Raw genomic sequence first — 128,981 nt, 5'->3', positions numbered from 1 at the left:
TGGCCTCCCCCACTGTAACCAGCACCCACTAGGACCCCCCAGCTCCTGCCATAAGGCACTGACAGCTGGAGCAATGCTGGCCCTCTGCACTATGGTGACCCCAGCACCTCAGACAAGTCACCACTTCCTGGGTTAACATTCCCTGCTCTGCTTCACGGTGTTATTGCACAGAATTGAATCACACCCTCCGTGAGGAAGCCATCCAAAAGTATTCTAGGGATTCGGGGAGTGGACGGTCAGATGGTCATCAGGACCAGGGGCTCTGGAGTTTGACAGGTCTGTCTTTGGACTCCAGGATGGTGACCCTCAGGCAGTTATGTGACCTCACTGGGCCTCAGTGCCCTCACTTGTCAAATACGGATGACTCCCTGATACTCCCTTGCAGGCTCTCGTGAGGAGCGAGGTGAAATGAGTCATGTATGCAAAGCTCTCATGCCCACCGTGCTTGGCTCAGAGAGAACCTCTAGAATGGGGCTGTGGCTGTTATGGCAGCACTCCAGCACCTCCTAGGCCACACACACTGGTAAAATACAGTGACATTTCCATCTCAATGGTCTCATTTTTCCAAAGAGACAAGTTCACCCAGGAAGGAGAATGGACCGGTACAGAAGGACCTCAGGAAAGTGGAGCCAAGGGTGGGAGGGGCATCTCCCTCAGCACCCCCCCACATACCCTGGGCTGGACAATTGATTGAAGCTCCTCTTGGGTAAAGTGCCCTGGGACTCAGCTCCAAGTTCCTTTTTCCACTCAGGTGAGTCCCCCTGAAACTCTATATTAAAGTCTGTAACTTCGAAAAAAAGTGGAAGTGAATGCAAAAGACCGCTTAAAATTTGTTTCTTTTCCTTTCTTTCTTTCTTTCTTTTTTTTTTTGAGACAGTTTCGCTAGAGTGAAATAGCATCATCGTAGCTCATTGCATCCTCAAATCCTCAAACTCCTGAGCTCAAGTGATTTTCCTACCTCAGCCTCCCAGAGTGCTAAGATTACAGGCATGAGCCACTGCGCCCAACCATATTTTTTTTGTAGAGATGAGTTCTTGGTATGTTGTTCAGTTTGGTCTCAAGCTCCTGTCCTCAAGCGATTCTCCCACTTCTGCCTTTCAAAGTGCTGGGATTACAGGCATGAGCCATTGGGCGCCTGGCCCCTCTTTTCTTTTCTTTTTATTTTTTGATATAGAGTCTCTCTCTGTCACCCTGGGTAGAATGCAGTGGCGTCATCATAGCTCACTGTAATCTGGGCTCAAGTGATCCTCCTGACTCAGCCTCCCAAGTAGCTGGGACAACAGGCGTGAGCCACAATGCCTGGCTAATTTTTTGTTTCTATTTATAGTTGACTGGCTAATTTTTTCTATTTTTAGTAGAGACAGGGGTCTCGCTCTTGCTCAGGCTGGTCTCAAACTCCTGACCTCAAGTGATCCTCCCGCCTTGGCCTCCCAGAGTGCTAGGATTATAGGCGCGAGCCACCTCGCCCAGCCAACCTCTCATTTTTTAATAGAAGAGGTTGCCCTGTATGACACAGTGCCTGACCTTATGGTACCTCCTGGCTGGGGAGGAGGCTCCTCTGACACCCCATCTAGACTAGCACCCCACTCCCCATCACAACACCTGTTTCCTTCATAACACCTGCTCTGGTGTGTTCCTGCTGTGCATTTCCTCTTTCTCATCCATCTGACACACCAGAGCCTCAAGGGAGCGGGCCCATGCCGCATGCCGGGCCCAGACACACTTGGTACACGTGTAGTGAATGGAGGAAGTAGATCTAAGATTCAGAAACTGCAAGGATGTCAAAACAAGGAAGTGGTGCCAGGTGCCAAGTGGGTGAAAGGCTGTGAGGAGGGAGGGAGCCCTGCATACAGGGCAATGGGGAATGCATCAGGGAGGGTCTGGAACCTGCCTGCAACAGATTAAAAAGGAGGGATGGTGTCAGTGCCTTGAGGGCAGAGCTCAAGCAGATCATCCCTCCTCAAAGCTCTCCTGGGTGTCTCCACAGGGCCTGGCAGATGGGACACACCCAATAAGTGTTTGCCACGCACGGAAGGGGGTCAAGTGTGCACAGAAGCTGACCTGGGGAGTGTGGAGAGGTGGAAAAGCCCCTGGGATATTTGGAGAACAACAGCCCCAGGGCCAGACAGCAGAGGAGTGAGGACAGAGAAGGCTGCAAGGGAAGGTGGGGGACTGAATGGAGTGTAAGGGGTCTGGGCTTTATTTTCGCAGCACTAATGGGGAAGCAGGGCGTGATGTGCTCACCTAGACTTCCACTGAGTGGTGTAGCCAAGACCTGCAGGAAACCGCATCGTGCCCTAGCACACTGACAACTTGGAGGGGAAGGAGGACTCCATGCTAACCACACCAGGAGGCAAGTAGGACTCTGGGAGAAGAAAAGTCTAAAACTAAGGATGATAAGGAAAACTATTACTTAACACAGCAGCCACCTGAGACCCCCACCCCTCACGGAAGACCTGCATCAACATAATACTAACCTAACACCTGGCCCATCAACTAATCTATTACCTGGCACATCAGCGTAACACTAAACCTATTACCTGGTACATCAACATAATACTAACCTATTACCTGGCAGCCATTAGTCACCTGAGACCCCACCCCTTGGATCACCCCAACTTAATAAATGTGAAAAAAATTGGGTAGATGGGGCTCAGAATTTGGTGGCGGGACCCCTCTGAGCCCGCTGGCAAATAAACCTTAATTCTCCAACTCTCCGTGTGCGCTCGATTTGTCCTCGGGACCACTCACTGTAACACTTGCTGTAACAAGGACTGCAGAAAGAAGAGAGAAAGGAAAACATTAGGAAGGGAGAGAAGGCCCTCTAGCCCTAGGGATCTTCCATGTGGATGGCAACAGGAGACCCTGTGTTTTGGAAGAAAGGATTCCGAAACAACTTCAAAGCCCTTGAAACACCAGCTGTACGAAGAATGCCTCCACCTTCCCCTCCCCAACTCTGAAAACTACAGTATTTTAAATCAGAGCAACATCAAGGGATCTGTAGTGGATTTAAAAATTAATGCATTGAGTCTTTGCTATGGTTCCTGGCACAGAACTCCTAAAACCCTTGAAATTTCCTGAGAGATACCAGTGTCTTTTGTTATTCAAATGAGTCCCTTAGCACCACACCTGAGTTTAGGCTAATAAGATGGCTCTTGCAGAGTGCTTGGATAGCTTTAGGATGGGGGCTGGTTGCCACTGGAACTAAGCAGGTGATTAGAGGGATGGAATTTTCAGCCCCATGCCCCACCCCCAACTTCCAGGCCTATGGCTTATTTTATTTATATATTTTTTTAAGACAGAGTCTCACTCTGTTGCCTGTGCTAGAGTGCCGTGGCATCAGCCTAGCTCACAGCAACCTCAAACTCCTGGGCTCGAGGGATCCTCCTGCCTCAGCCTCCCAAGTAGCTGGAACTAGGGTGAGTACCACCATGCCCAGCTAATTTTTTCTATTTTTAGTAGAGATGGGGGTCTCGCTGTTGCTCAGGCTGATCTCAAACTCTTGAGCCCAAGCAATCCTTCTGCCTTGGCCTCCCAGAGTGCTAGGATTACAGGCGTGAGCCACCTCGCCCAGCCCAGGCGTATGGTTTAGTCAACCATTTCTGTGTAAGGAAACCTCAATAAAATCCCCAAAACAATGGGGTTTGGGAGCTTCCTGTTGGTACTGGGAGGTTGGTGCACACGGAGAAGGCATGGAAGCTTTGAGCTAACCTCCACCCCTCTTCCTAGCTTTATGCGTCTGTTCCATTTAGGTTCATGAGTTGTACCCTTTATAATAAACTGGTGATAATAAAATGCTTTCCTGAGTTCTGTGAGTCATTATAGCAAATTATTGAATTTAAGGGGGGCAGTCATGGGAACCCCCAAATTTGCAGTCTGCCAGACATGGTGTGGGTAGCCTGGAGACCTCACTTGAAGCTGATGTCTGAAGTGGGGGCAGTCTATGGAATTGAGCCCTGTGGGGTTCGTGATAACCTTGAGTATTCAGTGTCAGAACTAGATTGAGTTCTTGAACACTCAATTGGTGTTGGAGAATTGGTGCCAGGAAAAACCATGAAGGATCCTAAAACTTTGACTTTACGTAAATATGTCTTATTTGGTTTGAACTACATATGTATGTTACATTAAGCAAGACCAGTCCTAGGCCTAGTCTCTGGTCAGGCTCCTGCCTCCCTTCCATGTGACCCTCTTCACCTTTTAGGTGGCAGCCAAAGCTGTTGGTACCCCAGACACCAAACAGGAGTTAGTTTCGTGCTCTGCCTCGCCCAGTGGTATTGAAATATAAGGGAGTGCCTCTGAGGAGGAATCCACGGGAATTAATCTTTCCTGGTGACATTTCAGGTACCAAATTCTGGGTGGGGAAAATATTACTGGGTTGGGATCACCCCAACATTCCTCACGTGCACATATTCTTAAGGAGTCACCTCTCTGTGTGTATTAGGAGAACCCGACAAATGATGCATGCAGTTCGGTTTTATTCAAAAGATATTGATCGGAAACCTGCCCACTGAACAAACACAAGCCCCGCTGTTGGGCCCTTGGCAAGTAACCCTCATGGCCGGGCGAGGTGGCTCACGTCTAGCACTCTGGGAGGCCGAGGTGGGAGGATCACTTGAGCTCAGGAGTTTGAGACCAGCCTGAGCAAGAGCGAGACCCTGTCTCTACTAAAAATAGAAAAAATTAGCTGGGCATAGTGGTGCACACCTGTAGTCCCAGCTACTCAGGAGGCTGAGGCAGGAGGATCCCTTGAGCCCAGGAGTTTGCAGTTGCTGTGAGCTAGGCTGATGCCACAGCACTCTAGCTCAGGAAACACAGTGAGACTTTGTCTCAAAAAAAAAAAAAAAAAAGAAATGAAGCTTTTTCTAAGGGCTTGGAATGTTTTAAGTTAAGATAAGGAAATCTGTTAATCAGAGATAAGTCACCACCGGACATAGACTCAGGAGATCTGTTGGGTAAAGTGAGGACCTGCAAGTGTGGTTTAAGCTTTGCCTTGCTAGCCTTAGGCCTGTTCATGAATTACCAAGGATATCTCCTAGAAGGGAGTGGCGCAAGACTATGCCCTGTCTGACCTCCTTTCTCATGGCCAACAACTCAGCTTTAGGGTATTTCTGGGGTCCTTGGCCAAGAGGGGGTCCATTCAGTCAGCGGGGGGGTCTTAAGATTTTATTTCAGTTCACAAGCTTAACTTGAACCTTTTCATAACTAGGATTCCATTAGCTCCTCTAAACAGCCTTGAAAGGTAGTTAGGGTGGGTATTGCTACCATTGTGCAGAGATTATATGACTGACACAGATTTATTCCTGAATGAATCAATGCTTATTGAATGAATGAATGAATCGAAAGGGGCGGCTTTGCAAAAATAACAGGAAAATATTAATCCCACCATTTCCCCAGGAACAGTTAAAGATCAATTCTATGAGTTCTCTCACTAACAGGTACCCAGCAGGAGTTCTGTCTTGCACAACTTCTGAAAAGAGCTGAATGGACTGAAAAGAAATGTAAATCTCTCTCTTTCAAAATTGTTTTTTTTTAAGAATCTGCTTTTTATAGCCTAAAGAGTTCCTGAGTGAACAGCGTGAAGCCTCAACCATATCTCCAGGACAGAGTTGCATCTCCCGTGATAGTCCCATCTCCAAGGAAAGGCAGGAGAGCCAACTCTTGGACTTTCACATCCTGGCAGTGTTTGTTAGCTACCTGCCACCAAGAAAAAAGGAAGGAGTAGATGCAGCAGTTTCTTGACTATGTACCCTGCCATTTTTACAACCCCCTTTAAAAAGCACCAATAGCTGGTTTTCGGGCCAGCATTCCTTTTTTTTTTTTTTTTTTTCTGAGACAGAGTCTTGCTCTGTCACCCAGGCTGGAGTGTAATGGTGTGATCATAGCTCACTGCAACCTCAAACTCCTGGGCTCAAGCAATCCTCCTGCCTCAGCCTCCCGAGTAGCTGGGACTACAGGCGCATGCCACCGCATCATGCATAAGACCCTGTCTCTACTAAAAATAGGAAAAAATTAGCTGGGCAACTAAAAATAGAAAAAAATAGCCAGTTGTTTGGGCTATAGTGCACTATGCTGACGGGGTGTCTGCACCAAGTTGGGCATTAATATGGTGGCCTCCGGGGATCTGGGGACCATCAGGTTGCCTAAGGAGGCGTGAACCGGCCCAGGTCAGAAACGGAACAGGTCAAAACTCCCGTGCTGATCAGTAGTGGGATTGTGCCTGTAAATAGCCACTGCACTCTAACCTGGGCAACATAGCAAGACCCTGCCTCTAAAAAAAAAAGAAAGAAAGAAAAGAAAACAAAAGTAGAGATGGGGTCTCGCTCTTACTCAAACTGGTCTCAAACTCCTGAGCTCTATCCTCCTGCCTGGGCCTCCCAGAGTGCTAGGATTATAGGCATGAGCCACCGCACCCAGCCAGCACATTCTTGCTTTTTCCACCTTGATGCTGGTCCTTCCCAGGGAAAAGTAAACAAACCTCTTCTTTCTATCCTAATCTCTGCGTGAGAAATCTTTCTCCACCCTCTCCGTGAGCACCTACTAGGCCTTCCACCCTAACAGAATGATTTGGCCAAGGTCACCAGCACTAAATGGGAGAATTGAGACCAAACCTTGTTTTGCTGCTTCCAAATCCCAAACTCTTTTTACAACCATACATATTTGGGGGACTTAGCAATGCCATTGTGTGTGTGTATTGGGGGATGGGGAATTAGGCTCATTATTGTGTTTTATAATGTGCTGATCATTGGAAAAAGCTCTGGGCATGAGAACAATATAAGCATTCATTAAAGTACTTCAATAGACTGACAGCAGCAACAATAACCTAAAATTAAATGAAGCGGTGTCTCTCATGTGACTGTTCTCCTGAGGAGCCAGTGCAAAAGCACCAGGCCTTGGGGAAACAGGATGGGGCTCCCTGGGAGAAAGACAAAACAGAGACTTACAGAAGCTGGCGGTGGGTGGAGGGTGCCATGCTGGGAGGGCCCCCAGCCAGGGAGGCAAGCCCCCAGGACCACAGGACACTGGCAGCTTCCAAAGGCCTCCTCGATTCATAGTAGCTGTCATTCACTGGTAACCGTGAGTAAGCACCAGGCCTGGAGCTCACCGTCTTATTTTGCAGAAGTGGGCACCAAGGCTCTGAGTAATGGTTTCTTTTCACTAACTTCACTTTTTGGAGAAATGCGTTCCTAAAGTGCTTAGTGCAGCTGCTCTAGCCTTTTAATTCTGCTTGTGGTTTCTTTTGTTGGTCCTTTCATTAGTCCCACCCCATGATGGGGTAAGACTGAGTCTAAACTGTAAATAGAATATAAATATGGAAAGTTCAAGTCACCAGAAGGGCAGAAGTCCAGCTCCTCAGGGAGGCGTCCCCAGATCCCTCCCTGGGAGAACAGGGAGGCCTTCTGAGTGGAGCCAGGCCCCTCGCAAGTCCAGGATGCCTGCAAAGTCCTGGAGGGAGAGCTGGGAAGCTGGCCCCATCCCTGCAACCCAAGAGAGCACACACCTATGCACTTTGGGTCAGACTAAGGGGTGTATAAAATGTGTAAGAGCCAGTCTCTGTCCTCAGACAACTAAGACGCTGTTAATAAAATGAGCAGCACACTGTCACCTGAATGAGTTACCGTCACTACAGGAAGCCTTACCTAAGGCAAAACTGTGAAATCAAAGTTTGTCTGGTGTGTCTTTCCCCACTATGCTGAGGACCCTCCTTAACCCAGCCAGTGCCTTCTGTCACCACTCAAGGCCCTAAGACTTCAGCCCTCCTTGTCCCTCCCCACTTCCAACAACCAAACCTTCCTGACCTAGGACTCGATTTCTAAAGCTTCCAGACTCCATGTCTTAACAACTAATTTTGGAAACTAATTCTTACTAGAGTGATAGCAGACTAATGTATTACCCCTCCTCGGTGACAGAATATTTCTGTCCAACTGAAGTAAACACTTCCCTAGAAGCCATCAGGGAGTGACACACAAGGTAGGAATTTCAGGCAGCAAGGCAGGTCTGCTGAGGAGAGGGAGACATTTTTGTTGAGCCAGGTTTTACAGAATCCTCAAATCATATTTTTGTCCTAGAAGACAAGAATAACAAAGGAAAAGAACAACAAGTAGAGAGTTGAGAGCTAAATCTGTGCTATTGATTATTAGAGCTATAATAATTCACAGAAGGAAAAGATCATTGTTATGTGGAAAGAGTCCCACTCCATGATGGGGTGAGACCGAGTCTAAACTGTAGATAGAATATAAATATGGAACATTCCAGACCTTTTCAAAAGGTATTGAAAAGGTTCCCTTGCCCCTTCTCTTACTTTCCCAAGATTTCCACTTAAATTTCAGAAGCCTCTAGAGCCCGTCTCCTCAAATCCACCCAACATTGGGGGTTGTGATAGTGATAGGAGCAACCGGAATCCAAACCGGAGGGACCGTGGCCATACGGACTGCGGGAAGTTTGCTTCCACCCTGGCAATTCATGGCCCTTTTACATAATCCTTCAACCTGCCCGTGGGACAGGTGTGTTCTTAGCCAGAAACCCTACATTGATGTTGTTGAACCGGAAGAGCCAGGAACACCAAGGAGACAGCTCATCATCCTGGGAGGCCCAAAAGAGATAGCCCCTGGCTAGCAGGGGGTAGGGATGTAGGGCACTGGCAAGGCCACCCATCCCTGCCAGCAGTCCCGCCAGTCTCATGGCAGGAAGGACTCTGTGCCACTGGCTCATCCCAGCCAGTTCCAGGAGCTGGGCAGCGGTTCCCAGCTGCTGAAGGGCTGCTCTGCCCTGCTCCAGTCTCTCCAGAAACAGGAACTGTTCGTGTTTGATTTGTCCTCCTCAGTTGTCCTCCCCTCCCCAGTACCCTCCCCTTCCTTCTCATCTCCATTGCGCACTGCATCTTCTTCTCCCCCTCCTCTCTGTATGGTGCCCCCCACTCACACCTTGACCCACTCCAGCCATCCTCGCAGCATCCAGCTGCACGTGGATGTCACCTGCCCTGGGGATCCCTCCTGGGGCACTCAGGACAACTGCACAGGGACAAACCTGGAAGAGAGAAGGGATTAACACCCCATAGGGCGACCTTGACCGGCTGGGGCAGGAGCTGGTGGGTAAATGTCCCCTTTTCTTTCCTCGAGTGGACGGTTCTGAAACTTATTCTAGGGGTCTCTTTAGGGGCAACCAGGCAGGCCGAGCCCCAGTCGGCCTCCTTGGAGATCAGCTTGATGAGACAACACACCTTGGCATGGCCCTTCCTCCTTCCCTGGGCTGTTCTTCCCAGTCCCTCACTCCTGTTCCTGGGGTAATTCCCAAAACAAACGACCCATGTGCAAGCTCTTGGCTCAGACTCTGCGTCTGGGGGACCCCGACCAATAGCTTCTCTCCTTCTGTCCTTCTGTCCTTCTCCCCATTCCCCACTCTGCTTTTCCCTCTTCTCCGTGCTGCTCTCCTCCTCTTAAAATCTCTTCTCCTCCTCAGTCTGCCCAGAGACAGACCGCGTGCGAAGTTGGAGATTCCCTCCTCATGGTTCCCTGGGAGCTCTGGGCTCAGCACCCAGGGAGAGGAGGGCAGCAGGACAAGAGAAAGGCTAAACACAGGACAGAGATGCTTGCAGCTCTAAGATGTCTTCACTGGAATAGCAGGGACTAGACCAGCCTGAGAGAGAGAGAAAGACGTTCTTCTTGGGGCCCCCGGGTTCCCTGGGGGAGGCCTGGTGCCGGCTGGCAGTGAGATCTTCAGGTCTCGAGGTGTCCGTCCCACCCTGCACAGCTTGCTTGGGCCCTCCCCGCGTGGGGCTTCCTCCCTCGCCTCCCAGGCGTACAGCTTCGCCTTGAGCAGTCCCTCCTCTCTCCATCCTCGAGAGGGAACTGTATTTATGGGGCCTTTCGTCTTGGGCAGGGAGCACCCCCTGCTGGAAGGATTCCCCCTCTGTGTCGGGTTTGCAGTCTCAGGAATGATAGAGCACTACCCTCAGAATGGAATGGAAAGATAAAAAAAAAAAAAAAGGAAAGAAAAACACTCTCTAAACTGACCCATTGCAGGCAACAGGTGAGGGAAGGACAGAGTAAATTCTGGGTCAGTTCAGGCCTTGACAAGATTTCTAAGGCACAATACAGGGAGGGAAAGCAACATTTTGGGAAATAAACAAGGGATGTGGAATTCACGTGTAGTGAATGATGAGCTATAGTCCTCCACTCCAGAATGCAAGAAACATCACTTTCGTTTTGGCTTTTTGGGGTTTTTTTTTGTTTGTTTGTTTCTTTTTTGCCAATAAGGAAATGGAAGTAGAAACATCACTTTCTTGATTTCCTATAAATCAATTTAATTTCCACTCTAAGGCCCCCACCTGGTAGGAGAGTCCATCTCTGTCATTGCCAAGCCTCATTTCCCTTCTCTACCCTGTCATTCCAGAGTCCAAGTGCCCAGAAGTTTAGAAGGGCTCTTCCCTCTACACAGACCCCTCCTCTCCTGAAGCCCAGAGGAAGTCCCTCCTGGTCCAGCCTCAACCTGGTCTGCTGTAGTGGGGAAGACCAACATGAGGTCTGTATGCATGTTGTCATGCATTAGGACTGTATGACAACATAATAGAAATATGCACCCAGATCCTAGGAACCGAGACAAGGAAGCTGCACACTCATCCTGGGCCTCCTTGGGGAGGGCTCACCTAGTAGGACCCTGAGCCACCACTCCAAGAATGAAAAGAATTTTGTAGCATAGAGAAGAAGAGGAAAAGCATTCTCGAAAGATGTCACAGTAGAATCAAAGAACCAGGCCATTCTGGAAATGAATGTGCCTGGAGGCAGATGTTCATTTGGGAGTGGTAAAAGCAATGGTGAGAGAGGAGCTTAGAAAGAAAGAATGACACCCCTAAGGAAGACTTATTCATAAGACGGACTATGAAGAATTGTATTTTTTTCTCTTGCTGAGGTGGGGTGTATGTGTGTGTGATACATAACTCTCTTACTCTCTTCAAGTTTGGAACGCATTGAGAAAGAAGACACAGGAAACAGGCGAACATTTAAATGTCAGCCTAATGGCAGATTAAAGCTTGATTGGAGGACGTGTTGCAAATGCAACTTCCTAATATGTCACAACTAAGGCAGATGACATTCACCCAGTCATACGAGGTGCCAAAAAACCTCAGCTCTTCCCACAAAAGGCAGGTTTGTTGCACGACGAGCGGCAGGTGTGCCCTAAAGAGAAGCCCCAGCAAGGCTGAGCTGAGCATGCTCAGTTTCTCTCCTGAAACCTTCCAATCAGATCAGTCATTCTCCTTCCCAAGAGAGACAGGCCAGAGAGTCTCCAGGAATATGGCTGAAATGGAGGCCACCCCATGGAAACGCAAAGAGTAGGGGATGGAGTTTCCATGTCACAATCCACATCCGCTCTGTGGGTAATCACATGTTGTTGCTTTCTGAAACAAAGAACTGCCTTACGTTTGTGTAGAAGTCAAACTTTTCAGAGCACTTTCACGTCCATAAAATAAGAGCACAGAAAGAAAGTAGGAGAGCTTTCAGAAATCACCTAAGCCTACTCCCTCCTCTCACAGGTGATAAAACCCAGGCATAGAGCATTAAGAGACCAGCCAAGGGCCACGCAATTGGTTGATCACCTGCCTCCTCGCACAACCGAAAGTCACAAGTTCCTTTGTCTTTAGGTCCCCAAAGCATAATCCTCCATCTTCGTATTCTCTTCTCTCCAGCAGCTGACCTGAAAATCAGCACTATGGTTTGAAAGGAGGAGACTGAAGTAAAAGAGATCCTGAGAGCAGCTAACTGCTTTGGGTGGACTCAAGTAGCTTGGCCTAAGAAACATATTTGTTTATGTTTGCACTGCCAGTGTTCAGCACAGGGGCTCGGTGGGAGAGGACCACAGCAGGTGTCAGTTACTGCGAAGCCAATGCATGCTGGCATGAATGAATGGTTGAAGAGCCAGAAGACTGGAGACAGGAAAAGTTTTTTCAGAAATGGGCAAAGAGGGATTCTTCAAACAACAGAGCTGTGAACTTGGCATTGCCCTGAAGCCTCTGCTGGGCTGGTGCTCTGGCACCTCTCCCCATTCTTCAGGGATCTTTAAAGGTCATCTCTGGCTCCTTCCTCTCCTTCATCCCTATATCAAATTCGTTTCCAAGTTCTCTCATATCTCCTTCTTTTCCATTCTCTGTTGCAATGTCCTGGCCTAGGGCCCATGTCGTGTTGGTCTGGACTCATGTGTCTGGGCAGGGCTGAGCACAGAGGCCTGGGAGGCAGTGGGGAGGCTATCTCAGTAGATCAGGCTGCACTTGACACTTGACTTTGTCTCCCTTTCCCCTCCACGGTCTGTGTCTTCCTCCTTATCGCTCCCCTCCTATGTGCCCCCAGCCTCCTTCCAACCATTGCCAGCTCCTCCCTGGGCCAGACAGTCCCACAGTCAGACCTCCTCTGCCACCTCACCTGCGCCTACCCCTCCCCCCGGCCCCTTCCTCAGGTTTCAATTAACTAGCTGTCCATAGATTGCAGCAAATTTATTCTCCCTGAAATAGAAGTGACCCATAACAAGGCTTAATCAGATCATCCCCTAAGGAATTTAATAAGGGACAATCCCTTTAGCCAGTCAGATGAAAGTGTCAGCTGTGTGTGAGGAAGTATTTGGAAGAGGGAAGGCAGAGGGATGATACCCCCCTCTGGGGTGTGTTGGTGGTCCAGGACCCCTGGGACAGGCAGCAGGGGATGTGGGAAGAAAGGAGGCTTGGCAGGTCGCCCGAGTGGGAGAACACAGAAGCTACAAGCTCACCTACTTTAGAAGTTTGCCAAGAGCTAGCAGGAAACCTGATGCCTTCCCTGACTCAGCTTCCCTTGAGTTCCCCAGGTCAGTTCTTGAGGTCACAAGCCCCTGAGCTTTAGGTGTCTCCAGAGGAAGATTGCTGAGAGCAGACCCTTTGCCCCCTCCTAAACTAAGAGAGATAGGGAGACAGATGCCCAGCATGGTGGAGCTTCTTTTACAGAGCAGGGAGAAGAGGATGTTTGTTTTTCCTGCTCTTGAAAGCTGATCACCTCTGCAGCCAGGAGCGGTGCCAGCTGTGGTCAGCGTCCAGCCTGGCAGATGGGTCATCAGGGACTCAGGGTGAGTCCTCAGCTGTCTGCATTTTTCTCTGCCTGTGCACCAGCCTCCTCAACAGCACACCCCCTTGGCACCCACAGCTCCCACTAGGGGACCATTCTTCCTTCTCCCAACACTGCAGCACTCAGCACCTGCCTCATACATGGAGTCTCCAAAAGCTAGAGCCCGAGAGACTCCTAAGCATGAGCTAGCACAACCATCTCCCTAATTTACAGATGAGCAAGCGGGGCCCAGGGAGGTTAAGGGATGTCCCTAGTGTACTAGTTTTCCATGCTGCACAACAAATTACCACTATCTAGTAGATTAAAACAACACACACTTATTAGCTTGGGTCCATGGGTCAGGGTCTGAGCTTGGCTTAGCTGGCTCCTCCGCTCCAGGGTGTTACCAGGCCAAAATCAAGGTGTCAGCTGGGGCTGTGGTCTCATCAGAGGCTCACATGGGGGAAGGTCTGCTTCCAGGCTAACTCAGGTAGCTGGCAGAATTCACCTTCATGTAGTTGTAGGACCGAGGTCCCCATTTAGTTTTTCTTTTTTTTTTTTTTTTTCATTTTTTTCAAGTTTCAACACATAGCGTTGAGACCCCATTTTCATACTGGTGGTCAGCCAGATGCTGTCACAACGAAAGGCTGTTCATGGTTCCTTGCCAATCGGTCCTCTCCATCCATAGGTCTTTGCACAGCAACTTCTTTTTTTTTTTTTTTGGTTTTATTTTATTTATTTTTTTTTTTGAGACAGAGTCTTGCTCTGTCTCCCAGGCTAGAGTGCCATGGCGTCAGCCTAGCTCACTGCAACCTCAAACTCCTGGGCTCAAGTGATCCTCCTGCCTCAGTCCCCCTAGTAGCTGGGACTCCAGGCATGTGCCACCATGCCCGGCTAATATTTTCTATATGTTTTTAGTTGTCCAGATAATTTTTTTCTATTTTTAGTAGAGACGGGGTCTTGCTCTTGCTCAGGCTGGTCTCGAACTCCTGAGCTCAAATGGTCCTCCCACCTCGGCCTCCCAGAGTGCTAGGATTACAGGTGTGAGCCACTTCTCCCGGCCAAAATCAACTGATTTGAGACCTCAATTACATCTTCTAATTCTCTTCACCTTTGCCATATTCTGTTGGTTAGAAGCAAGTCACAGGTCCCACCCACAAGTCACAGGTTCCCCCTCCAAAGGGAAGGGGCTCTACAGGGCATGAACAGCAGGAGATGGGAATCTCAGGGCCACTGTAATGTCTGTCCACCACATCTAACGTCACACAGTGAGAGAATAGCAGAGATAAAGTTTCATATAGAAACCAGTCCCCAGGGCCAGTTATGTTTCAGAATGTTCCAGATTTTAGAAAGGTAATCAGGTGCTTACACTATAAACTCATAATAGCCCCAGTGGGGTCTGGAACAGCACGCAGGAATCACATGCTTTAGATTTCTGTCGTAGACCAAAACGGTGGTTCAGGTGAGGTGCTGCTGCCAAATGAATTCAGGTCAGATCAAGTTCTGCCAAATGAATTATGGAAAACCTTTTGGGTTTTTAGAGCTTTGGGGGCTTTGGAAATTCCAGTAAGGGATTGTGAAGCTATAATAGCCGACACTCCTTGAGTTCTGACCGTCTGCCAGGCTTAGGCTAAGGACATGCATTCTCAGTTTCCCAAGACGGGAAGAAAAAAACAATACAATTAAAAAAAAAAAAAAGACACACATTCTCACAGCCCTGTGGAAGGATAGGATTTTTGAAATATTAACCATTTTCCTCCTTATATCTCCTCCCCTTCCCCTCTTCTCGTTCGCATGGGCTCTGCACTCATGCACGTGGGGTGCGAGGAGGCTGGGCGGAGCCTGAACTCTCTCTCACTTATGCTTTTGCCCAGAGCTGCTCAAGCCGCAGGCTGGGGAGAGGATGTGGAGCTTTGATAAAAATACTTCAAGCAAGTAAAAACAAAACACAAAACAAACAAATAAAAAATCAAAGACTGGAAATAGATTCTCCACGCCAGGCTAGGGAGAGGAAGAAGGGCTGGGGCTTCTGGAAGCACTCCTGAGCCGGCAGAACCGCAAGGGGAAGGGCTGTAGGCCGCGTCCAGATAAGCCGGAGTCTTGGTGCCTCCCAGAGTGCGTCCCCTCCATGGGAGGCAGGGGCGTGTCCTGTCTCCACACTGCTTGGCTGAGGGCTGTCCTTATTGCTTTCTCATTTTTTTTTTCTTTTTAATTTAATTAATTAATTTTTTTGAGACAGAGTCTTGCTCTGTCACCTGGGCTAGACTGCCAATGGCGTCAGCCTAGCTCACTGCAACCTCAAACTCCTGGGCTAAAGCAATCCTCCTGCCTCAGCCTCCCCAGTAGCTGGGACTACAGGCATGCGCCACCATGCCCGGCTAATTTTTGCTATATATATTTTAGTTGGCCAGATAGTTTCTTTCTATTTTTAGTAGAGACGGAGTCTCACTCTTGCTCAGGCTGGTCTTGAACTCCTGACCTCAAGTGATCCTCACGCCTCGGCCTCCCAGAGTGCTAGGATTACAGGCGTGAGCCCCCGTGCCAGGCCCTATTGTGTTCTCATAAAGTTGTGCAAGCTAGTCTTTTCTTTGTGCAAGTCCATTTCTCTCCAGCCCAAGTACAGAGCTGGTTGTTGAATAGATATTGCTCAGTAAGCGCTCATTGACGACTCTCTTCAGTGAGTACTTGAAAGGTGGCAGGTCTGTGGGTCCCTGGGCCCCTCCCCCTAGGGGTTCCCGGCCAGTTAACTTCCTCTGAAGTGTTTCCTTTCGTTAGGAGACCCTCTGATCTATTTCATCATGGCTTGTGTCAGATGTCACGACATCATCCTCCACTCAAGGGACCAGAGCCTCATGATGAATTGGTGCAATCCCCAGGCCTGAAGGAGGAGAGTGGCTGGGGTGCTGGGCTTGTGTCCCTTTGGGAGTGAGTCTTACCCTGTGATCTGACTCTGGCCCCAGGACCCCAGGAATTGCCTCGTCACTGCCTGGGTATGTCCTTTTTGCTTTCCATTTGAAAGTATCTTAAAGATATGACTGCCCTCTGGTGGCTGAAAGTGCATATATCAATGCCCCATGCTCTTCACACACGATCCTGACAAATGATTCAGTCAGTGTCACAGGAATCAGAGTTGCTGGGTTAGGTTATGAGTTTGTCTGGGATCAGGGGTGGGAGAATGGGTGGTAGCACTTCTCTCTGTGTTTGCTGGCATAGAAACCAGACTTCAGGTAGTTCATTGGATCTGGATCATTTCGGTTATAACCTTCACAAGGGTAGGGCTCTGTTTAGATTGCCAGTACAATAAGTGCTCAAAAATATTTATTGAATGAATGAATGAACTGCTCCCTCAAAGGCTGCCACCACAATCTCATCCATTTTTACCTCATTTTGCTGCCTCTTCATAGATGCTAAAAAAGCATATGAAAAAATTCCCCATCCTTTTTGTTTACTTATTTAATATATATATATCTTTTTGAGAGAGAGTCTGGCTGTGTTGTCTGGGCTAGAGTGGCGTCATCGTAGCCCGCAGCAACCTCAAGCTCTGACCTCAGGAGATCCTCCCACCTCGCCCTTCCAGAGTGCTAGGCTAACAGGCGTGAGCCACCATGCCCAGCCCATTATTTATTTTTTGAAAACTCAAGCCAGGTGTGGTGGCATGTGCTTGTAATCCCAGGAGGCTGAGGTGGGAGGATTGCTTGAACAAGGAGGTTGAGGCCAACCTGGGCAATATAGTGAGACCACATCTCAAATAAATAAATGAATAAATACCCAATAAAATTGGATTAGATGGATTCCTTAACCTGATAAATAAATAAATATGAACCCAAGCTTAAAGGCAAAGCCCCTTAGTAGAAGGATTTCTACTCAACTCAGGAGCACAGCAAAGTTGTTCCTTTTGGCAGATTGTGTTTTCCAAAGGTGGTCACATGCTTTTCTTATGATGTAATCCTGATAATCCACCCACTGGGTGGAACGTACTTGTCCCCTTCCCTTGACTCTGGGTGAACTTTTGTGACTGCCTTGATTGATATCATGTGGTGGATGCTTTGTGACTCCCTGGTTAGGTCATAAAAATGTTACAGGCTTCTGCCTTGCTCTGTTGAGACCTTTACTCTTAAAAGCCAACCACCATATGCAAGTAACATTCATAGGGCCTAGGGCGGGTGGGAGCGGGGAGGAGGAGGTGGATAAATTCACACCTAACGGGTACGGTGTGCAATGTTTAGGGATTGGACATGCTTATAGCTCCGACTTGGGCAGTGCAAAGGCAGTATATGTAACCAAAGCATTTTACCCCCATAATATTCTGAAATAAAAAATATATATATATTTTGCAATTAAAAAAAAAAGCCAACCATGATGTTGGGAAGAAACCCAAACTAGCCATCATGGAGAAGCCACTCAGTGGGGTCCTGTATAAGTGGTTCAGCCAGAGGCTGACAGCCCAGGTGAGATCCCAGCGAACAACCAGCAAAAACTGCCAGACATGTGAGTGAAGACCTCTTTAGAAGACTCTACCCCTCAGCTACTGGAGCACCCCCAGTCTTTAAATATTCCTAACTTGAGACCCCAGACAGTAAGGAGCAAAGATAAGCCATGTCCACTGTACCCTCTCCAAATTTCTCATGGCAGAATCCATGATGGTTTGATGCCAGTTTGGGAATAGTCTGTTACACAGCAATAATGACTAGAACATTTGCTATTGCCGCCATCACCACGCTGGTCTTACCTGTCAAAGGTAAACGCAGCTGCACTATAGTTAGAGTGGTGAAAACATTTTATTCAGTAACTACTGGCAGTTGGGAAAAAGTGGAGCTTCATTTGGATTTGTGCAGAGGAGACTGGGTGCTTGAATGAGGGACGGGGACAAGCAGGGCTCCATAAAGTTGGGAAAGTGAGAAGCCACAAAGGGCTGCTCAGTGTCAAGGCCGTTAGGCCAGCTGTGTCTGCAGGCTGGCAATTAGGAAGTGTGGTTCTACCCTCCCACAGAGACTCGAGACAGAGCCCTGTCCTACCTGGTGATTACATGTCACAGGAATGGCTCTCAGGTCCTTGAGAAAGACACTTCTGAATTGTAGGAGCTACATGCATTCCTCAAAGGGACAAATGAAGTATTCATAATTGTAAGCCCTTCTTAGCAAACGCTCTAAGAATGGGGCGGGGGCTGTCATCAGGTTTTGGCTGGAACAAGCAGTTGATTCTCCTGTCAGCGCTGAGCATTTTTAGGCAGACATTTCAGTGGGAGGCCAGGATCCTCCTAGGGACACCGCCTTATGCTGCTAGAAGTCATGTCAGTTTGGTAGTGTGTTAGTGCAGAGGTTTAAACAGAGTCATTATGTGCCAAGAATTCTGTGGTTCTCAATCATGATAGTATCTCCTGAGGAAAAAAAGCAGAATAACAAAACTTGGTAAGGAAGAAGTAAAAGTTATCATTATTTGCATGTGAACTAATTATATAATATATCTAGAAATGCCCAGCGAATCAACTGAAAAAGTATTAGAACAACAAGAGAATTCAGTAAAGGGCTGACTTCAAAACCTAATTTCTTTTCATTCTTTACTTCTTTTAATGACCGATTTAGTGGCAAATTTGTGACTCCAGCCGGGCACAGTGGTTCATGCCTGTTATCCCAGCAACTCAGGAGCCAAGACAGGAGGATCAATTGAGGTTAGGAGTTTGAGCCCAGCCTGGGCAACATAGTGAGACCCCATCTCTGCTTAAAAATAAAAGTAAAATAAAAATAAAAAAGCTGTGACTCCCATTGTCAAGATTTCTGCAACATTGATTGCTCACAACTGGAATTCTAACTTAGAAACATCCGTGGAGGGTGCACATTGTTTCTTTTAGGGTTGCCAGGTTAGCAAATAAAAATACAGGATACCCAGTTAATGCTGAATTTCAAGCAAAGAAAATAAAACTTGTTGGTATTCCTATGTCCCATGGTTTCTACTTGTTAGAAGCATGTCAATAAACTCAGCCCCCCTCGAGGTGAGGAGATCAGACAAAGAAGGTGACTCCAGAAGGCAGGGATCATTGTGGGCTTCTTAGAGGGACCCGCCACCCCTTTCGTAAATTTTCCCAAGAAATCCATTTTATTCCAAATAGAAACTGTTGCTCAGAGAGCAAGCCTGGATACCTTCCCGCAGGAATGTCTTGCTCTAGCAATGATTTTACTATATTAATAATAGATGAGCCAGGGGCTTAGAAGTTTTCCCACTAGGTTTTCCTAGCCAGTGTTGAATTGAATGGGTATGTTGTTTCTTGCATCCCATGTGAATAATAATAGAGGAGATGAAAGATGAATTTCAAGTGTTTGTACCTTATATATCCACAATATTGCTGAGGTCTATAAGTTAGTTACAAATATATGCCCCATTCATATCAGGATTGTGATATAATATTAGCTTCCTATAAAAAGAATGTGAACTGTGGTGGTTAACTTCAGACCAGCTAGGGTGGTATGGAGAAAGCTATGTGAAGTATAAATGTAGGCCTATGTGGGTGGACTTTTCCTGAGAACAACTAGAAAAGCTGGAAGAATGAAAAGAGAAGAATCTGTCTGAAGGTGTGAGAGCTGCCCAGGCGGCCAGCGTCTGAGGAGCTGTTTCCAGAGAGAAGGGAAACAAGGAGCGGAGCCTCTAGTGCTGAATCATAAATAGTGTGGGATAGACATGCTGAAATGCTGAGTAAACACTGGTTGCCAAGAGGCAGGGAATCTGTTTTTAAATGTCTTAAAGGGCTGGGAAGAAAAAACCTGGAGTTCTGGACAATCAGAACAGTCAGAACTCGAGATGCCAAGATTCTAGAATTAAAGGAAGCTCAGGGAAGTGGACCCCCATGTCTGATTGCTTTTTCTCCTTAAGGCATTCTCCCAGGTGTAAGCGGCACAGGGGAAGAAGTGGAGGAACTGTGTGCAGGACACAGCGGTCTCCTAGGGCTGGGGACACAACCCTTGGAGCTCAGGGGCCACCACGGTGAAGGGGTGGCGTGAAGGAAGCCCTGAAGGGCTAGACCCTAAATATAAGTGTGAACTGGAAATAAAACAGTTCTCACAAGTACTGAAACCCAGCTCAGCCTCAGCTCCACCCTTGTTCCCAGTCTAACTGCCTGCCAGAAGTTAGACATTCCTGTGTGGTGGAAGATAATATTGTAACATTGCAGTGGGCTTCAAGCTTCAGCATCTACCACAATTACCTGCAGGGCTTGTTAAAACACAGACATCAGGGTCCTGTCCTGGTGTTTCTGATTCAGTGGGCTTAGGGTAGGACCAAGCTTTTTTTTTTTTTTTTCTTTCTTTTTTTTTTTTTTTTGAGATAAAGTCTTGCTCAAACTCCTGGGCTCAAGCGATCCTCCTGCCTCAGCCTCCCAAGTAGCTGAGACTACAGGTGTGAGCCACTGTGCCCAGCCAGGATTTTCATTTTTGACAAGTTCTCAGGGAATGTTGACACCACACTTCTATTAATAGAATCACAGCTTCTATTAATAGAATCGCAGATCTAGAGGCTCTCCTATTTCTCATCCTCAATGTCTGGTGTTCAGTCAAGAATTTACCAGACGTGCCAAGAGACAGGACTAAGAAAAAAAGAAAATAACCACAGACTCTCAGGAGCTAAAGATACTGGCGTGTCAGACGTGGGCTGTAAAACAAATGTGATTGATGCATTCATGAAAAGAGAAGATGGAGAATTTCACTAAATAACTAGAAATTATTTTTTAAAAAAGAATAAAATTGAAATGATAAACTCATAAAGATAATAATTGAACCTAAGTATGCAATTGATGTGTCTAAAAGTAGACTAATCAGAACAAGATTAGTGATCTGGAATATGCAGAGGTCAGTAAAATATCCAGACTGAAGGAGGGAAAAAAGATGGGAAAAAATGGAGAGAAAAAGAGGATGGAAAATACAGAGAAGAGGGTAAGGGATATATAGGAGACAGTGAGAAAGTTTAACATCTAGATCCTTGGAAGTAGCAGAAAGGAGGAGGAGAAGGAGAACAGAGCAGAAGCAACACTTAGGGGAGATAATGGCTGAATTTTTCCGAACAGTGGAAATAAATCAAGCTACTAATACAAGGAGTTCTGTGAACCCCAATTAAGAGAAATCAAAAAAATCTAGCGCATCATAGGCTTGCTGAAAACCGAAGATAGACAATCTTAAAAGCAAAAAGACAAAGAAAAAATACACATTACTTTCAAATGAATGATGCTAGGATGGACAGGTGACTTCTCTGCAGAAATGGTGTTTGGGGGAAAGAATCCTAGGGTGGCCCCAGGACCCTGCTCATGCCCTTGTGTGATTCCCTCCCTTTGAGTGTAGGCAGGACCTGCGACCTGCTTCTAACCAATAGAATAAGGCAAAGGTGATGAGATATACATAGTTACATGTATGTGACTACATGGGTTACAAGACTGCATGATTCTATTAAATAGGATTGCAGCACCTGTCTTACTGGGGTCTCACCTCCCTTGCTGACTTTGAGAAACAGGTGGTCATGCTGGGACCCCTCACTTGGTGAGGACCTGTGGGTGGTGCCTAGGAGCTGAGGACTGCCTCAGCTGATAGCTAGCAAGAAACTGAAGCCCTCAGTCCTACCACCTCAAGGAATTGAATTCTGCCAACAAACGGAATGAGCTTGGAGGTATATTCATTTCTACCCAAGCTCCAGATGAGAACCAAGTCCTGGCCAACACTTTAATTGCAGCCTTGTAGTGGACCCAGCTAAGCCATGTCCAGACGCTGACCTACAGAACTCATGAGATAATAAATGTATTTTGTTTTAGGATGGTAATATCATCACTGGGCAACAGAAAACTAATACACGATGGAAGAATGAAAACACTTGAATTATGTGTTTAAAGTATTAAAAGAAAATCACTGTCATCCTATAATTATAAACTCAGCGAAAATAGCTTTAAAATTGCAGGTGAAAGAATAATACTAACTCTAAAAAAAGACTGATAAATCAGATATTAACATTAAATCTGTTCATCAAAAGATGCTATTAAAAGGGTAAAAAGGCAAGCCACAAAATGAGAGAAGATATTTGCAATATTTGTAGCTGATAAAGACTTCATATTCAGAATATACAAAGAACTCCTACAAATCAATAAGAAAAAGACAGTCTAACAGAAAAACAGACAAAATACTAAACAGGCAATTCACAAAATAGGGTACCCAAATAGCTAACAAGTATGTGAAAATGTTCTTAACCTCATTAATTATCCAGAAACTTCAAATTAAAACTATAATGGAATATTACTAACACTCACAAAATGGCTTAAAAATATTTTTTAATGACAATACCAAGGATTTATGAGGATGTGGAGCGACTAGAGCTCTCACACACACAACTGGTGAGAGTGTAACTCGATATAATCATATTGGAAAACTTTTTGGTAGAACTTTCTAAAGTTGAATATACCAGCAATTTTAATCCTAGATATACACTTTACATAAACACATACATATGCATACCAAATGATGTGTACAAGAATGTACATAGCAACTTTATTCATAAGAACCTTAAATGAAAGGATCAGAAATGTCCATCAACAATAGAATGGGCTGGTCCAAAGGTAGTGAGTTAGCTCACTTGATTGTTCACAGTCAGTTACAGCTTGAACTCCTTGTTCTACTACTTCCCTCCTCCTCACTACTGCACTTGACTAGTAAAAAAAAAAAAATAGAATGGATAAATAAAACAATGAAGTATTCTAAAGTCAGGCACCATTGCCATTTTGGGCTAGATAATTCTTTGTTGTGAGGGGCTGTCCTGTGCACTGTAGGATATTCAGCAGCTCCCTAGTCTCCACCCACCAGAAGCCAGTAGAGCTCTAGTTGTGACAACCAAAAATGTCTCCATTGTCAAATGTTTCCTGGGGAGATTAAATTACCTCCCACTCCCACTTCCAAAAATCACTGCTCTAGGGCAATAAAAGTAAAAAAACTTCTGCTACATGTAACATTATAGACAAATGTCAAATATATAATGTGTGTGAAAGCAGCTAGACACAAGAGTACTTGCTGTGTGATTTCATTTGAGTACAGTTCTAAAACTGGCTAAATTGATCTATGTGATAGCAGTTAGGATTTTCATTGCTTTAGGGAGAGTAATGAGTGAGAAGGGGCATAAGAAAGGTGGTCTCCTGCCCAGTGGCTCTCGCCTGTACTCTGGGCGGCTGAGGCAGGACCATTGCTTGAGCTCAGGAGTTTGAGACCAGCCTGAGCAAGAGTGAGACCCTGTCTCTACTAAAAATAGAAAAATTAGCTGGGCGTCGTGGTGTGGCCTATAGTTCCAGCTACTCGGGAGGCTGAGGCAGGAGGATTGCCTGAGCCCAGGAGTTTGAGGTTGCTGTGAGCTAGGCTGACACCACAGCACAGAGCAACGAAGTGAGACTCTGTCTCAAAAAAAAAAATAAATAAAGAAAGAAAGGTGGTCTCTTTATGATACTCTGTATATACCCTAATCTGGGTAATGTTTACATGGCTGGGTTCCTTTGTGGAAATTTATTAAGCTAAAGTTTACTTAAGCATATATATATGTATTCATCTTTTTTTTTTTTGAGACAGTCTCACTCTGTTCCCCGGGCTAGAGTGTTGTGGCGTCAGCCTAGCTCACAGCAACCGCAAACTCCTAGGCTCAAGCTATTCTCTTGCCTCAGCTTGAGCTCAGGAGTTTGAGGTTAAAATACTACAGCATGTTAAAAAGAATATAAAAATGTATGTACATTTTGGATTTGCATTGACAAAAGTCTAGAGGTATACTCCAATGATAGTAGTTAGTTATTCTTGGGGAGTAGAATTTGGGATAGGGATAGGAAAGAGTTTAAACTTTTAAATTTTATATACTTTTGATTGTTAGAATTGTTTATAATAAGCAAGTATTTTTGTAGTTAAAAGTACTTTGGAGTTGGGTTTTTTTTTTTTCTTTTGAAACAGGCTCTGGCTCTGTCGTCTAGGCTGGAGTGCTGTGGCACCATCATAGCTCATTGCAGCCTCAAACTCCTGGGCTCAAGTCATCCTCCCATCTCAGCCTCCCAAGTAGCTAGGACTACAGGTGTGTGCCACCATGCCCAGCTAATTTTTCTTATTTTTTTTTTTTAGAGATGGGGTCTTGCTATGTTGCCCAGGCTGGTCTCCAACTCCTGATCTCAAGCGGTGATCCTCCCACACTTGGCTTTCTAAAATGCTGGGATTACAGGCAACAGTCCCTGTATCACACTAGAAGTTTTGTTTTTTTTTTCTTCACATTTGAGGAGCTTGGGCATACCCAGTCTAGATTTCTGTAGTAGCTACAAGCTAACTAGGGAGATTGAGACTTATTACAGTTTAGCCAAAAGCAAGTGATGGGAAGGAAAGCTCTTTGGATTGGGAAATGAGCAATCTGGGTTTCAATCCTGAGTGTGACCTCTGGGCAGTCATTTTGCTTCTTTGGGCCTTAGTTTCCTTGGCTATAAGACTAACACTTGGACTAGACAGTCGCTTTCAATCTGATATTTTGTGAATTTATAAACTGCTGCTCTGAGATTAAGGGGAAATTCTTACTTATCTTTGTAACTCTACTACCTAACACATAGTGTTTAATATTTGCTAATAAATAAGTGAGTGAGAGAGGTATGAGGAAGGCAGGGCAGCTATGATATCCCTTTGACACCCCAGAGTTTACATGATGTTTGTAAGGTCACGTTGCTAGGTAGGTTTCCTGCTCAGTGTCTGAACACGCTGCAGAAAATCTGGATCCTAAAGAGAGAGAGAGCAATTCTCCCTCCCCAAGCTGTGGAGGCAGGCTGTCAGCCCACAACTGCTGCTGTGGAATTTAAAAACTGTAAATGTGAGCGCAGGGCACTGCAAGATAAGCCTAAAAATATATACCTGCACAACGTGAGAGGAAGCTGTGCTGAGATCTGAAGGACGTCCATGCAGCATGGTCCTAAATAAAGCTGACAGACTGGCCTCTTTGGGTGGTGTCTCATCTAACCCACAACATCAGCAATCCAGGCACAGGGTCGCAGCCAGCCTGGGGTGAGCCATCTGTCACGTGCTCCTGTGACAATCCACAAGAAAAAGTTCTCCTGGCAACCAAATGGATTCCAAGGACATTCACACACAATCCTCAGTCCATCCTTAAAATAGCTTCAGACACATTTTCACAAGGAACATCTTTTCATTCATGCTGCACTTCTTACCCAAGAGCCAGCTTTGTGTGCTTCCCAAGGAGCAGAAGCTGTCACTGTTAATTCTATTCTGCTGGTAACTCCAGCCTCTCTGCCTAGGTCATGGGTTCTTAATTTAGTATAGGCAAAGGCAAATCTATTGGCAGTACTGCCCCTCCCACAGGGCAGAACTTTGGGACAAATTATAGTGACCTTTCATGGCTTACACCTCAATATGCAATGGTCTGTGGGTTTATACCGCTCTGTCTGACTAGCTCAGACAACTGAATTTGGGAAAGAAATTTTCATAGACCTAGAAATAGGGGTCATGAAGACTTTGTAAGAGTTTCATAGTTTTAGCTGTTATATTTAGGTCTTTAATCCATTTTGAATTAGTTTTTGTATATGGTTTAAGGTATAAGGAAAAAAAAACTACAACATAAACTTATCAAAATATAAATATACTTTTCATCTACTTCCAGAATTTTTGTGAACTTTTTTTTATCCACTAATCATTTTGTTACTGTTTTCTTGGTTAATGTTTATTACATTTTTGCCACGGTTTTGCATTGGATTCTTCACTGTGCTCTAAGCCTTCCATCTGGAATCATTTTCCTTCTGAAAATTGTTTAGTATTTCTATTAAGGTAGGTCTGCTGTCAATGAACTGTCTCCACATTTGTCTGAGGTCTTTGTTTCACTTGCATTCTTGAATGATACTTTTCTTTGATAAAGATTTCTAGGGTGATTGATAGTACTTTTTTCTTTTAGCCCATTGAAGGTATTATTCCTCTGAACTTTTGCTCCCATTGTCACTACTGAGAATTCACTGTCAGTTAAAACTATGCACTCTTGAAAATATTTTTTTTCCTATGCTTTCAAAAGTTTTTCCTTGTCTGTGTTTATGTGTGATTTCTTTGTATATATCCTGCTTGGAAGTTGCTAACTCCTTGAATCTGTGTGGGATGGCTTTGTGATATGTCAGCTTGGGTAGAGGGCAAGCTCTATTGATTTCCCTTCCTAGTATGTCTTCAGTTAGGGCGGGTTACATGGGAGATTCTCTTGTGAGAGCCGGAGAATAAAAGGAGGGGCAGCAGACGATTTGTAGCATACACACACCTTCTCCCAGTTATTCAGTGATGCACTAGTCAGGTGTTGCTGTATAAGGGATTTTGCAAATGCAATTAATGTTTCAGATCAGTTGAGCTTTTGGCTTGGGCTAGCTTGGTTGATCTCTGCAGTCTGCTGGTGACTCAATTGTGGCTAAACAGTCTAAGGCCTCATTCATACATCTAGCAGTTGCTAGCCAGTTTGGCCTTGAGGGCTGGGGGCAGGACTCAGTTGGACTTTCTTGTCTCTGCTCCATGTAGCTTGTCATCCTCCAGTAGACTTGTCCAGGCTTCTTTACAAGGTGGTCTCGAAATTCCAAAGAGCAGTAAGAGAGGGCAAGCTTCAATGCACAAGCAGTGTTATTTATTTATTTATTTATTTTTGAGACAGTGTCTTGCTCTGTTGCCCCTGGTAGAGTGCAGTGGCATGATCATAGCTCACTGCAACCTCAAACTCCTGGGCTCAAGCCATCCTCCTGCCTCAGCCTACTGAGTAGCTGGGACTACAGGTTCTCGCCACCATATCTGGCTAATTTTTTCTATTTTTGGTAGACACTGGGTTTTGCTTTTCCTCAGGCTGGCCTCAAACTCCTGATTTCAAGTGATCCTCCCACCTTGGCCTCCCAGAGTGCTAGGATTTACAGGCATGAGCCACTGCTCCCAGCCCACAAGCAGTTTTTATTCCTTAGTTTTTGTCCCATTTGACGCTGTCTCCTTGGGTCAAAACAAGTCATAGGGCCAAGCCCTCTTATAAGAGGTGAAGATACAGACTCTGCCTCTTGATGGGAGAAGTAGCAAAGTTGTGTTGCAAATGGGTGAGTGCACAGAGATGGGAGGAATTACTGTGGTCATTCCACAATCAATCTAGCAATTGCCTTACAGAAAGCATGGTTAAATGCTTTCCAAATGACAAACTTGGAAAAACATTTGCAACTCAAATCACAAAAGGTTAATTTAGCTAATACACAAGGAGCTTGAATAAGTTAAGAAACAGACCAGAAGCTAATACATAATGGCTAAAGGACATGGAGAGTTTCCAAAAGGAAACACAATGTCTTTCCTAGTTGGGAGCAAGGGAGGGAAGGAGGGGAATTTTTAATGGCATTTAGATAATATTTAAAAAATGAATTGATTTTTAATTACATGGTATAAAATTTTAAAAAGTACAAAAAGGTACATAGTGGAAAAATCTCCTTCCTCCTCCCTGTCCATTGATTTTACTTATGAAAGACTTTGCCATGCAGGTATTTTTAATATTTCAAAATATTTAAATCATTTCATTTATGGCTCCTGGCCTGGTTGTATATTTCCAACTGTATGATTATTTAAAAATGAAAACATTAAAACTCCCCTATGATTTGTTCTAGCACCTTTATTTTTAAATTTTTTATATTTAAATCTTTGATCCTTTGAATTATCCCAACATAAGGTGTAAAGCATGGATCTAGTGCCAAGTGTTGAATTATCCATCTTTCTATGGCTGATTTAAAAGGTCGTTTTTTTCATAAACTAAATTCCTGCATACATTAACATTTAGAGGTAGGCAGGTGAGCTGATCAGAAAGAATGACAGCAAACCCCTGGAGAAGGAAGAGAGTGGGAGAAACATAACTGGAGTGGCAGAACCTTTCCTTTTCACTTTAGCTGAACTAATGAGCACATACATGACAACTGTCATACTGTTCACCTAACAGAGCTCCCGAAGGATTCTTAACCACCAGCCACATAGAAAACCAACAAGAGAAAAGGTTTTTTAATGTGAAAATTTCCTATTTGCGCACAAAAATGCAATATACAACAAGAAACCATTATTCTATCAATAATGACATTATCATCTCATCTAAGAACACAGGAACTACATTATTAAGAAATGATAAAGGGAAAAAATTCTAAAAAGTCCTGTTAAATTTACTTTGTTAGGGAAGAGGTTGTTTATCTTGGCTCTGGTCACAGTTCCATCATATCTACTTTCTTTGTAAGTTCAGCTTCAATGGAATCCTAGAGGAAGAAAGAAATACCATAAAACAGATGCTTTAACTTCTAATGTTATTTAAAATAAGGGAAGCAAAACCAAAAGACATTAAAATATAAATTTTTAAAAATACTATTATGAATATCAAATATGCTTTTAGACATTCTCTTGCTTTTCCACTTCCCCTCTATTTCCCCCAAACCCTCCCCAGAAAGTTTTCAGACTCCTAATTAATTCTAATAAATATCAGAAGGAAAGGGAAAAAGTCTTTAGATCTGTAATGATACATGAATAGATTTTTCTGACCTTTACTCCTAAAGCAAGTACTTCCACAATGGCTTTCATATCTTTTCCATTTTCATCACCACTGTCCTTATTACTTCTTATCTGGCCTAAAGAGGTCAACCGGTTTCTGCAATTTTCTTTTTCCCTCTCCCCATCCACCCTATACACTGGTTATAGAATAATCTTCCTAAAGCACTAGCCTGATCAAAAAGCATAGCTTTTTTTTTTTAAAACCCACTCCTACCCCCAAAAAGCATAGCTTTGATCACATTTCTCTTGAGCTTAAAAAACAAGGAAACATACAGCAACTTTCAGTGGTCCCTATAGCCTCTAAGTTCAACCCTCTTTATATCGGAGGCCCCTAACATCATAAACCAAGTGACCTTTTTCAATCCTGTCTTACATGGCTTGTTCCTAAGCAGCTGGGACCTCATCACTTGCCACAGCTTGGATATGTCCTCCATTTTCAGTCTTATGACTTTACTAATTCTTTTTGCCTAGAATATTCTATATCTCTCAGTGCCCCTTTCCACTATGCCAATGTATGCAAAATTTTAAAAGACATAAAACACCACTATGTTTTTTGGGGTTGGAGAGGTCTTCTGGTGAGGACCAGAAAAGCTGCTAGAGAAATTCTAAAAGAGTGTAACACTGCTGCTATGTACTTTTTAATGGAAAAAAAAATACATACATACACAGACACACAGTGCCAAAAAAGTATTAAAAGATACATGGGAATGATACACAGCAACTCTGGGACTGCAATTTAGGTACCTCTAAGGAGAAAGGAAAAAGAATGAAGGGGGCTTTAGCTATATCAGCATTTATTTTATTTCGTTTAAAAAAAATGTGAAGAAAAAACCAGGAATTACTTACTAATTCTCGCTTTGCTTCTTCAATTTTCACTTGAGCAAGAGATGGATTCTTTGAAAGAAAAATAAAACAAGGAAAGGTTATATTGCCTCAATTCAGACTCAAGGAGAAAAAATATCACATATCACAATCCTTTTCAAAAGGCCATACTGAGGGAATATCCAATGTACATATAATACTGAAATTCAGTACTGATTTTTTTTTTTTTTTTGGTGAGACAGGGTCTCACTCCATTGCCCAGACTGGAGTACAGTGGAGTGATCATAGCTCATTGCAATCTCCATCTCCCAGGCTCAAGTGATCCTCCTGGCTTAGCCTTCCGAGTAGCTAGGACTACAGGCATGCACCACCACATCTGGCTAATTTTTCTATTTTTTGCAGAGGCAGGGTCTTGCTATATTTCCCAGGCTGGTACTGAACTCCTGGCTTCAAGCTAATCCTCCGCCCTCAGCCTCCCAAAGTTCTGGGATTATATTCATGAGCCATTGCATAGCTGAGCACTGATTTTAAATCTTAAAACACACACTATTTTCATGATCATGTAGTGCCCTTGGGGAATGTTGAAGGAATGAGGTTTTTTTTTTTTAATTCATAAGAATAATTACCGGCATTAAATCTAAATAGGACTCCAGTTTTTTCTTCAGAGGTATAGTCTGTCGTTTTAACTCTGCCAATTTCTAAGGAAATACACAGAATCACAGAGTAATAGAGATATTCACAATGCAATTAAATACTGCTCATTTCTGAAATAAAGCACCATAAAGCATTAACATTAGAATATTTTAAATAATGTATCAAAGAGCTTCAAAGATAAATGGATAGACAGATCCACTTCCAATGGAAACAATTCTTATAAGATGTTTAAAATAGGAAAGTTACACTCTCATTTATTAAGCATAGGATTGAAGTATGCTGTCTAGAAATACAAAAGAATGTGATTAAGAGGAATCAAAATGTAAAGGAACACCTAGAGTTTCAAATCCATATTTATGGATTGTCAACTTAAGATTCAAAGAATCAAAGTACAAAAAACTTATGAATAATAAAATAAAACAAAATCCCTTCTTTTTCTCTCTTCCCACCAAAATAGATAAAGAACCCATATACAATCTAAAAACTCAGAATTGCATTAGTTAACTACAGGAGTTTGGGGACCTCCATTTTTACTGTACACTGAAAGAGAAGAAAGAGGAGCACCTAGATGGTTAGCACATTGTCCCTCAATAAATTTGTTTAATAAATAAATCAAAATATATAACTGTCTCCAGCAAAGAGTTTCTAGCCTGTAATAATAAATAAAGAAAACCAAACAAATGTGAGGATACATATAGCTAATCGAATAATAAAAATATAAATACTGGTGAACATAAAGTACAAAGGTAAAGAAAGGAGATTAATACTAAATAAAATCCCTATAAAAAGAAACAAATAAAAAAGCGACTGTGGACTAGTATTTTTCAAAAAGTGAAAATAAACTCACCTCTGACAGTGCTACTAGGGACTGATGAGACAGAGAAGCATCCATGCCTCTGGCTGAAAGCTGCTCCTAGAATTACAAAAAAGGGGATTCAGTTAAAAAATTATTTTGGAGGTGACCATGAAATATTTTCAACACGTAACACGGCAGAGGAGCTACAAATCATAGATGAAAAACTGTACATGCACCTAAGCACTTGTATGTTACATGTGAATCCTTTCCACACTCACACATTTGTGAGAAGATGAGTACAGTGCTTAAGGCCTGAGTTTCAGAGCCTGAATGCCTGAGTGTGAATCCGGATCTGCAGGTAAGTAGTTATGTAACCATGGGCAAGTTAACTATCTTCTCTGTAGCCCTGTCATCTGTAAAAAGGGAATAATAATACTGACTAGTTGTGATGATGATGGTCAAAAAGTCATCTGAAGAGAGCTAACTATATTCAATCTTTCATACAAACCTCTGCAGCTTTGATTTGTAATCTGAACTCCTCTGATTTTGCTTTCAGAAAGTCCATGTTCTGAAGACGATGGTCAACTTTGGCCCTTAATGTAGACAGATGCAACTCTGCCTTCTTGAGATCCCTTTGAAAAGTAAAATTAAAAACATGTTTTCTTCTTCTTCTCCTTGGTAAAATTATTACCTACTACTTTTTGGATTCAACACTGGCTTAGTCAAGAGTAGATAACCCACTTGCTGGATTCTTTATCATAAATTTTATATCCAAACTATCATGCATTCTTCTACATCATCTTCCTCTCCATCTGGGATTTTTCTCAAGGAATACAAAACAATTTTAACATAAGCCAATTATTCTTAGAGAAAGGAAACCTGCCATTGAAAAAAAGAGATTTAATATATCCTAAACTAAATTTGAAATAGGAGGTCCCAAAGGCCTCTTACTCAACGTGACATGACATAGTACCTTGCATATATGTAGTCAATATTTGTTGAATAATCTTACACACCACAAAATTACTTGTGCATATACATATGCCTGATTCACAGGCTCTCATCTCTGGTGCAACAAGGATCTAAAGAAGTCCCATAGCATGAAAAGAGAGATACCAGCGCTAGAGTTAGAAAGCATAACAAAATATCATGTGACTTTAAGGTGTATGGTAGTTTATAAGTAAAAAAAAAACACATACCTTTTGAAAATTGTAAAACTCATATTTGTAAAAAAGCAACAAAAAAAGATATCATATGAAGTAAAAGGTGAAAAGTCTGTACCCAACCAATGCCCACTCCACTCAACATGTACTTAAAACATATTACAGATCCCATTTCCTAATGTGTTTTTTAAATTATACCTACTGCCAGAACTAAATTTGACACTGTCCTGTTTCTCCTTTGTAATAGAAACTGTCACCATTTTCAACTCAATTACTTACTCTCGTAGACATTTTTCTAATACTAAAGTTGCAGTTAGATTTTTTTCAAGTTTTCCCAGTTCAAGCTTGATTTCTTCATTTTTAGATTTGGTACGAAAAAGATCAGAGGTCAAATCATTCACTGCAGGGATAAAACTAAAAGAAGACTCTGGTCACATAAATGGACATTAAGGACAACAATTATAATTTTTCCTCATTCCTAAGAATGATTTTATCTCTATGCGGATTCTCATATAACTATGCTATTCATACTTCTGTGCATTTTTTTACATACTGTTCCCATTGCCTGGGATGCCTTTCATCAGCTGGCAAAGTTCCATTTGTCAAGGAATACAAAACAATTTTAACATCAGCCAATTATTCTTAAAGAAAGGAAATCTGCCATTCAAAAGTGATTTAATATATCCTAAAATCAGTTTGAAATAGGAGGTCCTGGACTCGCCCCCATCCTGGAATTCACTGCCCCTTTCTCTGTGCTACCCAGCTACAGCTTGTACATTCTTGTACTGTTGCAGCTGTCAGACTAGGTTATACTTTTACATCTCTATCTCCCTATTTGACCATGAGCAGAGACTGTCCTTGCAGGCTGTTACTATCCTATTCATCTCTGCTTCCTCAGTGCTTATCTGCCTAGCATACAACTCGTATCTGCTGAACTGACTTCATTTTATATTTCTGCTGCCGTACAGCCTACCTGTTCTTACACCTAAAACATTACTCTTTCAACATATATAAAAATTGCCCTTAAACTGAGCAGAAGAGCTGTGCAGTCCTCTGATTATGACAAGTTGCAGTGTTAGTCCTAGCTAAGATATGGCCAATAGTGACAGTCATATGAACTCTGCAGTCAGTCTGGGTTTGAATCCCAGCTCTGGCATTTATTAGCTTGGAGAAGTTATTTAACCCATTGCTGCTGACCCTCAGTTTCCTCTTAGGGTTGGTGGAAGAATCATGTCATTATAATGGTGAAATGCCTGCTACAAAGAACGAAAGTCCCTAACCTACTCTACAAATAGAGAGGGACACGACCAAAATTTACTATGCTCAATCAGATCACGTAGCCTACTGCTTTTCTTATTGTGTGCAGGGAACAATGTGATACCTAATCCCTTTCCAAATATACATGAGAACTGCTCTTTACAAACCTAATCCTGGAAAAAGAAAACACTAAAAACTAACCTATACCAAATTTATCTGAATTATAATAATTATACTCACAGAGATAAGAAGTAACTAAATTCAGTGGCTTTTGCATTTATTGTTAATTTCCTATAGAGAATTACCCTGAGAACCAAAAAGTCCTTAGGTCAAGACCTTATATGATTGCAGAAATTAAAACTGTCACAAGAATTACCTAGCTAGTGAGGTATCCTTTGTATCAAGGGCCACTGCACTGTCAACCAAAGTATTCAGATATCTGGAACCAGTGCTAGAGAGATTGGCAGGGGAAAAATTCACACTCTCCAGAAGAAGGTCTTGAAGATGCTTGGCTAAAAAGATAAAAGAGTTCCATGGTGACTAAGATGTTTTCTTTGTGTTTTGTTTTTTAATTTTTTTAACAGCTTTGTTGAAATATACCTCACATACCATATTATCCATTCCCCTAAGGTATAAAACTCAATGGCTTCAGTATATTCAGAGTTGTATTAATATATCCATCAGCACAATCCATTTTAGAACATTTTCATCACCCCAAAAAGAAACCTATATCCCTTAGTCATCACTTTCCAATCTCTCACCCCTTGAAGCACTAGCAACTACTTTCCTTTGCCTATTCATGACATTTCATATAAATGGTATTGTATGATATGTAGCCCTTTGTAACTGGCTTCTCTCACTTGGCATAATGTTCAAGGTTCATCCATGCCATAGCATGTACCAGTGCTTTATTCCTTTTTATGGCTGGGTAATATTCCATTATATGGCCAGGTGCAATGGCTCACACCTGTAATCCCAGCACTTTGGGAGGTCGAGGCAGGAGGATCACTTAAGGTTAGGAGTTTGAGACTAGCCTGATCAAGACGCCATCTCTATGAAAAATAGAAGAATTAGCCGGGTGTGTTGGTGTGCACCTGCAGTCCCAGCCACCCGGGAGACTGAGGCAGGAGGATCACTTGAGCCCAGGAGTTTTGAGGTTGCAGTGAGCTATATGACACCTCTGTACTCTAGCCCCAGGCGACAGAGTGAGACCCTGTCTCAAAAAAGAAAAAATCCATTGTATGAATATACCACATTTTATTTATCCACTCACCCACTGATAGACATTTGTGTGTTTCTACATTTTGGCTATTGAGAATAATGCTGCTATGAACATTTATGTTAGGTTTTAATATGGATACATGTTTTCATCTCTCAGTTATATACCTAGAAGTGGAATTGTTGGTCACATGGTAGTTCTATCTTTAACCACTTTAGGAACTACCAGAGTGTTTTCCAAAGTGACTGTATAATTTTACATTCCTATCAGACGTAATGAGGGCTCCAATTTCTCCAAATCTTTTCCAACAGTTGTTATTACTTGTCTTTTTTATTACAGTCACCCTAGTGAGTATGAAGTGGCACTGTGGTTTTGATTTGCATTTCTCTGATGGCTAACGATGCTGCACTTTTTTGGCCATTTGTATATCTTCTTGGGATAAATGTCTATTCATATCCATTACCCATTTTTTAATTGTGTTGTCTTTTTATTATTGAGCCATAAAAGTACTTTACATATTATAGATGCGAGTCCTATATCAGATATATAATTTACAAATATTTGCTCCCATTCTGGGCGTTGCTGTCTTTTCATTTTATTGATGATCTCCTTTGAGAACAAAAGTTTTAAATTTTGATTATATGTAATTTACCTGTTTTTTCTTTTGTTCCTTGTGCTTTCGGTATCATATCTAAGAAACCAATGCCAAATCCAAGGTCACAAAGATAGATGCCAATGTTATCCTATGAGTTTTATGTTTAGCTCTTACATTTTTTAGGCTTCTTGCTCATTTTGAGATAATTCTTATACATGGTGTGATTTAGGGTTCAACTGCATTCTTGTGCATGTGGATATCCAGTTGTCCTAGAACCATTTGTTAAAAAGGCTATTTTTTTTCTCCATTGAATTGTCTTGTCACCCCTGTCAAAAATCAATTGACCAGGAGATCAATTTCTAGCATAACTGTGGGAATTCTGCTGAACTTTTCAGTGAAACTGGTAAAAACTACAAAAAAGAACAAAAACCAAACAACCATTTAAAGTCTCTGGAAATGGTCCTAAGGGCAAAAATGAAGAAACAACCATTCAAGGAAATCTATAAAAACTCAGTAAGGAAATTTAGAATTTGTGATATTTGAAGCAAGACTATTTCCTCCCCCCTCCCTTCCAGCTCACTGAGGTGGAGACTCCACTCCAGATTGCCTCAGTGAAGAACACAGGGCTCCCTCTGCCCCCAGCTCCTACCTGGAGGGCTTTCTTCCTGGGAGGGGCAAGACTTTAGTTTTTCTCATCCTGTCACCAGCTATCTGTTGCTTAGTTTCAGTCCCAGGAGAATGTGGTTGAGAGGTGTGTCCACCCAGCACTGCTCTTGGAATGGGAGCTCTACCTTGAGTGAGGCATGCTGAGAATACTGGGGCCCTAACTGTTCTTGCACTGGCGAGTGAGGTAGTGGCTCCACACCAGGAGAGGCAAGCCAAGAGGACCTAAGTCTGCTGCATTCCCTCTCACTGGGTATCACTCAGAGAGAAACTTGACATTTTCCCTACCCACAAGTCATAAACACATGGCTTCTCATTTCTTCCCAAAGAAACTGATTTCACTTGCAACAGAGCCTGGAGAGGTTCAAGCCTACTGGCACTCTCAAAAACAGTGGAGCGATTCTGGAGTCAAAACAAATATCTAATTGACCTCAGAAAGTATTCTTTTAAGAACGAATAGAGATAGGGTATTTCTGTGTTGCCCAGGCTGGTCTTGAACTTCTGGCCTCAAGAAATCCTCCCATCTGGGCCTCCCAAAGTGCTGGGATTATAAATGTGAGCCATCGTGCCTGGCTTATAATGCATTTTAATAACTACAAAAATAAAATTATTTAAAAATAAAACAATTTTAAAAGCTCATATATGAGAGAATGTGGCTACAAAGGAATAGCACAGGGGATATTTTTGGAGTGATGGAACTGCAATGCATCCTGATTGTGGTTCCCGATTGTAGGGGATGGTTCTAGACTCTGCATATTGAAACAGTACACAAAACCAAAAAGTCAGTTTTACTGTATGTTAATTTTAAAAAGGAAATTAGAAAGAAGCACATATGCAAAAGAATTAAATATAAATTGCACTATATTCAAAACATCGTATGTATCACAATATATGCCATACACCTGGTTAAATATAGGGCAAATGTAGATTTTTGTCAATCTTTACTTTTCTGGTTTGTATTATAAGAACAGTAGTCGTCTTAAATGCACTTTTTCAAACTACATATGCCCAGCAGAAAATTCTAATGCAAGCCCCTGATACATAGAATGATTTGTCTGAATCTCACACTTCATGGGTGCCACTTCAGGTGTCCTGACAGCTCAGTATGACTAAATCATGGGGACTGGAAACAGACTGAACAGACATGTAAAGTAAAAAACCATAGGGCATCCTGTATGTCAGGCTAACAAGTTTTAACCCTTATCGTTTGGGACTTGCTGTTTTGCTATCAGAGTACCAACAAAGCATTTACCATAATGAAATTTATAATTTAGAAGGTTACTACTATAACAGAGTGGGAGACAAATCCCGGTAAAATAAAGAAACAAAACAAGTAGTCTACACTAAAATAATCTTGAATACTTTAGTGTTATAAAATTTGGTTACCTTTATTTATTCTCATTCAAAACTCTGTACTTAATCTCACCTTCTGATTCATATTCACTTGCTTTCTGTTTCAAGTCCTCTATTACCAGGTGGACGTCCCTGTCCCGGACCCTGTTGCGTTCTGAAAGGTGATATAAAATCTCTGTGGTCCGTGGGTTCACCTCATACTGTGGAATGGGATGATCTCCATATACTTTTTTTAACCACGCGGCAACCTAACCATTAAAAGAAAGACAAATACTATAAGCCTTGTTTAACGTAATAGCATGACAGGAATATAACGAAGTGATCAAAAGCAAACTTTCTACGCTTTTCTAATGCTTTCTATGATTATTCTGGCATCCTACCTCACATTCTCACTTGTCTTTAGGGAGATATTAAATCAGAAATAAACTTACAAAGTGAGCAACCACATGGAACAGTACAAGAGTCAAAATCACCAGGACAATCCATTCTTTCCCAAAGCTACAAAAGAAGTATAGACTAGTAATTTGTCTCACTTGAAAAACCTTAAAGCGCAATATGCGGGTACCAACGCACTAATATACGTGCATGGCCTGAAAAGAGTTGTCCCTAACACACCAGAAGCCCCGCGGTCCGGGAACCTCCCACAGTTGGGATGCGGGATGCGGGACGCGGAAGCAGCTCTGGTTTGCAAATAGTAGGAATCAGCAGTGACCGGTGAGGGTTGCCTGGAAGGTGGGTCTGGGTTCAGAAGTCCCACTCCAGTCCGCTCCGAGAGGTTTCGTTCTTGGGGCTGCTCAACGCCTGTCTAAGCCCGGGTCCAAGCGAGGGAAGGAAGAAGGGAAAGGCCCTTTCAGGAAGGTCTAAGCAGAAGGGACTTGCAGACCGTGAAGGCGGCACTAAAAATGGACGTGTGGAGTAGGGGAGAGGAAAAGTAGACGTGGCGCACGCAGAGGATCCGCCACGACATAGGTGTGTCAAAGATGCAGTTTCCAAGAGGGAAATTCCCGCTCCCGTCGGGTCACCTGCACTTCTTTCTCCTCCGGCGACTCCATAGCTGCCGCTCCCGCCACTTCCCGCGGAACTCCTCGCGGGACAAGCGTCCCGCTCGCTCCTAAGGCCCCGCCCACACGCCGTTGACCCCGCCCCTCGCCGGGGCCGGGATTTCTGGGAGTTGTGGTTTTTACTCCGACTCGAGGCAGCAGAGCCCTCAGACCATGCTGGACCACGCTTGGCTCCAGCATTGCGAGCCTCACCTCCCTTGCCACCTCCCCGCTCTCTCCGCCCTCCATCGTATAATCTCTAGGATGAGAAGTAGAGCCGCCTGGACTGGGCTCTTTTTTCTTTCTTTTATTTTTCTCACTTGCATCACTTGTCTTCAAAAAAGTACCTGAAACGTTTGGTTCTTGGTTAGCAGATGTTTATGTTTCTTCAACATTGATTATATAAACTCAGAATTTTTATTCTACCCTGGCAACATGAGCTGCGGCAATCTTAACCTTATCCGTTAGTTCCCATTATCAAGGGAGCTAAATTATGCAGGAGAATGTTTTAAAATAGTTAACAGCATGGGTCAGCTGAGACTGTCCCTGCTGCTCAGCCATTCTTCCATTCATTTCTTCCCTTCCCTAAAGTTCTCTCCTCCCTCCATCACTCTGCATTTAACACTATGAGAGGTTCTTTATATTTATACAGGAATGTAAAGTTTTCTATATGTTTTTATATTTTTGTTTTATTCTCACGGGGACAATGTAAAATAGGTAGACACGCATTATTTTACTCATTTTCACATTAACGTACACACACACACACACACACACACACACACATACACGGATTAAATGACTTGACCAAGATTAGGTAGTAGAGCTGGAACCTGACCAGTGTGTTCTGCCTCCGATTGGGTGTTTCAGTCTCCACACTGCCACCAACAACCTCCTATAGTGTACTGTTACTAGGAAAAGTAGATGGCTTAAAGAAGGACCATGTACTCAACTTTCTATGATGTGTGAGTTGATATTAAATTGTGGATCAGGGCTGGGCTTGGTGGCTCACCCCTTTAATCCTACCACATTGGGAGGCCAAGATGGGAGGATGGCTTGAGGTCAGGAGTTTGAGACCAGCCTGAGTGAGAGTAAGACCCCTCGTCTCTACAAAAAATAGAAAAATTAGTGGGACATGGTGGTGCAGGCCTGTAGTCCCAGCTGCTCAAGAGGCTGAGGCAGGAGGATCGCTCCAGCCCAAGAGTTTGGAGTTGCAGTGAGCTATGATGACATCACTGCACTCTAGCCAGAGTGGAAAAAATGAGACTCTGTCTCCAAAACAACAACAACAACAAAAATTGTGGATCAGGCTTAGAACCAAATACCTTTCTTGTAAGTCATTTGCATATTTAAAATGATTTTCCTTTCAAAGGAATCTTTTTTTTTTTTTTTTAAATTAGAGACAGGGTCTCTCTCTGTCAGCCAGGCTGGAGTACAATGCGGCAATCATACCTTACTGCAACCTGCAACTCCTGGGCTCAACTGATCTTCCTTCCTTGGCCTCCCAAAGAGCTGGGATGAGAGGCATGAGCCACCGTACTGACCCCTTGTCCACTTTTATCAGTATAAATTTTACAAAATATTCCTGCAATTTTGTTGCTTTTACAAACCATATTTTTTCCTGTTAGCCTATTCCTGCTCCTGATTCCCAGAAGGGTTGTCATATTTCCCATGGGTCACCTTGAAAAGGAAGTAGAATATTAGAGAAAAGGATTGCTGACTAAGTATTTGCAAGCCATGTTACAGGAGATGACCCTTTTAACCTAAATACTCATATGTCTCACCCAAATTTAGGGTGTAAGCCAAGACTTTGTAGATGGAGCTAAAAGATGCTTCTCAAAACAGTTACAAGGGAAGAGAACATTAATAGTCTCCAGTATCACATATACCTAGTATTTCACACACAAAAAAATTCTGCACATATCACAAAAACCTCAATATAAAAATTCTGTAGGGGAAAAAGCCCCTCCCCAATCCTATCGGATAGGTATAAAAAGGGTTTTTTTCATCATCTCCATTTTACTCCAAAAGTCAAGTCACCAATGACATAAAACAAGTTGCTGTTAGAGGAAAACTTGAGCTCCAGCCGGGTCTGGTGTGATTCTGGACCATTCTTCTCAGTAGGATTGGCAACCACGCTGCTAGCATTCCTTGTGATCGTTCGAATTTTTAAGCAGGCTGCTCTAATTCAGACAGGGTTGAATCTAAAAGAATTGCGATTCTCTGAGTGCTATCCATCACCTGGAATTGTGTGGGTGTTCGTTAAAAATTCAGATAGCCCTAAATTTTAGACTCGGAAGGTTGGGTTGGGAGCACAACCTGAGGATTAACTGGCTCCATGGAAGACGCGGTGAGAATGGCCCACTCGGGGAGACAACTGTTCAGTGTTGCTACACGCGCTAAACCACGGTTCAACACCACGGACACTATTAATGCCCTCACCCTGAAGCCAGCCGCGCCCCCAGGCAGGGTGACGCCCGCATCATCTGGCAGCCGACTAGGCTTGGAACTGCTGTTTAGCAGGTTCCGCTACCCACGTGGTCTCCCGGGGCAACCACAAGGTCAATTGGAAAGACCAAAATAAATGGGTAACGAATAGCAGGCCCAAAGCGGGCAAATATCTAATCATTCATTTAGAGGTTTAAACTTAAAAATAATATTTAAAAATTAAGTAGCCTGCCAAAAAAGGCAGATTCGCGTCCGGAGGTGAAAGCGAGGGGCGGTACTTCCGGGTCAGGTGGGCCGGTTGCCGTGACCTTCCTCTCCGCTCGGCCATTTTGTCCCAGTCAGTCCCGAGGCTGCGGCTGCGGAGGAGCTGTTTGCGGATCAACTGCAAAGATGCTGTCCGTGCGCGTCGCTGCGGCCGTGGCCCGCGCCCTCCCTCGGCGGGCGGGGCTGGTGAGTACCGAGGGCCGGCGTCGGGAGGCGGCTCAGCGGGACTGCAGCGGGCGGTGGTGCGCTGGCTCGGGAGCTCTTTCTGCAGGACGTTAGGGGTTGTGGCGGGCGTCGCCATCTTGCACCGAGGCTGCTCCGGCTGGGTAGAGTGGGCGGCGGAGGGGCCTTTTTGCTCGCCACCTGTGCAGGATGAGACGGAGTGGTACAGCGGAGACAGTGATCTCGATGTTGTCCAGAGACAGGGCCTCAGGATTCTTGTCTTCGGCCAAGGGCGGCCCGAGAAGGGGTCTTGAGTGAAGGTCAGGGCTTGGGCTCTAGTTTTTCCGAGCCCTGCTCCGAAACGGGGAGTGTTCTCCTCGCTGATTCTTCGGGTCCTGCCCTACTGAAGGTATGAGGGCTGCTGTCAGTTCTTGTTGAAGCGAGTCAGGGGAACTGACATTGTATGAAGGTCAGCAGGCCCCGGCATTTCACCTGTGCCCGGAGGTCAGTTCGGAGCAAAGGAATAAGTGAAAGCGGTTTTTCGAATACCTCAGTAGGCGATCTCTTAGTGCTGAATATTAAAACGATCGTGAAAGCACCGTGCAGATGCAAAAAAGCATTTCATGTGGCCAATACCGTGACAACAATGAAGCTGATTTCTAAATTGTCTCAGTCTGGCAAAAAGAAGACTTTGCTATGTGATACTTTGACATGTTTAAAGAATTTGTGCTTGAATTGTCCACCTGGTGTCTTCTGGAATTGTTAGTGATAGAGAATTCAAGTAAAATATAACATAAGGTTGGAAAATGCCAAAATGGTCAATACCCTTAGTTACTTATCTCACTTCAAGTTAAGAACATAACCCTTGAGTTCTGTGTAAAGGTATTGACACTTGCTTATTTCTTTAATCTTAAAAATAATCTCAATTTGAAAGGTGACAAACATTACTGGCTATTTTGCTGCACTGACAGAAACGGTGGTAGCATCTTGGTTTTCTGTTGGCAGAAAAGCATTTTTAACAATTTTCATCTAGCTCCTGTAGAAGATAGTAGCTTCAGAATTGACAGTGACCAGTCACAGCATTACAACTTGAAGGAAGGAGAAAGAAGGATCCAGGTTCCAGATTGCTGCAGGATTCGTTGAAGACCATTGAAAAAGTCCACATGCCATAACTCTTAGTTTCTAACCTAACTCTAGCATTTATTTATCAACAGTTATTGTTTATTTGCTTTTGCTTATTCTGTTGTCCATGCTGGAGTGCAGTGGCACAATCATAGCCCACTCAGCCTTGAACTCCTTGCCTCAGTTTCTCTAGTTGCTGGGATTACAGGCAGGAGCTACCATGCCCTGCCTACCATGTTTGTTCTTTTTTTTATTTTTTTAAGCAAAATTGGAAATATATTGAGGTATGCCCCTTATAGGAAGCAGTTTATCTTTTTGAGAATTTTTACAACTCCACTGAAATAAATCTAAAGTCAAAATAATAGTATCTGGATGCCTTTAAAGGGAAAGACACGTAAGACTTTGTTAACAGTTGCTTTTTAAGATAGAGACTGTATTTTAAAAATAAGCTTTTTATAGCATGTTTACTGTGTACTAGGAACTGCATAATAGATATTCACATATATCAAAAGATACTTTCCTATGTGATTAATAGTCTTGACATTTTAAGTAAAATGCTTTAGATATAATTAGTATTTTCATCAGTAATTTGATGGAACTAAGCCTGCATTTGTTTCAACTTGTTAGTTTTATAAAGCCTTTTTTAAAAATCAAATTTTAATGAATGTGTTTGCACTAGGTCTCCAGAAATGCTTTGGGTTCATCTTTCATTGCTGCAAGGAACCTCCATGCCTCTCACACTCATCTTCAGAAGACTGGTAAGTTATCATTTCTCAGTCTACATCACACTTAATACCTTATTAAATGAAGACATGAATTATATGACTTATATAATTGTTGTGGGTTGTTTTCCACTTGTTAATTTTTTCTTTCATTTTTAGTTTCTACAGAATCTCAGGTTCTTAAACCATAATGTGCCATTTAGCCATGTCTTGGTAGGTTCTCTTGTTCTAGTAAAATGAACTACAATTACTTATTTCTCTTTTTGATATTAACACAGCTTCTGATAATGCCCCTTGGGTGGAAGCAAAGTGTACATACTAGGTAGTGGAATCTTTTTGACCTCTGAAAGATTTCTTTTTTCCTCCTACAAAGCATTAGAAAAAGTGAGTAATTCATACTGATAGATGTTTTTTTAAAAGGCAATATCTGCTAGTCTATGCCTGGTAATCTGAATTTTAGATGTGATAGTGAAGTGGGAAGGTGAGCATAGGAAGATGCTATAGGTTGGGGAATTTCTTTTGAGATGTGTACTGGGGCTTTTTAACGAAAGGTTAAATATATGTTTGTGTTTATGTATACACACACGTGCGCACACAGAGAGCACAGTATATATTGCCCACATGCTAAGATGAAAAATAGTACCTGGATACCTTTTTTTTCCTTTAAGAGAGGGATGGTTTTTTTTTTTATTTTATTTTATTTATTTATTTTTGAGACAGAGTCTTGCTCTATTGCCCGGGCTAGAATGCAGTGGTTTCACAGCAGCTCACAGCAGCTTCAAACTCCTGGGCTCAAGCTATTCTCTTGCCTCAGCCTCCCAAATAGTTGGGACTACAGGCATGTGCCACCATGCTTGGCTAATTTTTTCTATTTTTAGTAGAGATGGGATCTCGAACTCCTGAGCTCAGGCAATCCTCTGGCCTCCCAGAGTGCTAGGATTACAGGCGTGAGCCACCTCGCCTGGCCAGTACCGGGGTGCCTTTAAGGGGAAAGATACTTTGTTAACAGTTGATTTTTTAAATTGAATTGTCCTCAATAGGCACTGCTGAGATGTCCTCAATTCTTGAAGAGCGTATTCTGGGAGCTGATACCTCTGTTGACCTTGAAGAGACTGGGCGTGTCTTAAGTATTGGTGATGGTATTGCCCGTGTACATGGGCTACGGAATGTTCAAGCAGAAGAAATGGTAGAATTTTCTTCAGGCTTAAAGGTAAATTATAAAATGAGGTTCTGGTGTTTTCATATCTGCATCTTCTCAGTCGATTTAGCAATTCAGAGATTATGTCAGATTTTTTAAAAACTTTTAAGCCTCAATTTTGCCTACTTTTTTTTCTTGTCATTATCATAGATTGTAAAGAGAATAAACTTAAGGATTTTGGTTAGCTAGGTTTTTCACTCTGAGAACTGATTTACACTTAAATTGTAGCCACTGGTTCCAAAATACAAAATTGAGTAAACTTTCACTCAAATTACAAGAAGTTGAAGTCTATTCATTGTAGCTGTTAAGATAACTTCAAGTAAATTCATTTCTGGTGGAAAGTTGAAAGTCAGTGACTTTGTGTTTCTAGTAAGAGCTGACTACTTATTGGTTGAGAGGTGAGTTAATGGTATAGCTATCAGAGGCTGTCTAATGACACGAGTCCACTTCTTCCTATTGGGTTGAACCTAGTTAGCCAGTGGGATGAGAAATAAAAGTTGTTGGAGTCTTGGGCTCTCTGAGGAAAGCAGAGAATGATATTAGACCAGGGGCAACAGGACTACCTACTAAGCACACAGATATGGGAAAAGATAATCTTAATCCTCTTGCTAGTATGTAGTATGGAAAAAGAGACAGAGACACTTGATGTGGAGGACTAATTACAGAGCCCAAAGTTATCATTAGCTGTAAGACCTTGGCCAAAAGTTTAACCTTTCTTATCTTCAGTGTACAGTATATATCTTTGAAAGATGAGGTTGAAATAGAAGAACTCTGAGTTTCGTTTTAGGTTTTAAAATCCAAATGTCTAGAACGATACTGTCCGATAGAACTTTCTACAGTGATGGAAATATTCTATGTCTGTGCTGTTTTAATATGGTACCAGCTATACATATGTCACTATCAAGTATGTAAAATGTGGCTAGTGTGACTGAGGAACTGAATTTTAATTTTGTAAACTTGACTGATTAAATAGCCACATTTGGTTAGTGGATACTATATTAAACATTAGAGATATAGATTAACGTTTTTGAACCTGCAATGATATTTCCATGATATTCTCTATTTACAGTAAGTGCTTCCCCGGAGCTTTCATTACTGTAGACTCTGTTGTGCCATAACAGCCTTTTTGCATCAGACATGATTTAGGGAGCTAAAATACAGTTGTAATGATTAGAGATGACTTATTGCCTTTAGGTTAGGAAAATTTGTTCTTGATGGCTACAATAGGGTAGCTTTCAGTTTCACTTTTTACTAACCTGAGGAATGTAGGTTCTTTTTTTTTTAAACTTTTTTCTTTTTTTAATTTTTTTTCTCCGCTTTCCTCCCTTGTGTAGGTTCTGATTAGATAATTCCTGACTGCTTATTTCATACTGATCACTCAGCTCCAGAGCCAATTTCTTTGCTGCTTTTAATTCTTTGGGGATGTGATAGCATGTTAGGCTTATCATAGTGGTAAGATTATTGAAGGGAACATGTTGCTATTTTAAGTAAGTCCTGACCGAAGAAGGTTGTTTGTTAGGTAGAAAAATACTGTGAAATAAATGAGATGAAAAGGACAATTTCCCCCTTCTCCAGGCTATTTTCATATTTTGAAGTATTGGTGTATTGAGAGGAGTGCCCCTCCAGCTTCATTGGTGTTCAATTGTGTCTCTTGTGCAGGGTATGTCTCTGAACTTGGAACCTGACAATGTTGGTGTTGTCGTGTTTGGAAATGATAAACTAATTAAGGAAGGAGATATTGTGAAGAGGACAGGAGCCATTGTAGACGTTCCAGTTGGCGAGGAGCTGTTGGGTCGTGTAGTAGATGCCCTTGGTAATGCCATTGATGGAAAGGTAGGTTTAATGTTTATTAGAGGTGGTTGTAGCTTCTAACAAACATCAAAACTGATTATTCTGAGAGTTCCTTTTTATTTTATCCTTTTACAGGGTCCAATTGGTTCTAAGACCCGTAGACGAGTTGGCCTGAAAGCCCCTGGAATCATTCCTCGAATCTCTGTGCGGGAACCAATGCAGACTGGCATTAAGGCTGTGGATAGCTTGGTGCCAATTGGTCGTGGTCAGCGTGAGCTGATTATTGGTGACAGACAGACTGGGTAAAGACCTAAGCATGTTAAAAGTTCTAACTAAAATTTGGTCTATAGAAAGATTATTCTTTAGTCTTGTAATGGTAAATGCTTTGTTTATAATGGGGACAGTAGAATGTGATAGTAGTAGTAGTAGTGAAATTTTATCTGGGAAATCCTTTGAAGTATTGAGGAAGATTTATGTTTACTTTCTCTTTTTAAAGTAAAACTTCGATTGCTATTGACACAATCATTAACCAAAAACGGTTCAATGATGGAACTGATGAAAAGAAGAAGCTGTACTGTATCTATGTCGCTATTGGTCAGAAGAGATCCACTGTTGCTCAGTTGGTGAAGAGACTTACAGATGCAGGTATTAAAGAACTTAAGTCTCAGTGCTGTTATCTCAAGTCCTGTTGCTGCCCACCCTAGAACAGCTTCTGCTAAATGAAGACTGATTTTAGTTACTCCCTAATGAGCTGAACTTTCTGATATAAATCAATAAGAAAAACAAAAGTAAAAAAATAACGTAAAACACCAATACATATAAAGGTTTTGTCAGTTTTCTTTAAAAGTGGAGGCTATTTGACTCTGGTTAATAATTCTTAGTAGTAGATCTTTTTAGCCCTTAGGTAATTTTTATTATAGTAGCCTCTAATTTAAAATCACAATATTGATAACCTTATAAAACTTAAAATGTGTTTTCTCCTCAGATGCCATGAAGTACACCATTGTGGTGTCAGCTACAGCTTCTGATGCTGCCCCACTTCAGTACCTGGCTCCTTACTCTGGCTGTTCCATGGGAGAGTATTTTAGAGATAATGGCAAACATGCTTTGATCATCTATGACGACTTATCCAAACAGGTCAAAGGAAATATATTTTTAGAATCTATTTGTTTGCACTATGATGAAAGTTCACAAATGCAACTCCTGCTTTACAGATGAAACTCCCAACCCTCTTCTGTACCGTAGGCTGTTGCTTACCGTCAGATGTCTCTGTTGCTCCGCCGACCCCCTGGTCGTGAGGCCTATCCTGGTGATGTGTTCTACCTACACTCCCGGTTGCTGGAGAGAGCAGCCAAGATGAACGATGCTTTTGGTGGTGGCTCCTTGACTGCTTTGCCAGTCATAGAAACACAGGCTGGTGATGTGTCTGCTTACATTCCAACGAATGTCATTTCTATCACTGATGGACAGGTACTGTTTTAATGTTTAAAATAAATGTAAAAAAGGTTTGGATAATTCTGAGGCATTGGTTGACACTAGTGGTTGTTAACTGATTTGTTAAATGCCTTTCGTTTTTATTATGAAGAATTCCAAATGCATACAGAAGTAATGAGAACAGTGTATAACGAAACCCCACATATCTGTCACCAAATTAACATTTCATGGAATAGTGTGCTTCATTTGTGTTTCATTTATACTCATTACTATTCTTTCTTGCTCGATAATTTTGAAGCAAATTCCAGAGATCAAATCACTTTACCTGCATATATTTCAATATAAATTAAGTTACATGTTTTTTTTTTATCTCATACGTACCTCTTCATCTTGGCAATAGGATTATAGGTCAGTTTGGGTTGTGAAAGATTTGGGGGATTGACACTTCACATTCTTCCTTAGGTTTGGGGTTTCAGTTTTTTGGCATAGTGACTTAAATTTGAAAATAATTGATATCTTGTTGTAAACTTGCTAATGTATGTATTCTCATTACATTATAGATCTTCTTGGAAACAGAATTGTTCTACAAGGGTATCCGCCCTGCCATTAATGTTGGTTTGTCTGTGTCTCGTGTTGGATCTGCTGCCCAAACCAGGGCTATGAAACAGGTAATTTGGCGTCACTTTGGTAGGAAGGGGGATATCGTTTGATATACATCTTAAAGTACATTGATTATATTTGAGTAGTGCTCTGTGTCACTGAGTTACAGTCCTAGTAATGTTTGTATTTCAGGTGGCAGGTACCATGAAGCTGGAATTGGCTCAGTATCGTGAGGTTGCTGCTTTTGCCCAGTTCGGTTCTGACCTCGATGCTGCCACTCAACAACTCTTGAGTCGTGGTGTGCGTTTGACTGAGTTGCTGAAGCAAGGACAATATTGTGAGTTGTTCTTTTCTTCATTTGCTCAAATTCCTACTGTGTTAGGGTCTTCTCAGGTCTGCAGAGCTATGTCACATCAGGCTTTAATACTTGCTGTTATCTTTCATTAGAGGTCATGCATGCCTTTTAGATGCAATTAATGCCTATTTTACTTAAGCAAAGCATAGTTCTTACCACCATTTGAATATAAACACAATGGACTTAACTGGGAAAACTTCCTAAGTATATTTAATACCTTCTTTTCAGACCTATTAGTGTCCCCTGCCCGCTTAGCTAAAGGAGTGTGAAATTTGTCAGATTTAAAAGAATGTTAGTATGTTTTTATCTTGCCAGATAATTTCAGCAAATTGTTTATAACCCAAACAGTATAAACACTGCCAGATGATAGATAGAGCTTATGGACTGTACCCAAAGATTACACTTCAAGGCTTGCAAATAGAAGAAAGAACTGTTTCCTGGGGAGAGAGGTGGGAAGGACTATTAAGTGAAGTTCTAAGCTGCTGAGAATGTGAAGTGTAGGTGATATTAATACATAGGGACATGTTAATAATTGGGGGGAAAAGTAATTTCTCTGACTTTGGTAGCGTGGCATTTATTTGTTTAAGCAGCTCATTTGGCATTTTTTTGTTTCTTTGCAGCTCCCATGGCTATTGAAGAACAAGTGGCTGTTATCTATGCGGGTGTAAGAGGGTATCTTGATAAACTGGAGCCTAGCAAGATTACAAAGTTTGAGAATGCTTTCTTGACTCATGTTGTCAGCCAGCACCAAGCCCTGTTGGGCACTATCAGGTATGAACATAATTAATGTCCTCTTTTTGTAATGTTTTAAGGTAAATGTCTTGTTAAAATTCTTTTTTTTTTTTTTTTTTTGGGACACAGTCTCACTCTGTTGCCTGGGCTAGAGTGCCGTGGCGTCAGCCTAGCTCACAGCAACCTCAAACTCCTGGGCTCAAGCAATCCTCCTGCCTCAGCCTCCCGAGTAGCTGGGACTACAGGCATGTGCCACCATGTCCGGCTAATTTTTTCTATATATATTTTTAGCTGTCCATATAATCTTCCTATTTTTAGTAGAGATGGGGTCTCGTTCTTGCTCAGGCTGGTCTCGAACTCCTGAGCTCAAACAATCTGCCCGCCTCGGCCTCCCAGAGTGCTAGGATTACAGGCATGAGCCACAAAATTCTTTATTTACTTTGTTTTTTTTTTTTTTTTTGAGACACAGTCTCACCTTGTCACCTGGGCTAGTGTGCTGTGGCATCAGCCTAGCTCATAGCAACCTCAAACTCCTAGGTTTAAGCGATCCTCCTGCCTCAGCCTCCCGAATAGCTGGGACTACAGGCGTGCCACCACACCTGGCTAATTTTTTCTATTTTTAGTAGAGATGGGGTCTCCTCTCGCTCAGGCTAAAATTCTTTTCAATTCTGTAGTTAGGCTAGTCATTGAGATTCTGTCCAGATCAGAACTGATGATTTGCTTTTGTTTCCAAATAGGGCTGATGGAAAGATCTCAGAAGAGTCAGATGCAAAGCTGAAAGAGATTGTAACAAACTTCTTGGCTGGATTTGAAGCGTAAACTCCTATGGATTTACATCTGTTGCTAGTTTGGTTTTGTCATTATTTCTTCTAGTAAATCAGTTCCATTTGTAAAAGTATTACTCTCATACTCCAGATGTACAGAAATCTCGTTAAAAATAAAAATTCCATATTGCGTGGTAGATTTCTCTAGTGTGTTATTTAAAACAGATCATGTTAAGGAATTGTTGAACATGCTTCTTAACGTATTTCACTTGAATATTGGTACAGTCAGCAGGGCTAGATAATTCAAGCTGAGCTCTTCACAAGATTCTAGAATACTTTGTGGTTGATGAAAGAGAAATTCACAAATGTATAACTGAATATATGTGGTAAATGGATGTTATTAAAGAGCACAGCTGGCTTCTCTGCCCAGACTTACCTGCATAAAAGAGGTACTGTAGGCAGGAAAAGGATAAGACAACTAAAATTCTCAAGGAAAGGAAAAAATTGCTAAGTAAAGTATGAAAAATGAGGACAAAAAACTGAGGAGAGATGGCAGAATGAATAAAATTTTGAAAACTTGTCGATATCTCGTGTAGTTTGTTCATTTTAACGTAACCTTTCACAAGGAGCAGTGGGTCTTTCTGGGTTCTAGTCTCCATTTTAAAGTTGTAACAGGCATATAATTTGAAGAATCAAGAAAGACAAGACCAAGGGTATTCATGAAAAATAGCTATCCTTTGCCTATCCCCAACCTTCCTACTCTCCAAAAGCAATCAATTTCTATTCGTTTATTTCTTTGGTCAGTTATTTCCACATTGCAGTTCTTATGTCAGTTCTTGACTTTTACATTGTATGTGTAATCTATTGATTTCAGCCAATGGATGATGAGAATTTTGCATGTGCACACTCATATACTACACACTCCACCATAATAATTTCTCTTATCATCCCAATATAAACAAATTATGATTTGGGATAAAACAGATTTAAGACTTTACAACCTGTTTTTGACTAAGCCATGTGGTATCACTAATTTGACCCCAATCTTTCTCCAGTTGTCTGAATTAGTATGTTTGAACATGTCAGGCAAGATGTTTCTCAGAACCATCTGGACCAGTTGTTCTGGTGGGCTGCTGTTTGAGCACTAGTGTACAGGTGAAGGCCGAAGCCATTTGGATTACTTACCCTTTCTCTTTTTAAGCTTGAAGAGTTTTATTTTGAAGTTTTATTTTGACATATCTTGGTGCAGGTCTGCTTTCATTCATTGTGCTAGAGCACTTGAATAATTTTTTGTTACAATTTTTGATATTGCAGTCAACTTTTTATATACATCTACATGCATATGCAAACGTTTCTATAAGAAATCCCTGGAAGTGGAATGATTGAAGTTTTAATAAATATTGCCAAAATGATGGAATAGCTTATACTGTGGACAGTTTAACAGCTGATTGAATTGTGACTTTTTTATACTTTTCAGCAACACTGGCCAATACATTAGTATAATTTGTATTTTGACTTGTGAAATTAATGCTTTTTGTATTTAAATAGCTACTTTATTTCTCCTATATTATAATAGCTTTTCATAGCCTTTGCCCGTTCTTACTGAGTTAATGCTTTTTTACTGATCTATAAAGGCTTTTGTCTGTAAGGGTCATGTTTTGTCATTTTCTAAAATATTTTTCCTAGGGCTTCCCCTCTTCCCCGGGAATGATGGCACATGCCTGTAGTCTGAGCTACTTGGGAGGCTGAGGGCTGAGGTGGGAAGATTGCTTGAGCCCAGGAATTTGAGGTTACAGTGAACTATGATAAAGCCAAACTGCATTTCAGCCTGGGCAGTAAAGTGATACTGTCAAAAAAAAACAAGGTGCACACCACCACGTCCAATTTTTCCCATCTTTTTTTAGTTTCCCAGCTAATTTTTTTTTTCTATTTTTAGTAGAGACAGGGTCTTGCTCTTGCTTAGGCTGGTCTCAAACTCCTGACCTCAAAAGATCCTCCTGCCTGGGCCTCCCAGAGTGCTTGGATTATAGGCATGAGCCACCATACCTGGTGGAAGGACTTTTGAGCAAAATAAGCAGTGGTAAAGAATTATAGAGGACATTAATATATAGGGTTGCATAAACATGGAAACTGGGCCAAAAAACCTAATTAAACAAAAACTAATTTAGTTCAATTAATATTTATTGAGCACCTATAATGTGTTAGGTAGTGTGCTTGACCATGAAATGCAGAGTAAGACAGGTTTGCAACAGAGATGGCAAATTGTTTAGAAAAATATCAAGACTTCTTTAGATACACGGGCAAAAGACATGGACAACTCCGAAAAGAAGGCATAAGGTGAAAAAAATAAACTTATAAAAAAACTTATCAAGTAGTGATTAAAACCATGCAAATTAAAACCATAATGAGATAGTTTTAATGAGCAAATTAACAGGGACTGTGAATGATGTCATCTATGAGCATATAGACTAACACAACTTTTGTGGAAAACTATTTGGCAATATATTTCAAGAACCTTAAAAATGTTTATGCTCTTTCACCTGCAATTCTACTCTGAGTAATTTTAACAAGGATTTATATAAAAGATATTTATCACAGTAATAGTTCCAAAAGCATTAGGGAAATGCTAAGTATTAGTAAATCCACTTGATGGGGCAAGTATGCAAAAATTGAAAGTGATATTGAAGAGTTATCTTTTTAATTTCTTTGGGTTTATAACAAATGCACAGGGTATAAATTCAAAGGTCCAAAAGGGCATAAATATCAGAGCAGGCTTTCCTATAAGAAAAAAAAAAAAGCATAAAGTAAAAAGCAGAGGGCTCCTTCCTTCAGAGGGAACCATTCAAAACATATGTCTATTCATCTATTTTTTTTTCTCCTCATTCTAGTGGCAACTTGTTTTGCATTTTGCTTTTTTTCATTTAGTAGTATTATCTGTTGATTGTTATACATTAACACCCAAAGAGCTTTCTCGTCCTTTTTTATGCTTGAATATGATTTCACTGTATAGATACATCACAACATACTGAGCTAGTTCTCCATCAATGGACATTTAATTGTTTCAAGTCTTTTATCAGAATAACCATGGTGCTATGAATAACTGTATACATATTTCACTTTGCACATGGGAGAATATATTTGGAGAGTACATTATTTGACATGGACTTGTTGGGTCAAAAGATAGTTGCATTTTGCACTTTGATGATGTGGCTAAATTTCTCTTCACAGAGCTGCTCAATTTTTATATGCAGGAGTGTCTGCTTACACAGGGGTTGGCACTGTGTGCTAACAAAATTTTGTTAGCAAAAATGTATTTAATGACTTTAGAAAATATGAATGAATTAGCCTGGCGTTGTGGCGGGCACCTGTAGTTCCACTCGGGAGGCTGAGGCAGAACGATCACTTGAGCCCAGGAGTTTGATGTTGCAGTGAGCTTTGTGACATCACTGCACTTTACCTGGGGCGACAGAGCAAGGCTCTGTCTAAAAAAAAAAAAAAAAAAAAAAATTAGAAAATACGAATTGAAATATTGTTAAGTTAAAAAAGCAACACTCAAAATTTTATGTAAGAACTTAGCCATGCAAGTATATTATTGGAGAGATTATGCTGGAATATTGATAGTGGTTATTTTAAACCTGTTGACATTTAGTTTTATTATTTCCTAAGTTTCAACATGAGTTTTGGAGGGGACATTCAAGCCATAGAAGTTAATAAAATATCATAAATTGGTTACAATCCCTTAGATATGGTACACACTTTACTTGTCTTTTTACTCACAGTACGTGCCCCAGTGATGAGTTTAATAAAGGAGAAATGAATAATATTTTCTGGCAGCGTGGACAACCATTTGCAATTTTCAATTTTGCCACCAGGTGGAGGAAGAGGGTTAAAATTTAAGGCTCTTAGGCTCCGAGTCACGAAAATAAAGTACAAGGTACCGAGTGAGAACTTGCGAGTTGGAATCTAAGACTGAAAATATCACATGTATTAAAAAATCAAAACGTAGACAATTAGAATTGTATCTAAAATATTTGTCCCAAATATTTAAAACTTCCAGGAAAAATGCTGGTACTGTCTTCGGCACTCCAGCTTTTTTTCTCTCCCCAGTTAGTGGTTTTTCCTACCCCTCCCTGCTGTGCAGCCTGTCCTGGCGCCCACCGTGACTTCTGCTGCCCCCGACAGTGTCGCCAGACTTCCCTGACTTCCCTCTAACCTCACTGCTTTCAAAGGATATGAACAAGCAGGTAAGTGGGTGGATGCCCTTGGAGAGACCCAGGGCTGGAGGCCACCTCTCCATTTTTCTAGTTGTGGCTGACTTTATTGGCGGGATTTCATCACGGTGGGACTGGGGCTAGTATTATAGGGAGAATCTGTAAAGATCCTTCAAATCACCCTAGCAATTGCCCTTCCACTGTGTCTAGACCTAGCTAGAACCTGCTGAAAAGGCAAGTGCGTGCCTCTCCAGGCCTGGGGGTCGGCTGGGCATGAACCTGACCTCCACCTTCCCCTCCCTGAGCACCTACTTCTGGCCCAGGGTGCGTCTGCCCCAGGAATGACGTCTGTCTTCGCCTCTGTTTAGAACTGCAGAGCTCTAACCTCGAGCTGTTCATCCCTTCAATAAGCTGCGATCTTTGGCAAGTCACTCAGCCTCTCTGGGCCTCAGCTCTGGTTCAGGGACCGCAGCACGGAGCAACACCGTGTCGGAGAGCTCCGCGTTACTGCGCAGCGGGGATGAGTCCGACTTGCCCTGGGTTGGATCTGAGAGGGTGGGAGAGCCGGGGGGAGCGGAAAGAAGCTCGGGCTCCCACTGCGGGGATGGGGTTGGCCTAGAAGGGTCTTGCTTGTCCTGAGAGCGGGAAGCGGGTCGGGTCGCGGAGGAGCTGAGCCCTTGGATGCCCTGTCAGAACCCTGGGAAGGGACCTAGAGTTAAGGGGAAACAGCAGCAATGACCTTTCCATGACATGTTAGACTAAAATGTGCCCCGGGGCCTGATCTGCAGCGGGCGCCCCAGGGCCGTGCACGGGACTCGCAGAAGCGCCTACGGCCCAGCGCCCGCCGGCGTCGTCGGTCCCCAGGCTTTACCGAGCTGACGCCGGGTTCTCGCCAGCACGGTCTGACCCGGCGGGGCCAGGGCTCCTCCTGCAGCCCCGCGGAGCCTGCCTGACTCCGCCAGGGCTTCTCTCCGGGGCAGGGGGCGGGGTTGGGAGCAGGAGGCGGAGCCGAATTTGGGAAGGAGACAGGACCAGTTCTTTCCAACACCCAAAGGCTTCCTGAAGGAGGTGGCGTGGATTTCGGGCTAACTTACTGATCGTTGCCAGACACCGCGGGGCTCTGCGTGGCCTGGGTCCGGGCGCGGGCCGCAGCCCCCGAGCCGGTGCGCGCGGCGGGTCTTCGCCAGTTCCCCGCGCGGCTGGAGCGCAGAGCGCCGCCCCGGGCCGCCGGAATCCGGGTGGTTTAGGACCCGGGGCGGCGTCCCGGCGCGATTGTGGAACCCGGTGGAGGCTGCGGGAGCGCGGGCTGTGACATACAGGCTTCACGGCGCGGCCCCGCCTGCTGCTCCGGTCCCCTCCGCGCCCACCGACTCGCGCCGGGATGACGGGCTCACTGTTCAAGGGCAACTTTTGGGTAAGTCGCCGGGCGACAGCCCCCGGGGGATCGTCTTTTGCAGGAAGCGAACAGCCCAGAAGGGTTTCTCTTTGCTGGAGCTTTGCCCTGTCTGGCAGCCCTGTTTTCTCAGCCCCATCCCCCAGGCCGTCGCCCCAGCCCGTCGGGCCACCACAGAAAGACAGATGTTGTGTGACACCCTACGGGCTGGTGGAGGCATCCGCGCCCGGGAGGCTGGCCCGGTGTGGAGGCACCAGGTCTGCCTGTTTCTTTCCTCTGTCTGGTCCCCTTCCCCCTGTCGTCTCACTCCCCGGGGGTCCCTCCTTCGGAGGAACTGCCTTCTTCCCTTTAAGACCCGCCGGGGAAGCCGCACACCTGGGAGCTGACCCACAGCTGCCAAGGGGATCCCGCTTGCCCTCCATTTAGCCTCACAGCTGCCTAGCAGGTCCCTCTCCCCGACTGTGGGCTGCTGGGTGGAGACGCCTGGGGACTTCAGGGACACAGTTTAGACCCTGCTTGTGAGGTGTGTTCACCGGAGTTTCTGAGGTTCTCCTGGGGCACTGCCCACTTGTAGGGTGCAGGGATGTGGCAGCTTCTCAGAGCAGCCAAGGACCTCACAGCTGCCCCTCACAGGGGGCCTGGGAATTCTTCAGGTAGCATATAGGACTTTGGGGTCCCATGACTGGCACTGCGGGGGGAAAAGGGTCTGGGCAAAGTAAACTGGAGGATGAGGTGCGGGCACCAGAAATAAGGAAGTCAGCAGAGGAACTGGTTTGTGGAGAGAAAAGGAGAAGGAGGCAAAAGTGATATTAATACTTAGCTACAGGTGTAGCACCAGCTAGGGCAAGGCCAGCAGAATGCTAAGTCCCCCTCTGCCCTAGCCCACCCTCAGCATCAGGCTAGGGTTGCCGGATATGGGGAGGTCTTGGAGAAGGGGACAGGGTGCCAGGGGAGGGGACAGGGTGCCAGGCAGCAGGGTTTGGAAGTATTAATATTTTAATATTTCAACAACCATGTCAGTGAATACTCTCCAATGTCTGGTGTGTGACATTCTGGGTTTGAGGGGCTGGCAGAGATGGCCCTGCCCCTTGGGAAGGATGTCCTGGTGAGAGCTCACGGGACAGCATGAAGTACAGGAGGATCATCAGCAACCAGCCGAGGCTCTGAGGGGGACTGCCCAGGTTTGAGTCCCAGTTCTGCCCCTTAGTAGCCAAGTGACCCTGGGCAGGCTACTTCCACCCCAAAGCCTCAGTTTTTCCATGCATAAAACTGGGGATAATAACAGTGTCTACTCCATAGGATTGTTGTGAGGAACGTTTAGTACAGTGCCTTGCACACAGTGAGCACTGGTAGTTGTCAGCTATTATTATCAGTGGCACAGAGTGACAATGAAAGGAATTAAGTGACAGTTACTCAAGGAGAAAGAATAAAGAGATAATTTCAAAAAGAAGCACTCTTAGTGAATGCTTGTGTTTACGGAGGAAGAGAAAGGGGGCAGAGAAATAGAGGAAGAGATGAAGGGGTACAACCAGGAAAGAGCCATCACAGGCTAAAGAGAGGACCATTCCAAGGAAGTTGAGAGACCCATGGTCAAATTAGGTACATGTTCCTGAAAAGGTATGAGTCAACATGCACTTTATAAATAATCTTGTTTAAATGTTCCATGACATTGGAGCCTTTTGGTGGATCAGTTTCTAACAGTTTCTTTAAAACTGAGATCGGAGCTGACATGTGCCTGTAGTCCCAGCTACTTGGGAGGCTGAAGGCAGGAGGATTGCGGATCCCAGAAGTTCGAGGCCAGCCTGGGCAACACAGTGACACCCCATCTCTCTCTCTCTTTCTCTCTCTCTGAAATTGGATCGGCCCCAAATGAGTTTGCCTGATATTGGTGCACACCTGTGTGTTGCCTCTCTTCCACCCTTCCCTGTGCATAACTTTTCTGTGGCCATTTGGTTAAGCAGTGCTGTGCAATTTATCTTGGTTAACTTTGATGGTACTTCATCAGAAAAAGACAGTGACCATAGTTATGGTTTCCAGAGCTCCAGGGAAACAGCCAGGCCACAGTAAGGAAAAATGGCAGTCATTGGTGTGATCAGACACAAGCGTCCTTCAGACATGGGCATGCACAGGTGATGGTAGAACCTGTTCCAGAAGAGGTAGACAAAAGCAAAGTTCTCTCACCGCCAGGGATTTCCAGGCTCCTCACTTGGGTGTGAGGCCTCACCTGTCTCTGAACCTCCTCTAGATACTTATTTTGACTGGGCTTTCCTGATTCCTGAGGCTCCTGGTCCAGACCAGCTTCCTAGTTGCTGTCCCAGCACCCTGTACATGCAGTGAGCAGGGCCTCTCTCCCTGTCTGGGGATTGACTGTCTGAACTTGCTAATGGCCCTGCTGTCAACACAGGGCTGTACTTCTGCTCCAAACCTTTGACCAACTGGAATCGTAGCATTCTGGGGCTTAACCAGAGTTTGAAATGGTGCTGCATCTGGCTTTGCTCAATGGCTTTCTCTATACAGTCATCCCTTGGTATCTGTGGCGGATTGGTTACAGGACTCCCCTGCAGATACCAAAATCTGTGGATGCTCCAGTCCCTGACATAAAATGGAGAAGTATTTGCATATAACCTACACACATCTTTCTGTATAGTTTAAAGAATCTCTAAATTACTTATAATACCTAATACAATGTAAATGCAATATAAATAATTGTTATACTGTATTGGTTTTTTTATTTGTATTTTCTGTTGTTATATTGTTATTTTTTACTTTATCTTATTTTTTTGGAGTATATTTGATCCATGGTTGGTTGAATCCATGGATTTGGATATGGAGGGCCAACTGTACAGTGCTCTAGATTAGTGTGGGAGGTTGCTGGTTTTTGTTTTTGTTTTTTGTTTTTTTTTTGATTAACAGAAGAAAACAGGTTATCATAATAGACCTTCCATGTTGGCCTCGTGGTATTTTGTACAATGTTTAGACTGTTGCTCTAATATTTAAATACTGTCTCTTGGATTTTATTGAAAGAAGCATTTAAGAGAAATTAAACTTAGCAGTTTTTATTTGAGCAAAGAAACGATTCATGAATCAGGCAGCACCTGGAACCAGTAAAGGTTCAGAGAGCTCCACCTAGCAACATAGGCAGGGAGTATTTATAGACAGAAAAAGGAGGTGACATATAGAAACAGCCTCATGGGTTATAGTTTGGCGGTTGCCTTATTTGGGCATGTCTGAGCAGTTTGCAGCCTGTGATTGGCTGAGAGCTCAACTGTTAAGATTGGCAGAGACTCAGCTACTTGTTACAAGAATGTACTCTTAGTTAGGTTGCAGCTTGTTTGTATACTAAGTTAGGTTGCAACTCCCTATTTACAGAGGCAACTTTAGGCTGAATTTACGTATATATGCATGTATGTATTTTGTATTTTTTTTAGAGACTGGGTCTTACTTTGTTGCCCAGGCTGGAGTGCAGTGGTGTGATCATAGCTCACTGCAGCCTCAAACTCCTGGGCTCAAGCAATCCTCCCACCTCAGCCTCCATAGCTAGGACTATAGGAGTGCACCACCACGCCTGGCTAATATATATATATCTTTTGTAGAAATGGGGTTTCTCTATGTTGCCGAAGCTGGTCTTGAAATCTTGTCCTCAAGTGATCCTTCCACCTTGGCCTCCCAAAATGCTGGGATTACAAGCATCAGCCACCGTGTCTGTGAACCAAATTTAATTTGACAATCTAGTTCCTAGAAACACACCACAAGGGCTATTTTGTATTGTCTTGCCTAGTGGCAAAAGGCAAGGTGGAGTCATTAACAATTACCCCTTCTCCAATTCATTCTTCCTAGAGCAGCCAGAGGGAGCTTCTTTAAAATACTTGTCAAAATCCTTTTATCTTGTTTTATCTTCTTAAAAATTTAACAAGAGAGGCATAGGACCTATCTTTTAAGGAAAATAAATTTCTATTTTTTATTTGTGTACATAAAACAAAGTACATAAAACAAAATCTGGACATAGAAAGGCTTGGAGCATTTTTGGCTGGGAAAAGTTAACATAGAATTTTTTTTAAAAGTTAAGGTAATACAAGCACAATTTTAGCTCTTTCTTCTGGTAGTTACCACCACTTTATAAAGTAATATAATATGATTATACTGCTCTTTCTTGATAGAGATGCTTTGAACATTATCTATTGATTTACTACTACAATAGAAAATTTAGCTCTTTTATATCACTATCTCTACTTCCCTGTATATTACTAGGTCAGGTGTAGTGGCTCATGTCTGTAATCCCAGCACTTTGGGAGGCTGAGGCAGAAGGATTGCTTAAGGCCAGGAGTTGGAGACCAGCCTGAGCAACATAGTGGGACTCCATCTCTACAAAAAATGTAAAATTTAGCCAGGGGTGGTGGCTTGCACCTGTAGTCCTACCTACTCAGGAGGCTGAGGCAGGAGGATGGCTTGAGCCCCAGAGTTCAGGATTACAGTGAGCTATGTGTTGCCACTGCACTCCAGCCTGAGTGACAGAACAAGACTCTGTCTCGAAAAAATAAATAAATAATAAAAAGAGTAATAAAATTATATTACTAGTTTGAACTTTATATTTGGAAAGAATGTCAAAGTTACATAAATCTCGAGTATGAAGTTTTCACGTGTAACCTTCACTTGGATTCCCCAGTGTTAAATCCCATTTGCTGTAATAGTCTTTCTTTCTCTAGGTAGGTATTAATACATGTACATATTTTCCCTGAACCATTGAAAGTAAATATCACTGTTTTGAAATCACTAATCACTGTTTATGTTGTCATGGCATATAAAGATTGTTTACTTCAAAGCTAAGTAGTATAATATTATTATATATCCATTCTTGTTTTTCCTGGACTTTCTAATTGCCTTTTTGGGGGTTTTTTTTGGTGGCATTATTCGCTTTTATAGAATCCCTCCTCTTTCTCTCTGTCATTGTTTTTTACTGTTTCAGCATATCAGGTATTTACAAAAGTCCTTTCCATCTGCATCGTCTTGTGGAGACCCCCTTCCTGGAGCCCTTGGTCCCTGTTCCAGTCTGGACTGGTTATTTTCCATGCGTGCTGCACAGCTGTCATCCTGGGCTTCCCTTCAGTGCTCTCTTGAATTGGAGCCACTGTTTTTCAGATCCCATGTCACCTAAGGAGCTCTTGAAAACAAATCAGGTCATGTCATTCCCCTCCTTAAATTCCTCCAATGACTTTCCATTGCACTTGGCCAGTCCAAAAGTCTGACCGTGGCCTACAGGGCCCTGCTGACCCAGCCTCGATTGCCATCTCCCCTTCACCCTACTGCAGCATCTGTAGGTCAATTACCAAATAATGCATTCTCGTTCCCAGCTCACCAACTCCCCCTGCTGCCTGTTCTCAAGGCATCCTGTGTGTCTCCCTCATAAGGCACATCCATGATATTGCAATTACCTCTTTATTTTTCTTGTCTTTATTTCAATAGATTTAGGGGGTACAAGTGTTTTTTCTTACATATATGAATTGTATAGTGGTTAAGTCAGGGCTTTCGGTGTATTCGTCACCCAGATAGTGTACATTGTACCCCATAGGTGTAATTACCTCTGTAATGTCTGCTTTCCCTCAGACTGTAAGCTCCACGAGGTGTACCTGACTTGTTCAGCACTGTGACCCCAGCACCCAGTTGGGTGCCTGGCATAGCAGACCCTCAACAGATATCAGAAGGAATGAATGAAGAAATGAAGGAACAGTGAGAGATATATGGGGCAGTGAATGGAGGTTACTCATCCAAGTAAACACTCTATCCTTGCATTCCCTTTAGAGGAAGTGTCATTCTTTGCTTTTAAAGACCCTTTATCTTTAATTTGTATGCTCAGCTAGGTCTATTCTTAAGACTTAAAATGTTTAACTTAGAAAAATTTTGTAACCGTCTATTCTCGTAGACAGAATTAGGTAAGGGTCCCTTGAAACCTTTGGGGAGCCTTAAAACCTAAACAAATGATCCATACACCTAATTCTATGACCAAGGACAACTGCTTGCTGTAACAATAAATACTGATATGGGACTTCACTCAGTGACTCCTGGCTCATGGGAATGCTAGAGGACCCCTAACTCCCCCATCACTTTAAACTACACTTTGTCTCTGTCTTTATTATTTCCAAATCTCTTGGGATGATTATGCCTGGAACCTGTTTTGCTGGAAGACTAGCTAACTCCCAACAGGGTCTTGCTCTATCACCCAGGCTGGAGTGCAGGGTGCAATCATAGCTCAGTGTAACCTCGAACTCCCGGGCTCAAGTGATCCCCTTGCTTCAGCCTCTCAAGTAGCTAGGACTATAGGCATGTGCCACCATGCCTAGCTAATCAAATTTTTTTTTTTATAGAGATGGGCTCTCACTATGTTGCCCAGGATGGTCTTCAACTTTTAGCCTCAAGTGATCCTCCTGGCTTGGCCTCCCAAAGTGCTGGGATTACAGGCATGAGCCGCAGTGTCTGGCTGAAATTTTAAAATGATAGTTTTTAATATTAAGATAAAATTAATATAATTAAAAATACATATACTATTAATGATTTAGTACTTTTCCAATTTTTTTCTCCAAGCATAAATGTAATCCTAGTATATGTACTATTTTGTATTTCACTGTTTCAATTAAAATATCATAACATGCTGAGCTCAGTGGCTTGTATCTGTAGTCCCAGCTACTGGGGAGGCTGAGGCGGGAAGATCACTTGAGCCCAGGAGTTCGAGTCCACCCTGGGCAACACAGTGAGACCCTGTCTTTAAAAAAAAAATTAAAAAAAATTATAATGCTATCTACTTTCCTGACAATTATTTTAAAATTTTATTTATTTATTTATGTATTTATTTATCTTAGGATCCTCAATGACAGAATATTTAAAAAATTTTATAAATGATACAACTGTTCTTTTGTTGTTTGAGTTAGCATTTATTTAATTTCCAAAGTTTTCCATAATAAATAATGTTGTTACACACATCATTCATGTAACGTATTTAAAATTTGGATTCTTTAAGTGTCTATTTATGAAAACTCATGACAACGAGTCACTGCCCAGCCATTTTACTATGTTACTCTAATAAGATCATTCTTTCCCTTTCCACAGTGATGTCATAAGTTTTCCACTCAAACCTCCATTGCCCTCCCACGTTCTCACTCTGTTGTGGGAATCTTGCCTCTATTCCGTTAAGAAACCAGATACCAGTTGGTGAAAGCTCACTTACCTTCTGTATACATAGGATTAGGTTTGGCCATGAGTGACAGAGAACCCTAAAACAACAATGGCCTAGACAAGGATGATGTTTATTTCTCTCTCAAACCCAAGTCCCTGGTGGGTCACTCTAGGGCTGGCATGGCTACCCATGGGGTCAGGACCCATGCTCCTGTCGGGTTACTCCAGTGGTATCTAGTTCAATGCCTGGCATGTGATAAATTCACAGTAATATCTATTAAATGACTAAAAATAGCATCAACTAACAGTAGGACATTTTAAAACTTTAGGTATGTAGAACCAGACTGATTTCCTAAAGGGTGAACCTATTCTCAGTGTTCCTGATAATATCTGAAGATACTAGTTTCACTATATCAATCATGGCTATTGTGGCTTTTTCTGCTCATTTAATAAGCAATATCTGGTACCTTATTCAACTTTCATTTGTGTTTTTATCACCAGGGAGACTGAATATTTGTTTATTTTCTTGTTATAGTTCCTCTTTGACAAATGGTTTTGTTTCCTTCCTTATGCTTTGCATTTTATAAGTTTATGTAAGTATTAAAATGATATATTCTGTCATTTACTCAATATTTGAATATACATTCTTATATATACACATGTGTGTGTGTATATATATGTATATATGTAGCTGTGTGTGTAATTCACATGTTTTAACATCCAGTATGGGTATGGGGCACTGAGAAGCAGTCCTTAAACTCTCAACTTTCATTCCTGAGTTTGAATCCTAGCTCGGCTCCTTTAAAGCTGAGGGATGTGTGCCCTTGTTCAAATTACTCAACCTTTCCAAGCTTTCATCTTCATCTGCAAAATGATGGTTTTACTTGAATATGTATATGTATTTTGGAAACACTTTTTACATTCAAGTTTGTTGTTCTAATCTTTTGTGATTTAATCTATTACACATCAAGGTATTCTATTGTCAGAGTTTTACTCAATATTTAATCATCTTTTGAGTACAAGGACTTACATATGCTGACATTTGCAGAAGTCAGAGATCTGTGTGGACCTGCAAAGTAGGAGAAGATGGATCCCTGCCCCCGGGGCCTATGCTTTTGTTAACGGAGCAAACACAGATGTATGACACCAATCGGAAACTGACTGACCTACTCTCCCTCAGGCTAAGAGGAGTGGTTTAACAGGGCAAGATTATGAGGCAGGCCTGGATGGGTGTGTATTATGAGGTACCAGTCCCCAAAGAGTGCTAAAATGGCACTGAGAATGCAATAAGATGGGGAAATCTGTGTTTCCCTAAAGCCTCTCGAGGGTATGGTATGGCAAGGGGCTGGAGGAAGACTCCAGCTGCTTAGAGCAGGGGGACTGAGACCCCACTTCTACCTGAAGGTCATGCCTTCTAAGGGTTAGGAGCCTAACTTTCTTTAATTCTTTTTTTAATTTTTAATTATTATGGGCACATATTTATGGGGTACATGTGTTTTGATTCAGGTATACAATGTGTAATAATCCAGTAAGGGTAATCACTTCGAGCCTTTATTGTTTCTCTGTGTTAGGAATATTCCGGTTGGAGCTTAACTAACTTCTGACCTTAGTTTTGCTGAGCAATGGGTGAAAGAAAGCAGGACTGCCAGAGAAAACAGTCACCATGGTCCTTCCTCTCTACCCTTGCCCCATAGCGCTCAGTCTCTGCTCCTGTTTGAATATTACTATGTAAAGAATAGCAGTTGGAAGTGACAGGTGCATGAGAAGGCCACACATGTCTGAAAACCCCAGAAATGCAGGACTCTAAGTCCTTTCCCTGCCCCAAGCCTTGGTGATCCCACCTCTTGTAATCTGCTCTGAGGCTGCCTCCCTTGTTATCAAACATAGACCCTGTTTTCTCCATCCCAGGAAATCCCGATTCTGAGGGACCTGAATTAGGGGTTCAGAAAGACCTGAGCTCTCAGGGATAAAAAGTATTTACTCAGGCCTTTGTGAGCACTTTTGCAGATGGCCAGATCTGGGCACTGTGGTCCTGCCCTGTGGGCTGTCTGTCCCAAGCTCAGGCTTCCTCCTCTACCTGTCCTGTGTTAGTGCCTACTGTTCAATCAGGTTTCCCATCTAATTGCTGCCCATAAGAGTGGTTGACCTTGACTCTGACCAGCCGCAGCCCAGGGCCACTGTCTTGGCTGGCAGGCCTCTCCCTGGCTGACACAGGCGGGCATTTCCCTTCTCTGGGCAGTGTAGGCAGGAAGTTTGTGGATAAGGGACCTTGGCACTCCTCCCGGAAGTCCTCAGCTCTAAGTCAAAGGGAGCAGATGAGTTGAAGACTCCAGGCACCTGCCTGTGAGCGTGTGGCCCCTCCCTGCAGTAACTAACCTGAAAGGCTCAGGGCCAAAGAGCTCAGCAAGCTAGAAGCCCATCTGCTCTCAGGGGGCAAAGAAATGTGTTCTGTGGGTGGGGCTTCAGATGGGGAGGCTGGAAGCCTGGAAAGACCGGACCCTCTAACTTACCCCAAAAGTCTGAGTGTACGAAGACTGCAGCCATTTAGAGGTTATGATTGATTGATTTGGAGAGAGGAGGAAGTAGAGAGGGGGAGCCACCAGCTAAGGGCAGCCACAGCCCCCCTGGCCGTGGCTATTGTCATTTGGAGTCTACACGGTAATCTACTCAGACCGAGTGACTTGCCCAAAGCCACCCAGCTAACCACTCTGGGCTTGAGCTTCCTGTTGTGCAGTGAGGATAATGGTATTTGGCAAGCCTGATCCTGGGACTACAGAGTTTCTCAAATGATAAAGTAGCTCATAGTTGTGTTAGGGTGGAATTGTGGGCAGTGCATTAGTATGTCAACAGTGTAGTGTCTTTGCAGTTAAATTAATTTAAAAAATTGAGATAATGAATGAATACAATGAGTGGAAATCACTTTTAAACATGTAAGGCATTATTAGAATGAACGAAATATAGTTTCTATCCTTAAAAATAAGTACCTGGAAAGATATTTATAATAACATTACAGAGATATTTAAATTATGATTTAAAAACAAGCGCCAGAAAAGATATTTACAATAACATATAAAAATATTTTAAAAGACATTTAAATTATGATTTAAAATAAGCACCAAGAAAGATATTTAGGTTTAAGGTGGCCAGCTGACAGCATAGGGTCAAGCATCACATCCTGCCATGTGAACATTCAAAGGAAGAGGGAAAAGAAAGTGTCATTCAAACAGCTGTCTGCCTATGGGCCTGACACCCAGAGGGAGCTTGTCTAGGGATCTCTTACCCCAAAACACCTTCACTTTTCAATCTTTTTGACTTCTCATTCCCTTAAACTCCCATCCTAAGTTTTATTTGCTAGACCACAAGATTCAAATTATCTAAAGAAAAATAACCACTGACATGTCTGCTTTTCCACCTAGAAAATTCCTTCTCAAGACGTTCAGAACATTCCCTCTTGTGAGGCCTGGTCTCACCAGCCCTGACAGTGCTGCCCCCTGCTCTGTGCCCCAACAGGAATCTCTAGTCTTCTGTCCCATGATGCTAATTATGTGATGTTATCCTTGAGGACTCAGTGGCATAGGCTTTGGCTCTGGGTGAATCTGGGTTTGACCTAGCTTGGCTGTGCTATTGCTGTTCTATCTTGGGCTAGTGGTGTAACTTCTCTGAATCTGTGTGTCTGCATCTGTAACATTTGGGTGATGATACCTGGTAGGGTTGGGGTGAAAAGTTCTGCCTTTAATAAGTGTTTACAAAGTACCTACTCTGTGCTAGACATGATAGCAGCTTTTGGAACTTTATATCCTAGTGTGTGAGACTCACAGTAGCCAAATAAGTGTATTAGTACCATGCAATTAAGGATCTTGGTGACTGCAGTGAGGGAAATAGAGTGTATGAGCTTCTTATTGCTGCTGTAACAAATTAGCACAAACTTAGCGGCTTAAGACAACATAAATTTATTATCTTAACAGTTCTGGATGTCAGATATCTTAATGGTCTAAAATCAAGTTGTCTGCAGGGCTACATCCCTCTGGAGGCTGAAGGGGAGAATCAGTTTCTTGCCTTTTTTAGCTTCTAGAGTCTGCTGTATTTCTTGGCACGTGGGTCTCTTTCATCTCCCAAACTGGCAATCACATCACTCTGCTTCTCTGGCAATTATGGACCCTTGTAATTACATTGGGTCCACCTGGATAATCCAGGATACTCTACCCTTCTCAAGATCCTTAATTTAATGACACCTGCAAAATCTGTTTTGCCATGTAAAGTAACATGTTCACTAATTCCAGGGATTACTTTGTGAGACGGGTCATTATCTGCCTACCACATTGGGGGACTGAATGGAGAGTCACTGGATGTGTGTGGGAGACAGCATCACAGGGGACTTTCCTGAGGAGGTGACATTTGAGCTGAGATATGAAGGATAAGGTTGATCCAGCCTTGTGGATGGCTACGGGAAGGGGAGAGGGAACAGTGAGGCTGAACGGGACTATTTGAGGAACAGAAAGACCAGTGTGGCTTCAGCAGGAAGCAGGCCAAATAGCTGGAAATCAGTTGACAAAAGTCAACAGGCAGAAATGATCAAGTCACTTAAAACTTGTTTCTAGTAATTACCTAGAAAGCTAAAACATACTGTGTTACCTCATTTTAAACAATCTTTTAAAATTCATAGGCTTTGCTATTTACAGCAGTTTTAGTTTTATAGAAAAATTGAAGAAAAGTGCAGATTTCCCATACACCCCCTCATTTCCCTTATTATAACATCTTGCATTAGTGTGGTACGTTGTTACAACTGATGCACCAATATGGATACATTGCTTTTAACTAAAGTCCGGTAGTTTACATTCAGGTTCATTATGTTCTATGGGTTTCTGACATACAAGTAATGTCATATATCCACCATCACAGTATCATACAGGATAGTTTCACTGCCCTAAGAATCCCCTGTGCTCTACCTATTTATCCATTCTTCTCTCCCCGTGAACCAGTTGCCACCACTGGTCTCTATAGTTTTGCCTTTTCCAGAATGTCATATGGTTGGGGTTATACAGTATGTAGCCTTTTCAGATTGGCTTCTTTCACTTAGCAATATGCATTTAAGATTCCCCCATGTCTTTCTGTGGCTTGATAGCTCTTTTCTTCTTATCAATGAATAATATCCCATTGTATGGATATACCACAGTTTATCCATTCACTGATTGAGGGACATCTTGCTTCCAAATTTTGGCAATAATTAATAGAACTTCTATAAACATTTGTGTGTAAGTTGGTGTGGGTGTATGTTTTCAACTCAATTTAGTTAGATTTAGTTTCAACAAATCGGACTTACTGGTTTAGCTCAGTTGAATATCATCTGCACATGTGTTTTACATATAAGATGCCTGAGTATTCCTCTGTGCTCAAAACTCAAACAAGATGCTCACCGAATCAAGCTGGCTAAGAAATCAGCAAGTTACAGAGGGAGAAAAGGCAGTAGACTTTAATGAATATGTATTGGAAGAAATACTTCCATAATTTGTTTCTGAAATCCTGACATTGAAGACATGCTTAAATCTGAAATTTGAGCTTGGGCGTGGTGGCTCAAGTGGTAATCCTACCACTGCGGGAAGCTGAGGCAGGAGGATTGCTTGAGGCTAGGAGTTTGAGACCAGCCTGAGCAAGAGCAAGACCTCATGTCTACAAAAAAAAAAAAAAAAAGAAGAAGAAGAAAGAAAAGAAAAAAAGAAAAGAAAAATTAGTCAGGCATAGTGGCGCATGCCTATAGTCCCAGCTACTCAAGAGGTTGAGGCAAGAGGATTGTTTGAACCTAGGAGCTAGAGGTTGCACTGAGCTATGATGATCCACTGCACTCCAGCCTGGGCAACAGAGTGAGACCCTGTCTCAAAAAAAAAAAGTCAGAAATTTAAATATATAAACATTCTCATTCCCATAAGTTATGGACCTAAAGTAAACTGAACTTGGGCTGGCCTCAGTGAAATGGTAGTGGGGAAACTAAAAATAAACTAAATCTAAAACTTAACTACATTTAAATTAAAACTTTGAAAAAACCTCAAGGACAACACAAATTGTTGTCAATTTTATAAAGAGTCAGTAGGAACAAGTAGAAACAAGTGTCACATATTTCAAGGGTCGGGGAAAGCCGACTCACTGAGACATGGAGGATTAGCAGTTCCTGTAATAAACAATGGATTACTTGGTGTTATTTCTCAGAACCAAAATTAATCAGCCTAATGTGCAAATGTGGAGATTATTGCATTTACCTGAATGTTACTGGGTGCGTAACACTTGGCATTTATGTATTTCTGTTCATACTAAGAGTCTAAAGTCTTTGGTCAAGTTGCAACCTACGCCTGCCTTAGTTTCTTCATTTGTAAAAAGATGGAAATTAATGATACAATTGATCTTTAAGAGGTCCTTTAACTCTAATATTCTAGGACTCTGAGATTAGAACACTGTAGGGAAGGAAATAGACTCTCTGATTATCTTGGATGTTTAGGAAATGAGATATTGTGATTAATTTCACCTTCTGATTAATTGATAATTAACCCTGATTCATTTATGTTTCAAAACTTGTTAGAAATTATAAATCCACTTTTGTTAGGGAAAATCCAAGTCCAGAGGACATAGTGATTTTTTTTTTTGAAGATCCTCCCGATTATGCATCAGGGTTTCAGGAAGGGAGATGACTAAGATGTAAGAAATTGAATGGGAATGAATGCCCTGACGTCAGGTTTTACCTTAGAAAAAGTTTTTTTTTCCCATTAACGTTAAATATTTTCTATTAACTTGCAATTTCTTGGGATAAAGAATTAAGTTGTGGTTTACCAGTTAGCAGCTGTGAAATGCATCCCAGACATGGCTTCTGCAGGGATGTGGTGGTTCTTCACAGTTATATAGTCTTCACAGTTATAAAGTCTTCACAGTTATATAGTCTTCACAGTGTCTTAAGATCTAAAGATTTATTCCCCTTTGCTTATCTGGTTCACCTAGAAGGGTAGTTGATAGAGATTAAAGGCTTTCAGAATGGCCATTATTAAAAAGTCAAAAAACAATAGATGCTGGCATGGATGCAGAGAGAAAGAAACACTAAAACACTGTTGGTGGGACTGCAAATTAGTACAATCTCTGTGGAAAACAGCATGGAGATCCCTCAAAGAAATAAATGTAGACCTGCCATTCGATCCAGCAATCCCACTGCTGGGTATCTACCCAAAGGAAATGAAGTCACTTTATCAAAAAGACACTTGGACTCAAATGTTTATCACAGCACAATTCACAGTTGCAAAGATGTGGAATCAATCTAAGTGCCTTTTCAATTCATGAGTGGATAAAGAAAATGTGATACACACACACACACACACACACACACACACACACACACACACACCCCATAGAGTACTACTCAGCCATAAAGAGGAATGAAATAATGTCATTTGTAGCAACTTGGATGGAACTTGAGACCATTATCCTAAACAAACCATCTCAGGAATGGAAAACCAAACACTGTATGTTCTCACTAATAAGCGGGAGCTAACAGATGGGTACACACGGGCACAAAGCAACACAAAGGGCATGAGAAACTAAGAAGAGGGCAGGGTGGGAGATAAAAACGTACCCGTAGGGTAGAATGAACACTATTCTGGTTATGGGCACACCAAAAGCCCTAACTTAAGCAGTATACAAGATATCCATGTAACAAAACACTCATACCCCCTTAATTAATATTTTGAAATTTCAAAAACTATTGTAAAGCATACACACTGAAAAGAAAATGAGCAGACACTCCACAGAACTGGGAGAAAACATTTCCAAAACACATATCTGACAAAGGGTTTGTGTCTATATTACAAAGTAAAAGAACTATTACAACTCAAATAAATCAGCCAATACAAAGACATTCTGATAGAAAATTAAAATCACAATGTTATATCGCTACACATCTCCTAGAATGGCTAAAATGAGGAAGACTGAAAACAATCAAGTGTTAGCACAGACATGGAGCAACTGGAAATCTCATACATTGTTGGTAGGAATACAAGGTGATGTAGTCACTTTGGAAAACAGTGTAGCGTGTCTTAAAAACTTAAGCACACCATTTAACATCCATCCCAGAAATCCTACTCTTGATAATCACCCAAGAGAAAGGAAATCCTATGCTAAAAGACTGGTATATACATGTTTATGATACATGTATTTATTATCAGTCAGAAACTGGAAACATAAATATCACATCAATTAGTGAATGGATAAACAAATTATAATACAGTCATATGAGTCACTATTCAGCAATAAGAAGGAACAAACTACTGATAGACACCAGATATGATTCAAAAGCATTATGCTAAGTTGAACAAGCCAGGCCCATAAGGCCACACACTGTATGATTCCATTTATATCATACACTGGAAAATGCAAACCCACAAGGACAGAAATTAGATCAGGGCCAGGGGTGGTGGGGAGAGGCGATGGGTGTAAGGGAGCAGGAGAAGCTTTTTGGTGTGATGGAAATATTTTATATGTCAGTTGTGGTGGTGGCTACATGACTGTACACATTTGCCATAATGCATCATAAGTAAAGAGGTACAAATGTGTGGGGGAAGATTATTGACAAATATAATCCTCATGAGAAAACACAGGTGTAGAGTTAGGTCTCCTTGTTGTCTCATGCTAAAATCTCTAAATATTTAGCTATCATCCAGGTGAGAACATTGGAGAACTACCTGGAAGCTCCATGAGTCAGTGCATTGCCTGTGTGAGGAGAAAGACATGCTGTAATTTTTCTCTATAGTTTTAGTACCCAGAAAAGGCTTCCTCAATCTTGTAGCTACTCAATAAATATTTATATTAATGAACGAACAGATAAACGGATTCTAACAAAGATACTTAACCAGGCTCAGATACTCTTCCAGGCGTGGAAATGGAATAGTAAATGGTGAAATATGAAAACAAAGGAGTCTTATAAATTAATCTAATTCTCATTACATTACTGTGTCAATGGTGTCTGGATGGCTGTTTTAGCATCTTTACATGTAATAATACTGCCAAAACAGTAAACAAACACGTTTTAAAAGGAAAAAAAAAAGGTCTTTGAAATCATATTGTTGGGGGAATGTGACATGAACGTTGTCAGAAGCTGTTTGGAATTTGGATTGGGGTCAAACCTTGCACTGGGAGTGAGAAGGAATACAAGTCAGCTGATGCAGCAACTGTGGATATTCCCTTGGGTTTGACCTACTTTGAATCCTGGCTCCCAGTTCTATGTTTGCTTTTGATGGTAGTGGCAGCACATTTGTTGTTTGTGTTCTCTTGGCTTTTCTGTCTGGACTGCTGTCGTTGGTGTCTCTGTTCCCCTGGTCCCCTATTTCTGGACCTAGTTCCAGCTTTGGTTATAGGTGCTTCCCGGCACTTGCTCGCCCCTCAGTCCTGGGCAATGTCTTGGGCATGTCTCAGGGATTCCCCAGGGAATGAATGTCACTGACCAGGAGGAGAACTTTTGGGTCTGTACTTCACACATCACTGACATATCACTGATTTTACCCTGTGATATGTATGGTCATGAACCTCTCAGTGGTATCCTACAGACCTCCAGCTTGTTTTTATTAACTGGAAATATCTTAGTGTTAACATTAAGGGATGGTTTAATGTTCCTTATGAATTAGAACTCACCTTCAATTCTCAGATTTTTCTCTTTCAACGGACTTTTAAGTTGAATTTCTCATGTCCCTGTGGATTTCAGTTTTTTTTTTTTGGGATTTGGATCATGTTGATGGGTAATATTGAACATTATCCAACTTTCTGAATATTGAAATCTACTACATTTTATGCTTTCTGTGTTAAATTTTCAAATCCATGATATCACCACACATAATATAAATTAATCTACATTTGTACAGTATGAAGTTCTTTCCAGTTTTATGTCCAATTTTGTATTAGGAATCCAAACAGTTCAGAAATCATTAGTATATGTGTGGTGTGTCCCGTACCAGACTTTTGTCTTTGTGGTTACATGTAAACCACCGATACATTTTTTTAAGGAAATAGGGGTTCATATGTGCAACTTTCATTTTTCTCCTAACAATCTATTGTATCTTTTTGTTAGTATATATAATTCTGCTTTATTCTAATATCTGTTCAGTTTTCTACCATACGATTATATATAATTTACTTAGACAGTCTTTATTGCTGGACATTTAGGTTATTTTCAATTCTTTGTCATTATGATGCTGCAGTGAACATACTTGTGTACTTATCTTTCCACACCTGTGTAGTTATTTCTGTAGGATGAACTCCTAGTAGTCAAAGGCTATACATATTTAAAATTTTAATGGATATTGCTAATTTGCTCTCCAAAAATGTTGTGCCAATGTGTAGTCCTGCCAGTAGAATATGACAGTGACTATCTCTCTATACTTCCTTGCCAATGTTGGCGATTTTCAACCTTTCCTAATGTGATGGGTGAAGAATTATATCTTGTTTATTTGCATTTCTTTGATTGTTAACAATGATTCTCTTATTCAAAAATGCTATTGGCTATTTGTTTTCCTCTTAAGAGCGCTGTCTGTTTATATCTTTTACTCATTTGAAAAAATTGTTCATCTTTATGTGATTAATGTTAGGGGCTTATTATGCACATTAATCCTCAATTAAATGTTACTGCTCTTTCTTCCAATTTGTCAATTGTCTTTTTACTTTGTTTGGATATCTTTTATGCTGAATTTTAATCTTTTTAACTGAAAAATAATTTTATATCTGCTAAAAAGTTACAAAAATAGTACAAAGAATTCCTATATGTTTTTCACTTGGATTTCTAAAATTTTTTTTTTTTTTTTTGAGACAGAGTCTGATGCTGCTGCCTGGGATAGAGTGCCGTAGCGTCAGCCTAGCTCACAGCAACCTCAAACTCCTGGGCTCAAGCAATCCTCCTGCCTCAGCCTCCCAAGAAGCTGGGAATACAGGCATGTGCCACCATGCCCAGCTAATTTTTCATATATATTTTTAGTTGTCCACCTAATTTCTTTCTATTTTTTTTTAGTAGAGATGGGTCTCGCTCTTGCTCAGGCTGGTCTCTAACTCCTAAGCTCAAGCCATCCTTCTGCCTCAGCCTCCCAGAGTGCTAGGATTACAGGTGTGAGCCACCCCGCCCAGCCCTCTGAAATGTTAACTGTTTTTTTATTCTCTCTGTCTCTCTCTCTCTCCACATACACACACACTTTTTTTTCTGAATCATTTAAAAGTAAAGGTGTGGACAATGTATGTAACCTGAGGTTTTGTACCCCCATGAAGAGCTGAAATAAAAAAAAAAAAAAAGTAAAGGTGCAGGCAAGATTTCCCTTTATCCACAAACACTTCAATGTGTATCTTCTAAGTATTAATATAAGGATATTTTCTTACACAATCACAGTATGATGATAAACATATCAGGAAATAACATCAACATAGTACTATTAGTTAATATATAGACCTTATTCTAATTTCCCAATTGTCTCAATAATGTCCTTTCTAACAAAAGAAGAAAACATTTCCCATTCAGGATTCTGCATGGCATTTAATTGTCAAGTCTTCTCCAGCTCCTTCAATCTAGAACAGTTCCTCAGTCTCTCTGTGTCTTTATGACTTTGACGTTTTTAAAGAGTGCAGGACAATTATTTTGTAGAATGTCCTTCAATTTCAGTTTGCCTATTTCCTTATGACTAGATCCAGGCCATGCATTTTTGGCAGGAATGTTCCAGAAGGAATGCCGCATTATTCTCAGTATCAGGAGGCGTGTGCTGCTTGTTTGTCCTGTTACTGCTGGTGTTTAACTTTGATCCTTTGGTTAAGGTGGTTGTGTTAGTTTCCTACTGCTGCTGCAACAAATCACCACAAATTCCGTGGCTTAAAACAATGCAAATTTATCATCTTGTAGTTCTGAAGGTCTGAAGTCCAAAGTGGACTTCACTTGGCTAGAATCAAGGCGTTAGCAAGACTGGTTTCTTCTGGAGGCTTTAGAGCAGAATCCCTTTTCTTGCCTTTTCTGAACCTAGAGGCTGCCTGCATTCATTGGCTTGTGGTCCCTTCCTTCATCTTCTGGCCAGCAGTGTAGCATCTTCAAATCTCTCTCTCTCTCCTCTGACCTCTGCACCTGTTGTTACATTTCCTACTCTGACTTGGACTTTCTGTCTCCTTCTTATACGGGTCCCTCTGATTACATTGGGGCCACCTGGATAATCCAGGGTAATCTCCCCATCTCAAGATCATTATCACATCTGTAAAGGCTTTTTTTTTTTGCCACATATGGGAACATATTCACAGCTTCTGGGGATCAGGATGCAGACATCTTTAGGGGCCATTACTCAGCCTATCATTCTGGTGTTTTCTAGGGTTCTCCATTGTAAAACTACTGATTTCATCTTTGTATTAATAAGTAACTTCAGGGGACATGTTTTGAAACCATGTACATATCCAGTTTCCGGAATCTGTTATTAATTACTAAGATGGTTGCCCAATGGTGACCAACATGTTTATTTTTGCAGCTTTATTGGAGAATGCTAGACATATAATTAACTGCCCATGTTTTCAGTGTACAGTTTCACAGGTTTTGACATATGTGTATATATTCATGAAACTACCACAATCTAGATAGTGAACATATCTATCACCCCCAAACATTCCTCATGACCCTTTAAAATCTCTCCCACCTCATCATCCCTTTCCTAGGCAACCATTGATCTGCTGTCACTATAGATTTAGTTATATTTTCTAGAATGTGTATAATTATATAATTGAAACTCTTTCTTTGACCTGGTTTCTTTCACCTATACTTATTTTGAGATGTATCCATATTTTTGTGCATATTAATAGTTTATTCCTTTTTATTACTGATTAGTATTCCATTTTGTGGACATATGACTGTTTATCCATGGACCTCCTCATGGACATTTGGGTTGTTTCCAGGTTTTGGCTATTATAAATAAAGCTGCTATGAACATTCATGTATAAGTCTTTGTATTAATATGTTGATTTTCTAATTTCATCTACATCATAAAGTTGGCATTCCACTGTAAGGAAGACCCTTCCCTTCTCTTCCCATTAGTATGGATTTTTATTTTATTCAATGGATTATAACATATTACCATCATTATTAACCTTGATGCTCAAATTGTCCTAGATTTGGACAGTGGGTATCTCCTTTAAACTGGATCCTGTCTCCTTTCGATATATCCCTGTCATTCTTTGAGCACTTCCTTGCTTATTGACACAAGATGTTACAGGCTTAATAGGTAATTTCCCTGCCCCAGTTCTGGAATCTGCCATTTCTCCAAAGAGTCCTGGTTTCTCTAAGTAGAAATTGAGATTTGTGCTCTAGGTATGCTCATTGCCATTTGGGTGTCATTGTTTCACAGACAGAGCTAGGAAGTACACTCATGTATAATGATACCTCCGATTCCATTCCAACACCATAGGGTTTATTCTAGCCTCCCTTCCAGTGGTGTGCTGGTAGATGTTTAACAACTGGATCTCCAGTGGATAAAAAGTCCAATTTGCAGTGTTTGCTAATATCCATGGTGTAAAAATTCCCTTCCACGGCCAGTTTCAAGCTACCAGCATGACATTACTGAATGGGAAATTAGGAAGAGATGTGCACAGCTGGTTCTCACTAAGTGTAAGCCAGCTCTGGCATGCCACTGTTCCCTTTTCTACGAGAAACCTGGCTCCGATTATCCACAGTATATTTACTCATTTACTTAGTCCTAAGATGCATAGAAAGCAGTTTCAAAATTGCTAACCCTACCATTGGGAAAAGCAAGCTAGAATTTAGTATTTGTATTTCTTTTTGTCTTAGTTTGTGAGTACATAGTCAAAATACGGTGTTCAAAGTTACTTAGGTTACTTCTCTTCCCCTCCTTCCATATTCATTTAAAATGTAGTTAGGTTCACTTATTTCTATTTGTACTCCATTTTAGAGTTTCCTCTATCCTTCTTAATTTGTTTCTGCTTTCTTCCCCACTATTTAAAATATTAACCTGAGCTGGGCGAGGTGCTGTGTACCTACCGTCCCAGCTACCCGGAAGGATTGCTTGAGCCCTGGAGCTTGAGGTTGTAGTACACAATGTCCACACCTGTGAATACCCATTGCAATCAAGCCTGGACAACATAGTGAGATCCTGTCTGTTAAAAAATATGAAAATAAAATATCACCATGATTTCAAAAGTCAGAGCTACTTAAAAAGGTATGCCCAGAAAGTGTTATCTTTGCCTATTTCTTCTATAACAATTCCACCTATCTTTTTCACTGTAATCACAGCTTATAAGTGACTATTTAAATTATTATTTAAGTAATATAATATTATATAATATATTAATTAACATTAATATATTATATAATTATATTCATAAAATAAATATTACATATTTAAATGCCTATGTTTCCAGTCTTTATGGCCACATTGCAGTTACTCTTTTGCCCTTTGCTTTTTCACTTTAAAATATATGCTGGAAATCACTCCATATCAGTTCTAAGGATATTACTCATTCTTTTTCATAGCTGTATAGAACTCGATTATGTGAATGTACCTTGATTCATCAACCGTTCTCCTATGTATGAGCATTTAGGTTGTTTCTAAAATGTTGCAATTACAAACAGTACTGCAATAAATAACCTAAAATATGTACTTTCATTTAGTTGAAGGTGTATCTTCAGGGTAAATTACTAGAAGTGGGATCGTTGGATCAAAAGGTAAACACATATGTAATTTAACAAAATACAATAACAATATAACCACTGAGTTTCCACTCCTAAGGTTTGAACTAATTTTTATTCTCACAGGCAATATATGAGTGACTGTTTCCTACAACCTTGCCAACAGAAATTGTTCTCATACTTGTTAATTTTACTAAACTGATGGGTGAGAAATGACACCTCAGTTAAGTTTTCATTTACATTTGCCTTTGTGTGGATGAGGTTGTATATATTTTCATATATTTAAGGGACATATACACACAGTAATTACCTATTCATATCTTTTGCCCATTTTTGGTTCTTTTCTGTCACTTTTAAAAGAATTGTTTATGTACTCAGGATATTATTAGCTCTTTAGCTGTGATTTTGTTGCAGGTATTTTTTCCTACTTTGTCAATTGTCTTTTTATGCTGCTTGTGATTTTTTTTTGCTATGTAAAAGTTTTTATTTTTACATAGCCAAATATATAAATCTTCCTTTTTATTGTATTTAGATTTTAAATCATAGTTAGAAAGTCTTTTTGAACACCCAAATTTGTTTATTTCTAGTATTCATATGGTTTCATGTTTTTACATTTAGATCACTGATCCATTTTGAATTTATTTTTATGTGTGGTGTGGGGTTCAGATTTATTTTTATCATTTTTCTAAATGGCTAACCAGTTATCTTGGCATCATGTATGAGAAAGTTCATTTTTACCCCAATTATATGAGTGATATTAAATTTTCATGCTAAGGGTAGCATCTCATATCAACTGGCCTGTTAAGCTTTCTGTTTCAAATGGTCAATTTTGATAAACTATATTTTCTTAATCAGAATAGGCTAAACTATTAGTCTTTTGCTTTATGTCTTCTATGTTTGGGGCTATACTTAGATAAATATCTCTCACTCCAATATGTACATATTCCTATATTTTCTTCTTTCATGTTTCTTATTTCCACATTTAGACCTTTAACTAACCAGAGACTTCTTTTAGAGTATGATGTTAGAAGGGGCTCTATTTTTAGTTTTGACAAAATGGGCAGTCATTGTCACAGTAACGTTTATTGGATAAGCCATCCTTTGCTTTCTGATTTCAAATGTTTCCTTTTATCACATACATCTATTGAATCCTCATATAATAAAGCCATTTCTGGACTATTCTTTGCATTTTATTTGCGTAATTATCAATGTGAGTAATATACTTTTAAAATTTTCTGTACTTTCCTTCTGTTTTTTTTTTTTTTTTTTTTTTTTTTGAGACAGAGTCTCACTCTGTTGCCCGGGCTAGATTGCCATGGTGTCAGCCTAGCTCACAGCAACCTCAAACTCCTGGGCTCAAGCAATCCTCTTGCCTCAGCCTCCCAAGTAGCTGGGACTACAGGCATGCGCCACCATGCCCGGCTAATTTTTTCTATATATATATATATATTTTTTTAGCTGTCCGTATAATTTCTTTTCTATTTTTAGTAGAGACGGGGTCTTGCTCTTGTTCAGGCTGGTCTCGAACTCCTGAGCTCAAACGATCCGCCCGCCTCGGCCTCACAGAGTGCTAGGATTACAGGCATGAGCCACCGTGCCTGGCCTCATTCTGTTTTTTAATATGGTATGGCAAGCCTTCACTTGTTTATGTTTTTTAATATTTTAGGGGCTATTTTCATTCACCTATTTTCTAGGTTGGCTTTATAATAAACTTAAATTTAAAAAGAAATCTCATTAGAATTTTGATTTTGATTGGAATTGGAATTATTATTAATTTTCTAGATTTAGTTGGGTAGAACTGAATCTTTCCAATATCAGATTTTCCCATTTTGGGCTATGACTTATTTCTGGGATGTATTGAGATCTTTGTGTTCCTTGGTAATGTTTTATAGCTTTGCTTCCAAAAGACTTATTCCTAGATATTTTGTAGATTTTGTTGGCATTGTGAATAGGATCTTTGTATTTTAAACTACATTTTTAAATCGTTATTGTTGACATAAAAGAAAGCTGTTGTTTTTTGTATATTTAATGCTGTTCTCGGTTTTTCACTTGAAAATCTGTGGTTTTTCTAAGTAGATACTTGTATTGACAGTTTCTGATATTTTTGTCTCTGTCTGGAGTGAGAAGGTGGGAAAGGCATTTCCCTGGAAGTGGAAGGCATTTAGAGGACCTCAGAGCTCTGAGGTTTTTTTTTCTTTTAATTTTCACTGTGGAAGTTTTGAAGACTGCTAGGGACAGCGTCCTGTGGCTGTTCTGGTTTTCATGCCCATGTGAGGAGCCTACTGCAGGGTGGAGTCTGCACCACCCTGCAGCTGCGGCTTTGGCACAAGCGTCAGAACCAGCTGCTCTTCTTCCACCCGGAGTGGGGCAGGCCACTGGCAGGGTTCCGGCATCCTCTAAACACCCTGCCAATTCCTCAGAGGCAGCTCCTGTTTCAGCCCCTGCTGACTGGGACCTTGGGGCTTAGATTTTAGGACTTTGTTGAGAACGTTTGTATACTTTCTTCTCTATTTTGACTGGGTTGGGATACTGTCTTCCAACTTCTGTCCATTTAGTTCCATCTGCTTTTCATATTACAGAAATTCCTATGAATCTCCAGTTTCCCCTATTTTCTGTGGTTGCTGTGGATTCTTTGTTATTTTAGTGTGGCTTGGGAACAGAGGAGTGATAAACAGAAGAGTTCAATTTGCCAGTAAAGGATAGAGGTAGCCTGGGTGCGGTGGCTCATGCCTTTAATCCTAGCACTCTGGGAGGCCAAGGTGGGTGGATCGATTGAGCTCAGGAGTTTGAGACCAGCTGAGCAAGAGCGAGACCCCCGTCTCTACTAAAAAAAAAAAAATACAAAGAAATTAGCTAGACAACTAAAAACATATAGAAAAAATTAGCCAGGCATGGTGGTGCATGCCTGTGGTCCCAGCTACTCAGGAGGCTGAGGCAGGAGGATCATTTGAGCCCAGGAGTTTGAGGTTGCTGTGAGCTATTGGGAGAACATGGTTGAATACACTGATGGCAGTTTTTATTATCGCCTGGTAAGATATCTCTAACACTTCTCCAGCTGCTTCTCAGATGATGATACACATATTTTTGAAGAGCTAACATGCTACATTTATTTTGCCATTGTTTACTTTCAATGAAAAAATTCACATGGTCCAAACACATTCTCTTTTGCTAATGAAAAATTGAAATGTGTCTTCCATAATTCCTTTGTGAAGCACTTGACAAACTCAAAACACAATATGTCTTTAATCCTTCAGATAATCCCCATAATTAACACTAAGAGAGATTGAGCTATTAGCTCAAAGTCATGTAGTTTATGAATGGTAGAATTGGGACTGAGACCCAAGTGTGGCATTAAAGCCTGAACGTTTTCCATTTAGAATTGCAAGGAAATGGACTGACAAAAAGTTAGATATGGTTCTTGTCCTCAAATAACGAAATCTGTGTGGTGGAGAACTTTAAGAATACGAACTTTAGTCTGTTTCGAAATACAGATTTTGAGCCTCAGTTACCTGTCCTATAAAATGAAGATAATAATTATACCTGTGTCATATTATTGTTGTAAGGATTAAACAAGATATGCCATGCAAAATACTTGGTATGCTGTTTGACACACAGCAAGTACTCAAGGTATATTAGACATAATTATTAATATTAATTAACAACAATTCATCCACATTTGCAGAGTTTAATATACTTGATTTTACCTCTTTGAGTGATAATAAAGTAGAAAAGAAAGATCAAGGTTGCCAGCATAGGGAGGTAAAATGAACTTCCCAGTATTTGTCCCAAGTCTACTGTAGTCTTAGCTCTTAATAAATGAGAGATTTGGATAATATTGTTGATTGAGAGTTAAAATTTTTCGTAGTGGTTGGAGGCAGTGATAAGGAAAACTTTGCTTCCTAGTGTCTCATTTTCTCCACATGTAAAACATGAAAATACCTCTGTCTCACTATGTTTATGGAACATGTTGTGGTTTTTTAATGCAAAGCGCAGTACACTTATGCACCCTATGCCCAGGCATCATGCAAACTGCCGCCATTGTATGTAATGCAAAGTATAATCACTCGTCTCCTCCCAGTACCAGGGGGACTCTCTGGGCTTTTAAAAGGCATCTGTGTCAATTTGTGTGTTTTACTCAAGATCTGGAGGTTTTAAAATGAAATGCAAATCATGGAGGGTCTTCTTTGGCCTCTTCTCCTTTGCACTTTTCTGACCGTCATTCTCTTGCCTCCCCATTCTGTCCTGTTCTGTAGTTTCATGGGCCTGCATCCTGCTTTCTTCTTCTTGTAAGTTCCTCTAGGCAGGAACTGTGATTGTTTCTTGTCTTTTATATTTTCTGTGGGCAGCAGTTTTCAAACTGTGTTCCAGCCACTTGGAAGAAGTATAAAAAAGTAGGGAGATTCCTATACCCGACTGTAGGGTCACAATTAGCAAGTCTAGGGGTGAAATGAGGGATCTTTGTTTAACAAGCTGCCTGGGTGATTCTGACCAGGGAGTCCCTGGTGCCTATGTCTAGAGACTGCGTGGCAGATGTCATGATAGGAGTGTCTTGAAACACAGCACAGAACTAGATGTGGCACGCTTGCAGGCAGCACTTGTAACCCTGATGGTGGCTTTGGAAGCTGCGGATGCTGTTTGCTTCCCCTTCTGCACAGAGCCCACATGAGGATAGAAGAGGTGGAAAAGGAGCACAGCAACAAGTTCTTAGAGGGCCCTGCAACGTGGAATTATTAGGTTATTAAGTATGAAATGTCCTATTTCCTTAAGTACTAAGTTTGACAGTTGATATCTCTGACATTTCACTTTGACGTGTCTTGTTTTATTATTATTGTGAAGGTACATCCTCAGTCTTTCAAACCTATGGTTTGGCTTGTGACTATCTTTCAAAGTTTTTTTAAGAGCAATTTTTGTGAAACCATGGATAAGTCAAAAATGCATTTATTTTTGAATATGAATTCTGTCATGGAACCAATGCTGTGCAGGTAGCTTGAAATATCAATGAAGTGTTTGGAAAGGATGTGGCTAATGAATGCACCATAGTACATCAACGGTTTGAGAAGTTCCGTTCTTGTGATTTTAATCTTGAAAATGAGCCAACGTGGGCTCATTGATTCAAAATTGGACATTTCCTATTTAATGACTTTATAGTAGAGGCTCTTTTTCCCCAACAAGTTTATGCAGTTGTTCCAGAACCATTTGTTGAAAAAAGTACCATTTCCTCATTGAACAGCTCTGACTTCGTTGAAAGTCCATTCACCATGTATTAATGCAAGTCAGTCTATTTCTGGATTCTATTCTGTTCCATTGGTCTGGTTGTCTATCTTTCAACTTTGTTCTTCTCTAAATATTTTTTTTAACATCCTAGGTCCTTTGTAATTCTTTATACATTTTAGGCTCAACTTGCAGATTTCTAAAGAAAAGACTTTTGGGATTTTGATGGGATTATGTTGAATCTATAGATCAATTTGGGGAAATTGATATTTTAACAATACTTACTCTTTCAATCCACAAACATAGTATATGTATACCTTTATTTGGATCTTCTTTCATTTCTTTCAGCAATGCTTTTTTGTGTAATTTTCAGCAAAGAAATCTTGTGCAACTTATTTATCCCTATATAGTTTATATTTTTTATGCCATTGAACATGATATGTACCATTTTTCTGTTCCTTTCTTTGGGTGCTGGTATATAGAAAAACAGTTGCTCTTGTGTCCTGAAAACTTGTTAAATTTATTTGTTAGTTCTAGTAATTGTTTTGTAAACTCCTTAGGATTTTCTATGTACATTATCATATTATTTGCAAATAAAGGCAGTTTTACTTTTTCCTTTCCAAAATGTATGTTCCTTATTTCTTTTTCTTGCCTTATTGCACTGGCTAGGACTTATAGTGTTGAAGAGAAGTAGTGAGAGCAGACATCTTTCCCTTGTTGCTGAACTTAGGAGGGAAGTGTTCAGTCTTTCACCATCAAGTAGGCTGTTAGCTTTGGGCTTTTTGCAGATACTCTTTCTCAGATTGAGGACATTCCCTCCTATTACTGGTTTGTTGATTGTCTATTGTGAAGTCGCACTGAAGTTTTTCAAATCCTGTTTCTGTATCTGTTGAGATGATTATATGACTCTTCTCCTTTTTTTCCATTAATATGGTGAATTGTATTGATTGACTTTCAAAAGTTAAACTAACGTTATAATATTGAGATCAATAACATTTGATCATGATGTGTAATACTTTTATTTATTCCTGGACATGATATATTAATATTTTAAGATTTTTATGTCTCTGTTCATGAGAGATACTTTCCTGTAACATTCTTCCCTGCTTTTCTTGTAATGTCCTTGTGTTTTTTGGTAACCAGGTTATGCTGGTGTCATAAAACAAGTTGAGAAGTATTTCCCTTTTTCTGTTTTCTAAAAGAGTTTTGGTGAGATTGGTTTTATTTCTCCCCTTAAATGTTTGATAGAATTCAACATTGTATTCTGAATCTAATGTTTTCATTGTGGGAAGGTTTTACATTATGTATTCAGTTTCTTTAAAGATGTAGGACTATTCAGGTGTGTGTTTCCCCTTATGTCAGTTTTGGTAAGTTATGTCTTGCAAAGATATTTCATCATAGTTCATATTATTCCCTTGTTATTATTTTAACTTCTGTAGAATCTGACTATATTGATTGAAATCTGATGGTCCCTCTTTCATCTTGATATTGTAATTTGTGTTTTCTCTCTTTCTTTTGTTTTTTGATTAACTTTACTATGGGCTTATTGAGGGCCTTTTGTGGTTCCATAAAAATTTCAGAATTTTTTTTTCCAATTCTGTGAAGAATGTCATTTGTATTTTGAGAGGGATTGCATTGAATCTCCTTCTCCCTCTCCTGGTTTCACTTCAGGCTTGAGCAGAGGGCCAGGCCAGCTTCCTCACCCCTGTGCCTCTTATTCCTGTCACTTCCTTCCTGTTTTGTGGCCCTTCAGTATCATCATTTTAAAAACTCTTCCACGGCTACACCCATTCTTCTTTCTTCTGTTTGTTCCTCTTGGTCACATGTGTCTTGGAGGTAAAGTGAGTCAGCAATGTCCCATGGCCAGCTTCCCACCTATTCTGTCCCATCCTCTCTCCAGGCCTCAGGGCTGCCATCCCTGCCCTTCCTGGTCTGACGCCATGTTGTTTTTCCCACCAGAGTTCGGACATCCTCAGCACCATTGGCTATGACAATATCATCCAGCATCTGAACAATGGCCGCAAGAACTGCAAAGAGTTCGAAGACTTTTTAAAGGAAAGGTACTGTGCTCTGTCCTCTCTGAAGAGGGTGGGCCAAGACAGCCCCACACAAACAGGGAACGATTTACTGTTGTGCTTTTGTGTTAATGAGCCTGAAGACCCTCTGCTATAGGTTATGGATGATACCCAGGAAATAAATGATATATTGTCCTAAAGTTCTTAGAAACTGGTTTGAGATAAGATTCATGGCGAAGCAGCAAACAAATTATATTAAGTAAGCAAAATATACCAAGTAGTGTGGTATTAGTAACACTGAAAGATTCCATGGGAGAGATCCTTGCAGTGGCCCTCAGAGAGTGAGGCGGATTTGACAGGTCAAGGAGTATCCGGAGGTGGGAATGGATGCTGCCCGAGAACTATCCTCCAAGTCAGGTTCTTGGTGCTCCTCAGAAAAAGAATTTCAGGACACACCAATAAGCCAAAGCAAGCAGCTTTTCTTGAAAGCAAAAGTGAAAGTATACACTCAAGACCAAGAGAGCAGGCAGGCTCAAAAAGAGCAGCTGCACAGGGAAGATGTGGTTTTTGGTCTTTTAAAGTCTTGTGAATTGATGGGAGGACCATCCAAGGCTAAGTGGTTGACTTTTTACTAAGAATTTGCAGAACTCCTAGAATTGGGTTCCTTCCCATTTTCATACTTGATATAGTTGTTTTGGAACTGTCATGGTGATTTCGAGGGCCAACCACAGCGTCAATAATATAATTAGCTAAAGTTCATGTAAGGTGATCTAGACAGCTGACAAACCGGTTGAAGCCGGTTCTTGTCTGTGATTATCAACCCCCCTTAGTTAGACTTTAACACCTGTACCCACTCTGCAAGCCCCTGCATCTGGCTGTTAGCTTAGTAGTCAAACTTCTTGGGTGGAAAAGAGGGAGTGTTCCCCTCAAAGGAGGAGGAACAACGGCCAGCTCCATGGGGCTGACAGTGGATGAGCCTCTCTCTGTCCATCTCTGCTAAGACACATGTGGCAGAGTTCCAGGTCCTCTGCACCTTTGGTCCTCTGCCTGAGGGTGGTTAATTTCAGCACCTGTACCCACTGTGCAAGCCTGTGCATCCAGTCTCAGCCCTGTCTCCTAGTCTTCTCTCTAACAGTAAGAGGGAGGCAGAGCCCGATTCAGAGACCAGGAGGGCAAGGAGCTGTGGGAAAGTTGCAGGCAGATCATGGCGCTCCCAAAGGTGGCGGGGTTTGGTGGTCCATGGGGAATTGGCATGGTTTAGAGGATTTTCTTTTTAAATGGATACGATGTTTAAAAAAAATTCTATGCCTAATGAGTTACACTAGTTTTTTCTTTTTCTTTCTTTCTTTCTTTCTTTCTTTCTTTCTTTCTTTCTTTCTTTCTTTCTTTCTTTCTTTCTTTCTTTCTTTCTTTCTTTCTTTCTTTCTTTCTTTCTTTCTTTTCTTTCTTTCTTTCTTTCTTTCTTTCTTTCTTTTCTTTCTTTCTTTTTTTTCTTGAGACAAGAGTCTCACTCTGTTGCCCGGGCTAGGGTGGGTGCCATGGCATCAGCCTAGCTCAGAGCAACCTCAAACTCCTGGGCTCAAGCAATCCTCCTGCCTCAGCCTCCCGAGTAGCTGAGACTACAGGCATGTGCCACCATGCCTGGCTAATTTTTCTATATATAGTTTTAGATGTCCAGCTAATTTCTTTCTATTTTTTTTAGTAGAGATGGAGTCTCGCTGTTGCTCAGGCTAGTCTCGAACTCCTGAGCTCAAATGATCTGCCAGCCTCGGCCTCCCAGAGTGCTAGGATTACAGGCATGAGCCACCACGCCGGGCCAAGTTACACAAGTTTTGTGGAAAATCTTATTCTTCCAGAAGATCCCATTTCCCAGAGGTTCTGGATGAAGAAGTGCTTTAGGAGGATTTTTGGCCAAAGATCAGAATTCTTGCTAAGACCCAAATTAATGAACGGGTTCTATTTGTCAGGCAGTAAGCGAAAGGCTCAGAACTTGGAGACACAGATATCAAAGTGTTTTCAGTAAAGTCTCTCCGCTTTCTACTCAAGGCAAGATTGGGTAATGATCTGTGGTTATTATTATGTGGCTATGGGCTGTGCTAGGAGCTTGGTCTCCGTATTTCTATTACCATAACATTGAGGTTTGCACATCCCTTTGACACTTGTATGCACTGCAAGGGGTAGGGTATTATTAGTACCATTTTCTTTACAGGACAATGTAGCTTGGTAGATGCAATTTACTACCGGAATCTAGAAAGTGACAGAACCTAGCTCCATCGGAGTCTCACACAACTGCTGTGTTTATGACTCATCGACTCTGGGCATATGGGCAGGTGGCTTTCTGGGGGGACAGGCTTGTTCTCAGCACAGAGATGTTTTTTCCCTCCCTTTTAGTCGTGTTTCATACGTTCTCACTCCTCACACCCATTCTCTCTGTTCCAGCCAAATGGGCTCACTAGTGAGCATGCTGTGGGTCTCTCTGCTGCTACATCCTTACTCCAGCATTTCCCGACCTGAGTGTCCTCCTTTCTTCTTGATGCCTGAGTAAATTCTCTCCATCCTTCAAAGTCCACATCAAATTTTTCTCTTAATTTTTCTTTAAAGGAAGCATTCTGCATAGAGCTTCCATCTGAGGTCTTCTAGTTGGTTAACAATTAAAATGAAGCCACCTTGTCACTGGTAGCCCAAGCCCATGGACTCTCCCACCCCTAGACCCCCAGGTGGGGCCAGACATTACATAATAAGTTCCTGATATGAGCAGGATTTGAGAAATATAAAAAATGTGGATAATCATACCTCAGACGGTAGCTAGGGGTGATTAAATGAGATTATATTAGTAGCTGCTGTTTATCGAAGCCTTACTAGATACAAGCTACCATATATTTGTATATATTATCTCATTTAATTCTCATAATAACCCTGTGGGGTAAGTTTTGTCATCGTTGTGTTACAATTAAAGAAAGTGAAGTTCAGAGAGGTTATGTAACTGGTCTAAGGACAGATAGCTAATAGGGAGTAGATCTTGTTTCAAACCTAGTAAAGCTGGGCCTTGCAATCTGTGCTGTTAACCACTACAGAGTTCCTAGGACGCTGCCTGGTATACCATAAGTGGTGGGCAAATGGTACCCATTACTAATATTGTTATATTAAGTCTGAAAGGTAGGCAGGGAATATATCATTAATTAGCTTCATTTTACAGATGACAAAACTGAGGTTTAGTGGGGCTTAAATGACTTGCCCAAGATTACAAAATCCATAAGTAGTAGAGCCTGGACTTCTATTAACCTCATGTCTGATGGTTTTTCCACTTTACTTAATGTCCTTCTGAGAAGACTGGGTATATGCTGTGAAAGGGAGTTTCACCAGGAACTTGGCAGCCAGTTCAGTTCTCTTAATTGTGTGTTGCAACAGGATCCCGAGTAGGGAGGAGGGAAGCATGCTGGTGGAACCCCTTTACACACAGAATTCTGTACCCCTTATAGATGAGTGGCTACACCCACAGACTGGGGCAGCAGTTCCCAACTTTTTGGCACCAGAGACCAGTTTCATGGAAGATAGTTTTTCCACAGACAGTGCGGGGATGGTTTTGGGATGATTCAAGCGCATTACATTTGTGGTGCACTTTATTCCTATTATTATTACATTGTAATATACACTATAAGCCTGCCACCAGACGCAGCTTAATTGTCACTTGCCATTCACTGATAGGGTTTTGATATGAGTCTGCAAGCAATTGATTTATTATGGTCTCTGTGCAGTCAAACCTTTCTGCTCATGATAATCTGTATTTGCAGCTGCTCCCCAGCACTAATGTCACTGTCTCAGCTCCACCTCCGACCATCAGGCATTAGATTCTCATAAGGAGCGCAAAACCTAGATCCCTCTCATGCACAGTTTGCAGTGGGGTTCATGCTTCTATGAGACTCTAACGCGGCTGCTGATGTGATAGGAGGTGGAGCTTATGCAGTGATGTGAGTGATGGGGAGCGGTTGTAAATGCAGATGAAGCTCTGCTGGCTTGCCCATACCCACCGCTCACCTCCTGCTGTGTGGCCCGGTTCTTAACAGGCCATGGACTGCTACTGGTTCGTGGCCTGGGGGTTGGGGAGGGCAGAACTAGGGGAGCCACAGCCCCAGTGCCTCAGGACTCTGTACCCTTCCCCACGAGCTCCAAACATCCGATGATCAGCCTGCCCTGGCTACATGTCTGATTCCAAGACCCTCACTGTGGGTCAGCTATTTCTCAGGACAGGCTTAGGGGCTTATGGGTGACAGATTGCCAAGGTGGGAATGACAGACTCCCTTGGGCATTAGCACCCTGTAGTCAAGTTACAGTCAAGCCATTATGGCCTGTATTAGTTTCCTAGGGCTGCTGCAACAAATTGCCACAAAGTAAGTGGCTTAAAATAAAAGAATTTATTCTCTCATGGTTCTGTGGGCCAGAAGTCCAGAATTGACATTGGCAGGATCATGCTCTGTTGAAGGCTCTAGGGGAGAATGTATTCCATGTCTTTCTCTTAGCTTCTGGTGTGGCTGGCAATCCTTGTCAGGCCTTGGCTTATGGCTGCATAACTCCAACCTCTTCCTCCATCGTCATGTGGCATTCTTCCCCAGTGTCTTTGACTTGTCTTCTTATAAGGACACCAGTCATATTGCATTAAGAACCCACCCTACTCCAGTATGACCTCACCTCAACTAATTACATCTGGAACATCCCTATTTCCAAATAAGGTCATGTTCTGAGACACGGGGGTCATATTCTGGGGGAGGAATACCCATAGCATGTGCTCAATAGATTGGGCTGGAAGCTGGGACCTACAAGGGACATAGAGTACTAGGACAGGAGTCTAGACACCTGGGTTCTCTAATCCTGGCTTTCTCAGTAGGCAGCGGTCATATTAATCAAGGGCTTAGACCTTTCTAGGTGCCACTTTTCTCATCTATAAAATAAAGGGCTTGTACTAGATGTTCTGTAAGAGCTTCTCAGATATAACAACATGGACTTTTCCAAGGCATTTATAATTCAGCTGAGGTGCTATGAGTGGCATATACGGTAAAAATAAACACAATAACTAAATATCATGTTTTATGGCAAAAGGAGTTCATCCTATATGCCCACTCTGATTTGGGGGCTGCCTGGAGTACTGGGTGGAGGATCACCCTGAGGCTGCTTTCAGGCCCGATGGAAAAGGCCATATCTGACGATGTTTGCCATGGGTTGGTGAAGAGAAAATGGCAGATGTATTGCTCCTGGTTTGGGAAGTTGGGTGGGGAGAGGTCAAAGTGAGGTGGGGTTTTCAAGGAGGGCTTTGTGAAGAAAGTGTAGCCAGCTGAGTGCTAAGAGGAGGAGTATTCCTTCTTCTGTTTTCGGTACTGTTTTGACATTTCCATCTGGCCCTTGTTACATGATAAATAAACTAAAGTATTGGTTTACATCTCTCTCCCCCGCGAGAATACGAACTCCACTGGGCAGGTCTCATGTTTCAGTCATCTCTGAGTTCTTTGCACCTAATGTGATGCCAGGCACGTTGTGGATGTTCCATAAATGACAAATTGATGATCAGATGAGGGAATATTTGGACAGGTGGTAGAAGGGTGATCTAGGTAAAGACTCTGCTATTCAAGGGAGAGTTTTGCAAAGCCCTGGTGTTTCCTTCATTGGCCTGTAGCCAGTGGACCCACTGCTTCCTGTTTGCTGGGGAAACACCCTCTCAACCTCGGTGGTTATTTCCCTAGTTTCATGAGAAGGAGGCTGTAATTTCACTTCCTTTAAAGCTACTTCTTTTCCCCAAAGAGCACACCACTGTGCTTGCTGGAAGTCATTACTTAACAGGTCCGAGGACTTCCCATGGGGAACAGATGCTGCCTATGATATGTTCAGATTCTAACATTCATTCCTCTTAATGTTAGAAGAAAGGGACTGAGGAACGTTGCTTCCTGGAAACCACAAAAGATTCACAGGAAATTTTAATGGATTTAATTTTGAAACGATAAAATACATGTACATTTAATTTTTAAAATTTTTTTGTAGAGACAAGTTTTCATTATTTCACCAAGGCTGGTCTCAAACTTCTAGCCTCAAGCGATCGTCTCGCCTTGGCCTCCCAAAGTGCTGGGATTACAGGTTTGAGTCACTGCGACTGGCCCATTGTATATTTTTACAAAATGAAAATGGCCTTAATATATTTTTACATGTAAAATATTAAATGTTCATTGTAGAGTGTCCTACATTTTTACAGAGATGAACAGGAATTTAGAAAGGTAGAAAAAGTAGGTAGGGAGTTAAAGGCATCTTTTTCTATAACTAGAGTCAGTTTCAGGTGCACTTTACATTGTCAGGAACTGGCAAAAACTTTAGAAATAGAGTCCAAGAACAGAGGCCTGAGAAGAAACAGGATTCTTGTGCTAACTGTAGTACTGAGCACTACATAATATCAGAAGGGGTCCATGTGCAGTGGCTTATGCCTATAATCCCAGCACTTTGGGAGACCAAGGAGGAAGGATTGCTTGAGCCCAGGAGTTCAAGATCAGAAGGGAATGAAGGAGAATTCACTTGCATGGTCTCAGCACAAATAGAGAGGGCTGCCCACAGTACAAGGAACAAAACGAAGGCAAATGACACAGCCATGCAAATAAATGCACCCCAGCCAAAAAAAGGAGGAAAGGATAGAAAGAAGAAAGAAACCAAGTCAAAGACAATGAAAGAACCAGATCCCATAACTCAAGAACAGACAGGCAAAGCCAATCCAACATCTGGGTAACTGATCCCAAGTAGCAAATTTTCCAAAGGGAGTAGTGAAAGTATTCAGAGATATAATACAGGAAAAATTTCATGAAATGAAGAACTAAATAGATCTAAAGGGCACCTTATAAACCAGAAAATACCAATACACAGTAATCAATATTGAGTATGATTACATAAGAGTCAATATGAACATACATCCTGGTGAAGTTACTGAATTAAAGAAAGAATTCTTCAAGTATCTAGGAAGGGAAAAAAACAAATTGCCTATAAGAAATAATCAGGAAAAAAAATTGGGATGGCCCTAGGCTTCTGTACAATGAGAAGCCAGTGGAAGAAGTTCAGCCAAGTTCTGAGGGAAAGTTTAAGAAGATTCATTACACCAGTGAGGTTGTTATTCAGATAGAAAGGCCACAGGTAATTGGTCCCCAATATGAAAGAACTACGAGAATACTGATCCCCTCCTCACCCCCAAACCATTTTGGCAAAAGATTCTGAAGTGATGAAATTCAGCCAACCAAGAAATGAATCAAAATTAAAATCTTAGGGATGGATAGTTATGGTAACAGGACTGTTGTTGAGCCTCAAATCCATTTTGATAAATAGTTAAGCCTAAGTAACTGGAGGAAAAACGATGGGAGAACAGAATGTGTTATACATAAATGAAGCAAAAATAACATAAACAACATTATGGAGGAGGCAGGGGTACAATAGCACAATGACAGCACACTGTCAAACAGCTAAAGCAGTCTAAAACAGGAATAAATAGTTAAAATATTTTCATATCTCCATCCTCTTAATTTTCATAAACTTTTTTAACCTCAGAAAGATCTTTTAGGAACTGATATTTGCTGTGGCAAAGCAAGAATTATTTAAAATCCAGCAATTCCTTCAGCTTCATTTCAGTTTCCTTTTCTTCTGTGAAATTCAAGTGAAATCAGGTTTAAGCCTCTATTTTTAAAAAGCATGTTAAGTATGGTGTCATTCTTTTAAAATTATTTGTTGTGTTTACCTGTTCATCCATCCTATCTGCATACCTGCATAAGGAAAAGCCCATTACTGTCATCACCAAATGTTAAGTCTAATTATTTTTGGTTGGTGGAATTCTGGATGGTTTGTTGTTTTCTTCTTTGTACTTTTCTTTTTGCATGTATCTATCATTTTAACAAAATAAAGTCGTTATTTAGAAAGGACAAATGACAGAATGGAAGAAACTTTGCAACATATGGAAGAATAAGTATTATATGCATAGGACATAAAGAACTTCTACCAAATAATAGGAAAAAGGCAAAATGCTTAGTTAAAAAATTGGATGGGTCAGGCGTGGTGGCTCACATCTGTAATCCTAGCACTCTATGAGGCCAAGGCGGGGGGATTGCTTGAGCTCAGGAGTTCAAGGACCAGCCTGAGCAAGAGTGAGACCTCATCTCTACTAAAAATAGAAAAAATTAGTTGAGCGTGGTGGCATATTCCAGCTACTTGGGAGGCTGAGGCAAGAGGATCGCTTGAATCTAGAAGTTTGAGGTTGCAGTGAGCTATGATGACGCCGTTGTACTTTACCCTGGAGTGACAGAGCAAGACTCTGTCTCAAAAAAAAAAGTTGGATGATAACTTATAAAAGAAGAAATGCAAATGATCAATAAACATATAAAATGATGCACAACCACACCAGAAATCAGAGAAATGCAAATTAAAATGAGATTTTTTCTTTCTTTCAACCTCCCTCTTCAGACTGGTAACAATTAAAAGAGATAGTTACTATCCAATGTGGGTGGGAGTTTGTGGGAATGGGAGCTCTCATACACTTTTTATGGAAGTATAAATTGAGAAGGCTTTTTTGGAGGGCAATTTGGCGCTACTTTTCAAAATTTAAAATGCATACCTCTTTGATCTAATAAATTCACTTTCTCAGATTTCTTAGAAAAACACTCTCATAGATGCCCATGGATATATGTTCAAGGATGTTCATTTAGATTTTTTTTTTTTTTTGGTGGAAACAAATCAGGGGACCCTGTACTATGGAAAACTCCATATTATGAACACAGTGGATTTGTATGTACTGATAAGGAAGGTTCCATATGTTGTATTACTAGGTGAAAAACAGAACAACAAATAATACACTGATCTCAATTACACAAACAGAGGATTACATACATGTGTGTGTGAGATGGAGAAAAGATGGAGGAGGGTTGGGCCTTGGGGTGCGGCATTTAATGGAAATCTCTCTCATTCCACTTTGAGAATGCTCAGTTTTACTGTAATGTTCATGGAATGTCCCTGTTAGGGACTTCTAGTCAGAGAAGACCACCTTAGTGATGAGGGCCACTGGTCTTTTTACTGTTCTTCCCCATTACGTAGAGGAAGTTTTGCATTTTAGAGAATGGCGTTGTATCTGAGCAGCTACTGTCAAAGATGCGGGTTTGCCTTCCAGGGGAGTGTATTGTGTGTTATCCAAGAGTGAGCTCTGAGAAGGACCCACAACCCTCTCTCCTGTTCCCCTAGGGCAGCAATTGAAGAGAAATACGGCAAAGATCTGCTCAGCCTCTCCAGGAAAAAGCCATGTGGACAGTCTGAGATCAAGTAGGTGCCATGTCTCTTTCTCATTTCCAGGTTGGCTAATAATGCCCAGGATGCCCCATCGCTCAGCAGAGTTGGCCAGAAGGTTGAAGTGTGTTGGCTGAATTTATTTTTACTTTTTTATTTTTTGAGATGGGATCTGGCTGGGCTCCAATCTGTGATTCTTCTGTCTTAGCCGCCCAGCAGCTCAGACTATAGGCATGGGCCAGCCTGAAAAAAGTTTTAATTTTTTTTTCTTATTTTCAATTGTGAAAAATCTAGACAAGCAGAAAGAAGGCAAAAATGGACTGTGAAGCCACAACCCATTATTAGTATTTTCTAAATTTTACTTGAAGTCTTTTTATATATATACTTTTCTATAGGTAGGACTATATTATATATAATTTTATATTAATACTAGAAATTTAATAGGGGGATTTTCATTATATATGTATGCCTTTAAAATAATATATATTTTAAATAAGATTGCTATAAAATTATATGTAAAATATAAAATTATATATGTGTTTTATGGTTTGTGAAAACTTTGAGACTGTCTTTGCACCATTTTATGGTTCTTACCACCAATGTGAGATTTCTGTGCCATAATTATTTACTCTTCAGTCATTCGTCAAATACTCTGAGGATATAGAAAGGACCAGGGCATGGTGCCTACTTTAGGAATATACTCCCTCTCATACAGGGATGGCTTTCCTGGCATTATTAAGGAACCCACACTTAGAAGGGCTTCATAATTGGTTTAATTCTCTGCCATCACTGTTCTGAAATTTGAATAATTTATAAACACGGGGCCTCACATTTTCATTTTGCAGTGGGCCTCATGAATTATGTAGCTCATCCTACTAATATAGAAATTTTAGATTTCATCCCCAACTTGAGCATGTTAAAGGAGATTTGGGAGAAGTAGGGCAGGCTCTCTTTGTAGACCTAATCACATAACATAACTTACCTGGATACTGCTCTGGCTGTGCTACAAACACCTTCAGAGATACCTGGAGGTTTCTGTCCCCTCAGAGGTCCTAATGGGGGCAAAAGGACATCTCTTGCTTCTAACACACACACACACACACACACACACACACACTCATACACTCATCTAAGATTGCAAAGAAAGGTATTGGATTATGGAGAAGGAGGAAAACATTAAAATATTAATAGTTACATAAACCTAAAAAAACTTGTTACCTTCAGACATAGGACATTAGTACAAGGAGAATTTGTTTATTCATTGATTAATTATATTTTATTTTATTTTTGATGTTTTAAATGAAAATTTTAAAAAATCAGAAAAACAAAAAGACAAACATAATGAATATCTATATAACTCATCACCTAGATTTTATAATTATTAACAATTTTAAACACCTTAAATTTAAACCTGGAGTCAGCTATTTCTCCAAGTATACCTGGTTCCTCTTGGCGATTAATTGTATTTAGAGACCAAACTCTCAGCTCTAGTGATGGTCATTGTCACAGAGGTATCACTGTTTGTATTCTTTCTCAGGGGACAGATTTAAAAGTGTAAGTTCATATTGATATTTCCAATTCCAATTTAACTTTAGAGGGTTTTGCTTAACTTCTTTAATTTTATGTTTGTATTTCTTTCCTTTTACACTGAAACCATGATAATATTAGCGTAATTATTTGCTTTATTTGAAAAAATATATATATATTTATTTTGAGACAGAGTCTCACTCTGTCACCCTGGCTAGAGTGCAGTGGCATCATCATAGGTCACCACAATCTCCAACTGCTGGGCTCAAATGATCCTCCTGCTTCAGCCCCCTGAGTAGCTGGGACTACAGGCTTGCACCACCACACTTGCCTAATTTTTCTATGTTTTGTAGAGATGGGGTCTCGGTCTTGCTCAGGCTGGTCTCAAACTCCTGGCCTCGAATGATCCTCCCACCTTGGCCTCCCACAGTGCTAGGATTATAGACATTAGCCACCCCACCTGGCCTGACAATCTATAGTGTTTCAAAATAATATCAATATTGCCACTAATAATAAAACTTCTGAATGAAGTTTAATATTTTTTTTCAGTTCCTTTTGATATTAGGCCACAGGAAGTTGCTGTGTGTGACTACGTAACCAGTGTTACATATATTAGGCTTATTTGTTTCAGTTCATTTTAAATTTTAGGGATTGTTTTCTTTTTCCTATTTGATTTATTTTTATTTTTTGAATATGTAAAAGATTTACATGTACAAAGGTCAAAACTGCATCAATTTGGATAAGTTTCACTGTCATGCAAAGAAGGTTTAGATCATTTTCTGGAAGATTAGTGGATCAGATGACAAAAAAACTTGTTTATGTATAAAGCAAGCATAAGCTATTTGGAAAAATATCAAAAAACTTCTGAGGTGATATGATGGAAAATAGCCATATTCTCTCTACTATTCCTTTTTTAAAAATTTAATTTATTTTTTTAAATTTTAATAGATTTAGGGGGTACAAATGGTTGTTACATGGATGAATTGCATAGTGGAGAAGTCTAGGCTTTTAATATACCTGTCACCTACATAGTGTACATTATACCCAATAGGTAATTTTTTATCCCATATCTCCCTCCCTCTACTACTTCTTGAAAAAGATATTTAGCAGAATGAATCTGAGCTGAAATGATATTTCTTATATCCTTAGACATTTGACATATAACTTAGTAAGTTCACAGAGAGACTCTACCCCCATTTTCTTCTGTTCCTTGACAAAAGCCAGTCAGTTTTCCTTCTAAGACTATAGCTCAAAGAGGAAGATGCAATAGGATATGAGAACTATGACTGTGCTTTTAAGGCTGAAATGAAAGGCTATTTATGTGACTTCTGCTTTTGTCACCCCATGACATGGTTCCTGGGGAGGCACCCCAGATGAGAGGGCATGACTTTGCTTTTCCATGAACCAGGTAGGATTTTTCATCTCACTGGCCACCCTGAGAGACTCAGGCCTATGATTGGACCTGTTAGTGTTTAAGGCCAGAGTGCTTTTTAAGAAGGTGGTAGAATATTTTCTTTTCCTGCAGTAAAGGAGAGCACTATGGAGAAGAGGGAATGGCTGTTGCCAAGTCACCATGCCCAAGGTTCAGATTCCATGCCCTGGTTTGTCATTATGTCCTGAACCACAGGAAATGGCCATGAAGTGATGATATGAGACAACAAAGCTAATGACAAATGAAAGGGAGATGGAGCCGCTCTTTTAGTGGCCCTTCTGTCAGTCACTTGGGCTGAGAAAAAAATTGTAAACCTTGAGCAGATCATTTAACTGTAAAGCTGGCTTTCCAACCCTGTGACTCACTGTTGAAAAAGATGTCCAGTTGTATCTGCTGTCATACCCATTGTTCTTTTTCCTTTCTCTGAAGACAAGTGAGCATCCCTGCAGAGTGGAATTTTTAATTCCAGTTGACCATTGGTGCATTTGTTTGGATGTGGACAATTTTACAATACATCGTGCTCCTTGAAAAATTGTATCATAACATGGGTAAAGTAAATGGAGAAAGCACAGTTAGGCTATTCTGCTTGATGTGTTTGTAATGACCAGTGCAAATGTTTGTGTGGGAAAAGGTGGAGAGAAATAAGAATGCTTTGTTTTAAGATAAATAAACAGAGTGGGAAAAGTGCGGTAGTAAAAGAAGGGGCCAGTTGGAAAATGCAGGGCTTTTAATTTTCAAAATAGTAGAATATGCCATATATACATACAAATATAAAATGATCCATGATCTTATGATGCTGTGGCTGGGGGCCCATGAATTTACAAAGTCCCATCTCTGTTTGAGTGGGTGGAATGAGCCCAGTCCATTGCCCCCCAAAGGTAGCAGCAAGGAGAACATTCTCAGGGCCACATCACCTCAAACGGGGGTTCACTTAAGAAAGTGCAGGTTGGGGGAGAACTAAAATCATGAGCAATGGGGAGCTGACAACAAGGGGACGAAGAGGGAGACGGAGAGAAGGTATGAAAAATGAGGCGTGATCTTCCATGGCCACAATATGGTAGACTAGATACTGGAAAAACCCTCCCATTGTAAAGCACTTAAAAATGGTAAAGTATATTTTAGTAATTAAAATGAAATACATGGCCATGCTATCAAGAAAGTAAGAAAAATCCTCAGAGGCCAAAGATAAAGTGAAGGCATCCTTCAATGCTCACTTAGCACTCTAGCTTCAAGCTTTTGCTTTATCTCTTAATTCCCAGAGAAAGCCTGGAAACCTGAAAAGAAATGATGTCTTAGTGAAAGGCGAAACCAGAAAAAAAAATTTTTAAAAAGAGATATTAAGGAAAGATACTCTCTAAGCTTCAACTATGAATAAAGAGGGAGGGGTGTATCTCCTAGGACTCTGTAATTACAAGTCGGTCTTTTTGCAGATTTGGAGCTCCAAATTGCCAGTTTTATCAGAGTGGTCTGAAGAATCCTAAGCTAAAAATTTAGTTTAAAAGTGGTCCTGGGTGGTGTGTGGTCACTACTTCCCTGACAGATGTCAACACAGAACCTTTCTAAAGAAACAAGATGAACATTGAATTTATAACATACACACACACACACACACACACACACACACACACACACACACAAATGCACACATAAAAATAAGTAACCATAAGTAAGTGTCAGCAGAAGTAATAAATAGCAGAAATAAATATGCAAAGATTTTAGATACTAGAATTAAGAGGTCCAAAAACAATTATATGTATTGTGTTTAAAGAAAATAAAAGAGTGAATTAAAAGCATGAATAAGGTGACTTTCAGAAGTGTTCAAGAAATTTTGAAAGGGAATCAGGTAGAATTTGTGGAAATAAAATATAAAATACTTAAAATTAAAAATTCAGTAGATGCATTAAGCAGCACATTAACCATAATTGAAGAAGGAATTAGAAATATAGAACTGAAAAAGTCACCAGAGGGTGGGAACGGGGGTTGGGGAGATGTTGGTGAAAGGATACAAAATTTCAGTTAAGAGAAGTAAGTTCAAGAGATCTATTGTACAACATGGTAACTATAGTAACAACATTGTATTGTATTCTTGAGAGTAGCTAAGAGACTAGATTTGAAGTATCCTTGCCACAAAAGATGATAAGTGTGTGAGGTAATGGGTATGTTACTTAGCTGTATTGAGCCATTCCACAATGTATACCTATTTTAAAACATCATTTTGTACATGATAAATATACACAATTTGTATTTGTTGAATAGATAAATAATTTTAAAAAAGAAAAGAAATTACTTAAAATTCACCACAGAAAAAATAGAAATTAAACATAAAGAAAAATTAAGACACCTGGAGAAAAGAATGAGAAAGTCTAATGCACATCTAATTAGAGTTTCAGAAGAGGTAATAGAGATAATGAGAAGAAATTTTTGAAGCAACAAAGGTTGAGAATTTTCTAAAATTGATGAGAGCTATAAATCCTCAGATTCAGGAAGGAACACAAATCCCAAGAATGATAAATTAAAAATAAATTCACAAGTACCTAGGAATAGTCAAACTGAGTAAGATCTAAGATAATGAAAAGGTCTTAAAGGCATCCAGAGAAAATGATTACCTACTAAGGAACATCTAATAGAGTGACAGTTGATTTTTCCAAAGCAACAATGAAGCCAGAGATTGTGGAATTATACCTCTAAAGCACTGAGAGGAAATAACTATCAGTCTGTTTTTTTTATACCTAGACAAATTATTTTTCAAGGAAGAAGAAAAAATTGGCTATGCATAGTGGCTCATGTCTGTAATCCCAGCACTGTGGGAGGCCGAGGTGGGAGGGTTGCTTGAGGCCCAGAGTTTAAAACCATCCTGAGCAAAATAGCAATACTCTGTCTCTACAAAAAAAAAATTAGAAAAATTAGCTTGCCTGGTGGCACACGCTTGTATTAATAGTTCCAGCTACTTGGGAGGCAGGAGGATTGCTTGAGCCCAGGTTGCAGTGAGTCATAATGATGCCACTGCACTCTAGCCTAGGCAAGAGAGGGAGACCCTGGCTCAAAAAAAAAAAAAAAAAAAAAGAGAAGAAAAAATAAAGATAAAAATATAAATATAAATATAGATAGAAAAAATAAAGATATTATCAGACAAAAATTGAGAGTTAACTGTGAGCAGATCTTCAGTAAAAGAACTTCTAAAGGATATACTTCAGGAAGAAGGAAAATAATCCAAGACAAAAGGTCTGAAGTACAGGAAAGTGAGCAAAGAATATGGCAAATGTGGGTATCTAAGCAGTTTATAAAGAAATGGTATTAATATTAATCTTGGTGATTTAAAAAACAAGATGGAACAAAAATATCAGACAGTAATAGCATATAATTTGGTAGGAAGGATAATCTGAGTTAAAGCATTCTTAGGTGTTTTACTGTTTGGGATAAAAGTAAAATATTAACTTTAGACTTTGAGTGAACTTATAAGCAGATTGTTCCCCTGCCAAGCCTCCCAATGAGAATGCAGCCTGGCCAACACCTTGATTGCAGCCTGTGAGACTCTCAGCACAGAATCCAGCTAAGCCACATCCAGACTGCTAACCCACAGAAACTGTGAGATAATAAATGTGTGTTGTTTTATGCTGCTGAGTTTGTTATGCAGCAACAGAAAAAAAAAAAAAAGTAATACAATTTGTTTAATGTCTATCTCCTCCATTAGATTCTGAGGTCTGGGGTGATGTCTATTTATATCATTGAATCACCAACATCTGACACTGTGCCTGGCCCATAGTTTATGGTCAATAAGTATAAGATGATTGATTAAATGAATGAAAAAGGAGGCAGTCAGGAGCTAGGGTTTGAACACTTCCTTTATTGCCTTGCATTCATATTTCTAATTGCCATACTTTAAAGAATGACTGATATTCTTATTAGAAAGGGATCACAACTTGTATATTATCATTGGGGAAAATGCAACATGAAGAGTTTTGGCATCTTGTCCTGCCCAAGTGAACAGTGAAGAATTTCTTGTGCCTGGGATTGAGGAAACTGGACTTAAGAAGTCTTGGCCTTTTGCTGTCTTCTCAAGTTCATGGGCAAAGATGAGTCTGTAGGCTCTAAGTTAAGATGTGGGCAGAGAGAAGCATGCAAGGGCATTATAATAAAATTGTACAGACAATTTCCAGAACTGAAATTATATATGTGCTTGTGTTCTAGCACTCTGAAGCGGGCCCTTGAAGTCTTCAAGCAGCGTAAGTGATTTTTAAAAAATGTATTTGCTGCCCTTGGCAAGCTCTGTGTCTGTCATCAAAGGGGGGTTTTAATTTGAATGGCAATTTCATATTGGAAAATGAAAAAATTAGGATAACTCTTAAGGTGAGAAATAGCTGTGCAGAGTTGATATGAGCTGGAGAACCCTTCACACCTGCGCATCGTGATGTGCCTTTGCCCTACTTAGAGCGACGCTCCTCTCACTTGAGTGGCCATCAGATTGACCTGAAGGATTTGTTATTAACGCAGATTTCTGGGCCCCATCCCCAGAGTTTCTGATTCAAGAAGTCTGGGGTGGGCCCTAAGATTCTGCACGCCTTGAAAGTCCCCAAGTGGTGCTGATGTCTGGTCAAGGGACCACACTGAGAATAGCTGCCTTAGAGGAGTGTCTACCTTGCTTAGTTCTATCTCAGAGAAACCGTCATCCAGGTGCTCACCTGCCCACCTCAGCCACACTTGTCTACCAGCCTCACCCCTTTTATGATCTTATGCTGGGTCTGCTTTCCTTCTCCCAGAGCTGCCTCTGCAACGCTTCAGACTTTGGGACAGTGTCTTGTCATTTCTCCCAGATCACCAGACGTTTTTGTTCAGGAGAAATCTTTACTTACAAGCATCACAGGAAACATTGTCTCCGTTTCCTCACCTCTTACTCCAGTCTGGCTTGTGGCCCTGCCACTCATCTGGAACTGCTCTCTCCAAGGATACCAGCAAGCTTTGCGTCACTGAGTCCAGTGGACAATTTCAGGCCTCTTCTAACTTGACTGTTCAGTAGCATTCAATGCTTGGATTCTTCCCGCTTCTCTGGCTACTTCTCTGTTCCCTTCTTTGTCCTTCCCTACCCAGCTTTTCAATACTGCAGGTCCTCAGAGCTTGATCCTAGCCCTTTTCTCTTCTCGTCTGTCTAGGTAAACCCCTCCTCGTCCCTGGAATCAGCTACTGCCTTTACACAGAGAATGTACAGATGTATCTCTTCAGTCCGGAACTCTCTAAACACTAGACCTTACATTCTGACCACCTACATAATGTTTCTTCTTGGACATTTCAAAGGCACCTTGAATTCAAAATGTTTGCAACTGATCTCATAATCTTCCAGGTGATTACCTAAGGAAGACTGAGACCTGTTTTTTGAACCACATCCTGTTGTCTCCTTAAGAATTCTTATTTATTCTTCTCTTCCCGAGGTCAGGATGCTATACCCTAGATGCTATACCCTAGATGCTATACCCTAGAAGTGACAGGGTCCCTTCCTCATTCTTCTCCTTCAGCCTCTTAAGGGGACACCCAAGTGGGAGGTAGTTCCCTTGTCTTTTGGACTTATTTTCTTATTTTGAATGGAGCATTCTAATTTTATCACATTTCTTGAGAGTGGTAAAGGCTGATTCGGAAAGGAAATAGAAAGTCTTTGGAAATACCAATGTCAAAATTGTCAGGGTTCATCTCTGCTGGGGTGAAGTTCTACTTCCCTGTATCTTTTTGAGGGTAAGGAGTCATTTTCTTCCTGTGAAGGTCATCTTTGCTTTTCTTGGGTGGCTAATTATTTATGTGTCTAAAAGGGAAATGGAAGACACAAGTAATGATGCCCTCAGAATTCTTTCTCACTTCTTATTTCCATAGTGTGACCTTTGGAATTCAGCCAGCATGTTTTTATTTAGTTCCTGTTATTCCAATGTGATGACAACCCAGAGTTAGGAAGTCTGGGGTGAGGCCCTTGCACCTTGGTCTTCGAGGGGTCCTGTCCACTTCTAATATTCTCCAGGCCTGGGGAACTTCCTCTAAGGCTTTCTGTTTTTCAGAATACTTGGTGCTTCCAAGCTAAGGGTTTTAACACAGCATAATATGTGTAATGTGGGCTTAAAGCATTTCTGTAGCTAGTTGAGTGGTTCTCAACCTTTGTAAATGTTAGCTAAATATATATTCATCTTAACTTTTCCATGGAAGGTGTCTTTTTCTCTCTTTAGCTCATCAATTAATACACTTCTCAAGGTAGGGACAGTATCTTTTTGTGTTCCTTATAGATACTGTAAGGACAACTATGGCGTGGCCTAAGAGAACCCCACCATAGGCTGGGTCTTAAAATTTTTGACCTTACAAAATGCCAAATTTCCTCCAGAAAGGTTGTGCTGATTAATTTCCAACCAACAGTGCTGTTTTCCTCATGTTTGCCAATACCAAGAATTTTCACTCTTTGAAAATTTTGCCATATTGAGGGTTTGGATTTCAAAGTTTTGCATTTTTTTCAATAGTTCTAAGGCTTGATATGTTTTTAAATGTTTATTGGCCATTTAGCCACTCTTTTTTGAATGTCATGTTCTTTAACTGATTTTTTAATATTGAAATATATGTTTTCTCTTTTGATTTGTGAAAGCTCTTTTAACATAGCTATTTGCTCTTTGTTATATAAATTGCAAATATTTTTCTGGTTTGTCATGTACCTTCTAACCTTCTTCAAGGTTATTTTGACACACACAGTGTAAAATTTTTTCCTAGACATATCTGTTCATCTTTCAGTCTTTGTAGCTTTATCTGTCAGTGTTTCTAGTTCTAATGCCGTGCTTTGACTTGTTTTCCTAGAACAATTAAAATAAAAAGTTAATTGTTTTCTATTATAAAGGCAACCCATGCTCCTTGTAAAGTCTTAAAAAAAATAAAAGTGAAATAATCACCAATAATCTTTCTACCCAGGGATAACATTGGTTGCCCAAATTTTGGTGTATGACCTTTTTTTTTTTTTTTTTAATAAATGTTCATGCTCATGAGATGTTAGAGATGGAAAGAACCTTGGAGGTCATCCAGAGAGAATGAAGAATCAAATTTGAAATTGTGGAAGCTTTAGTAATGTCTCCTAGGATATAAGCTTCATGAGCTGGGACCTTGGCTACTTTTCTCCCCAGCCCTGGGCATACACTGGGTTAGTAACCATTGGCAGTAGGAAGCTAAGCTGAAGATTTTCTAGTCTTGGTCTTGGTGGCCAGGGCAATGCTAGGCACATAGAGGTGCTCAATAAATGTTGATGAACAAATAAACTGATATTCATTTTACCACTTGCTCTAATATTTTCTGTATATATATATTTTTTATTTTATATGATTTTATATATTCAAATTCAGAAATATGTAGACCTTAATTATTGTTATTTAAAAATTCTTTTTGCAGAAGTAGACAATGTGGCACAATGTCACATTCAGCTTGCACAGACTCTAAGAGAAGAGGCCAGGAAGATGGAAGAATTCAGAGAAAAGCAAAAGCTACAACGGAAAAAGGTTGGGTTTCCCTATGTGCTAAGCTGTTGTCTTTTCTTCTGCAGAAAACCCCGGGCTTGTTTGCTCACTGCACTCCTCAGCTCAGCTCCCACCTTCATGCAACCATGCTCTTCTTTTAGCCTGAGAAATTATTTATTGGGGTTCCCCTGTGGGGATCACTCCAGATGGGCATACACATTTCTGTACCCCAGGCCAGTTCTCCTTTCATTAAGTTCTTGCAGGATTCAGGGGTCCAGCTTGCATTTCTTTGCAGATCTGTTGCCACTATTTGAACTAGGACTGGAAGGGGAACCCCTCTGTGTTCACTAGAGTCCAGCACGTGCCAGCTGGAGGTTCCCTCCTCCTGGACAAGGCAGTAAGGGGAGGAAGAAGAAGTGGAGGAGACTCTCACTCCCTCTGAAGACCATAATGCAGTCCAGCTACCCTATCTTACCAATGGGAAACTGAAGCACTGGGGACTCTAAGTCCTTTCTGTCTTCAAAGCAACTACATTTTTTTCATTGATGGGATTTACTCTGACCAACTACATGGAAGGGGATGAGAGTGAACAAGAGTTCATAAAACTGGCAAATGTTTGGGAAGTTACAAGGATCAATAAAAGAACTCCAGGTTTATATTAAAGTGTTACTCAGGCTAGACCAGCCACTCTTCTGACTTCCTTCTATTTCGTTCCTGAAAGACTTGTATATTCAGGTTGCCCTGGCAGCCAAGTAGGGCCCTTCCAGAATTTCTGTATCTAGTCTCCAAGACTGGAACCCAGACTCACATGGGGAATAAGCTCTTCCCTATCTGGCACCCAGAGATTTTTACCCGGGTCTCCTGGGACAGCTCTGCATGGACTTTTGCTGACCTCTTTCACCCCTTCTGGAGATCTCTTTGGAAAACTGAGGTTGTCTGCAGTGTGTGTATCCGACAAACAGCCAGCCATTCAGGCTGATCCTGCCTTTACCTCAATCTCAGCAACTTTGCCTGTGGTTCTAAGTTGGAGCCCAGGTCCAGCTGCCTCAGTGGCCACTGGTGTCTGGAGTGGGTGGAAGTATCTTATGAGCCTGCCTACTCGTGGCACCCTACTGCCTCTTCTCATCTCTCAATCTGTACTCGTGCTGTGCTTGTCACCAGGAAGAGTGGGCAGAACCGGACATTGAGGGAGCATCTCAGCAAGTGCTTTCACACACTGTCTCAACTGCACACATCAAGTCTGTGGGTGCCTCTGGCCCAGAGCCTTCTTCAGAGCAGAAGCATGTATATTACACCCACTGATGATCTGACCCTTCTGGCTGACGTTGCCAGGCCTGCCCACCACTCTCATGCCCTAGACAACCAGAGTCTATGCACACGTGGTTTCCCCTAAGAGGAAGGGAGAATCATATCATCACATTTTCGAGTGCCTGTTCCTTTCAGGGAGAGTTTTGTTAATTTTGCAAGGCTTCCGAAACTTCCCCTCCTCACAAGTTACACAGACCAAATTCTTGTAGCTAGAAGAATGTACTCTAAATTCTGTTAAGCAATAGAGTACATAGCCCGTGCTCAACCCCCACTATCCTCCAAGTTCCCTTTATTCTGTGTGCTCTCTACAGCAGGAAAATACTTTCAGATCTTTCTTTGAGAAGTCCAAAGTTTATTAATAAATTTGTAATTCCTTGTGTCACAATGAACTCTGGGTTGTGCCACTTCCGTATTTATATATTCTTCTTTTAAAAAGCATAAAACTTCGGGAAAAAATGTGTTAGTGCTAACTTCTCATTTTTTAATGGTTAAACCTTGCATGTTTTGGTCTTTCACTTCTTGGAAATTAAGCCATTTCTACTTATCAAGGAAAGCCATCAGTTGATTTCTTTTAATAAACTGGGGCAGAGGAGGTGCAGGTGGAACGGCTGGTCGGGAGGCTGTGGCACATTAACTCCTACAGCTAACGTATTCTGAGGTGTTGACCAAGATGGGCATGGTCATCCTGCTCTCACTGAGCACAGAGCCAGGCCAGACAGATGGATGTGATGCAGACATCATGACAAAATATGATGAGCCTTCCATGATGAGGGAAATGAATGAAGGCACCATCTAAGCACACCGTGGGGACACAAAACCTCACCTATGGGGCTGGGGCAGGCCTCCTGGAAGAAATACACTGATGCTAAAACCAATAGAGTGAAAGTCCATATAGATGAGGAGGTCAGGGGTTGGCAGGGTAGGGGGATCTCAGAAGGCATTCTTAGGAGTCTTGACGTTTGAGGGTGCTGAGGCTTCCTCTCCAGCCCAGAAATGTCCTCGGCATGACAAAGACAACACATGACCAGTCATCTATCCTCTGGAACCCACTTTGTTTTACCATCTCAGCTAAGACTGGGATGGTCACGAAGAATGTTGTGCTGCCTGTGTTAAGAGCCATCTCCAAAGAAAGGACATTCTGTGGTTACAGAGAGTGAGGCTTCCTGTTTTCAGGATACAGTCTGGGTGTGGGTAGACAGAGAAATGGGCCATGAAGTAGCTGTTTCAATAATTTATTCCTGGGTTATTTGGATCATTTGCAAATCTCTTCTTCCTTTTCCCCCCTGTCTTGCTTCTCCCTACCCTATAAAGAGATGATTGTGTTTTTGTACTCTGTTGTGTTATCAGTAATAAAATGCAATCAAATTTCCATTGGATTTGGTCTGAGTGGAAAGTCTCAGTGTCCTAGAAGAGGCACTATCCTGAGGATACCTGAAAGAGAAACTTTGACTCACTGGGGTCACCATGAGTAGGTTACCCTGTAAATGAACACAGACGTGAGCAGACTTAAATCACCATGGTGTAGCAGACAGAGCTGGACCTGAAGTCTCTGCCACTAACTCACTGGATGGCCTTGAGCAAAGCATATCACTTCTTGGGCCCCAGGGGTCACACTTGTCAGGTTAGGGAGTTGGATTGATGCTTTCTAAGTTCCCAATAGCTTTCAAATGCCAGGAATCCCCGAAGGCAGAGGGAGGAATGATAGGAAGTAAAAAGGCTTGGCTGGTTGTAGAACTTTGCAGCCACCTGAGAGGTGCTTGAAGCAGGTGTTACATAGAACCTAGAGATAAGGAGGCCTAGCTTGGGCCACAGGCGAAAATATAGCAGCAGCTCCCAAGTGGAAGAGTAGCAATATGTATACTCAGACTATTAGAAAGGACCTTGGAGTAGACAAATATTTCTAGCCGATATGCTCCGTGTAGTCTGGCAAAATCAGGAACCATTACTAAATAAATAAACCCAGCTTCCTCCTCCTGGCAGAGGGACATAGTCACTTATGTGAACCACAGCTTCCTGCTTGCGATGGCAAAGACTGGCCATGTGTCTTTCCATGTGGGGCTCATGTTGGAGCCTTGTCCGTTCTCTGTGTTGGCGCTGTCTTCACCACGAGCAGGTGGAGGGTCAGCTCCTGGTACCTCCGGGTACTTTCTCCTGGGCTGGAAGATGACCGCTCAGTTCTCTGAGGACTCCTCTGAAGCTCCCCCAAGGGAATTTCATACACTCCACAAATCTCGTATTTGAAGTGAGACCATTCCCAATATTTTATCCAGATACCTTAAAAATCCATCCAACCATGTTTGTGTGTTATAGTAATGGACAAAAGCTTAATTTTTATGTGTCTGGAAGGAACTACATTTGAATTTTATTTTCAGTATGATTGTATCACTTTTGCACAAAATCAATGTCTTTGCTCATTTTGAATTATTGCATCTCTTTGTGTTTACACTGCTTGGTTTCATAGAGCTGTCATAAGGATGATGGGTAATAAATTTAGGGTAATGATTAGGAACAAGGGCACTGGAGTCAGTCTCCTGGGTTTAAATTTCAACTCTATTACTTGCTGACTGTGTTACTTTGGGAAAGCAAATCACTTCAGTACTATCAGAAAATGGGGACACAGTTGTGATACATGAAAACTGCTTAGCACAGAAGTGCTTGATTAAATGGGAGCCACTGTGATTATTTCTGAGAGGTATATCTTTATTATTAGCACTATTATTTAATATTTTGGCTAATAAGAGTATTTAACATCACAGCCACAACAAAGAAATTACTCCCAAGTGAACTCAACAGAGGCGTTTACCTTTCCCGGGTTAGATAGGGTATAAAGAACAGTAAGTAGAACAGCTTCTTTTAGCTGTCCTATGAACATTTTTTTTCTTTAATACTGTCCGGGCATCTTGCCCATTATGGGTGTGTCATTAATGAGCTACAGGAGTGAATGTTCACAAATCCCTGATTTAACTGTGCTGCCATATGCTTACAGAATAAAGACCCCCTTTAAAATATAAATGGCACTTTAACAAAAGTTTTAAAATTCCTTTTTGAAATAAAAGTCCCTGGATCCCAGATTTACTGAAGACACTGCTCCAAGGTGATCAGTGAGTCTCCTTGATGACTGAGAGTTCAGGCTCTGTTGTTCAACTGCTCAAGTTCAAAGTTGGGCTCCATCATTAGCCAACAGACCTTGGGCAAGTTGTTTGGGTTCTGTGTTCTGCAACTTCCTTATTTGTGAATTGGGGGTAATAAATAGCATATGTACCTTCTAGGTGGTGTGAGGACAGAATGAGATAATCTATACTGAACACTTAGCTCTCAAGATCAGCTGGAATTAATAAAAATTTCTGTCTTTATTAATAGTGCTTGTGCTCTCTTCACAGACAGAGCTTGTCATGGATGCTGTCCATAAACAAAAGAGCTTACAATTCAAGAAAACCATGGATGTGAGTCACATTTTATTGCCTTTTTTGGGTAAGGGTAACATTCTCTGAAAGCCTGTGCTGCATATGAGCATATTCCTACTCAAACAGCATTTCAATAATGTTATTATTTATTAGTGTGGTGTTTTAGGGAAAACAACCTTCAGTGGTTTGGTCTTTCTTTCTTTCTTTCTTTCTTTCCTTCCTTCCTTCCTTCCTTCCTTCCTTCCTTCCTTCCTTCCTTCCTTCCTTCCTTCCTTCCTTCCTTCCTTCTTTCTTTCTTTCTTTCTTTCTTTCTTTCTTTCTTTCTTTCTTTCTTTCTTTTTAAGGCCTTGGAAAGATTGAAGATGAAACTAGATAGTGGAAATACAATGGGTTATTTTTCTGGTAACCTGGGAAAATATAGCAAGACAATTTAAATATTTTAGGCTACGACACAAAAGTGTATATAGTGTATAATACCATTTATCTTGTTGGATTTGTAATTTTACCCAGTGACTATTCTGAATCTTGATTGCTCACCTATTTTACTGAGTGACTCTTTCTTGTTTTAAGATACCTGAAAATTGTAAAAGCCTTCTTTCCTTTTAGTAATTCACAAAAAATGCTTGGTGGCCAGGCGTGGTGGCTCATGCCTGTAATCCTAGCACTCTGGGAGGCTGAGGTGGGCGGATCGCTGGAGGTCAGGAGTTCGAGACCAGCCTCGCAAGAGCGAGACCCCGTTTCTACTAAAAATAGAAAGAAATGATCTGGACAGATAAAAATATATATAGAAAAAAATTAGCTGGGCATGGTGGCACAAGCCTGTAGTCCCAGCTACTTGGGAGGCTGAGGCAGTAGGATTGAGCCCGGGAGTTTGAGGTTGCTGTGAGCTAGGCTGACACCACGGCACTCTAGCCTGGGCAACAGAGTGAGACTCTGTTTAAAAAAAAAAAAATACAATTATGAAGACTATGTTGCAACTGAGAAAAACTGCTTAACATGATGTATTAAAAAATAAAGGATAGAGAAAAACTGATAATTTTGATGACACTAAAATTGAAGATTTCTTTGTAGTAAAAGAAAAATATTACCACCTTATACATAATCCCATGATAGATGAAAACTGGAAAAAGTATTTGTAACTTATAGTTGGTTGATGTTCCTAATAGATACTGAGCTCTTAAAAACCTATTAAAATAAGGGATGCTCCAGACATTTAGGAATAACATTAATCAGGTGTCAGGCAGATGTGGGGGAGAGGGATGGGTATATAAACACATAATGAGTGCGATGCACACTGTCTAGGGGATGGACACGCTTGAAGCTCTGATTTAGGGGGGGGCAAGTGCAATATACGTAACCTAAACTTTTGTACCCCCATAATATGCTGAAATTAAAAAAAAGAAAGATTGATAAAAAAAAAGGGATGCTCCAATAAAAAAGTTGGTAAAAAACATGAAGGAGAAAGGATATGCCACTTTAGTAATAATGAAAGACATGTAAATAAAACAGTATGCCAGTGTTTTCACCTCAGTGTTTGAAAAGATTAAAAATATTGACTAAGCCTGTTGGCGAGACTGTGAGGAAATGGGTACTTGCATGTACTCTTGGTAGAAGTATAAACTGGTGCAACCATTTTTGGGGGAAGTCTAATAGTCTGATGTGTTTATACTCTTTTGTCAGACAATTATACTTTCAGGAATTTGTCCTGTGCAGATAAATTCACACTACTCAAAATCAAAGTAGTTTTATGTGATAAAAAATAGGAAAAACAAGATAAATGTTCACCAATAGAGAGATGGTTAAGAAAATTATGGCACGTATACATATATGAAATATATATGTGTATAGATTTATGAATACAACCATTAAAATTGTTGAGCTACAGGGATCATGCTTGATACAGAGAAATATCTCCAAAGTATTGTTGCATAAAGGAAGAACTGTTACATGAATGTTGTTGCATGAATATCTTATGCTCTTACAACTCTGAAAAATTATGAACTTATATTTCTCTGTGTCTGTAGCATAGAGAGAGAATTATAAGCTTGTTTATTGAAAGGGTAGGCCCAGCTGAACTGATGGGGAGGCTAAGAAATGTAGGGAAGCACATGAAATATCTGGTGAGCACAAACCATCTCTGCAAAGGAGTCTTCATTCTTTTTTATTATTAATTTGAATTTTATTTGTTTTGTGGGTTGGAATTTCATTCATGAACATAATTTTGTTTATAGATGTGTAAGAGATATAGAAATACAGTTTATCTCTACTTTTATTTTTATACATATTTGAGGATAAATATATATTACATGCGTTTATATTTAAAATCCTCGATTTACAGATGGGGAAACCGAGGCACAGAGAGGCTAGGTAATTTGTGCAAAACACATGGGTAATGGTGGGACTGGGATTCCAACCCAGGCCTTCTAGCTCCAGTGCTTAATCTCTGCTTTGCAGACAGCCTCAGAGAAACCAGCCAAATAAGGACTTGGGTGGGGGAGTCTTCACTCCTAGTCAAGCATTTTTTCCCCACCATTTTTACTGACTAGCTGACTGTTGGATTAACAGCTTTGCTTTGTTTGAACAAGTTAAGTCTTTGCTTCCACACTTGAAACAGAAAATTATTTCTTTGAGTCACTAATGATTATAGTTTGTGAACTATTTCCATAGTATTGGTAGTAATGGCAGCACAGGATAGACCATGATCTGCTTTTAAACTACATAAAACAGAATTCTTTACATCAAAAAGGAACATGACTTTCCTTGAGCAAAAGAAATCATGGCATTGGTTCCCTCCCACTGTCCACATGTTGTGGTGAGGCAGTTCAGAATATGGAGGCATAATTACAATCAGTATGAGCTGGCACCAGTGATCAAGTGATTGCATATAAATTCTAAGGATTATGAATGTTACATATATGTTGGATTACATACCTTAGCATTACATAAATATTTTGATTTTGTCTATTTCAAATTCCATCTTTTGTTTCACTCAATTTTTTTTTTTTTTTTGGAAACAGGGTCTCACTCTGCACAGGCTGGAGTGCAGTGGCACCATCATAGCTCACTGCAGCCTCAAACTCTTGGCCTTAAGAGACCCTCCTGCCTCAGCCTCCCAAAGTGCTGGGATGACAGTTGTGAGCCACCTTGTTTCAGTCAATTTTTACAACTCATGTGCTTTGGTTGTATTGACAAATAGGAATTATTACTTCCTTGATCGGGTTGCCACTGCATATGTAATTTGGAAAAGGGCTACAGAGAGAGAGAGAGAAAGAGAGAGAGAGAGAGAGAGAGAGAGAGAGAGAGAGAGAGAGAGAGAGAGAGAGAGAGACCTTTCAAAGATTGATAGGAAAGAGCACTGCCTTCTGGAAGCCCAGCCTAGTCATGTTCACAGGAGTAATGAGAAGGCCCTGTCTGTGCTGGGCTTGGTGGGGTAGGTGGCTTCTTTTCAGGGTTACAATCTGCTCACTTGTTTTGGTCCTCTTTGTTCATAACAAAGGCAAAGAAGATCTATGAGCAGAAATGCCGGGACAAAGATGAGGCAGAACAGGCAGTCAACCGGAGTGCCAACCTGGTCAACCCGAAGCAACAAGAAAAGGTACCTAGGAGGGCTGATCACCTGAAAAATCTGAGACTTACATGTATCAGGCTAAAGCCAATGAAGAATCTTAATTAAAAACACGAACTGTACTCTAAGCTCCTGGCAGTATCTTCCTTCAGGGAACTGGGGTCCTCTGAACCAGAAAAACCATGGCCACATTTTTGGGGTTGGGGAAGAACTAGAGAAGCATGCCCATGGGGAAGTGGGGGTGATAAGAGGTGGGGGTGGCGGTTCTGGTTTTTTCATCTTTCTTCAAAACTCAGCTCATGTATTTTTTGTAGCGGGCTGCATCTTGTTTGGGTGGATTGTAAATTTAAGTAAATTTAATTTTGTAATATCTGAATATAAGATTTCAGCAACTAGAGGGCAGAGGTATGTCTTTAGGAAGATGTAAGGCAAGACGCTTTATGGGAATTTTCCCATAGTGATAAGATTACAGGGCAAGTTGAATGATTTGCTCATGAGGGAAATGTAGCTGGGATTTGGACTAGACCTCATCTCTTCATAGTCACTGATTTTAAATGTGTTTTGCCTGTGGAAGCCTGGCCCAGCATTCCCAACTCTTGTTCTTTTTTGTCTTCACAGCTTTTTGTTAAACTGGCAACATCAAAGACTGCAGTAGAGGACTCGGGTAAGGGGGCTGCTCCTATGGATCAGGGAGGGTTGGTTGGTGGGGTTTACATGGTCCTAAATGTGTCTCAGAGAAGGGTAGTTTTATATACCTTACAATAAGGAATATGTGGATATACAGTAGGATTAACAAGATATCAGAAGGGAAGAAGGGAGGAATGAAGGAAGGCAAAGAGAGTAGGAAAGGAAGGGGGAGAATATCAGAATCTCAGAAAGTGGGAGGAAGCAAATGAGGCAGCAGTTTCTGGCTGCTGCCTGCTTAGACCTTGCTGCCTTATAGGTAAGTGAACGGGGTGGTGGAGGAGTCATGTGATGACTGCTTTGTAATTAGGAGCTCACTCTGATTTATCAGGGACATCCATGTAAAAACCCCCTTCAGCCCTCATAGCCCTCATCTGCTGTAAAAGAAACTGCCAAGTGGCAAGGCCTTGTCATCACTGAAATCTAAGACCTAAACCAGGTGTTTGCAAACGCTTCTAGTTCCCAGAATATCCTACAGGAAACAATCCTTTAGTGACCCTGTCACTTAAGAAGTCTCCAAATCCAAAGCTAGATTAACTTGGTGCCCCTTTAGGGCTCAAGGTAGCTCTCTTCTCTACCTCCCTCATCAGACAGTTTTCCTGAAAGTGAAAAGTGAGCGGAAATATTGAAGTGGAATTAGACAAAGGAAACCCTAGCTGAGGGTTTTCGTCAGCTTTCATTTCTTCTTACTTGGAACGTTTCTTGCTTGATGCTTGGTTCAATGTGTTAAAAGAAAGTGATTCTCTTCTTTGCTTAGTTCACAAAGATATTACGCGGGTGAGAGATGTCCTTCCAATGTTCCCCACTCCTGGGGGCCTTGTGAGGTCAGCACGACTCCGATGCGTTTCTTTTGCCATCTGAGATGAGCCGTGGGGTGGGTCTGCGAGCCACCCTCCTGTCCAGCTTCTGAACCTCGGCCCTCCCTTCCGTTGCAGACAAAGCGTACCTGCAGCACGTCAACGCGCTGGAAAAAGTCCGAGAAGAGTGGCAGAGCGAGCACATCAAGGCCTGCGAGGTACCCGGAACCGGAAGCTGCTAGAGCAGGGGCGGGTCTTCCGCCTAGAACCTGGAGCGTCTGCTTTTTAGAAATGCTCCGTCTCCTATTATAGCACCTTGATTCTCATAGAATTAAAGAGTTCGAGGGCGGATTAGAAATCAGAAATTTAAGTGAAGACTGGAAGGAAGTGGAATAGTTTCCCCCAAGCCTCATCTTTCTGCTTCTTCCCATGCTGACCACACTGTCCAGCTCTGTTTAAAGCTTTAGTCTCATGGTTGGTTAGTGCAAGCAGGAAACAGATGAATTAGTTAATGGTTGATGAGTAATTACCCTTGGAGAGCCTTGCCTGTACTTGCCAGGCTCTCAGGGAAATACAGATAGCAGGTAAGCAGGCTATGACTTTTTTTTTTTTTTTTTTTACTTTCGTCACACTTTTGATTTCACCGTTGCTCCCTTCATTTTGAGCACATGACGTCACAATTTCCTAGAGGAAATACAAGACATAACCTGGAAACTTCCTCAAGTTTGTGTCACCGTGCCTACACATTTTACTAGTGGTTCTCAAAGTGAGGTCCCTGGAGCAGTAGCGTCAACATCACCTGGGAACTTGCTAGAGAAGCAAATTCTCAAACCAAGCCCAGACTCACTGAATCAGAAACTCTGGGAGTAGGTGTAAGGTTTTTTTGGATTGGCTGGCGCCAGAGAAAGAAAGACAAGCAGACTTAAAAGGGATAAGTAAAGAGGCTTTATTGGGGCCCTCCCGGGTGAGAGTAACGGGTCCCAAGAGAGGGGCCTGGGCGAGATTCTCGGGTCCCAGGAGAGAGAGAGAGAGAGAGAGACTGGAAAAGTCACATCACCCAGAAGTCTGAGTGGGTTTATATGTTTTTAGGGCTGGGGGATGGGGGTCTCTTTGGCAGGAAGATTTCGGCTCGAAGAGTGAGGAATTTCTTTGCTGCAGTTTTAGGGCGGGTATTGAGAAATAGGAGGGGCCGGTGGTATGTGTGGACTCCAGGAACTGTTGACTCTTATCAGGGTAACCATTCAGGTGTGGTCATCCTTTAACTTAGCTGGGCCTTGCAGGCATTGTTCTCGGCAGGTCTGGTGGACTTCTTTTTCCATTAGGGAAGGGAGGGGTGCCCGCCACCAGCCTTACAGTAGGGCCCAGCAATGTGTCTGTTAATAAGCCTTCCAAGTGATTCTGTCGTGAATTCAAGTAGGCGACCACTGATTTACACACACAGACACACACACACACACCCTCCTTTTCTGCTGTCAGAGTGGGAAAGGAGCTGCTTTCTGCCCTATCAAGATCCCACCCTATCAAACCTTTCCCCATTCCCTAGGGCACAGAGAACTTATGAACTGTTACCTTGCACACATGCCCTAGCTTTAAAACCCACTAGCTCTTGCTTCCCGTTTGTTACTCTCTCCTTTCTTCTCAGCCACACTTTGAAGACATCTCCAAATCCTTGTCATCCCTGCCTGCCCCAGACTGCTGCATCTGGGGTTTGCTTCTTATAGCTGCTCTCTTAGAGGGCACCAGTGATCCTTTTGGTGTGAGGTCCAGTGGGCCTTTGCATTGTCTAATCTGATTTGACCTGTCTTTCCCATCTGATGCTGTGAGTCACTATGCCCCTCCTAAAATAGCCTTTTCAGTTTTGCCTTCTTCACTCCACATTCTCATGGGAAAGCCTGGAATGAGGCCATTTTTTTAAGGTTTAGAAACATGCAAAGCAATATACATTTTATGGATACATATATAGTGTAAAAACCTACCTGAGAATGATACAATTTAGAATAATAGCTATTTCTTGGGAAGGAGGAAGGTGACAGAGATTTGGGAAGTCACACAGGGGCTTTAACAGAATCTGAAGCAAATATGGCCAAAGTTTTTGACAAAGCTAGATGGTTGGTATGTGGGTATTCATTATATTGCTCTCTATGAGCCTTCGTGAAATATTCTCTTAAAATAATGTAATATTATTACCAAATAATGCAATTATTGCATTATTATATATATAGATCTCTATATAGATATTAAAACATTTAGAAATGAAATAATGCATTTGCTTCAAAATACTCCAGGGAGTAGGATAGTTGGTAGGGATATAGGTAAAACAGAATCGGTTGTGAGTTGATAAATGTTTAAGCTGGTGAATGGTACACAGGGATTCATCATACTTTCTGTACCTCTCTACTCTTATATATATTTGAAGTTTTATATTATAAAAAGTTTCAAATGGAATAGCTATGATATTCAGTATTTTAAAAATACATTGATATATAACATCTGCTATTGAATAGCATAGAATCTACTTTGTAGAATAGTTTGATTTTTCAAAAGGTAATACTTGTTTATACCCAAAAAACTATATTTCAGGCAGTGACTTTTATTTTAACTTTTCTATTAAGAAAAAAATTTAAACACACAGAGATAGAAGGCAAATCCAAGGGCATCCACATACTCATTAACCAGTGTCAGCAATTTTGACCATCTTGCCAGTCAAATTCATTCATCCCAGGGTAGAAGGGGCAATGTTTTGAATCTGGGGCTCTGGCAAGCTGCCAGGTGGAGGTGTTTATTAGACAGTTGAAAATGTCAGCTGGAACTCAAGTTAGAACATTGGTGTCTAAAATCATCATTACTTCTTGCCTTCAGAACCATAGCCAATCCTGTTTGTGTTAATATGATATTAGGCTCAATTTTCATTCTTTGTCTGTCATATGAGTTCATGAGCTTCCTCAGTGGTGGGGGAAGTACCCTAAATTGGGCAATAAGCTTACAGATAATTGAGGGTTGGCATTGTTTTGCAAGTCACAGCCAGTCTAAATGAGGAGCCCCTTTCGCTGCATATGTATATACATGCAGTTATTTTTCTGTAGGTATTTGAGGCTCAAGAATGTGAACGAATAAACTTCTTCCGGAATGCATTGTGGTTACATGTGAATCAGCTGTCACAACAATGTGTCACAAGTGATGAGGTAAGTCAGAGGCATGCATGGAGGATTGTCGCTTTGCATATTGGATTCATTAGAGTGGAAGGAACTGCAGACCTTTATTAGTTTACCACCACCACCTCATTTGAGGCCCAGAGAGGTAAAGTGACTTGCCCAAAGCCACACAGTGAGTTATTAGAAGGACTCAGATAAAGATGTAACCTGCCTAACTCCTGGTCCATTTTACCACCATGATTTTCACATTAAGAAATTCAGAGTTAGGCTGGTCCCAAGGCAATGAGTTATCTCACTTGATGGCTCACAGTCTGTTACAGATTGGACTCATTGTTCTACTTTTTCCTCCCTTGTCACTACTGCACTTGACTAGTCTTAAAAACAAACAAACAAACAAACAAACAAAAGACATTTAGAGTTAAGGCAGGAGGACAGAGATGGGGACCCAAACACAGTTTAATGTATGGAAGATAGAGATGTCACAGCATGAATGTGAGCCCCAGAGATTGCTCCAATCTGGAATGGGGTCACTCCAGACAGCACCAAGTACTAGCAGACTGAGCCATGCCCAGGCTAATCCAGAGCTCAGGATTTACTTGAACAGCATTCCCAAGGCCATTATCTAGGTTTAATTTGTGCACAGCAATATTAATGGGATCCCCAGGTCTCAGAGGCACTAAATCAAGTTATCATAATTGTCTTTGCTAAGAAATAGCCACCCTCACTCCTCACTTAGATGGGACATTCACCTTAGAAGAACAAGCAGACACCCAGAAAACCAATAAAATTGAATGGAAGAACTCTTTCAAGTGATTGTCTTTCATATGTGTGTGGCATTGGTCTTGTGTCATGGGATTTGGTATCTATATTTTGGTCCCATCAGTATTTAAAATTTTTTCAGCCAAGGTTTTTGTCCTGCCACAAAGATTTATTTCCTGTCATTAAAAAAAATTTACTAGCCGATATGCGTCAGAGAAGAGCCCTAAAGTGAATCTGGGACTTGGGAATAATTTTTTGTCTTTTCAAAACAACAAAATCTGGAAAAGAGCCATTTTTCAAACCCCCTGTTTTGATGAGCTGTGTCACAATTATCATCAACAGCTGGGTGTGGTGGCAGGCACCTATAGTCCCAGCTACTTCGGGAGGCTGAGGTGGGAGGATCACTTGAGCCCAGGAGTTTGAATCCAGCCTGGGCAATATAGTAAGACCCCTGTCTAAAAGAAAAGAAAAGAAAAGAAAAGAAAAAAACCAATTCTCATCAACATACCTCTGCCTATCGACTTACTTTCTTTTTGTTAGGTGTATGAAAAAGTCCGTAAGAGTTTAGAAATGTGCAGCATTGAGAAGGACATTGAATACTTTGTGAATCAACGCAAAACTGGACAGACTCCACCAGGTGAATGGGGCAAGGGGTCGGGAGGGTCATGTAGGCAATTCTGTTAGTCTTGTTAGATATCGCTAACAAGATGGAAGACACCTGCCACTTAATGTTTTGTTTCTTGATGCCTCTCCTAGCACCCATCATGTATGAGAATTTCTACTGCCCCCAGAGGAATGCAGTCCCACCAGGAAAGGCTTCAGGGCCTAACTTGGCAAGGTAATAACCAGCTGTCTTTCAAGTAAAAAAAAAATACTTTTAACAAACGTTAACATTGGTGTTCTGAGACATTAGAACATATCTACCACTGCATTTGCTTAGCGAGGTTGCTAGTTTTTTAGAAATAGCATTTTTAGGACAAATGTTAAATGGATTTTACTAGTCATAGTTCGAGGAGGACTCTGTCATGCTCGAGTGTGATCATTATTACTCACTTATGAATGCTATACCTTCCTTATAGCCTACAGAAAGCAGGAGTCAGCAAACTATGGCCCCCTGTGAGTTAAATCTGATATGCCTATTTTTGTAGGGCCTGTGAGTTAAGAATAGTCTTTACATTTTAAATGGCTGGAAAAGAATCAGAAGGTTACTATTTTGCAAAATGTGAAAATTGTATGAAATTCAAATTTCAGCATTCCTATTATAAAGTTGTATTGGGACACAAGCAACTTAGGTCGTTTAGGTTTTGTGTATGGCTGATTTCCCAGTAGAGTTGAGTAGAATTGCAACAGAGACAGTATGTAGTCAGCAAAGCCTAAATCATTTACTATTTGGTCCTTTGTGGTGCGAGTTTGCCACCCCTCATATAAAGGATTCCAAGGGAAGAGAAACTTCTGTTTCACATAGTGTCAGCTTGCAGTCTAAGCTTTTAAATTTTCAGTCCAGTTGTAGGAAAGATGGGGAGTGTTTGGGAATGATTACATGATCCTCATCAGTATTTAAGAATGCCAAGCACTGTTCAAAACAGTTAATACGAGTGCTCGCTTCAGCAGCACATATACTAAAATTGGAATGATACAGAAATTAGCATGGCCCCTGTGCACGGATGATGCACGGATTCGTGAAGTGTTCCATATTAAAAAAAAACAGTTAATGTGAATTAACTGACTTAATCTTCACAATGAGGTAGGAGCTGTTCTTCCCATTTTGCATACGAAGACATTGATGTGCGAAGGGCTCAAGAAATCTTTCCCGTACAGCTGAGACTTTAATCTTGCCAGTCCGGGTTGTGGGGCAGGCTCTGTGCTCCTAATCACCCTTGGCAAAATATAACATCTGCAACTCAGATTTCAGGAGGTCAGTGCTGCACATCATTTGCTTCAGCTGAGCTCTCTTGACCTTCCAGCGCAGAAACCAGATCTGATTAGAGTGCGATATGCTTGTCGTGTGATGTAGAAAATTATAAAAATAACAAAAACTTATTTAAAAGACTTTGGTTCTCATTTCTTACAGGAGAGGACCTCTCCCAATTCCTAAAAGTTTACCAGGTATGTCACCAAGAAATGCCTTTTAAAATTCTTATGTTAGGGTTTCTTTCAAATTGAATAACTAGAATTTTGAAATAAAGGGAATGAAAGGATGAATTAGAATTAAATTCCCAAGAGTGAGGCTATACTGGAATCTTACTATGATACTATTTGCCACATAGTGGAATATGGTAATTAGTGGACTATTTTATAGCTTATCTATGAGAATTTACTTACTGAAGTACCAAAAGAAACTTACTATAAGGTAATCTTACCTAAGAGATTATTTCAACTTGCGCCATGAGAACAGCAGAACTGAGATATAATTCCCTTTGGATTACCCAGAAATGTAATTTGTAGAAGGCATAGATGTCTAAAAACATGAAACTTAATATGTATCTTGTACACTGCCCGTAATGAGATCTTTCGCTAATCACACTGGTCTCTTTTTTCTCTGATCTCCTGTGATACCTCCAGGAGAACTACACATCTTAGCATTTTTTGTTAGTTGTGGGCCCCGGGTGGTGATAAGTGAAGGCAGGTGTTTTGTCTTCTCCTTCTCCTGTATCACTCACAGGACTTGACACAGTTCTGGGCACATAGTAGGTGTTCAACAAATATTTATTATTTGAGTAAAAAAAAACCTATCTATGTTCAAGGACATGAGAGAAGAGGACAACTTATGCTACACTTAGCTTAGTAAAAATTTAGTGGCTGAAAAAAATGTGGCTGAAATTATATCTTTAAACAGTATGAGGATTTAAGTTATTTTATTTCTTGTTGTTTTATGATTACCACTTGGTAACTTGTCCATTTTTGAAGATGATTTTACTGTGGGTGCTGCTATCTGGGCATGGATGAAAGAGGGCAAAGGAGTCAGAATAGCGATTTCCAGAATGTTCTCTAGTTTATAGTCATGACTACCATTTATAGGCTTTGTTGCCAGATATATTTACTCCTTACAAAAGGGCAGTTACCAGAAGCTCTGAGGGGAATGCCTTAGCTTGAAAAGGGTTAAGATCTTATCATGAAAAAATATTATCTTAATGCTGTCCTGTGTTCCATTTTTGCAGAGGACCCTGATTATTCTACGATTGGTGACTACAGTTTGCTCTATCAGTAACATCAAGGGTGAGGAACTTTACTTTGCATATGATCCAGTTGCATTTAGACTGGTGATTATGTTTTTGAAGGTTTTCAAGCTTCTGTATAACACCATTACAAACAAGCAAGGCCTGCCTAGGCGGGCACACTGGCCAGAGTGGTGTCCCTTCGGGACGCCTCTCTGAATCCTATGACTGGAAGCAGACTGGAGACCACTCCATACCTATTTGAATGAGGATATTTTCCCTTCATTGATTATTCCATAACTCTTTATCTGCCCTTGTTAAGCTCTTGCTTAGCCATTACACACTTAGCCTTAAGGCAGTGCTCACAAACAAACACACATGAGCCTCAGTAAGTAATTTAGCTTTTGGTGTACTCCCCCACCCGCTAAAAGGGGAAAAATCAAGTAAAAAGAAGTTAGTGGAAACAGTGCAAATGGTATCACACTCACCATTTACACACGGGCATCACAGGGGTCACCCTGCACCAGATTATTAATGCTCTGAACTAGCAAACCACGAGGATTATTATTAGATGAGAACTGAACGCTACTAAGCCAACCACTCCTGCAAAGATGGCTGCATGGCGGCTATTCTGTGGCACTCAGGCACTTGCGACTTGCTCCAGGTCAACATCAGATTTCTCAGATATGAAGGAATGCCTCAGCAGCCAAAATAGCAATACCAAATGAAACTCCTCATAAAGTATAATTCCTTTACCCTAAAAGGGCATATCTTGGGGTATAATTATATAGGCATACATGAGCACAGAAAAAGTTTGAAGGGATATATTCCTAAACAGGTAATATGTTTGCTTTTTGTTTGCCTTGGTTTCTAATTTGTCTGCAATGTAAATTTATCACTTCACTGACTAAAAACTGTTCTAGAGCGTTGATCCACTTGCATAATCCTGATTTTATTATGTTCCTGGGAGTGACAGGAAGTGGGTGGGTAGGTTGCAGGAAGTCATGAGAGAACTGGGACAGCCTCTCTCCCGCTGTTCCTGGCTTGGTGTTGGTTGTATGTAGTGTCATTTATGAAACAAAACAGGTTTTAACATTGTTCCTTGGTAATTTCCTACAATGTTCTATACCACCTATAAGTGAGCACATCAAATGTTACTTGTCTTCAGTCCTCTTAAAACACCTACTTTGTGACTTATAGCCAATTAGCTATATGGGACAGAAGCAAATTGTCTTAATTTGATAGAATTAATCAGCTAGTATTTATTATATTTAAACATGAGTCCTTAAATTGCTTAAGAAATATATTTCATATTTAAGCAATTTTACTATAAAAGATAGGGAAATTGAAAACATAAAATATCCTATTGTCTAACTATATTTAACTTTCTTACTTACTAATAAACTGTAGTCTTTATAACTAGTCATCATTTCTTCTTCATTTCATAAGGCTCCCTGTTTCTCATGGAAAGGGGCAAAGCCCTAACTTGAGGCACAGCAGGAACATGGTAAATCAATGACTTGGGATTCAGAGGTGGAACCTGCTCTCTGGAGCACCATGTAGATGATGACTATGGGGCAGAGCGTTGGCAACACTAAGTGCTTCCTTTTATTTTTTTACATCTTTATTTTCTGTCTTTACTTGTTTGGGTAAAGCATATATTCTAGTGGTTTAATAGAGCATTTGACCCAACAGCTGTAGTTCCTTAGAGTCTAAGAGTTTGATGTTCAAATGCAAGATGCCAGGGCCAACCCATTTGCTTGAGTTATATCATTTCATTGGGGTTCATTGGTGTCTGTGCCTTCACAATGAGTAGGGGTTCAACATATTCACATATAATTGACTGAATATTGGCTGGGCACAGTGGCTCACGCCTGTAATCCTAGCACTCTGGGAGGCCAAGGCAGGAGGATCGCTCGAGGTCAGGAATTTGAGACCAGCCTGAGCAAGAGCAAGACTCTGTTCCTACTAAAAATAGAAAAAATTGGCCGGGCGTGGTGGTGCATGCCTGCAGTTTCAACTACTCGGGAGGCTGAGGCAGGAGGATTGCTTGAGTCCAGGAGTTTGAGGTTGCTGTGAGCTAGGTTGACGCCACAGCACTCTATCCAGGGTAACAGAGTGAGACTGTGTCTCTAAATAAATAAATAAATAAATAATTGACTGAATATCAGAGAATTTTAAAGAAGGGAGCCTAGGTTAGTTAATAACTTAGTTAAGCAAGTTATCATAACATTTAAAATAGTTTCAGTGAACCTTTGGAATTGAAATTTAAACAAGAAGATTTAGGAATTTGCAATTTGTTTTGCAGTTGTTGATTTTAGCTGCTATTTTTGTTTTTAATTCTAACATGTTTAGGTAAAGATAGATTATAATTTTTGAATTTAAAAATATCTGTATCAAAAAATATAAAAACATGCATTATTTACCATAAAGCAATGCTGTTATCATCACATTCTATTTTCATTGTTTGGAGTGCCCCTTCTGCACTGTTTGTTTTCCTTGGCCAGCACACTTACTGACTATACTCTCAATATAGGAGCAGGTGCTGACATGTCTGGTTTATTAAAATAAAATTTCTTTGTTATTTTCTTTCAGAAAGCAAAGCTTTTTCCGGCTAATGCTTCTATGTCATGGAAAGAGGCACCCAGAGCAGCAGAACCTATACCCAAATTATATCAACTATGAAGACTTTGAAGTGAACCCTTGCTGTAATTTTTTGATACTTTAAATTTATGGTAGACATTTAGTACAACTTAAGCTAGTAGAGTTCTGCAGTTTTTTGACAAAGTTTACAAATTGCCCCAGATTGAAGAATTATTCCTTCCCCGTCAGTCACTAAAGTTGTGAATGAATTGTGTTTTCTACTTGGGAAGCAGGCAAGTTTCTGGATTTGGAGTGTTGACTCTTGATGGAGCAGAGGTGGCTACAGAGGAGTCTGAGCCACCAACTACAGAGGAAGCTCCTTTGGCTCTGAGTAGCATGGCTATGGAATTTCCACAGTGACACACACTCTCGATGGTGCAAGATTTAAAATTACCTTCCTTTTTGGCTGGAAGACTTAGAAGCCATATGATTGTACTTTCCCATTTTACAGATGAGGAAACAAAGCCTAGAAGTGTGAAATCAGTTTCCTTACTGTCCTCCCAGCTAATTAAGGACAGAACCAGAGCTCATCCCACATCAGTATTCTAACCCTTCCCGAGCCCATGCTGAAATTTAAGATGCCAAATATTTTTGCCAGCACTTTTCTATTGGGAAAATTACCAGGATTTGAATGTCAGATTTATTTTTATGTGGGTCACTTTGTGCACTAAACTACAGAGCACCATATTTAATCTAATTTAAGAAGCCATTGATCATAAAACATGCCATTAGTTTATGTTGCACTGAGAAGGTGGGGTAGGAGAGTTGCCAATGAACTTGTGACAGGCCATTGATGGCCAAGCGCATTTGAATTTGAGATGCTAAAGTGTGAAAAAAAAGTACTTCCCAGAATCAATGAAATATGGTATTTTGATTCTCTTCCTCAAGAGAATTCTAGAGTTACAAAGCCAATCTTCAATCCTGGGTCTTCAACAGAGAACCTTTGCCTTAATAGACCCTGGAATTTTTAAAGTGTTCATCTTACCCTTACACAAATATTTTGGTCTTTCTTTGTCATGCACAAAAAGCAGGGAGAGTATGTACCTTTTGCACAACATTTGTACACTGTGAGAAAATGGTACATTTTAGTTAAGGTCAAGTTAAAATCTTATTCGGTATGTTGGAAAATTCTGTCACCCCAAAGAGCAAATATTTTCTTCCTCCTGCTCTGTCCAATAGCTTTCCCAGAACTGCAGACAAATTGATTGAAAGAAGATTGATTATTTCCTCGCCTTTAATGTAAGGTGCTACTGAATGCAGCAGCTTCTTATGGCAGGAAATTTGCATCAGTTGGATATCCTTTTGAGAAACTGAAGTTTGCAAAGGGTCAAACTTCCCCAAACTGGACAGGCTCAGGAAATTTTCCTTCACACTCAGAACATTCTATTTTTAAGTATATTATTTATTGTTGGCAATTCCTCAGGGATTTCACTTTTCTATCTGTCAGTGTAATTGATGTAAAAGTGTTTAATTAATGGAAAATAATATTTTTATTTTATTGCTCTTCCAGTTTGATATGAAGTAAAATAAAGGTTCTTGGTGATTTGGGATTTATTTTGCATTTTTGTGTTGATCCTATGTCTCTTCCAAGCTTTATTTGACCCCTTGTCCCATTTGTGATTGTTAGACTGCAGAAAGGCAAACTGCTGGTGAGGGAGGCCACATGGAGGTGGTGCCATGCCACAGATGTCAACTGCAATGTCCCCTGCTCTGGGAGGCTCCATCCCTCCCTCCAGACTAGGTTGGATCTCACTACTGTATCCTCCCAACTCATACCCATTGTCCTTATTATCACATGATTCACTCTTGAAATTAATTGTTCAAGGTCTGTCTTCCTTCTAGACTACCCTCCCTCCAAAAGAGCAGAGCCCTTGTCTATCCTTTTCTCTGTGGTATCCCCAGCAACTGACACATAATAGTAAATATGAAAGATTTAGTGGCTTATAAGAAAACATAGCTAAAGAAACCACCACTTGAAAGAGAAATAAGGAGTGTGAAGGAGTGAAACTAGCTACATATGTGTTAACTTCAGTAAATGTGAGCTACTCTGTAGACTGTTGGTTTATTAATTTGTGTTCCACCAGAAGCAGACCCTGATATAAGTACTTTGTCTGGGGGGCAATCCCAGATACACCAGTATGGAAGTGCAACAGAGGAAAGAAGGAAGGAAGGAAAAAAAAGTGTGCATCATCCGGCAAGCTACACGGTGGGCAGCTGGAGTGCATTCCTCTTGGGGGCTCCTGGGAAACAATGCAGAACCCACGCTTTGGAGATGGGTATTTATTCGCTAGCTCCTGTCAGCCAGTGGTCCAGGGCTGCTCCTAGGAGGCATTCATTTCCCAGGACTTCTGGGCTGCCTTGAACGTTGACAGAGTGAGTTCTAGTAGTCTGAGAGTCCTTGGGTAGGGACACAGATCCTGGCAGTTGGAAGTCAAGCTGGTGTTTGATGAAATGGGAGGGACTGAGGGCATGTGGATGGAGCACTGACAGCATCTGACCCCCGCATAGCCCATATCCATCTGTGTCCCACGTTAATTTTACTCCCTCCTATCACTACTTCAAGTCCCAACTTCCCCAAACAAACACACATAAATGAAACAGGAAGTTAGCAGGACAAGTTGTAATCCCTGTCGCTACAGATGGTCCTAAAGCCATAACTGATATTTATCATCTCCTTCCTCTGCCACTCTGTTATGGGCAAATTTTGTCCCCTCCCCCCTCCAATTCATACATTGAAGTCTCACCTCTGGATACTGCCAAATGTGACTGTGTTTGGAGACAGGGTCTTTAAAGAGGAGGTTAAACTGAAGTAAGGCCTTTAGGGTGGGGCCTTAATCCCATATGGCTGGTGTCCTTTTAAGAAGAGGAAGACACCAGGGGTGCACGTGCACAGAGGGATGATCATGAGAAGATGCAGCAGGAGGACACCGTCTGCCATCTGCAAGCTGAGAACGAGGCCTTGGAGGAAACCCAGCCTGCAACTTGATCTCCTTGCTCTTGGACCTCCAGCCTCCAGAACTGTGAAAAAATAAATTTCAGTTGTTTAAGCCACCCAGTCTGTGGTATTTATTTTTATGGCAGTTCTAGCAAACTAACACACACACATTCTAGCATCCCCTTAGACTTGGCTAGTTCTTGTCTAGGTTGCTTGATGTTAGGTAACCTGGACCTTCAGCCCTGAGGGGTCATAGCCCTGGTTATCAGGCTTTTGGTAGGCCCTGTTGGCTGAAATTGCCAATTTATGTTATTTTTAATTTATTTAACCCTGGCCTTTTTAACGGGGAGCCAATTTATGTTTATCACCAGGCACGGGAACACAAAGAGTCATGCTAGTGAACCTCCTGAGTTCCAGATATATCCATCCTTGCCCCTTTTTCCTTATAATAATCACTAATTCCTGCCGGGATTGTTACACTTTTCTTTACTTTCTGATCTATTGGCATGAAGAAACCCAAATGACCAGGCATTGGCCATAGTTTTATTGGAACCCTTTCTATGTCCCCTGGGATATGTATCCCCTGCCAACCTCCTAGAGCCAGGAGCTCTAGTCCAACAGAGCCCGAAGTCAAAGGGATCAGAAGCACAAATTCCTCTTTGGGTCAGTGGGAGATTTGGTGACGGAGGCCACTCTCACCTCTTGGTTCCCAGACCTGTTTTCTACCTATTGGAGTAATAACGTTCAGTACCATATTGTGGCCATAGAAACACCAATACCTCATCTTCAAGGCCAGCACCCCAGCCCTGCAAAGTATCATCCTCCGGCTGCTGGTCCTCTGAGAGGCCAGGACAGCAGCTTCCAGGTGACATGGTGTGTAGTAGGCAAAGGGGAGCCCCTGGACACTTCCATTGTTGTGCCACCTTCACTGTAACATGAATCTCTTGGTGCAAAGCACACATTCTCCACATGGGCAGTATTGCTCCAATGGGGTAAAAATTGGCTTTTAATGGTCAAAACAAACCTTACTCTTTTTATGTATAAAGCACCAGTATACATACAGTGCATAAACAGAGATACGGTATATCTGTGGTATTAAGATTTCATGGTGGTGGCAATTAGAAAACAAATGTCTAAAGAGGCTCCTTAGGGGAATGATAATGAAAAAAATTTGAGAAACACTGGTCTAAGATAATGTTATGTGGGATTCCATAATAATAGCAACAGACTCTCTATAAGCCCTTGGATAGTGGTTTTGGCCGAGGCGCTGCTGGCAGAAAAGGGAGAAATTCAGGGTTGGAATCAGTCCCAGTAGAGAGAAAAGTTGCTTACTGTAGGGTGGAATGATGGGTTTGATGACCAAGTGGCTGGCTGGTCTCTGGGAAGGCTGGTAACGTATTTAGGTTTCAGCCTTGGCCTCAGGGCTGATTGGTCAGATGTTCAGTGGTAGTTACTAGATCAGGGTTGGTGAGTAGGGACTTCCTTCTTAGCTTTAGTCTGGCACCATGGCTACTCTGCTCATGGGCCCACTGAGGAGCCACTGGGCAGCCAAGGACAGGGACTAGCTAACTCCACTGGGATGAGTCATCCTCACCATATGGTTGTGCTGCACTTCGTCTGTGATGGATACTCTCTTGTGGACACAGAGATTTGTACATTTTGTTGCTCATTCCCAGAGGTCCACCTACATTCTTCTCCCCTAGACCTCTTTGTCTTCAGTCTTCTAATTTTTCTCCCTGACCAACCAGTCAAGATGTGTGCCATTGCCAGGAGTCTATGTACCTATTTACCTTGAGCTATGTCTCCTTTCAGAACAATGGTGACCAGCTGGATTGCCTGATGCATGGCTCATGGGAGTACTCCTCTTCCCCACTGTTTTTTGCAGCGACTCCCAAGTGGGGCTGTCATGTGGCACCAGTCCACGTGCAGACTAACAGTTAACATACCCAGCTGACCTGTTCTTGAATCGGGCCTGAGTTTTTCTTCTTCTCCATCAACTGGGTTGTAGGACACCTTCTATGAGGCCACAGGTGTGAGGCAAGGGAGAGACATAGGTGCAACAGAGGAAGGTGATTGGTGTGTCTGCATTACCTGTTTGGGTAACATATTTGTGCTTTCTGGATTTGCTCAGGCCTGATCCAGAATGTACCATTTACACTGTGTGATGGATTGCTGATGTGCTTTCCCAACCTGTGATTCAGGGGATCTGAAGAAAGCTAAAGTAATTTAGAAGTAACATCCTTTCTTTACATATTCACGTTATCTTTATAACTTTATAAAATGCATCTTTTAAATGCTGCCTTAGGAGCTTTCTGGCTTTCCCAATATTCCCTATGTCAGGGGTCCCCAACCTATGGTGAGTTGTATAGTTATTTCATTATATATTACATGTAATAGAATAAAAATAAAGTGCACAATAAATGTAATCCATTTAAATCATCCCAAATCCA

At 41.3% G+C, this 128,981-nt stretch overlaps 3 protein-coding genes and 2 non-coding genes across 6 annotated transcripts; 3 read left to right on the top strand and 2 right to left on the bottom strand.

Annotated features, from left to right (window-relative positions):
* Window positions 1-28,060: 28,060 nt before the first annotated feature.
* HAUS1 (HAUS augmin like complex subunit 1) lies at window positions 28,061-38,257 on the bottom strand. Of its 2 annotated transcripts, XM_045527925.1 has the most exons (10): window positions 38,154-38,249; window positions 37,205-37,379; window positions 33,678-33,813; window positions 32,324-32,458; window positions 31,390-31,513; window positions 30,933-30,998; window positions 30,058-30,129; window positions 29,456-29,503; window positions 29,275-29,355; window positions 28,061-28,320 (listed from the first exon to the last, which is right to left on the bottom strand). In XM_045527925.1, the coding sequence occupies exons 1-10, from the start codon at window positions 38,181-38,183 to the stop codon at window positions 28,270-28,272; spliced, it is 918 nt and encodes a 305-aa protein (XP_045383881.1). In that variant the 5' UTR covers window positions 38,184-38,249; the 3' UTR covers window positions 28,061-28,269. The 2 variants fall into 2 exon arrangements, with proteins under 2 accessions (XP_045383881.1, XP_045383882.1); XM_045527926.1 differs by lacking the exon at window positions 29,275-29,355 and having other exon boundaries at window positions 38,154-38,257.
* Window positions 29,173-29,233, bottom strand: LOC123621973. Its single transcript, XR_006729351.1, has one exon. It is a non-coding gene; the product is annotated as a U7 small nuclear RNA (small nuclear RNA).
* Window positions 38,258-40,893: 2,636 nt separating the features above from the next.
* On the top strand, window positions 40,894-49,960 carry ATP5F1A (ATP synthase F1 subunit alpha). Its single transcript, XM_045527924.1, has 12 exons — window positions 40,894-41,069; window positions 42,847-42,925; window positions 43,930-44,099; window positions 45,747-45,920; window positions 46,014-46,180; window positions 46,375-46,523; window positions 46,864-47,015; window positions 47,124-47,348; window positions 47,873-47,980; window positions 48,105-48,249; window positions 48,888-49,038; window positions 49,737-49,960. The coding sequence occupies exons 1-12, from the start codon at window positions 41,010-41,012 to the stop codon at window positions 49,816-49,818; spliced, it is 1,662 nt and encodes a 553-aa protein (XP_045383880.1). The 5' UTR covers window positions 40,894-41,009; the 3' UTR covers window positions 49,819-49,960.
* A 5,087-nt stretch (window positions 49,961-55,047) lies between these two features.
* Window positions 55,048-125,144, top strand: PSTPIP2 (proline-serine-threonine phosphatase interacting protein 2). Its single transcript, XM_045527923.1, has 15 exons — window positions 55,048-55,388; window positions 84,373-84,473; window positions 93,669-93,746; window positions 100,858-100,892; window positions 104,065-104,171; window positions 108,818-108,880; window positions 112,338-112,436; window positions 113,025-113,070; window positions 114,026-114,105; window positions 116,971-117,069; window positions 118,339-118,435; window positions 118,555-118,636; window positions 119,870-119,904; window positions 120,957-121,014; window positions 123,549-125,144. The coding sequence occupies exons 1-14, from the start codon at window positions 55,356-55,358 to the stop codon at window positions 121,004-121,006; spliced, it is 1,005 nt and encodes a 334-aa protein (XP_045383879.1). The 5' UTR covers window positions 55,048-55,355; the 3' UTR covers window positions 121,007-121,014; window positions 123,549-125,144.
* On the top strand, window positions 119,394-119,497 carry LOC123621963. The gene has a single exon (XR_006729343.1). It is a non-coding gene; the product is annotated as a U6 spliceosomal RNA (small nuclear RNA).
* Window positions 125,145-128,981: the final 3,837 nt, after the last annotated feature.

This window comes from Lemur catta, chromosome 16 (genome assembly GCF_020740605.2).
Source record: "Lemur catta isolate mLemCat1 chromosome 16, mLemCat1.pri, whole genome shotgun sequence".
Lineage (NCBI taxonomy): Eukaryota > Metazoa > Chordata > Mammalia > Primates > Lemuridae > Lemur > Lemur catta.
The sequence above is the reverse complement of the archived record's forward strand: the minus strand, read 5'-3'. Positions and strand labels throughout refer to the sequence as shown.

What these genes read in the sequence shown, in the direction of transcription:
- HAUS1 (XM_045527925.1), bottom strand. Translation starts at nt 38,183, where the DNA reads ATGGAGTCGCCGGAGGAGAAAGAAGTGCAG. An exon ending in TTAGAAAAATGTCTACGAGA is followed by an intron (nt 31,514 to 32,323) that starts GTAAGTAATTGA and finishes TACTTTTCAAAG; the next exon opens with GGATCTCAAGAAGGCAGAGT. An exon ending in CCCTAGTAGCACTGTCAGAG is followed by an intron (nt 30,130 to 30,932) that starts GTGAGTTTATTT and finishes GTATTTCCTTAG; the next exon opens with AAATTGGCAGAGTTAAAACG.
- PSTPIP2 (XM_045527923.1), top strand. Translation starts at nt 55,356, where the DNA reads ATGACGGGCTCACTGTTCAAGGGCAACTTTTGG. An exon ending in TGTGGACAGTCTGAGATCAA is followed by an intron (nt 93,747 to 100,857) that starts GTAGGTGCCATG and finishes CTTGTGTTCTAG; the next exon opens with CACTCTGAAGCGGGCCCTTG. An exon ending in AATGTGTCACAAGTGATGAG is followed by an intron (nt 117,070 to 118,338) that starts GTAAGTCAGAGG and finishes TCTTTTTGTTAG; the next exon opens with GTGTATGAAAAAGTCCGTAA.
- ATP5F1A (XM_045527924.1), top strand. Translation starts at nt 41,010, where the DNA reads ATGCTGTCCGTGCGCGTCGCTGCGGCCGTGGCCCGCGCCCTCCCTCGG. An exon ending in CACTCATCTTCAGAAGACTG is followed by an intron (nt 42,926 to 43,929) that starts GTAAGTTATCAT and finishes TGTCCTCAATAG; the next exon opens with GCACTGCTGAGATGTCCTCA. An exon ending in TTTCTATCACTGATGGACAG is followed by an intron (nt 47,349 to 47,872) that starts GTACTGTTTTAA and finishes ATTACATTATAG; the next exon opens with ATCTTCTTGGAAACAGAATT.